The sequence below is a fragment of the Hermetia illucens genome, chromosome 5 (assembly GCF_905115235.1).
Source record: "Hermetia illucens chromosome 5, iHerIll2.2.curated.20191125, whole genome shotgun sequence".
NCBI lineage: Eukaryota > Metazoa > Arthropoda > Insecta > Diptera > Stratiomyidae > Hermetia > Hermetia illucens.
Genome location: NC_051853.1, coordinates 116659155 through 116803333, shown reverse-complemented (window position 1 = coordinate 116803333; position 144179 = coordinate 116659155). Strand labels below are relative to the sequence as shown.

Genomic DNA, 144179 nt, shown 5'->3' with positions numbered 1-144179 from the left:
GCTTCGGCGAATACTGAAACTGGTGCCTGCAGTGCGGCGTGGTGTTGTTGATGCCGCCGCCTCTGCCCTCATCGACTCTCGGTCACCAGTTTCCCCGATGGGCTCAAGTCGAATACGTTCCCTGATGCTGGCCGGGATTGTGTCGCTGCGAGTAATAAAGCGGTACTGGTCTGCGACTTGCTGCACAGCCACGTGCGCAAATTGCGGGAAACGCTCGACAAATCTCTGGTGCAACAAGGGGCGGTAAGAGGTTGTACCCGCCCTCGCCGTTATTTCGTAGTAGGAGCGGATGCTATAGAGGTTCATTTCTTCAGTCCATTTCTTCCGCTGCCTACGTGAACTTACTGAAGTGGTCGCCACAGATTGTGGCGAAACAGCTGCAGCAGGCGAAGCTATGCTCCTGGCCGTCGTGGCACCTAGACGTCGAACCGCCCCACAACTAGCGGTTCGACGTCGTGCTGTCCATTACGAGAGCTCGACCCAGTCACCAAGTCAGACGACTTCCGCCGGTTATCCGTACCGGACCTCAAATTTCTTCTACGGCGGAGTTATTATTATTCTGTTAAGGGAAAGTCGCAGAACGTATATAAAGGTTTCGTCCTATTCCTCACAAAACCTGCAGGCAGTATCCATAGAAATCCCTAGCTTCCCTTGGTGATAGCTCAGCCGACAATGACCATTGAGAATTCCCACTATGATTCGGAGGTTCTTTAAGTGAGGTTTAAGCAATCCTTTGTGCGTATCCCCCAATAATCACCCTGGACTGCTGATAGGCCCTCAGTATAGTTCCCTCAACCGTTCCTCTTCATTTCATCATAGCCATGAAAACGTTTCCGATTCCACAGAAGGGTTCTGGCCAGTGTAAAGGCGTCCCTGCTCCCTTCTTCAGTTCATCCCCTGCCCCGTTGCCTTCCAACCCAGCATGGCCTGGAACCCAAAGTATCCAGACCTTGTTGGACGAGCCGAATGTATTCAGTCTCTCAAGACATTCAAACACCAGTTTATAGTTCACCTGGTTGGACCTAAGTGCCTTGATGACTGTTTGGCTCTCGGTGAGAATAGCTATGTTCTGCCCCTTGTAGTTCCTTTGCAGATTAAAGGAGGCACATTTGTCAATGGCCTATATTTGCGCCTGGAATATGCTAGTGTACATTGGCTCAAAGTACATTTTCCTTGGACCAATTATACCGGCACCCGCTCCCTCTGCTGAGAGGAATCCGTCAGTGTACCAAGTAATCAGTTGCTGGTTTAAGCCGTATGTCGCAGCCACACCCTCTCAGTTTGCCTTGTTACTCCAACGTGTTTCAAACTTCTTAACGAAGTGAAACCGCGTTGCCATGTTATCCCTTCGTATCAGTAATTCTGGTTACCACCTAGAAAGAATATTAATCTTCCTTCGATTTAGGCAGCTCCCCGCCTCACTGATACTCCCGGTCATCTTGAATATTGCCCTCCTTGTCTGCATCTGTATGTGCAGATGGAGAAGGGTTAATCCCAGAAGGACCTATTTGTTAGCACCTCTAGGAGTTTGTCCACTACCATACTCCACATCAGCGGCGATAGTACCCCGCCCTGTGGACAGCCTTGAGTAGTGTTCATGACAATAGAATTTGTACCTGTCGGTACTTCCTATTTGCCTGCTTTCTAGCATTTTGTACAGAGTGTTTTCCACTCCCTTGCGGCTCAGGGCATCTTGTATGTTTGTGTGCGATGTGTTGTGGAATGGTCCTTCGATATCTAAAAACGCGCGCAGTGTAATTTCTTTTGTTTCTATCCTGTAGTACCTCTGTCAGCTGATACAGAGCAGTTTCAGTTGATCGTCCTGCCCGGTAAGCCTGTTGACAGTGATGTAGGGGATTACGATTAAGAACGTTAGTTCTAATATAGTTGTCTATGAGCTTCTCCACCGTTTTGAGTACGAACGATGTTAGGCAAATTGGTCTGAAAGATTTAGGGTGAAAAGGATCCTTTTTACCCGCTTTCGGAATAAAGACCACTTTTGCCCGTCTCCATGCCCTTGGTATGTATCCCAGTGCTATGCCCCCCTTACCATCCTCGGAAGAGACTCTAAGATAATTCCTAGGCCTCTCTGGATTAGTACTGGGGAAAATGTCATTTACTCCGGACGATTTCAATGGTTTAAAAGTTCTCACTGCCCACCTTAGCCTAGCTTCTTAGCATACCTCTTTTGCTAGTTTCCAGTTCTTCTTTCTTCTCCTTTTATTCGTTATTGGGGTGCCAGGCAGAATGTTGTCGCCTGCCACCGTGGGGTAGGACCCCGGGAAATGAGTTCTGAGAAGCAGGTGTACCCTGTCCTCCTCATTCTCTGTAAATGTCCCATCATCATTCTTCAAACAGACAGAGGATATTCCCCGGCCTTTAGCTACAGCCTTGTAAAGCCTGGTTGCTTCTGTGATCTTTTCGATCCCTTCCAGAATTCCCTGAAGCTGTTCCGTTTTGCTTCCCTGATCGCGTCGCTATACGCAGTCAGTGCATGTTTGTACCTCTGCCAGTCCCCGGTTTGTTTTGCCCGGTTGAAGAGTTTTCGTGCCTCTGTTCTCATTCTGGCCAGGTTTTTGTTCCACCATGGTACATCCCTTGATGGCTTAACTAGTTCATAGCGGTTCGCTTATGTTTGCAAAGCCGATAACAGCAGGTTTCATTTTTTGGCTGACTAAGAAACCTAATTCGAGCACATGGTTTACTGGATGGGCACTATAATATATGGTGTAGCGGCTCTTCTCCAGGAAACCGGTCCCTGGCCAACACATCTCCTGTAGCGCTGTTACATCATCCCTATATTGGGACATGGTATCGGCTAGCTGCTCAGCAGCTTCATCTCTGTACAGGGAGCGCATGTTCCATGAGAAAATGCGCAAATCGTTATTACTTTGTCGTTGCCGAGTTCGTGGTTGTATTATCCGTCCAGTCAGAGGTTCGTGTTGTGACTTCGTAACAAGTTGTGTTCCATGTAGGGTTGTCAGCCCTACCCAACCCCCAATCTGGACGACCAGTTGGCACAATTTGTCCCGTTTTTTGGTTTTAGATCAGTAATGTGTTTGTGGTGTGACGCGACAGACAACAGTTAAAGAAAAAACGGAAACGATGTCGAATGTGAAGAAAATGAGTGAAGTTGCAAAAGGGAAGATTTTGGTGTTACGAACCGAATTTTTAGGTGTGCGGGAAATTTCGGCTAGCGTAGGCTACAGTAAATCTGCAGTGGCAACTTTTTTAAAAAAAATTTGCTGAGACTGGGTCTACTGAGCGAAAAGTAGGATCATGAGCCCATAGAAAAACTTCTGCAAGTGAAGATCGACTCTTAAAAGGATTAGTCTTGCGAGACTGCTTCAAGACGGCTGAGGACGTTAGAAGGCATTTTGTTGGACTTGGAGGAACACCAGGACTGTACGACGAAGGCTCCACTAGGCTGGGATATGTGCACACCGCGTTTGACCGCTCAAATGAAACAGAAACGCCCTGAGTGGGCTAAGGAGCACAAAAGCTGGGCTGTTGATGATTGGAAGAATGTGATCTTCTCTGATGAAAAGAAGTTCAACATTTCTGATAATAATGGAATGCAGTATGTACGCAGAAGGGCCGGAGAGCGTTATAGCGACTAGTGTATTCTACGAACATCAAGGCATCCAATGAGCAGAATGATTTGGGGATGATTTCCGTATCACCAAACTGGACGATTGGCTATGCTTGAAGGGGACAATCAAAGCTATTGATTATAAAAACTTCTTGGAAGAAAATTTGGTACCTGTCCTCGAACAGCATTTTTCGCATGTGGATCAAATGATGTTCCAAGATGATTCTGCTCCTTGTCATCAAGCTCAATTGGTAAGCATCATTTTTTCCTTAATTCTTATTCCATCCTCAATAATAGTTCGCAATTTCAACTGTCTTAGCTTTCCTAATTTTTAACAGGTAAAGATTTATTTACGCGAACTCCGTGTTTCCTGTATGTTATGGGCTGGCAACAGTCCGGATCTTAACTCAATAGAGAACCTTTGGTGCATAATGAAAGTGCCAGATAGCGAAAGAGGGGCCGACTAATTTAGAAGAGTTAGACAGACTAATCCGAAAGGTTTGGTATGAAGGCATTCCAGCAGAAGTCTTGAAAAACCTAATCAATTCAATGTCACGTCGAGTTATGGCGATTATAAAAGCGAGAGGCGGTTCAACAGAATATTGAAAAGCGCGTTTAATATGTGCCAACATTACCACTTGAAAGATCAAACATCAAAAGTTTGAAGGAATTTAATACAAGTAAAATTTGACAATGTGTTGCAAAGTATCTTTTAATAAACATGTGGAAATCTTTAATATTTTTTTTTTTAATTTTACCTAATTCTGTTGTTTGTAGATAGTCTGCAAATTTCCAGGTAAAAAATTTTAAGCGCAATAATTCGCGTTTCCGATCCTTGCCTGGCTTCTTGAATGTGGCTGACAATTTTGGTCATAAAACGATGTAATTTAACTTTTTCAACTTGTCCACATTTCATTGGCCGCGACTGACATAGATTTTGAGAACCTGACCTGTTTCACACACATTTTGAGTCCTCACTTCGCTGTTCCACTCTATTTCAAAAATCACTAATCGAGTCCTTTCTTTAGATACTCGAAATGACTATATTCTGTGGTGAAATTTTACACCCCCTTTTGCATGTTTGTATGACCCTCTAGCGAATTTTCTGCCGGATATCGCTTCACTGAGTCCCTTTTTTCACTGGCCTCGTGACCGCCCGCTCTGTTACCGGCCATTTGCGCGTCTCACGCTTCAGCTTTGTCTAAGATCACTTGCATACGGAAATTCCTTGGTTTTCCTTTAGCATTCCAGCTTTGGGGTAGATGCTTTCAAATTCACTTGCAATGGCAATGTTGTCCAGTAAGGAATTGGAAATGTTTGCTCTAGCAGTCATCCTGGTCTTGCGACGTGTTTTTGGTTGCCGTTTAGATAACGCGGGTTCGTGTGAAAATCCTGTTGGTGACTCATGGAAGAACCAGGCCTTTAACGCTTCCTTGAATGTGAGACTATCACTGTTGCAAATGCGCACATTGAAATTGAAGTTATGGAAGTCGTGCTTGGTCTTCACAGCTCGTGATGTGAAGTTCACATAACTTATTGATAGGTCTTTTCTTCATTTCACTTGCGAGTCCATTATATCCAGGGTGCAGGCAAGTTACTCTATCTAGCTCCCATTTCTAAGGTGGCAGTACATATTTTCCAGTAGTACCAGCTCACCGATTCTCGTATTTGTTCCTTCTTCAATTTTGTCCTTTGTTGAAACAAATGCAGATTGAGCTTCTTTAAGCGTTTCCAACTTTGATAAATGTTCGAATCATCTGGATGTTGTCCGGATAGCTGAGTGGTTAGAGCGCAAGGCTGTCGTACGGAAGGTCGCGGTTCAAATCTCACTGGTGGCAGTGGAATTTGTATCGTGATTTGACGTCGGATACCAGTCGACTCAGCTGTGAATGAGTACCTGAGTCAAATCAGGGTAATAATCTCGGGCGAGCACAATGCTGACCACATTGCCTCCTAGTGTACCGTTACGGTCTTGAATGAAGTGCTCTAACACACTTCAAGGCCCTGATCCAACATGGATTGTTGCGCCAACGATTATTATATTATCTGGACATGGTGCAGGATAAAATTTGTAGACCGATCAGGAAATCCCTTGGAGTTAGTGATTTAAGATCATTGGGATCGCTGGAAAGTTGTCTGATTGTCCTAGAATTGAGACACCCCTCTACTTGACATAGCATGGTTGTAAATTCCCCAAATGTTAGCAGTGCCTCACACTGGATGTGTTTCATTGATTTAATTCCTGATTCCCAATTCCCTTCGATTTGGGGGCTCCCGGGAGAATGAATTTCCAAGTCGTGCCATCGCTCGCTATTACTTCTGTAGCATGTTTACATGATTGTAATATGACTTCCTAAAAATCCCTTTCTAATTGATTCTTTGCTCGTTTACAAACTCCAAATGAATCGCTTTTGTTACCAAACAGATGAAGAGCACCACGTAGGCCTGATTCCCCTTGTTCCTCTTCCCTTACAATTTCTTTGGAGTAAGTAATGAATTTTTTGAAGAGTAGTTATCTGCAAAATGCATGCCGTACATGCCGTGTGAAATTGGAGATCTATGTCGAAGGCTGTGTCACCTTAAATGCTGCTATAGTTTACCTTCCCTTTTCACTTGTCGACTTATTGGGTGGCCAGTTATCATTTTTGGAAAACCATTGTGGACTGCTCCCCCAAAGGCGATGTGATATCAATTTAGCTGGATTTATGTCTCGTAAGGCTACATCCGCAGAGTTTTCATTTGAGGGTACGTTTTTCCAGATTTTTCTTCCAACAAGTTTGGGTATCTTAGATACGTTGGTGGCTACATATGAGTCTCAAGCTTCTGGATCCTTGATAATTTAGGCTCATGCGTTTTCCGAATTACACCATACAAATACCAGTGTACTTTGAGTGTACAGTGTTTTTGCAGCAACTGAACGAATGAAATTGCACCACACAGCTCAAGTCGGAAAAACGTTTTAGTTTTAATAGCGCAACTTTTGTTTTCGCAATCAAAAGGTTAATCTTGATTTCTTCGCAAGAAACAATGAAACCCTTTTCAGAGGCATCGCAGAAGACAAGTAGTTGAATTTCCCGGCCAAGGTGATAGTTAATTCATTGTGAAATTGCCAGTATTTCTACATGATGTAGTTCTTTCTCTAACTTCTTCCATGTGTCAACGATGTCTAATGGTGGTTGCTCGACCCAGTCGATCTCAATCTTCAAGATTTCTTGCATTAACTGTTTTGAAGCCATAGTTATTGGCGAGAATCATCCATATGGAACATTACCGCTATTTCGGAAGCAAGAATTCGTTTTGTTACTGCGGGGTTGGAATTTGGATTTAACTTTGAAACCAAAACTGTCTGTTGTTGGATCCGTATGTACGTCTAATACCTTGATTGTCTCGTCATTAGAGATGTCGACAGTTTTCTGATCTACTAAATTATTTGGAAAATGTATCAACAAAATTTCATTGGATACCCATTCCCTGAGTTTGAAGGAAGCATCCTTTGCCCAATAGCTCGATTATTTGCACTTGCAACATGAACGTTTCTCTATCGGTATCTGCTCCAATCAACAAATCGGTGACATAAAAGTCCCGTTTCAGTACTTTCTTTGCAATTGATAAGGCTAAAATTAATAAATTTTCTTGTGTATTATATTTGAGTCCTTACCAACTTTCGTATAAATTTAATACTTCCGTTCTGTATAAATGCGAACAATGGAAAATTGGTGCGCCAAAACATTAGAGCTATCATATTTAAGTGAATTTGAATCATATCAAGATCATACCATCCATTTAATGCGTAATATTCCTAAATTTTCCATAATTAAGTCCTTGAGGCAACTTTTATCAACTTTGCAGGTTTGTAAGTTTAAAGTATTGTTACAATAATTCATATTGAAATTTAGATTAAAAATCGATGACCTTTGCAATTGAAAACCAGTGAATACAGTGAGCAAAAATGAAATCCTGACACCGCCGTACGAAATACGTAAATACCCAGAAAGGGGCTAAAAGGGGTTATAGTTGTTTTGTGTTTTTTTTACAAAGACATTACATACAGCCTGCTGGATGTAATGCAAATAGAGTCAACAGGATAAAATAAAATCCTTGCTTAGGACGAAAAACAGAAGAAACTATGTTCGTATGCATTGTATCCAACAGACTGTATGTAACGTTCTTGTAAAAAGAAACGAAAACACATACAACTTCTTTTAACCCCTTTTTGAGCACTTATATATATCGTAAGACGGTGTCCGGATTTCACTATTGCTCATTGTATATTTATAAGAAGTTTAATGTAGTTTCCGAGTATAGTATCATCTGAGAAGAGGAATGTGGGAATTGTGATTTTTTTTTGAGAAGGTTAAGCTTTTTGACATTATTCACGAAAAATGCTATAGTCCTGTAATGTTAAAAGATAGAGTTCCCATTCCACGGACCAATTTTCCTCAAACAAGTGTTACTATCCACCATCATAAATTCGATCCCCTGTATATGTAACGCATATATCTATGTAAACAAAAGATAGGACATCTGAAATTCATATAGTCAATATGCAGTACAGGGGAAAGTAAAAAGAACTTTAAATTTTCCCATTTTGTTTTGTTTTAAATATTTCGTTTAATACTACATAGATATCAATCTGCTGATCAATATTATCGATTCTGTTTTATTGGCGGGATACATAGATAAACATTTGCAAGGAATAGATATTTGCACGATTGTACCATCTGTATGTAAACTATTCCCTATCAGTATGTATCTCGCCAATAAAACAGAAACAATATAACTATTATAGATCATGTATTTTGAATATTAGAAGTGTAGTATTAGGGCAAGTATTTAAAAGGACGCATATCCTGCACCTTAGAGCTATCTATTTGGGATGGCTTATCCAAGGAATTTTTTGAAGTTATTTTGTCGTGATTTAGGTAAAGTCGGAGGAGGAACGTAGAATAAAACCAGGCACTTTGCAAACTAATTGATGATAATAAAAATAAAACAAGGTAGCTTAAATATATTGTAGTAGGAGAAAGCTACCTAGCATCGGAACAATAACTATTTTGATTGATGATGTTAATGAAGTGGGAACTGAAGCGAAGATTATCATCGAAGATTACATCCAGGTCCTGAAAGGATCGTCCGCCAAAAGAGTGGGGAAAAACGTTGGGGAGGGTTACATCTAGTGGCTTTTACTGCCGTTCAGGTTTAGCTTGTTTACCGACCAAAGTATCAAGGTTGGACTACGGAGACGAAACAGAGAAACAACTTAAGGTCGTCAGAGTACAGCAAACACGGACAGGTCAATATGGAGGGAAGGTGGTCGATAAAAAACGGAGAGTAGGGACCCAAATAGGGAACACAAGAGGAAGGAGAGAAGGGATGTATTCGTGAAAAGAAACTCTGCAGGAACGATAGAAGAGGTAGGAGTAAAGCCAAGAGATGATTGAGGGAGCAAGTTGAGTAGGGAGAATTTGGGGAGCAGAGGACTTTGGTAAATCAAAACGTTTGAAGAAGTAGATCAATGTTTCGCGAAACCATGTGTCTTCCAGTCGCAGACGTATCGAGGGATTTGAAGCAAGACGGGACAAGCGAAGTGGGACGATAGTTCACAGTTAGCAAAGAATCTCCAAAGATGCACAAAATAGCATTCTCCTAAACTTTTGATGAAGAAAGTACACAGAGGGAGGGAAATGTGTTGTTTCCAGTTGACAAAGAAAAGGCTAAGAAGCCCATCGGGACCAGGTCCGACATTGATGTCCAGATTACTAGTGAGGAACTCAGCTAAGGAAGGCGTGAGGAGAGGAATGGCAATTCGGAGCAATCTGCATCGAGAAGAGACGAAGAGGGCACGTTGAGGCATTAAACACTGAGTTGGCAGTGGAAGAAGGGAAAATATTGCGTGGAGTTACGGGATTGGCGAGTATGGGACGAAAACGGTTTCAAGTTACCGGGGGCAATGGTGGCCTTGGCGCTCAACAAGTGTGTTTTATCATGATCATCATCAACGGCGCAACAACCGGTATCCGGTCTAGGCCTGCCTTAATAAGGAACTCCAGACATCCCGGTTTTGCGCGGAGGTCCACCAATTCGATATCCCTAAAAGCTGTCTGGCGTCCTGACCTACGCTATCTTAGGCAAGGTCTGCCTCGTCTTCTTTTTCTACCATAGATATTACCCTTATAGACTTTCCGGGTGGGATCATCCTCATCCATAGGGATTAAGTGACCCGCCCACCGTAACCTATTGAGCCGGATTTTATCCACAACCGGACGGTCATGGTATCGCTCATAGATTTCGTCATTGTGTAGGCTACGAAATCGTCCATCCTCATGCGGGGGGCCAAAAATTCTTCGGAGTGTGTTTTATGTGCTATTTTAATCACCGACTTTACAGTGGGGGGCAGAGCCTTGAAATGAGCAAGACTGACGTAATTCTTTGAAGTCATAAATTTCTTCCGCAATGCGTGTTTCAGGCGGATGTTATTAAGGATCTCCATTGTGAATCAATCAATCAAGAGATTATAAAAGGCATCAAGAGTTTGATAACATCTAGAGTTTGATAATATATGGTCCTAACTGTTTGACGCAAAGGCTGAGTTGAGATCGTCAAAGTCGGCTTGCGGAAGTTGCACTTAACCAAATTGCGCAGTTTTGGCGTCTGAGGGGGGAGCTCTATCTCAAATTCCAGTGGGAGCGAGGAAATAGAGATGACCCTCAGGAGATTGAAAAGGAAGAGATCGAAAATACTGTCCAAAACTTTCTAGAGGTATTTAAATTCAGAGCAGACCAAGTTTTCATAAAGAAAGAGATGTTGGAACGAATATGAAGGCTAGGATAAGTTCAACTCCCCGCAGAGAAAAGAGTAAGGACAGTAAGGAGTTTCGACAAACTGTCAAACAATTCTTCATACTGGTACATGATGTTGCTGAGCCAGCGTGGATAGACTGAAGGTCCCCAGCTTGGTTCTTGAACGAGTTGCTAAGTTAGTTAGACATAATAAACGCACCTTCAGGCCAGAAAGACGGATTGCTAATTCAATCATTTTCGTACGGATTAGTGAATTTAAAAAAAGACAATGGTGAAAGCGAGCCTTTTCGGAATCTCCCCGTTGGCCAGCTGTATTGTAGGCTGCGTCTCAGACGGATCTTCAGTCTGGCCAGCAGGTGGTGCTGCCGGCTGTGCAGCAGCCGCGGGTGGAACAGCGAGAAGCATTTGAGGCCCCTGAACCAGAACCTGCTGATTATAGATGCCTCCAGCTGTTATAAAAGTAGATCCAGGATAGTTTGTTGTTGGAATCCGGGTTGATTTGCACGGAGCATTGTCCGTGGGCGGGTTTCGTTGCTGACGAATGGGAGCTAGGAAGTGCGAGTGCTGATAGAAAAGGGAGATCGCATTCGTAAGGGGTAGATTACGGCAGTTATGGCAACAATAAATATGTTAGATGTGAATTTCGCACGGATGTTGGGAAAGGTTGAAGGAATTTCAATATGGAAAAATTTCCCACAATAACCATCGCAGTCTAAAAACTTCGACCGAGACGATTGGGGCTGCCTGCAGATTGCACATAAAATGCTGTTGAAATGTGCGCTAGATAATTCAATAATAGAAAAGTTCACGACGCAGTTAAAAAGTGCACTAGACAATTCAATACATGTCGGTAAAGTTCACGTAATATCACTATTCGGAAAGTTTACACAGGGAGAAACACAGTAATCCATATACAAGGGTCAATGAATAAATAAATTGAAAATTGTCGTTAGTTCGATCACTACTATATATTTATAAATAGCTAACAAAAGAAATGCGCCGTACTCTAATCAAAAATCAGGAGGCAAGTTTGCCAGCTTGGTCCGTATGCGATGAACACTCGTCGGAAAAATAGACAAAAGAGAGGGCGGTAAATTTTCGATTTGAAACGTTTGTTGATAAGTCGACCACAAAGGACACCAGCTGCGGAACGTTACTTCATCCAGATTGCGCTAATGTGTGTGTCCCGAGATATTTAAGCCACCCAGTTCTAGTAGAGTTATTGCCACTAAGTGATAGTGCCTGTTTCATGGAGATCGGTTGTCAAAAAATCAGTTCAATTCAGGGTCAATATGAGACCGTATTGCATGAGGCCGTCATTCCATTTTTGGACAAATTACTTGAGATTATATAGTCATGTTGGATATCAAAGGAAAAGTCGCGATGAGTAGCGAAGCTAGGCTTAGTTTTGACATTTGCTGGAAACGTGGAGAGCACGGGGGGTCGATAATGATGGTTTCCTTAACGGGCCCACTCTCAAAAACTACCCAGCCGCAATATCTGAAAAAAAAATAATGAAGCTGCTTTTATACGGTATCCAGGCCTCAAAATACTCTCCATATCGATATCTGCTCGAATTAAGTTAATAATAGTATACCGCTATGTTTTTGGAGAAATTGCATAGAAACGCCATGCTATTAACATAGTATGCTGGTCCCAAGCCCAGGTAAAAGAGGAGGGTTTGAGGCAACGTACTCTGTACTATCCTCAGTAAAACAAAAATAAAATGCTGAGATCAGGGAAAGAGATAAATAGAGTATAGTTGGAGTTATTCTACTATGCTAAATCCTACCTGATCTCTCTTGGTGACAGGCCCCGCGACAAGTCGACCAAGAAAATGCATAGAATGTCGTTACAAACATGATGATCGGATTAAGTCACAGGCCTCGGAGAAATGCTAGGGCGTCCACCTCAGTCGACGCGGCAGGACGGGCCCCGGTCCTGTCGAGAAATGGGCAAGGGTTCTTGACGCATGGACGGCGTCAGGACGTAAGCAAGTTAGTCCGCACACAACGAACAAAACAAATACGTGTCTGCACGATAAATGTTGGTACCCTAACTGGAAAGACCGAGGAACTCGCAAGAGCCCTTCGGAAAAGGTGCATTGACATCTGCGCTCTGCAAGAAACCCGATGGTCTGGTTCCAAAAGCTGCGACATTGAACGCGAACGCGGTAAAAATGACTACAAACTTCTCTATTTTGGTAACCCACACACTCAATATGGTGTTGGCATTGCCATCTCAAAGGGTTTCCGTGATGCTATTAAAGAAGTCGAACGATTTGATGATCGGCTGATGAAGCTCACCATTATATCAGCTGATCGCACTATTCACTTCTTCACCGCGTATGCACCACAGACAGGTCGACCTGATGCCGAGAAAGATGCCTTCTGGCAACTTCTCGATGAAAAGACTTGTCACGTGCCTGCTGACGATTACATAATAATTGCCGGCGACCTTAATGGTCATGTGGGTGAAAAGGCAGACGGTAACAGGTGCCATGGGGGAAAGGGGTTCGGAGCGCGCAACGAAGGTGGCGAGCGTATAATCGATTTTGCGGACACCCATGACCTTGTACTTATGAATACATGGTTCATCAAACGATTGTCTCATCTTCCCACATTTTATAGTGGGAACAATAAAACGCAAATCGACTATATTCTCATAAGACGCCAACATTTTACCACTGTCACTGATTGCAAAGTCGTTCCCTATGAGACCATCGCACCTCAACATCGGCCGTTGATTGCTGTCCTGCGAATCAAGCCACCGATAAAACGGCGTGAGGGACGCACTGGCCCGCCGCGCATTAAATGGTGGCAATTTGGTGAGAAGAAAGAAGAAGCGGTCTCACTCATATGATTGCCAACCATTACGAATGTGGAAGAATCATGGAACCAAATGAAAGACACGATCCACAAAGCGGCCTCTGCAACCCTCGGGGTCACCAAGCCGGGTAAGCGGTACATCAACCGGGATACTTGGCTTTGAAATGATGATGTTGAAATGAAGGTCCGTGAAAAGAAACGCCTCTACCACAAATTTCTTGACGATAAAACGCCTGCTAATTGGCAAATTTATAAGAATGCCAACCGGGAAGCAAAGAAAGCGGTCGCTGTCACCCGAGCGAACCATTTCAAAAATCTTTACGATAAACTGGACACTCGGGATGGCGAGAGAGATCTGTATCGACTTGCTAAAAGCCGTGATGAACGCACACAGGATATCGAACACTTCTGTTGTGTTAATGACAAGAACGGTACTTTGCTTACCAACCGTCGAGCCGCAACGGATAGATGGCGAGAATACTTCGAGCAGATTTCAACTGAAGAATTTGCTCATCCTCCACTTCCACAATCATTGCCGACATTTGGAGCAGTTCCACCAGTCAGCGCAACTGAAGTCGAGGAGGCAATAAAACAAATGAAATCGGGGAAAGGAACAGGACCTGACGACATCGCATCTGAGCTCTGGAAAGCGAAGAGCTGGGACCCAACACTGTGGCTCAGTGAATTCTTTAACCGGGTTATTCAGGAAGGAAGAACAACAGATGGTGGTTCTTGCCAGTCAGATGACTGGCAAGAAAGTGCCACTGTTCCAATATGGAAAAAGAAAGGTAGCCCAGCAGAATGTTCAAATTACCATCCGATCCGGTTACTTTCCCATACCATGAAGATTTTTGAACGCATTCTTGGCAACCGTATTCGCGAAATCGTTGAAATAACCGTGAATCAAGCCGCATTTGTCAAGAACTGCGGAACTACTGACACAATACACGCTGCGCGGTTACTCATGGAGAAACACCGTGAGAAGCATCGCCCTCTTTACATTGCCTTTCTGGATCTAGAGAAAGCGTTTGACCGTGTACCACAAACTCATCTGGTATGCTTTACGACAACACTTCGTGCCAGAAGAACTCGTGCGCTGGGTTCAATTGCTCTACCACGATCCGAAAAGTAAAGTTCGAAGTATGGCGGGTGTATCAAAACCGCTTCGTGTCTCTGTTGGAGTTCATCAAGGAAGTGCCTTCTCACCACTCCTCTTTGTCCTTGTTATGGACACCGTCACACGGGATATCTAACGTCCAGCGCCCCACACACTGCTTTATGCTGATGATGTTTTCCTAGCATCTGATAGCAAAAATGATCTCGAGGAACTTGTTCAAAAATGGAATGATCGCCTCATGCAACACGGTCTCAGATTGAATTTAAACAAAACTGAATTTTTGACGACCGATCCCCATGAAACAGGCACAATCACTGTCAGCGGCAGTGATCTGCCCAGAACTGAGCGATTTAAATACCTCGGGTCAACGCTATCAGCCAATGGAGAGCTGCGTTATGAAATTGCTTCACGCATTAACGCAACCTGGATGAAATGGCGTTCCACAACTGGTGTCCTTTGTGATCGACGTATCAACGAACGTCTCAAATCTAAAATTTACCGCAATGTCGTCCGTCCAGTCGCTCTCTATGGTTCTGAGTGTTGGCCGACCATAAAAGACAATGAACGGCGTCTTGCGGTAATGGAGACGAAGATGCTACGTTGGACTAGTGGCGTCACACGTTTAGATCACATCCGAAATGAGGATATCCGCGATCGTTATGGGGTTGCACCGATCGTGGAAAAGTTGCGAGAGAGGCATCTTCGATGGTATGGTCACGCAATTCGTGCAAACGAGAATTCACTTGCAAAGATTGGTCTGAACATCGAAGTCGATGGTAAACGACCAAAAGGCAGACCTAAGCAACGGTGGCTTGATACGCTGGGTGGGGATTTGAAAGCCTCGAGATTGCACCCAGATCAGGCATCCGATAGAGCCAAATGGCGAAGCCGATCACGACGAGCCGACCCCGCTTGTGAACGGGACAAAGGCTGAAGAAAAAGAAGAAGAAGCATAGAAACCCCCCTTCAGTTTATCCTAGAGTTATAAAAGTTTGCAGTAATATAGACTGTAGTATGAAGCTTTATATCTCCCAGTTTGATCAATCGTACTATTATTAATAAAGTTATAGTAGTTCAACGTTGTATTTTTCATCTAAATTTATTGCAACTCAAATTACCAAACATGCATTCTCAAAGAACGCGGGCACGCGCAGAGACTTATCACGAACTCCGTCGAGCGGAGAAACGACTTCAAAGGCGGAAAAAGAAAGCCTGGGAGAGCCAACAAGTCTATGAACTAGAAAAGTACAGGGAGCAACCGCACCAGGCGCGCAAGTTTTACCAACAAGTCAGCAGGATGAAGCCTTATACACCTCCATGCTCATTCTGCCGAGACAAAGAGGGAAATCTAATTTCCGACAGAATGGGCATATTGGAGCGATGGGTTGAGTACTTTGATGAGCTACTGAACAACCAGAACATCGGTGAGTTGGAGGTCCCGCCAACTGAAAACGACGGACAAATACTGCCACCACCAAGTTTAGGAGAAACAGTCCGTGCAATTCATCGGCTTAAAAATCATAAGTCGCCAAGAGCCGATGGAATTACAGCCGAATTGGTTAAATATGGAATGACCAGTTACACCAAGTGGTTCATCAACTTGTCCTCAAGGTATGTGACAGCGAATCAATGCCTGACGATGGCTGGATAGCGCCATACGCCCAGAACATCATTGGCCCATACCAAAGAGGCTTCACTCCAGACAAATCAGCAACAGTTCAAATTTTCTCTCTACGGCAAGCGATGGAAAAACTGTTGGAATATGGACAACAGTTGCACCATCTATTCATCGACTTTAAAGCCGCCTATGATAGCATAGCCAGCCAACAACGGTCTACGACAGGGGGATGCCCTATCATGCGTCCTCTTTAACCTGGCCCTCGAGAAAGTGATCCGTGATGCTGAGGTAAATGCAAGAGGTACGATCCTCTTTAAGTCCACCCAACTACTGGCCTATGCTGACGATATCGACATCCTGGGAAGAACGAACCGAGACGTACAAACTGGCTTCATCCAGATCGAGCAGATGACAATTGGGTTCTTGGGTTGCATATCAATGAAGGCAAGACAAAATATATGGTGGCAACGTCAGCACCGAAGACGAACCAACCAACAACATCAAACCGCACTGGTCAAACAGGAAAAATGAGGATAGGAGAATACAACTTTGAGACCGTTGACAATCTATCTAGGATCGAAAATCACAACCGATGACAACTACGATGATGAAATCCGCGCACGGTTGTTGTCAGCTAACAGAGCCTATTTCAGCTTACAAAAACTGTTCCGCTCGAAACGTTTCACCATAGGGTCAAAGTTCTTACTGTACAAGACTATGATCTTGCCAGTCCTCATGTATTCCTCGGAAACTTGGGTTCTTAGCAAGAAAAATTGCGAACTACTGGCCGCATTCGAGAGAAGAATCCTCCGAAGAATTTTTGGCCCCCTACATGAGGATGGACGATTCCGTAGCCTACACGAAATCAATGAGCGATACCATAACCGTCCGGTTGTGGATAAAATCCGGCTCAATAGGTTACGGTGGGCGGGTCACTTAATCCGTCCACCCGGAAAGTCTATAAGGGCAATATCTATGGTAGAAAAGAAGACGAGGCAGAAATCTAGCCCTCAAAATACATGCCATTTCGATATTTGCTTAAATAAAGTTAATAATAGCATGCTACTATATTTTAGAAATTTACATAAAAACTTCCCTTAAATTTATTGTAGATACACACAATTATGCTGTATCGCGTGATACTATTGACTATAATATTGAAATCAACAAAGTTGTACTACATAAAGTTAGTACTTTTTATGAAAATTACCAACTACTATACACTCATTATTAATTGAGACGCATACTAGAATGCTACACCACAAAGTACTCCTGAAACGAATTTACTATATGCAGATTGGCTTGGTGTGTAAGGAGCGCAATCGGGTTAATCACTTTTTGCGATTTGTATTGATGGGGGCCATATGGGATTTTTATTTGCAGTTTTTGTTTTTTTTTTCATCATCAACGGCCGGTATCCGGTCTAGGCCTGCCTTAATAAAGAACTCCAGACATCCCGGTTGTGCGAGGAGGTCCACCAATTCGATATTCCTGAAAGTTGCCTGGTTTCGTTCCATCTCAGACAGGGTCTGCCTCGTCTACCATAGATATTACCCATATAGACTTTTCATCCATGCGGATTAAGTGGCCCGCCCACCGTAACATATTGAGCTGGATTTTATCCAAAACCTGACGGCCATGGTATTGCTCATAGATTTCGTCATTCAATTTATCCCGTTTTTAGGCGCGGGAGACTCGTTTCATCGTTCTCCGTCTGCAGCTTTTCGTTAAGAAAAAGCTCCCAACGGTCACCACGTTGAGGTGGAGATAGGGTTTGGTAGTAGAGCTGTTGATGTTGGTTCAGCAGGGGCACCTGGTCTATCGTGGATACCGATCCAAATTTCGCCCTGTAACCTATATTACCCTTTTTTTTACTCAACTAAATTGAATTCAAAGAAAACATATAGTACGACAAACTTTCATTGGAATTCTACTACTGTTAGCACCTAAGATTATCAAATACTCAAAATGGTTGAGTATTATTTTGCTGGATAATGGATAGTGGGTGGGTGGATTTCGTGGGATCGCAATGGTTAAATATTGAAGGACAAAATGGGAATTCCGAGATAAGAGATATTTGCCTTTTTTTTTTTAAAGTTTTGTGTGAAACAAAGCAAAACAACACCCAAAACCCCCAGCTTCCGGTATCCCGACTTATTTTAGCACCAGTGCTTGCGACATTCACAATCGTCGCTATTTGTCTTCGAAGTGTTCCAGGTAATGAATGCTTGGCGTTATACTGACTTCATGGCCCTCAAGCCCTTACATTTGTACAGTGAATGACCTTTACTGCACAAAACGTAATATTGTTGAATTATTGTATGCAAAACGTTCTTCTTTTACTTCAGCCTTTGTCTTGTTCACAAGCGGGTTCGGCTCGTCGTAATCGGTTTCGTCATTTTATTTTATCAAATGCCTGATCTGGATGCAATCTCGAGACTTTTAATTTTTTTTTTAATTTTTGGACAAGTTGCTTGAGACGAGTTTCGCTATTACATGCTACGAAAATATCGTTTGCATAAAGTAGTGTATAGGGCGCTGGATGTAGGATGTACCGTGTCACGGTGTCCATAAAAAGAACAAAGAGGAGTGGTGGGGTCTTCTGGCACTAAGTGTTGCCGAAGAGCATATCAGATGAGTTCGTGTGGCACACGTTCAAATGCTTTCTCTAGATCCAGATATGCAATGTAAAGAGGGAAACTTCTCACAGTGTTTCTCCATGAGCAACCGCGCAGCGTGTACTGCATCAGTAGTTCTTGACCATTCCCGCTTGATTCGCGGTTATTTCAATGATTTCGCGAATACGGTTCTCAAGAATGGGTTCAAAAATCTTCACGGTATGGGAAAATAATCGGATCGGACGGTAATTGTAACATTCTCTTGGACTACCTTTCTGTTTTCATACTAGAACTGTGGTACTTTCTTGCCAGTCAGATGATGTTCTACCTTCCTGAATAACCCGATTAAAGAATTCACTGAGCCGCAGTGTTGGGTCTTAGCTCTTCGAATTCCAGAGCTCAGGTACCGTCAGGTCCTGTTATTTTCCACGATTTCAATCGTTTTATTATCTACTGGACTTCAGTTGCGCTGCTCCAAATATCGGCAATGATTGCAAAACCAAATTCTTCAGTTGAAATCTGCTCGAAGTATTCTAGCCATCTATCCGTCGTGGCTCGACGGTTGATAAGCAAAGTACCGTTCCTGTCATTAACACAACAGAAGTATTCGATATCTTGTGTGCGTTAATTACGGCTTTTAGCAAGTCGATACAGATCTCTCTCCCGAGTGTCCAATTTATCGTAATTATTTTTGTAATGATCTGCTCAGGTGACATCGATCGCTTTCTTTGCTTCCCGGTTGGCATTCTTATAAATTTGCGAATTGGCCACTGCTTTATCGTCGAGAAACTTGTGGTAGAGGCGTTTCTTTTCAGGGACCTTCATTTCAACATCGTCATTCCAAACCCAAGTATTAAAACGTTCTCTTTGGAAAATGCAGATAACCTGCAGAATATAATGATACTTTTCCAAAAATTGTATTATATGAACGCGTTGTTTTGGGGCTTGAGAGACTTTCTTCAAATAACCTTAAGGTTTCTGCATCTAACTTCGTCGTTATAATGCAGAAGGGAGTTCAGACCCCATTCTTCGGTGCGGTAATCCATACTATTCAAACCCTGGAGGCATTCTCTCGCTGAGGGTGTTATCATATCCTTGGCAGATCGGAATTCGTTATAAGGAGCATCAAGAATCGTGTTCGTATAAGAGGTAATAGATTAGATATTGTCTGCTATTTGTATTCTAGCCTAAAATTGATATACAAATAGCTTCTCCAAACTACAAAGTTTTAGTTTTCAATGTAGAAAAAAATTGCAGGAGCAACTTACCCTCTTCATCAGTACAACGCTAACTCTCCAGTACGGAAGTCTGCTCGGATACTCGCGGAAACAACGTGCTCCTGCGGTCCATCCTCGGTGTTATTCCGGGACACCCATTCTCGCAGGCGGTTGTCCACAATAGCAACGAAATAGGTGGGAACACCAATCGTCGCTAGGGACTTCGGTATACGGTCTCAATTAGCCGAACTGAACGCATTTTTCACATCCAGAGTTATTACCACTCAATATTTGCTGGTACAACCCTTTTCATGAATTGGATGTTCGACCAAGCCAGTAACAAATTTGATGGCATCAGTGGTTGATCTGACTTTACGGAACCCATACTGTCGATCTAGTATAGATTATACGCTCCACCATTTGTCCCATAGTGTCTAGGATATACACGGATCTATAAAGGATGGCTCACCTGGAGGTTTCCCAGCCTTAGGCAACAAAACATTTCTTTTGTTCCGATGGATGGCAAACTAGAGACTTTTGCGGGCTGCTTTGTATGCATCCTCTTTTTGCACTTGATCGATCGTATATGTTATTTGTCTACCGTGTGGCTGTTTCCTTAACTCGAAGATAATTATCTCGTCATCGCTGTGGGTGTAGTCTAAGCTAACGTGTCATACAGCGCGTCAGTGCAGAGCTATCAAATGTCAGGTCTACTGAAATAGACTTTCTTTTCCGAAAGGAACTTTCATTACCTCTGTTGGCCAGAACAACATTTAACTGTGAAACTTCGGCCCTTTACGTCATTCTCTTTACTTCTCCACTGAAGGGCCCACACATTAAAATCACCTTCGGACTTCGTTCCCTTGCGTCGTGAACAAAGTTGTCAAGCGTGTCTGCAAGTTCAGACACTGTAGGACTAGGTGGAACATAGCAGCTGTTCACATACACGCCGCTTATTTTTGCCCACATGGTTCACTTATGATGGCAGCTTCCATCTCAGGCTCTCTCCTCTTTCCTTCCCCTGTAATTGTTTGCAGGGATGACCTTCCGTGCAGGTGTGCAACGGAACCATGTTGATGTCAACATTCGTAGCGTTGCAAATATCAACAGACAACCTGATTTCAACAACTGTACTTGCGGAAGCTGATGCCCGGGAGTATTTAGGTCAGAACTTAGCGGGATTCTTCGTGTAGCTTAGCCCCAGCGCATCGCAGCAGACAATAAATTATCTCCTTTGAACAAGAGAAGCAGAGAATGGGATTCCATGTCGAATGTTACTTCAGTCCAACAGAAGGTCGATATGTGGAAAGAGAAACCCATTCACGGAGGTCATATCAAAAATTTGTTGTTGCCAAACATTTACATCGAAGCATAGATATATTTGTACATTAAACCAGCCGTATTTAATATACGTACCATATATACATATGTATGTTTTTTGCACGAACTAATTCGGAAATATGGGTACGATCAATTTATATACGTACATATCTATGTACATTATTGGGAAACTGACAGTTTGTCTGTTTAGGGTTAGGATAATATCTATGGCTATAATATGTACGTACGTCTTTTAATTTGGAAAAATATGAAGCAATATGTTGTTTGAAAGCGTTAGATTTGCACCTAGACTAGTTTCAGTTAATACCAAAATATATCCGGGGCCCGCCATCTATTGAAGAGGGGAGGGTGTTGCTACTCAAATTAGTGCGGCTCACCATTAGTAGACGGCGGGTTCGGAATTATTGGAATATAATGAATTCAAATGGAATACAACACTCTGTAACTTTGTTAGTAATAGTTGGATTGCATTCAAGCTTTCCAGAATTGCATCTATTATTATCACTTAAACTGATGTCTGATGATGATCCTGTACTTATATAATGAACATAAGGAAGGTTTTCGGGTAAATTTCTAAAATGTAGTTATATGTTAGTATGGACTTCATTTGAGCAAATATCGTAATGGGATGTATTTTGAGGACTTTTCAGATTGGGTAGGTTCTGAGAACGAATCCTATTTCACTTTTTGGGGTAAAAGATTGCTCGCCCCTTTCACATATATGGGGAGCTCCCCCTTAAACCCAATACAAAATGATCCCGCTCATTGCACGTATAGCGGTTCACAGACCACATATTCTCACCAAATTTCATGATGATTACTCCAGCCGTTTCAGGGTAAATTTCGTTGAAAAACAGACGGACAGACAGACACCGAATCGATTTTAAGGTTTTGTTTCACACAAAACTTTAAAAAATAAAATGACGGACACTGCCTTCAGATATTGCAGTGTGAAAAAGCGAAGAGAGCGATTTTGCCGGGGTAGTACCCTGCTCTCCAACTGACCTGTATCCTATTCAACAAAAGTATTTCTTTAGTTTTGACCTAAATCTACTGCACATAAATAAACTTGCAGACACATTTTGAATTTTGGCAAGTTGGCAAGCTTTAGAATATCGTACTCGATTTTTTCCATGTGGCTTTATAAAAACTGCTTCCAAATTTCCAAAAATTTTATATATTTATCTAATTTCAAATAGAATTTTCTTGGAGAATCGAGGGATTCCTAAATCTGCCATCCACTTAATAGCAGATCGGACCAGGTGGAAAGCAGCATACTTCCTCGAAGTTAATATATTATCTGCCATGACGGTAGCCTAGTGTCATTGGCTAGAAGATTGTTTCTCAAAGAAAAACTTGAGAAGAGATTTCACTTGATTGTAATGCAAAGTTTTTAAATTACGTACCCCCTTCCTCACTGGTAACGTGGGTAGTGATCCTCAATTTTTCGGCAGCTCTATTTTACATGTTGTTGTCGGTGTGTTTCCCCGAATAATTGTTATCATGCGACATTTCTCCAAACCCAGCTGCATGCCGATATCCCTACTGAACTGGATGGCAATGCCCAGCAAGGAGCGAAGTTGGTCCTCGTCTTATCCATACAATTTGATGTCGTCAATCTATATAAAATGACTTAATGTACATTTCGAAAATATGTTGTTTGACTTGGAACCACCCCAGTGGGCTTAGAGAGTCGCCTTGGAAGATGCCACGCCTGATTAGCATCTCCTGATGTTTGTGAGGATACCGATAGCTTCGTGCTACAACTCTTCAATACTGTTCTCCAGGGAAGAACCGCGATCGGGCCGTTTTTGTACAAGCGTAATACCACGAATGTGATATGGAGTGAAAGGCTGATTTATAATCGATATAGGGTGTCAAGAAGAATTTTTGGCCCCCTACATGAGGATGGACGATTTCGTAGCCTACACAATGACGAAATCTATGAGCGATACCATGACCGTCCGGTTGTGGATAAAATCCGGCTCAATAGGTTACGATGGGCGGGTCACTTAATCCGTATGGATGAGGATGATCCCACCAGGAAAGTCTATAAGGGCAATATCTATGGTAGAAAAAGAAGACGAGGCAGACCCTGCATAAGATGGAGCGATGGCGTAGGTCAGCACGCCAGACAGCTTTTAGGGATACCGAATTGGTGGATCTCCTCGCAAAACCGGGATGTCTGGAGTTCCTTATTAAGGCAGGCCTAGACCGGATACCGGTTGTTGCGCCGTTGATGATGATGATAGGGTGTCAAGATATTTCGCCACTGTCTCGAGCGTCGAGAGCCTTTTGCGCATCCTTTTTGCTCCTCAGTTATCACTTTATGAACATCCAGATGTTTTGAGATGTTCCTGCACAGAACTGATTGTAGGAAGAAAAGTAATTGGTCGACATTTTGAAGAGAAAGAGTCATCCTGTTTCATGGGAATGAGAAAGTTATCCCCTTGGTGAAAAACGATGGAACTGATTTCGGATCTGGTTAAAATGATTTGCCAATACCCTGTGAGTGCTCTTGAACCGCTCCAGCCAGAAGTTTTGAATCTTATCAACTCCTGGGATCTTCCAATTATCTGCCATTTCAAGGGCTGCTTTTACGTCAGCTTCAGTTATATCAGACATGGTCATTTCGGGGAAGCCCTCGCATGAACGCATAAGGTATGGGAGCCACTTTGCTTCGAAATTGCAGCGACTAGGTTGACTCCAAACACTTCTCCAGACGTCTTTTGCCTGATCCAGATCGAGGTTTCACGATTTGAGTTGGTAAGATTTTTATAAAATCCCCGTTGATTCTGGAAGAACAAGGTTTTATGTGTCCTTCATTGAAAGCTCTCTCTCTCGGATGCGATTGGGATATACCGGAAGTTTCTGCTCCAGTACTTCAAGGATTTCTTCGATTGGCACATCGATGGAGAGATGGATGTTGGTATCGCATCTGTGCACTCTGGGTGATGGATTTCGAAGAAGTGCTTGCGTGACTCGGCCAATTTTCTTTCTCAATTTTTTCGGTGAAGGAATCGACGCGCCTATCGGATGAATTGCAGCGGCGTTACACTATATTTCAGTGGCTCCCCTCCAAATACCTTCACTACCTTTGGAGGGTAACCATGGGGCATTGCAATCCCCATACTCGCAGGAATAAAATTGGGGATATTTTAAACAATTTTAATGGGACCTAGGGATACGAAGACAGTACCCAACACGGTTAAGAATCGCTCAAAAACATCAGGGCGGTGTTCGCCCTTGGATGTTATGCCGTCAACAACCAAGGACGGAAGACCTAGGCGTCATATGGTTTGGACGAATCAACTCAATGAATTAATCGCCCGCGTTACGGTATTACCGTGTCACGGATTTGGAGCGGAATCCATAAGGGTACAGACTCCAACTACATGACGCATTCATAACCCGATTTCCGGAACTAAGTCATGTTCCGAAACAAAACATCGTCAACCAGTACCGGGTGATAATGAATAATAACCGAGTTGCCCTACCAAGTAGGCAACAAATCTTCCAAGAGGTTTCACTTGAGCTCGGTCTTGAGTCATTAAATTACCGGACTAGTCAAAGGATCAACAGAAGTATTCCACCTATAAGGCATTCTATGAACCCAGTAGTCAGGAGGAAGTTAGTAACTGGGAATGTCGACCCAATTTATAATGAGGCTTTGATCGCATTCCAGGTCACATTTAGAGAACTGTTAAGATTCTCCCAGAGGCTAGGCCAAAGATTCCAAAACTAAGGTTTACTTCGGCAACTACCAACATCATTGCTGCCGTTGACAAAATTTTGGTTGATCGTTTGACTAGCGAAATTACTGCTACAGAAGTTCGCAGCCTGATCTACGTTCTAGCTGCAGAGGTATGCGCAGGAGGATTTTACCGTTCTGTGTATTTTGACTCAACAAAAGAGTCGAAAAATTGATTCCAACATCAACTACTACCATCTGTCCAATGAATTGCCAATTGAAAAAAAGCAGAAACATGCGGTATGCTCCAATCGCATCCGTAGGTATGAAAAGAGCTTTCAGCGAAGGGCAGACAACACCTTGTTCTTCCAGAACCAACGGGGATTTTATAAAAATCTCACAAAATCCGGTCGGGAAAGTAACTTGATCTGGATCAGACCGAAGACTTCTGGAGAAGTGTTTGAAGCGAACCTAGGCATCCACAACGTATACCTTCATGCGAGGCCCTCCCCGAAATTACCACACCTGATATAACTGAAGGTGACGTGGAAGCAACCCTTGGTGAGGCAAGTAATTGGAAGGCGCCAGGAGTTGATAAGCTTCACAACTTCTGGCTGAAGCGGTTCAAGAACACTCACAGGGTATAGGCATATCATTTTAATCAGATGATTGCCGATCCTGAATTAGTTCCACAATATTTTACCAATGGGGTAACTTTCCTCATACCCAAGGAACAGGGTGCCTTTTGCCATTCAAAATGTCGACCAACTACTTATCTTCGTACCATCTAAGAGGTCTTCACTTCAGTTCTGTGCGCGAACATCTCAAAACGTCTTGGTGTTCATAGACTGATAGCTGAGGAGCAAAAACGATGCGAAAAAGGCTTCCGAGGCTGTAAGGAGCAGCTTAATCGAGACGGTTACTGTAAAACAGGCTGTCTCCCAAAAACTAAATATCTCGACAGTCTAAATGGATTATAAATCAGTCTTTAACTCCAGATCGCATTCAAGGTTACTCCAAATGTTACGCCTGTACAAAATCAACTCGAATGTGTTTCTTGTCCTGAGAACAGTGATGAAGAATTGGGGCACGAAACTATCGGTATCCTCACAAACATCAGGAGAGATATTAATCAGGCGTGGCATCTTCCAAGGCGACTTATTTAATGTATATTGACGAATACAAATTGAATGCCAAAGACGAAAACCTACTTCGCTCCTTGCTGCACATGACCATCCAGTTCAGCAGGGATATCGGCATGCAGTTGGGTTTGGACAAATGTCTCATAAAAAGAATTGTTCGAGGAACACACACCAACAACAGCCATAATAACATCCAAATTAAGGGTATGAATTCGGACGACGTCTGCAAATATCTCGGCATATTGAAAGCGACAACACCTGCTGTGGCAATAATGAAATCTAAGTTGCTGGATGAATTTGAACGGTATTTGGATCTTGTCCTGAAAACTGTTCGGGACAAATAAAATCATGGCAATCAACACCTTCGCCTTTCACGTCCTTCTATATACTTTTGGTGTGATATACTAAAGTAATACGGATTTAGAATCTGAAAAATCGGGTAAGAGTGTTAGGGGAGTAGTCGAAAAATTGAGGATCACTATCCCACGTCATCAGGGAGGAAGGGGGGTACTGGATTTAAAAGTAGTAATTGTAGATTATGCAACTACGAAGAGAAGACCATCCAGCGCATAACACTTGCGTGCAGGATGTTGGGCGGTACCGAATACACCAATCGTCATAACTCCATCTGCAAGGTTCTCCATTAAAACGTTACGTTCACGTACCCGATCTAGTTCCGCTTCTCAAGGAAGAGCCAGCGCTGAAAACGCTCGATCTTAAACTTGGACTATACATCGAGATGCAGGAAGCGGTCATCCTTCGAATCAGTGGTATAGTCCGAAGAGAGTCCTGTCCAGTAACAGTCTGACCTAGTGGGCTTCAGCATCCATTTGAGATCTATGATATGTGAAGGAATATTTTGAATTTGTAGCTATCTGCGAAATGATGACATAAGATTATCACAAAACTTTTGTACCTAAAGCGCCCAACTTCCCGTATTCCGACTTGTTTAAGGTTTCATGCGAAACAAAACATTATTAAAAACGTTTTACTGTCTGTCGATCTGTCCGTCATACTCATTTTCGTAGAAATGGGTACTGCTGTTGATATGGAATTTGGTGGAAAGTTAGGAACTGTGAATCCAATCGCACGCACCCATACATGCAAAGGATTTTTTTTCATCGAATATATAAATGTCGGTTATCAAATGGAAAGTACCTATTACCATTTTTGACATTTAGTTTAAAAGGGGACAAGGCGGGGATCGGAAATTGATAATTTCTTTCACGGCTCGCTCTCAGAAACAACTCAATCGAAAAATTTGAAAAAAATCGCGAAGCTGCCACTGTAAGATGTCTAAGCCTCAAAATACCTACCATACAAATATCTATTTAAATGAAGTTAATAATAGTTTATTACCATATTGTTACTTTATTTTCAGAAATTGACTAAGAACCGCCTCTGTGCTAGCTAGGCTCGAAGAGCGGTTCTTCGAACACTTCAATCTCTCGCGCGAGTCTAACGGAATACACAACACGCGACCTAAGTCTGGAATTGAAAAAAAAATAGAAGGAAAGGATCGCCCGACCGCGCGCGAGGAGTCGTAAATTTTCGGACCAAAATGCCGCGATGGAAAGGAAGGATCCCAGACGGATCACATCCTCGATCTTTGGGCCTCCTGCCTTGGATTTTTAATAAGACGCCGCCTCTGAAGTCCCCACCCTTCCTTGACATCCTCAGGCCATTCTTTTGTTCGATTCCCTAATATGAGAGTTTTGCGAAGCTAAGGAGGAAGAGAAAAGAAGGGGGCCCTCAAGTCAAAAAAGCATTTACTTAAAATTCATATTCTATAAGTATATTCCGCAATTCAATCAACGATTCTAGCAAAAGAGAGATTGTGACAACTCGGGATAAAATATAATAAATAATAAGAAAATGATATATAAAAATTAATCACCTTTGGTTCTACATGGCACTGAAACCCTTTCAGGGCTACTGAGTGATACTAGAGGGCATGATTTTGCAATAAAATATATGCCAGCATACATATATACATACTGACGACCACCTTGGAAGTCTGTTGCGAATAGTAGATATGTTTAGCCATGATATTCGGATGGAATTTCGATTAGACAAGTTTCGAATCCATTCCATCCACTCGCAATGGTGGTCACGAGCCGCATGCCGGACATAGCATTGGTGACCTCCACATCCAAGCTATGACCGGGACAGATTTCTACAAGTACCTAGGAATTCTTTGCTACCCGAATTCCTATGACCTGTAAAGTTGGTATTGAAATCGCATCTCTCGGGGAAGAATAAAATCAGCGCATTGAATGTATTCGCTATCCCTTCACTGGCTTGTGCATTCGGAATATTGCCGTGAACGAAAAACGTGCAGCGGCGGATATGTACAAATTCCGAATACATCATCCATATCTGCCGTGGAGGGGATGAAACTGCCTCGGAGGTAGGGGTGTGGTTGACGTGGCGGCGTAACATCACCGCGAAGTCGAATCGCTGCGCGTTTATTTTTACAGCGAAGAGCAGGCGAGACTGTAAGACTGTGGGCAGACTCCACTTAACTTCAAGGTCGATCGTTCAATTCTCTGAGTGTGGTGAACAAAGGCGGTCAAAACAAGGGCAAATCGATGGATGGAAGTCGAAGGCAGCACACGGTTAACACGTAAACTGTCTTTGGCAACCATTGGTTGATTTCGATTTTTCGAACAGATGGCTGTGTGCCATTCATGATGGCGTGGTCGCCACCCGAGCTCATAAAAGCCCATAATGAAAGAGCGGGTGGAGAACATCCAGTGCAGAATGTGTGGTTCGAATGCTACGCTACACAATGCTATATGTAAGGTGATTTGCCAAAACCTAGCATACAAGCACGAGCTGATCACGGCAACATGCCCGGTTTACCGATGTGAGCCGTAAGCAGTACTCGATAGTTGTGCTTACAGCATGTATTGGGACTGGCAAGTTCTACTTGATCGTCATACACCACACAACGAGCCTGATGTGCTGCCAGTTAACAAGATGGGTCGCTCCGTTATTGACGTTGCTATCCCCCATAATAGCAACACTGAACGGAAATACGTGGAGAAAAAGGTGAACAATGAGCTACTGACTCAGGAAATCAAGGACATTTGGCGTCTCGACAAAGTAGAGATTGTGACAATTCGGAAAAAAATAAAATCGAAATGACAAAGAAAAACTTACGGGTCCACCCAGAGCTCTGCGTGTTGTCATTCGTAATTTACCATATATTCCTACAATATAAAGGTGGTTTAAATTTAGTTATCTATAATCTTAAATAAGATTATCTTTGCCATCATCACTATTCTCATTCTTCCGATTGAAATTAAGGGTTTGGAAAAAATTTTTTGGCAAGCTTTGATATGCGCAATCCGAAAGTGCGAAGGATGGAACGAGTTTTACTTCGGTAAGTAGAGATTTAATAAGTAACTTCAGGTTTTCTGGTGAATTCTTGATCTAACTCATTTGTGTGTAAGTCAATATCCATACTGTCAGCTACTTTCAGCTGACACGCAGTCGAAGAAACGATAAATTTGCACGAAATTGTTGAGCGAACAAATTTTGAATCAACTTTAAATACCGACTCGTCTCACGAATTTAAATAAAGTTAAGCCATCCCGCCGACAATTCCCTCCACTTGATATCGTCCACACTACAATTAAATTGCTGACCAATTGTTCAGATTACATCAACCACTAATTTTGACAAGCCGCCATCCTCTGTGTCTCTACGCCCTAGAAATTTCAAATGGAATTTTTAATACGCTCTACACACCGTAAACTCCGTAAGACATCAGTCAAAGGCTACATTCACTACGAAAACACCAACGTCCAGTTTTTCTCAAGATTCCAATCTAGTCGGAGAGCAATATACACACAACATGCAGCTGCTGACCACCGGAACGCATCACAATCAATCGAAATAAATAGCTCCGTCGACCGATGTTCCACTCAACTATGCCTCTCCAGCCCCGATTCCGTACCGAATGGAGAACGCGCCAATCAACAATTGATTCTGGCGAACAAACAGAAAAAACAAGTCGGGAAACCGGAAGCTGGACGCTTCAGTTACGAAAGGTTTTGTGCATTTCTTAGTACGTAGCACGTAATATATGCATATACAATATTATGTGAGAATATCCACTTTCGGATGATATTGACATTTATAGCCTTGAATTTGCAAAGAAGCGATAACTTTGACGTTATATAACTTTGTTAGCAATAGTGCGATTTCCACCAAACTTGGTAACGTCATGCTCTATGTTACACCCTATATTGTTGCGAAATTTCGTCGTCCTAGCATGAACTTAAGAGGGGTTTTGCAGCGAATTACTAAAAATTATAGTAATATACTATTATTAACTTTATTTGTGCAGATATCAGTGTGGAAGGTATTTCGGAGCCCAGGCACCATATAGTGGCAGCCTCTTGATTTTTTTCAGATTTTTCGGTTGGGTAGTTTCTGAGAATGGCCCGCGTAAAGGAATGGTCACTTTCAACCCCCCGCACTCCCCTCCTTTCCAACAAATGTCAAAACTAAGACCGTAGTACTAACCGATACCTTTAATTTGATACCCCACATGACTATATTTGATGAAAAAAAAAATTACACCCCCCTTTTGCATGTATGGGGACCCCCCCCCCTTAAATTCGACGTAAGAGGATGTAACTCACTGTATGCGTGAGCGTTCATAGTTCCCACCTTTCTACCAAATTTGGTGTCAATCGCTGTAACGGTTTCCGAGAAAAATGCGTGTGACGGACAGACAGACGGTAAACCGATTTTAATAAGGTTTTGTGTTTACACAAAACCTTAAAAAAGGAGTTTAAATAGAAATTTAGCAAAAATTCCACGCGAGACGCGTTGACAAGGAAGCGGCCCTCAGTTGGCCAAACGTGCTGTCACCGGACACTGCCCAATGTCCAGTGGCTAGTCCTGTCGGCTGTCCTGAGATCGATGCATAATCTCTCTCACTTGTATATTGACTCTGGTACCAATCAGTCCTAAAACACATTCATCCAAGCCTGTTACATCCACCTACGGGCGAATATCATTACTGCGCCGACTTGTGAGAAAAGAAGGAAAGGCACAACATTAAAAAAAAAGTCAAAAAAGGAAAACTAAGACGTTCCAACGACCCCGCCGTTCATATAAGTTCACTTTATTTGATGATGACGTCATACATCTCTTGAGTGCCATAAATTTATGTGAAATGCGAAGCCGTTTCTGAGTAAATCGGGTCTGATAAATGGACGGAATCGATTTTAATAAGGTTTTGTATTTACATGTGTGTCCGGATAGCTGAGCGGTTAGAGCGCAAGGCTATCATACGGAAGGTCGCGGTTCAAATCTCACTGGTGGCAGTGGAACTTGTATCGTGATTTGACGTCGGATACCAGTCGACTCAGCTGTGAATGAGTACCTGAGTCAAATCAGGGTAATAATCTCGGGCGAGCGCAATGCTGACCACATTGCCTCCTAATGTACCGTTACGGTCTTGAATGAAGTGCTCTAACACACTTCAAGACCCTGATCCAACATGGATTGTTGCGCCAACGATTATTATTATTATTATTTGTATTTACATAAAACCTTCGTTTGGAGCCAAAAAAAAAGTGGATGAATCATTGAGGATGGAACCGCACAGCATGCAAACGACTACCCTCGTATTCTATCAAGGATCAATCTCACCCGTCACTTCATCTCTGCGAAGAGGAAAGAATATTAAATTTTTCAAAAATCCGATACGAAGAGATGGCCGTTTAACATAAAGGTGGGGAAGGACACTCCACGGAAGCTCGGATTGCAATACCCTTCAGCATATAGCCGCAAAAGCACATAGTTTCAGAGACTTCTGGAAGGCAATCACCTACCAGACGTGAAGTCTGCAAGCCAAACACAACAAACGACTACCTCGTGTGGAATACTATCAAGGATAGGGCAGGAAACTCTACCAGATGGGAAAAAATGAGGCTGAGGAGCACTTGCTTCTGGGGGAAAAGGCGTGAAATCTTAAACTAGAAAGATGACGTCAAGTGTACATGGAGCTTTGCCGGGAACAATGTTGAGAAACTATTGTTTCTCTATTAGACACAACAAAACGAAATTGTGAGCCGGATTCAAGAAACTAGAAAGTGTCTGTGCCTGAATCCATAAAACGTTGTAATGACGAAATGGGATTGTGGGGGTCCTCAAATCAAAAAGAATTTCGTTAAAATTCGTATTACATCAATATATTCCGCAATTCAATCAACGATTCTAGTAAAATGGCGTTTCATGTGACACAAAGTTACCAACAATAAAACTAAATATCATAACAAAATAAGAAGAAGAAACCGAGAAAGTAATAACTGAGAATAATGGAAAGAAAATAACACCGCTCCCGCCGCAGCCGGTCCCAAGCCCGGTTGTGAAAGGAGGAGGGATTGATAATTTCAGTCTGAATGGTTGTACGCCAACGCAGCGTTTCAAGGGATAGGTGACGCAAGTGCTTTGCAACCTGGCAGATTGCTCACTGAGAAAGCTATCACCACACATCATTCATCTATGAGAAGAAGGAGAAACATGAGATCCGGTAGGAATCGTCTGACTTGGCGACTGGGTCGGGCACCTGCAATGGACAACACGGTGTCGAAACCGCTAGTCGTGGGGCGGCTCGACGTCTAGGCGCTACGAAGACTAGGAGCATTGCTCCGCCTGCTGCAACTATTTCACAATCTGTGGCGACAACTTCAGCAGGTTCGCCTAGGCAGCGGATGAAGTGGACTGAGGAAATGAACCTCTTTATCATTCGTTCCTACTACGAAATACAGGTAGTTCAAGGTGGAAGGTACAACATCTTACCGCCCGTGGTTGCTCCAGAGATTCATCGAGCGTTTTTTCGCAATTCACGCACGTGACTGCAGCAATTCGCAGACCAGTATCGTTTTATTACTCGCAGCGACACAATCTCGACCATCATCAGCGAGCGTGTTTGACTTGAAATCCTCGCGGAAACTGGTGACCAAGAGTCGATGGGAGCAGAGTCAGCGGCATCAGCAACACCACGCCGTACTGCAGCCAACAGTTTCAGTACTCGCCGAAGCAGTCTTCTCCACTATGCAACTGAATTCGCCACTGAGGTTCGGTACGAATTCCAAAGAGCGTGTATAGAATTCTTGGAAATGGATCCTTTCCATAGACCAGGTATTCCCGGCTCCATGCAACTCCGAGAATTTTATCTACAAATTCATAACGTCCATTATTAGTGGTAGGGTTAATGCGCCCCTCGAGACCAACAGCATTCTGTCCGAGGAGTAGAAGGGCTGCGAAGTTGGGTCAAGGGTTTGCAAAGAGCAACTCATTATCGACTCGGTAGTTGTAGGACAAGCAACTAGAGGCCAAAGAAATCTTTTTAGTTGCTATATCGATTATGCCGAAGCTTTTGATAGTGTTACGCATACAGATATCCGGCTAATCGATGTCCTACGTCTGTATCGCATTGATCCGAAACTAATTAAGTTTTTGGCAACAGTCATGGAAAGGGGACATACCAGTTTATCAGTGCATATGAGGGTGTCGGTACCTCAGAGGGATTCGTTGATTCCCCTTTGGTTTTTCATGACACTGAACCCCCTTTCGTGGCTACTGAATGATTCTAGAGGGCATGGTTTTGCAATAAAATATGGCCTACGTCTAAGTGCGAACTGACACACTTGATGTACTTAGATGACATCAAATTGTATGCTGTACCTTAGAAATCTGTTGTAAATAGTAGACATGTTTAGCCGTGATATCCTAATGGAATATGGTTTAGACAAGTGTCGAATTCAAGCCATTCGCAATGGTCATCATGAGCCGCATGACGGGTATAGCATTGGTGACCTCCACATCCAAGCTATGACCGAGACGGACTTCTACAGGTACCTAGGAATTCTGCAAGGAACCCGTCCGAATTCTTGCGACCTGTAACGCTGGTACTGAAATCGCATCTCTTGGGGAAGAACAAAATAAGCACACTGAATCTATTCGCTATCCCTGGCTTATGCATTCGAAATATTGTCGTGGAAGAAAATCGATTTGAAAAATATGCAGCGGCGGATACGGACTACTATGTTCAAATTACGATTGCATCATCAAAACTCTGCCGTTGTAAGGATGAGCCTGCCTTGTGACATCGAAGATAAGGACGTGCCATCCACCCGAACTTATAAAAAGCTCATAATGAAAGAGCGGGTGGAAAACGACCAGTGCATAATGTGTGGTTCGGCGTGAGAGACATTAGACCATCTCATTTCTGGCTAAACTGTAAAGATGTCGGTGCGCTACACAAACAAGCACAATGCTGTATGTAAGGTAATTCATCAAAACCTAGCATACAAGAAGGGGCTGATCACGGGAACATGCCAGGTTTATCGATATGAGCCGTAAGCAGTACTTGATAGTTGTGTGCATGTATTGGGATCGGCAAATTCTAACTGATCGCCAAATACCACGCAACGAGCCCGACATGCTGTTAGTTGATAATACGGGTCGTTTCGCGTATATTTGTGATGTTGTTATCCCCCATAATAGCAACACTGAACGGAAATACGTGGAGAAGAAGGTGAAGTATGAGCCACTGGCTCGAGAAATCGAGGAAATTTGGCGTCTCCAAAAAGTGGTTGTAGTTCCCACCATATTATCAGCTTCAGGTAGTAGTGCACCTGTTCTTTATTGTGGTTTTTTGCATTCTGAAATAGGCTCAGGAGCACCCACCTGATCTTGGGAAAATACTAACTGAGGTTCTAAGACATCCCGAGAAAGAATAAAGGTGGTCACAGCCAAACCGGTGGCAAATGGCCCAAAAACTAAAAAGACTTCTGATCCGAGCCTAGCGCTTGCTCAAAGGAAGGTTTATCTTGACGCTGCCTTGGAGGGCCTTGTTTCCAATCCAGTTTTTAAAGTTTAACTCAGTGAGTGAACGACTGTTGTGGCGGATGAGGTTTCTGTCAGCTCTGCAAAAACCATCAAAGTTATTACCACTAATCCCTCTGAAATCTCTGTACTTACCTCTAGCCTGAATATTGACAACGTTCCTTGTCAGGGAATTGTCCCTCCACCTTCGGAACCTGTCCCGGTGGAACTTCCAAACTTGGCTCCCCAAAATTTGGTGGACCAGGCTCTTACTACTAAAGTGGAAGTCCCGTTCTTGTATGATCTCCTAACCCAGAGGAAAATTTATCCGGTCGTAGTGGAAAAAGTTAACATTACAGAAACTCCACTAACTCAAACTCACTGCAGTTACATCATGAAATTAAACTGCTGCTTCTTGTTCTTCAGCCTTTGTCCCGCTCACAAGCGGAGTTGGCTTGTCGTGATCGGTTTCGCCATTTGGTTCTATCAAATGCCTGACCTCTTGGCAAGTGAATTCTTGTTAGCGCGAATTAACTGACCATACCATCGAAGACGCCTCTGTCACAGTTTTTCCACGATCGGTGCAACCCCATACCGATCGTGGATATCCTCATTTCGGATGTGATCAAAACATGTCACGCCACATTACCGCAAGACGGCGGTCATTGCCCTTTATAGTCGGTCAACACTCAGAACCATAGAGAGCCACAGGACGAACGACATTGTGGTAAATTTGAAATTTGAGACGTTCGTTGATACGTCGATCACAAAGAACAGTTGTGGAACGCTTCTTCATCTACGTTGCGTTAATGCGTGAAACAATTTCGTAACGCAGTTCTCCATTGGCTTATATCATTGACACCAAATATTTAAATTGATCAGTTCTAGGCAGGTCACTGCCGGTAACAGTGATTGTACCCGTTTCATGAGGATCGGTCGTCAAAAACTCAGTTTTATTCAGATGCGATCTGAGACCACGTTGCATTAGGTGATTCCAATGATGCCAGTCAGCTGGTTTCCAATTTTCTAAATAACCCGATTAAAGAATTCACTGAGCCAGCACTGTCCCACCTCTTCGCTTTCCAGAGCTCAGATGCAATGTCGTCAGGTCCTGTTGCTTTCCCCGGTTTCATTCGTTTTATTGTTTCCTCAACTTCAGTTGCGCTGACAGTTAAGTCCTTGAGTGTTTTACGTAGGTACCTGTCGTGGAGACTTAATCCTGCGGTCTTTTTAAGACACGGATTGATTTTGTGACGACAATCAGAGCCCCACTGTGACAAGCAACAACGGTACCAGTCTATACCAAGTGCATGGCTTAGCATACTGGTGGATGCAAGACATACCTAAATCTCTACCGAACTAAGGAGTACGGCACCCTTGTTGAAACGCAACACCACGCCGAGGCCCGAAGGTCTCTTCTCGCTTGAGCATAACCACAACCCCCATGAAACTTCCACTAGGGGGCCTACCGAGCTGTACCCACATAGAACAGGAGTTCACCCGAACTATGAGAGTCCAGGGGCTATCCCGGTTCCCATGGTATCAGTATACCCCTGGTAAGGTTTCGTGGCCAATTACCACTTCAGATGAGTCCCCTTGCAAACTCAGGTCTGGTCGCCCTGATTAGGCCTTTGGAGCATTCGCCTACTGCATCACAGCTGGCAACCGAAAGTGAGTACAGAGTCTCCCGGTGCCACCAGTATGGAGATTCTCCTCGGCCACTTGGTTTTGGTTTGGCCGATAGGGTTGCCGCCTCGTCTTTCTCACCACCTCTGAGCACCAGTTGCGCTAACATGAAAGTCCTGAAGGGGGTTAACGTGAGTACCTGCCGTGTAGGCATAATCCCACGGTCCTCTTTGGAGTCTGATTGATTTTGGGACCACAATCAGAGCCCCGTCATGCAAGCACAGCGGTCCTGGTTTATACTGAGTGCAGGCTCAGCATTCATACCAGTCGATGCGAGGCCTATCTAACATCTCCGCCGCAACTAAGGGGTACGGCACCCGAGTTGTACAGCGCAACTCCACGCTTGAGCTCCGAGGAGCTCTGCCCGCGATGTAGGCATAACCACAACCACCATGAAACTCCCACTAAGGGGCCAACCGCAAGTAACTGAGCAGAGAACACATCCTCCAGAAATTCTCCTCGAGCATATGCTCTCATAGGGCCATCCCGATGAGTCCCTTGCAGACTCTCTTCAGATATTTACTAATTGGCGAACGTTTTATCGTCGAGAAACTTTTGTTAGAGGTGTTTCATTTCACGGACTTTCATTTCAACATCGTCATACCAAACCGGTTCATGTACAGCTTAACTGGCTTGGTGACCCGAAGGGTTTCAGAGACCGCTTTGTGGATCGCCTCTTTCATTTGATTCCACGATTCTTCCACATTGGTTGGTTGGTTGATAATCGCGTATGTGAGATCATTTCTTCTTTCTTCTCACGAAATCAAAACCATTTAATGCGCCGCGGGCCAGTGCGTTCCTCACCCTGTTTTCTCGGTGGCTTAATTCGCAGGACAGCAATCAATGGTCGATGTTGAGGTGCTATGGTCTCATAGGGAGCGTCGGCGTCTTATGAGAATATAATCGATTTGTGTTTTACTGTTCCCACTATAAAATGTAGGAAGATGAGATAATCGTTTGATGAACCATGTAATCAGAAGTACAAAGTCATGGGTGTCCGAAAAATTGATTGTACGTTCGCCACCTTCATTGCGCACTCCGAACCCCTTTCCCCCATGGCACCTGTTGCCGTCTGCCTTTTCAACCACATGATCATTAAGGTCGCCCGCAATGATGATATAATCGTCAGCAGGTGCGTAACAAGTATTTTCATCGAAAAGTTGCGCCATTTCCGTTCTTTTTTCTTGCATTGATCTATCATTACCCCTCGGCGCTCCAATGGTTGGCAACGATCCACACGGTGTCAGATACCTTTGAACTACCGAGCAGTTTCTATGTTTTCGTGCGTCAAGTTGTTACCGGCTATCTGGTCTGGGCTGGAAACTTTTCGTATGAAGGATACACACAACCTTCGATTTCACTCGAAGAAATCTCGATTCTTAGTTTTCCGGACCTCAACCACCTTAAATTCTACAAAACATTTTTTTTTCCCCAGGACTCAAACTACAAGAATTACAGACGTAGATATTATGCTCACCCTAAACAAACAAACATTGCCAATTACCGAGTGTTATACTTATACATGCACGTACATAAATTGATGATACACATATTTCCGATTTGCTTCGTGCATAAAAGTATATATCTTCTTTTTCTTCAGCCTTTGTCCCGTTCACAAGCGGGGTCGGCTCGTCGTGATCGGCTTCGCCATTTGGCTCTATCGAATGCCTTATCTGGGTGCAATCTCGAAGCTTTCAAATCCCCATCCAGCGTATCAAGCCACCGTTGCTTAGGTCTGCCTTTTGGTCGTTTACCATCGACTTTGATGTTCAGACCAATCTTTGCAAGTGAATTCTCGTTTGCACGAATTGCGTGACCATACCATCGAAGACGCCTCTCTCGCAACTTTTCCACGATCGGTGCAACCCCATAACGATCGCGGATATCCTCATTTCGGATGTGATCTAAACGTGTGACGCCACTAGTCCAACGTAGCATCTTCGTCTCCATTACCGCAAGACGCCGTTCATTGTCTTTTATGGTCGGCCAACACTCAGAACCATAGAGAGCGACTGGACGGACGACATTGCGGTAAATTTTAGATTTGAGACGTTCGTTGATACGTCGATCACAAAGGACACCAGTTGTGGAACGCCACTTCATCCAGGTTGCGTTAATGCGTGAAGCAATTTCATAACGCAGCTCTCCATTGGCTGATAGCGTTGACCCGAGGTATTTAAATCGCTCAGTTCTGGGCAGATCATTGCCGCTGACAGTGATTGTGCCTGTTTCATGGGGGTCGGTCGTCAAAAATTCAGTTTTGTTTAAATTCAATCTGAGACCGTGTTGCATGAGGCGATCATTCCATTTTTGAACAAGTTGCTCGAGATCATTTTTGCTATCAGATGCTAGGAAAACATCATCAGCATAAAGCAGTGTGTGGGGCGCTGGACGTTAGATATCCCGTGTGACGGTGTCCATAACAAGGACAAAGAGGAGTGGTGAGAGGGCACTTCCTTGATGAATTCCAACAGAGACACGAAGCGGTTTTGATACACCCGCCATACTTCGAACTTTACTTTTCGGATCGTGGTAGAGCAATTGAACCCAGCGCACGAGTTCTTCTGGCACGAAGTGTTGTCGTAAAGCATACCAGATGAGTTTGTGGTACACGGTCAAACGCTTTCTCTAGATCCAGAAAGGCAATGTAAAGAGGGCGATGCTTCTCACGGTGTTTCTCCATGAGTAACCGCGCAGCGTGTATTGTGTCAGTAGTTCCGCAGTTCTTGACAAATGCGGCTTGATTCACGGTTATTTCAACGATTTCGCGAATACGGTTGCCAAGAATGCGTTCAAAAATCTTCATGGTATGGGAAAGTAACCGGATCGGACGGTAATTTGAACATTCTGCTGGGCTACCTTTCTTTTTCCATATTGGAATAGTGGTACTTTCTTGCCAGTCAGATGGTGTTCTTCCTTGCTGAATAACCCGGTTAAAGAATTCACTGAGCCACAGTGTAGGGTCCCAGCTCTTCGCTTTCCAGAGCTCAGATGTGATGTCGTCAGGTCCTGTTCCTTTCCCCGATTTCATTTGTTTTATTGCCTCCTCGACTTTAGTTGCGCTGACTGGTGGAACTGCTCCAAATGTCGGCAATGATTGTGGAAGTGGAGGATGAGCAAATTCTTCAGTTGAAATCTGCTCGAAGTATTCTCGCCATCTATCCGTTGCGGCTCGACGGTTGGTAAGCAAAGTACCGTTCTTATCATTAACACAACAGAAGTGTTCGATATCCTGTGTGCGTTCATCACGGCTTTTAGCAAGTCGATAAAGATCTCTCTCGCCATCCCGAGTGTCCAGTTTATCGTAAAGATTTTTGAAATGGTTCGCTCGGGTGACAGCGACCGCTTTCTTTGCTTCCCGGTTGGCATTCTTATAAATTTGCCAATTAGCAGGCGTTTTATCGTCGAAAAATTTGTGGTAGAGGCGTTTCTTTTCACGGACCTTCATTTCAACATCATCATTCCAAAGCCAAGTATCTCGGTTGATGTACCGCTTACCCGGCTTGGTGACCCCGACGGTTGCAGAGGCCGCTTTGTGGATCGTGTCTTTCATTTGGTTCCATGATTCTTCCACATTCGTAATGGTTGGCAATCGTATGAGTGAGACCGTTTCTTCTTTTTCCTCACCAAATCGCCACCATTTAATGCGCGGCGGGCCAGTGCGTTCCTCACGCCGTTTTATCGGTGGCTTAATTCGCAGGACAGCAATCAACGGCCGATGTTGAGGTGCGATGGTCTCATAGGGAACGACTTTGTAATCAGTGACAGTGGTAAAATGTTGGCGTCTTATGAAAATATAGTCGATTTGCGTTTTATTGTTCCCACTATAAAATGTGGGAAGATGAGACAATCGTTTGATGAACCATGTATTCATAAGTACAAGGTCATGACTGTCCGCAAAATCGATTATACGCTCGCCACCTTCGTTGCGCGCTCCGAACCCCTTTCCCCCATGGCACCTGTTACCGTCTGCCTTTTCACCCACATGACCATTAAGGTCGCCGGCAATGATTATGTAATCGTCAGCAGGCACGTGACAAGTCTTTTCATCGAGAAGTTGCCAGAAGGCATCTTTCTCAGCATCAGGTCGGCCTGTCTGTGGTGCATACGCGGTGAAGAAGTGAATAGTGCGATCAGCTGATATAATGGTGAGCTTCATAAGCCGATCATCAAATCGTTCGACTTCTTTAATGGCATCACGGAAACCCTCTGAGATGGCAATGCCAACACCATATTGAGTGTGTGGGTTACCAAAATAGAGAAGTTTGTAGTCATTTTTACCGCGTTCGCGTTCAATGTCGCAGCTTTTGGAACCAGACCATCGGGTTTCTTGCAGAGCGCAGATGTCAATGCACCTTTTCCGAAGGGCTCTTGGGAGTTCCTCGGTCTTTCCAGTTAGGGTACCAACATTTAGCGTGCAGACACGTATTTGTTTTGTTCGTTGTGTGCGGACTAACTTGCTTACGTCCTGACGCCGTCCATGCGTCAAGAACCCTTGCCCATTTCTCGACAGGACCGGGGCCCGTCCTGCCGCGTCGACTGAGGTGGACGCCCTAGCATTTCTCCGAGGCTTGTGACTCAATCCGATCATCATGTTTGTAACGACATTCTATGCTTGGAGTAATGGATATTGATATATAAATGATTAAAAAACTAAAACGAAATATTCCCCTCCGACCGCCCATTCACGTGAGCTCATTTTGCTGTGGTATTGACGAATCGATATGTTATGATGACGTCATACACGTTTTAGAATGCACAAAATTCATACAAAATGTAATAGTTTCATTTTCTATAACTATAGAAAGTGAAACTATTAACAATAATAGTTGAATTTCCTTCCCGAAGATATGCCTTGTGTTATCCCTTATGCTTGTGCCAAATTTTGTACATATAGGAAGAACTTAAGGGGGGTTGCCGGGTAAATTTCTAAAATATGCTAATATTCTATTATTAATTTTATTTGTGTAGATATCGGAACGAGATGTGTTTTGAGGCCTAGATTTCGCTTAGATACACCACTGTGATTTTTTTCAGATTTTTCGGTTGGATAGGATCAGTGAACGAGACCTGTTACACATTTTGATGATTATATTTTGAGCCTTCACTCCCCTACGTTTCGCCCGATGTTAAATACGGGGTCAGTTTCGAAAAGTACTAATTGAGGCCTTTTATTTGATATGCCACATGGCCACGTTCTGCGAAAAAAATTTGCATCCCCCTGCATGTAAAGGGTACAACAGACCACATGCTCTTACCAATTTTCGTGACAATCGAATAAATCGGGTGTGACAGACAGACAGACATAGACTCCATTCTAATAAGGTTTTGTTTCACACAACAAGTATTGTAGCAAAATCCCCCACGGCTTCCCTTGACCTCCTGGAACTCTCATACAATCTGGTTCATACCGTGCAGAAATATAACATTCTGCATACGTGCTCGATGTTGTGGGGGGCTCTCGAGGGTCACCACCGCGAGCGCCCATTTATATTTTAAGTAGGTAGGTAGTGCTATTGCTAGACAAAATCCGGCATAGGCCGAGATTGTGACCACTCGGAAAAAAATAAAATCAAAATAGATAAAATATATATTGAAATGGCAGAGTAAAACTTACGGGTCCAACCCAGAGGTTTGCATGTTGTCATTCGTAATTAACCAGATATTCCTACAATTTAAAGGTGGTTTAAAATTATTTATCTTAAAGTCTTATCTTATTTCATCTTAAATCTTAAATAATATAATTCTTTGTCATCATCAGTAAAAACTGTCAGCTACTTTCAGCTGACACGCAATCAGAGAAACGAAAATGTTGAGCGAAACTTTAAATACCGATCGTTCTCACGAATTGTGAAGTTACGCCATCCCGCCGACAATTCCTTCCACTTGATATCTTCAACCCTATAATTAAATTGCTGACCAATTGTTCAGGTAGCATCAACGACCAATTTTGACAAGCCTACACACCGTAAACTCCGTAAGACACCAGTCAAAGGCTGCAATCGCTTGGAAAACACCAACGTCTAGTTTTTCTCAAGAGCCCAGTCTAGTCGGGGAACGACATACACACAACATGCAGCTGCTGACTACCGGAACGGATCATAATCGAAATAAATTGCTCCGCCGGCCGATGTTCTACTCAACTGGACGAGCCAACAATTGATTCTAGCGAACAAAACAGGAAATTTAAGCGTCAAAAAGAGTTTAAATAGAAATTTAGCAAAAATTTCACGCGAAGTCCGCTGACAAAGAAGCGGACCTCAGTTGGCCATAGTTCACACCGAAAAACGTAGCTTGCCTGGAAGACTACTGTTGACAGTTTTCTTCGAGATCTACACTACGAGCAATCGCGCTGCCGTTGAACCCAACGCTTAAAATGTCAGGTTGGATAACAAGCACTATTTGCTCGCTGCAACGAATAGTTATTGCAATGTCGCTCTTTGAGCTTTCCAATGATTCTTCCACAGTACCCCAAACAGAGCAATTAATTTAACACCGCAAACCAGGGCCGATCCTTGAAGAACACCTCAGCGGTAGTTCAAGGAACCGGCTGTGCTCCTTGGCAGGAGAACCGAGAAATTGCGTGAAAAGAGAAGATAATGCACATCAGAGATCCAGCGAGAATGGGACGGAATCCGCTCCTTTTCTTTTTGGCGCTGCAGCTGACACTGGCCCTGGAATGTTTTTTCACTGCGATGAGACGATGGTCAGCGTTGGATGGTGGAAAGCTGCTTCTTCCTTTCCCGGATTTGCAGCACTGATTTTCATTACCAAACGTGCAAAAAAAAAGCTAATAGATTTTTAAAAAAAACTCGCTCAAGACACTCAAATAATTCATGTAGAACAAAGCTAAAATAGCGGACAAAGGCGAACCCCTCGATGGTTAAATTCCGATTACCTTCCTCAAGTATCGTCGACGGTCCAGCACATGAGCCGTCAATCGGTCAACCGGTCTCGATCCAGCTTAACCTGGGCTTGAACTCTGAAGTTCTTTCCGCCTCAGTGACGACAACGAGATCCACCCAACAACACGGTGATCGTTTCGCTATGCCGGTATGTTGCGCTGCGAAAACAACAACAACGTTTCAACATTAGGTAGGTATAAACAAACGTGGTATGCACATTTTGACGTTGTTCGCTTGCATAGTGCAAATGGGCAAATTAAAATAAAATTTGGAATTGTGCAATGTAAGTAAATTCTTGGGGTTAGGGGAAAAGGGCCAGTAGTTAATCATTTTAGAAAATAAATAAAACTACTTAATTTAAAAATTACAAAAATTATATGTTTAAGTTGAAATTGGAATGTAGGGGTGGGAATGGGTAAGTGTGTGTGTGTTAGGACGGGAGAAAACGAAGGAATATTGCATACTATTGAATGCATTCCCCCGTCAGATTCTCCCTGAACAAGGCGTGTCAATGTCGCAAGGCTGCGGCCCCTACAAAACGCACAAAACCCTTCATACCTGAACTTCCGGTTTCCAGCTTGTTCATTTTTTGTAATCATAATTTTTTTATTTTAAAAGCTCAATAAAGAAAAATGTAAAATTTTAAATCAACAGAATTCAGTGTTTTTTTTATAAAAGTTTTAAAACGATACCCTGTTTTATGCGTTTAACTCTAGAATAGACCTTAATAGCTTGTTTAGTGGAGAAAAGTCATGATCAAAATTGTAATTAATGTGACGATATTCAAATAAACTTCTCTGTGTTCTCTTGATGGGTAGGGCTGACAACCCTACACGAAAAACAACTGGTTACGAAGCCACAACAGGAGCCTCGGACTGGACGGAGAATACAACCACGAACCCGACAACGACAAAGGAATAACGATTCGCGCATTTTCTCATGGAACGTGCGCTCCCTGTGCAGAGATGAAGCTGCTGAGCTAGCCGATACCATATCCCAATATAGGGCTGATGTAACAGCGCTACAGAAGATGCGTTGGACAGGGAGCGCCCCTACAGAGAAGACTGCAGAGTCGGAGAAGGATACTTTCTACGAGGCAATAGAACGAACCCTCGAAGCCTGTCCCAGATATGATATCAAAATCATACTTGGGGATTTTAACAGCCAAGTAGGGAAGGAGACTGTATTCAAGCGATACGTTGGCTCCCATAGCTTACACCAAAATACAAATGATAACAAACTGCGGATTATTCAATTAGCAGTGTCACACGAAATGGTTGTTGGAAGTACCTGGTTTGCGCGGAAAGTGGTCCACAAACAACATGGGCCACCTCCCAGCCTTGATAAATGTCAGAACTCGGATCACCATCTCATTGGCATGGAGCTCCGAGCTCGAAAAACAACCCCACCTAAAATCCCCTCTCACAATCAAGTGAAAGTTATCACCGAAGTCATCCACAACACAGCCCTCCGCGACACCTATAATAGGGAAATGGAAGCCGCAATAACCGCCGTCAACAGGGGAACAGGAGATGAAGCATTAACAAACGATCTTCACAACCACCTGAAGAACGTTATCATCGATACAGCCACAAACATACTTGGCCCCGGCCGCAAAAGGAGTCGGAACGGCTGGTTTGACGATGAATGTAAGCTAGCCACGGAACGGAAGAATGCCGCATACCGAGTAATGTTGCATTCTCAAAGAACGCGGACACGCGCAGAGATTTATCACGAACTCCGTCGAGCGGAGAAGCGACTTCACTGACGGAAAAAGGATGCCTGGGAGAACCAACAAGTCTGTGAACTCGAAAAGTACAGGGAGTAACCGCACCTGGCGCGGAAATTTTACCAACAAGTCAGCAGGATGAAGCCTTATACACCTCGATGATCACCCTGCTGAGACAAAGAGGGAAATTTGATTTCCGACAGAATGGGCATATTGGAGCGATGGGTGGAGGACTTTGATGAGCTACGGAACAACCAAAACATCGTCGAGTTGGAGATCCCACCAACTCAAGACGACGGACACCACCAAATATTGGTGGCTTAAAAATCATAAGTCGCGAGGAGCCGATAGAATTACAGCCGAATTAGTTAAATATGGAGGCGACCAGTTACACCAAGTGTTTCATCAATTTGTGCTCAAGGTATGGGACAGCGAATCAATGCCTGACGATTGGCAACGAGGCATTATCTGCTATACATAAAAAGGGAGATATCATACAGTGCAGCAATTATAGAGGTATCACGTTGCTGAGTACCCTCTATAAGATATTCTCCACTATCTCGCTAGGCCGGATACCGCCATACGCCCATACCAAAGAGGCTTCTCTCCAGGAAAATCAGCAACAGATCAGATTTTCTCTCTGCGGCAAGCGATGGAAAAACTGTTGGAATATGGACACCAGTTGCACCATCTTTTCATCGACTTTAAAGCCGCCTATGATAGCATAGCCAGGGTAAAACTGTACACGGCCATGAGATAATTCGGTATCCCGACGAAACTGATAAGGCTGACTAGGCTGACCCTGACCAATGTGCGAGGCCAGATAAAAGCAGCAGGATTACCCTCAAGACCATTTGACATCGACAACAGTCTAAGACAAGGGGATGCCTATAATGCGTCCTTCTTAACCTGGCCCTCTAGAAAGTGATCCGTGATGCTGAGGTAAATGCAAGTGGTACCATCCTCTTCAAGTCCACCCAACTACTGGCCTGTGCTGACGATATCGACATCATGGGAAGAACCACCCGAGACGTACAAACTGCCTTCATTCAGATCGAGCAGGCGGTGCGAGATCTTGGGCTGCACATCAATGAAGGCAAGACAAAATATATGGTGGCAACGTCAGCACCGAAGACGAATAAACCAACAACATCAAACCGCACTGGTCAAACGGGAAGAATAAAGATAGGAGAATACAACTTTCAGACCGTTGATAATTTCTCCTATCTAGGGTCGAAAATCACAACCGATAACAGCTACGATGATGAAATTCGCGCACGGTTGTTGTCAGCCAACAGAACCTATTTCAGCTTAAAAAAAACTTCCGCTCGAAACGTCTCACCATAGGGTCAAAGCTCTTACTGTACCTACAATGATCTGGCCAGCCTTCATGTATTCCTCGGAAACTTGGGTTCTTATCAAGGAGAATTACGAACTCTTGGCCGCGTTCTAGAGAAGAATTTTTGGCCCCCCTACATGAGGATGAGCGATTCCGTAGCCTACATAACGACAAAATCTATGGGCGATACCATGACCATCTGGTTGTGGATAAAATCCTGCTCAATAGGTTACGGTGGGCGGGTCACTTAATCCCTATGAATGAGGACGACCATCCATAGGGATTAAGTGTAGAATAAGAAGACGAGGCAGACCCTGCCTAAGATGGAGCGATAGCGTAGGTCAGGACGCCAGACAGCTTTTAGGGATATCGAATTGGTGGACCTTGGCGCAAAACCGGGATGTATGGAGTTCCTTTTTAAGGCAGGCCTAGACCGGATAAACGATTGTTGCGCCGTTGATGATGATGATGTTTTCTTGATATTGCCAAGGGAAAGCTGTATGCTTGTAGAATTAAAATAAAAGTAAATATAAACATAATATTTTACACAGTTATTTGTAAACGTATTGTCTATCACAAAAATCCCCAAAAAATAAAATAAAGCCACTTTTTGCATAAAAAAACTGAAAAACATTTCTTTCTTTATTTTTCAAGTGTGTATTTATGTTACTCAAGAAGAATCACATTAATATCGTAATTGCTAAGAAATGTAATTATATTTTGTTTTATCTTATTTTACAGATTTGAAAATTATTTTGTACTTATGAACATTACTCTTGGTGTTTTTCACATATTAACTGAGCTACTCATCTTGTGCTCACTGCAAGTATCACTGAAAAGTGACGTAATCTTCACCATTTTACTATGGCTACGAATTTTGTCATGGTATTTCATTTAATATGAATTAATACACCCCACTTTATATATGACCAATTTTTAGGTGCAACATGTACGTGAATATTTTACCATTCAAATATTTGGTTCCAACTTTGTTTGCGAAAAATTTTAAATTGTACTTGAATATATTTATCTGGTTCTGGTATGGAGTTTCAATTTGGAATTCTCCAGTATTGCAATACTTATATCATCAAATTTATCATACATCATCGGCTGATTGCATCGGAGAAGGTTTAGCTGTAAGGTAAGTACTTATAATTCAGATAAATAACTACGAGATTTCATTGATCCAAGGATAAAATTTTGAAGAGTTCAACAAAATTGGCGTCACTTTCAGATGTATTCTACTTAAAGATGGACAAGATCATAAACATTTTAAGACTTTACGCAAAGCATATCTTGAGGTGAAACTAGCAAATGGAAAATTTAGCAACAATTTGGATTCATCTAAAGACAATGCTTCAGTGACAGCTTTTCAAGCAATCAAGTGTAAGTTTCCAGCGTTCTTCACAGCGCTAATTGTGCTTCGCTTTACGGTCCCTACTTTTACTTACCCACAATAAAATATTTTTTTAATACAGGTGTGATGACACTTAAACGCAAACTCCGACGTATTCGTCAAGCTAAAGATTTACCCACTGAGGAAGAAAGTGCTAGTATTTCCTAGAGTTTGAGATATTATTAAAACTTTCTTAACGCATCAAATGACATATACAAATATATATCAATTTATTCTTGTTAACACCAATGATCATGACCTCACTAAGTCTTTATTTTTTTCTTCCTTGATGAGAATAAAGGAGCCTTCATTCCCGTTCTGTATTTGCATTTTTATATATCCACATTTTTATTCTTATTTTAGAATAGGGCCTAAGATTATACCAATTAATAATCAATACACTCACATCCATATTATATTGTTCGCATGCGCGACTATAGGCAAGAAAGCATGATTAACTCATAAAATCGATAGATTATGCTCCAGAAGTTCATTGAAGTAATACAAAGCCAATGAAAACTATATTCGAAACAACAAAATCAACGCACAATTTCCCAATGAATTATGATACGATAGGAATCTTTCGAATTCCATCCCAATATCCACACTAAGGTCAAGCACTTGCACTACGGAAAATTTTGAAGCTCAGAAGGACCTGCTGGAAACTCGTTGAAAGCACGTTGTTGAAATCTGATTGCCCACTCCCGCTTAATTACATTTCGGCCTAAATATCTGAACCTGTACAAAAAGCATCTAGCAAAGTAAAAACAAGTCTAAATACCAAAAGCTGGGCGCTTCAGGTATAAAGTTTTTGTCTTCACCTTATGTGAGGAACTTTCTATACACGTTTTCTCCCTAAATTTTCAGATGTATGTACATATTAAATATTAAGCTCACCTAAAATACTATCTACACCAAAGGTGGCATAACTCCAAAAAGCTAGTTCTTCAGAAATCGGTTTCTTGCGATTTACTGCTAAAGATGTGGATTTTCTCTTCGTTCTTCATTTGAGCAGATATCGTAGATGCATTGCTGCGATTTTTTTCAGATTCGTTAGATGGATAGGTGCTGCTGCTTCCTTTGCATGCAGCAAGTGGCGCCATTTTGTGTTAAGTTTAAGGGGGGTTTCCCGTACATGTGAATGGAGGGTACACCATTTTTTTCACGGAATGTGGCCATGTGGGGTTTTTAACGAAAGGGTTTAATTAGTACTTTTCGAAACTGGTTCCATATTTGATATTGGGTGAAACATAGGGGAGCGAGGGCTCAAAATATTACCATCAAAAAGTGTAACAGGTCTCGTTCTCAGCACCTATCCAACCGAAAAATCTGAAACAAAATCACAGTGGTGCATCTCTACGAAATACAAAATACATCCACTTCCGATATCTCAGAAATAAAGTTAATACTAGTATATTTCCACATTTTAGAAATTTACCCGGCAACCCCCGTTATGTCCATCCCAGAAATACAGAAGCGTGGGTGTAACGGATAACATAATGCACAATTTGGTCAAGTTTGAAGAAAATCCTACTATTACTAACAAAGTTATAGGAGGGACACTTTGCCCTTTTTTGTAAATTTCGTGCACTCTACACCCTGTATGCGCTAAAGTTTCTTACATAAGATGAACACAAAACTTTTATACCCGAAGTGCGAGCTTCCGGTATTCCGACTTGTTTAATAAAAGTTTGCAAAACACCTTTCACGTATATGGGGAGCCCTCCTTAAACCTAACAGAAAACGATGCCACTCGTGTAGCGGTTCACAGACCACATATTCTCACCAAAGATCGTAATGATAACTGCGACCGTTTCGGAGTAAATCTCCTGTGGCAGACGGACAATTCACAATTACTACTACACACAATTAATCAAAATTAGAAGAACGTTGAATGTGATACTACCAATTTTGAAAATAGTCGAAAAAAGAATTACAAACTCAAGCACCATAATAGCACGATGCATTGATGAATGCAATCCGAATTCCAGGCTTTTTTTATTGGAAACCAAAATTTTCATTTACCAACTCTGAATTGTCTATTCTTTTGGTTGGCCATCGGAATTTTTTATCTGCTTCCCAGGCACTGCCAGCACGCACGCAAGTAAATTCTATTATAAATATTGTATAGAGTATTGCGTGTTGCGTTCGGCTCATTTGCAATGAACTCATACTCAAAAAGTAACAAGTTTCAAATTCCTTATAGCCAATGATTTATTGTTACTGACCAATTATGTATTTCGGCAGCCATTCGCTGCCTTTTTAGGGGAATATACAAAAATGTTCTTAATCTAAATATATATTAAATGTTATAATCTAATTATCTTAATTAATAATAATAATAATAATCGTTGGCGCAACAATCCATGTTGGATCAGGGCCTTGAAGTGTGTTAGAGCACTTCATTCAAGACCGTAACAGTACACTAGGAGGCAATGTGGTCAGCATTGCGCTCGACCGAGAATTATCTTAATTACTTTTTTTTTTCTTTAGCCTTTGTCCCGTTCACAAGCGGGGTCGGCTCGTCGTGATTGGTTTCGCCATTTAGCTCTATCGAATGCCTGATCTGAGTGTTCAGAACAATCTTCGCAAGTGAATTCTCGTTAGCATGAATTACATGACCATACCATCGAAGATGCCTCTCTCGCAACTTTTCCACGATCGGTGCGACCCCATAACGATCGCGGATATAATCATTTCAGATGTGATCAAACCGTGTCACGCCACTAGTCCAACGCAACATCTTCGGCTCCATTAGTTGGCCAACACTCAGAACCATACAGAGCGACAGGACGGACGACATTCCAGTAAATTTTAGATTTAAGACGTTCGTTGATACGTCGATTACAAAGAACACCAGTTGTGAAACACCACTTGGTCCAGGTTGCGTTAATGCGTGAAGCAATTTCATAACGCAGTTCTCCATTGGCTGATAGCGTTGACTCGAGGTATTTAAATCGCTCAGTTCTTGGCAGATCACTGCCGCTGACAGTGATTGTGCCTGTTTCATGTGTTTTGTTTAGATTCAATCTGACACCGTGTTGCATGAGGCGATCATTCCATTTCCATGTCCAAACAAGGTGCTTGAGATCATTTTTGCTATATTGATGCTAGGAAGACATCATCTGCATAAAGCAGTGTGTAGGGCCATGGGCGTTGGATATCCCGTGTGACTGTGTCCATAACAAGAACAAAGAGGAGTGGTGAGATGAACACCAACAGAGACATGAAGTGATTTTGATACACCCGTCATACTTCGAACTTTACTTTTCGGATCGTGGTAGAGCAATTGAACCCAGCGCACAAGTTCTTCTGGCACTAAGTATTATCGTAAAGCATACCAGATGAGTTGGTGTGGCACACGCTTTCTCTAGATACAGAAATGCAATGTAAAGAGGGCGATGTTTCGTGTTTCCCCATTAGTAACCGCGCTGCGTGTATTGTGTCAGTAGTTCCGCAGTTTTTGACAAAACCGGCTTGATTCACGGTTATTTCAACGATTTCGCGAATGCTGTTGTCAAGAATGCGTTCAAAAATATTCACGGTATGGAAAAGTAAACGGACCTTTTTTTCGATATTGGAACAGTAGTACTTTCTTGCCAGTCAGATGGTGTTCTTCCTGCCCATAAGTGTTTAACGTAACCCGTCGTGGAGACTTAATCCTATGGTCCTCTTCAGACACGGATTGATTTTGTGACGACAATCAGAGCCCCGCTGAGACAAGCAACAACGGTACCACTCTATACCAAGTGCATGGCTTAGCATTCATACTGGTGGATGCAAGAATTACCTAAATCTCTACCGAACTAAGGAGTACGGCACCCGTGTTGAAACGCAACACCACGCCGAGGCCCTAAGGTCTCTTCTCGCTTGAGCACAACCACAACCACCATGAAACTCCCACTAGTGGGGCCAACCGCAAACAACCGAGCTGTACTCACATACAACGGGAGTTCACCCGAAGTATGAGGGTCCAGGGGCTATCCCGGTTCCCATGGTAATACCCCTGGTAAGGTTTCGTGACCAATTTGGCACTTCAGATGAGTCCCCGTGCAGACTCGGGTCTGATCGCCCTAATTAGGCCTTTGGAGCATTCGGTTACTGCATCACGGCTGGCAAACGAAAGTGAGTGCAGCGTCTCCCGGTGCCACCACTATGGAGGTTCCCCTCGGCCACTTGGTTTTGGTTTGGCCGATAGGGTTGCCGCCTCGCCTTTCTCACCACCTCTGAGCACCAGTTGCGCTAACATGAAAGTCCTGAGGGGAGTTAACGTGAGTACCTGCCGTGTAGGCATAATCCCACGGTCCTCTTCGGAGACGGATTGATTTTGGGACCACAATCAGAGCCCCGTCATGCAAGCACAGCGGTCCTGGTTTATACTGAGTGCAGGCTCAGCATTCATACCAGTCGATGCGAGGCCTATCTAACATCTCCGCCGCAACTAAGGGGTACGGCACCCGAGTTGTACAGCGCAACTCCAAGCTTGAGCTCCGAGGAGGTCTGCCCGCGATGTAGGCATAACCACAACCACCATGAAACTCCCACTAGGGGGCCAACCGCAAGTAACTGAGCCGAGAACACATCCTCCAGGAATTCTCCTGGAGCATATGCTCTCATAGGGCCATCCTGATGAGTCCCTTGCAGACTCCTTTCAGATGACTCCCTTGCAGACTCTGGTCTCGAGTACGTGGGAGTTGCACTGAAAGATGGAACTGCTCCAAATGTGGGCAATGATTGTGGAAGTGGAGGATAAGCAAACTCTTCAGTTGAAATTTGCTCGAAATATTCTCGCCATCTATTTTAGCTCGACGGTTGGCAAGCAAAGTGCCGTTCATGTCATTAACACCACAGAAGTGTTCGATATTCTGTGTGCGGTCGTTTCGGCCTTTAGCAAGTCGATACAGATCCCTCTCGCCATACCGAGTATCCAGTTTATCGTAAAGATTTTTGTAATTGTCCGCTTGGATGACAGCGACTGCTTTCTTTGCTTCTCGTTGGGCATTGTTATAAATTTGCCAATTGGCCGGTGTTTTGTCATCGAGATATTTGTGGTACAGGTGTTTCTTTTCAGGGACCTTCATTTCAACATCATTATTCCAAAGCCAAGTATCTCGGTTGATGTACCGTTTACCCGACTTGTTGACCCCGAGAGTTACAGAGGCCGCTTTGTGGATCCATGATTCTTTCACAATCGTAATGGTCGGTAATCGTGTGAGTGAGATTGTTTTTTCTTTCTTCTCACGAAATCGGCACCATTTATTGCGCCGCGGGCCAGTGCGTTCTTCACGCTGTTTTATCGGTGGCTTAATTCGCATGACGGCAATCAATGGTCGATGTTGAGGTGCGATGGTCTCATAGGGAGCGGCTTTGCAATCAGTGTCATTAGTAAAATGTCGGCGTCTTATGAAAATATAATCGATTTGCATTTTACTGTTCCCACTATAAAATGTAGGAAGATGAGACAATCGTTTAATGAACCATATATTCATAAGTACAAGGACATGTGTGTCCGTGAAATCGATTATACGCTCGCCGCCCTCATTGCGCGCTCCGAACCCATTTCCCCCATGGCCCTTGTTATCGTCTGCCTTTTCACTCACATAACCATTAAGATCGCCGGCAATGATAATATAGTCATCAGCGGACACGTAACAAATCTTTTCAACGAGAAGTTGCCAGAAGGCATCTTTCTCGGAATCAGGTCGATCTGTCTGTGGTGCGTATGCGGTGAAGAAGCGAATGGTGCGAGCAGCCGGAGATCAAATCGTTCGACTTCTTTAATGGCATAACGACAACCCTCTAAGATGGCTATGCCAACGCCATATTGAGTGTGTAGGTTACCAAACTAGGGAAGTTTATAGCCATTTTTACCGCGTTCGCGTTCAATGTCGCAACTTTTGGCACCAGACCATCGGTTTTCTTGCATAGTGCAGATATCAATGCGCCTTTTCCGAAGGGCTCTTGCGAGTTCCTCGGTTTTTCCAATCAGGGTACCAAAATTCAGCGTGCAGACACTTATCATAGAAAGCGTTCCAGAGGTCTGGCCTTAGGATGGATCCCTGTGCTACTCCTGAAGTGAAGGATGGAGTGAGATGAAGAAGGATGGATCTCTGGCCCCCTAGCATCTCATAGCGCAGGGAGCGGTCTTTCAGATAATCCCTCTGTTCGAGAAATGCTTCAAAAACAATGTTCGAAAAATGCGTTCTTTGAAAATACCGGGACCGGACTTCTTTCGAGATTCAACCAAACTCACGGTTGGATGAGAACGAGATGGTATAATAAACAAAACGAAAGATTAGTGTTAATTGATTAATTTTATTGCCCGCACAAAGCAGGATGAGAAAAAGAAACGAAAAAACGAAACGAGAACGTGAAAACAGTAAAAAAGCGAATTGCGCGTGAAAGATGATAATAAACGTTAAGCGGAGATCTTGATAGAAAACCGCTGTAAATTTACACAAACAGCCAGCACTAACGCAGAGATAAGATGAGATGAGAAGCGGGAGATTTGAACATTCTCCCCACCTTCTCCACCCGTTGGAGAAGGTTAACTTTATAAGACCTGAGGCTGAGAATCTCCCTCGGTGGTTGAGACTGGTAATAGTACCAATTTTGATATTGGTCGCGTATATGTGGAGGTTGCAGTTTTGAGGGTTACCACTCGAGTGAGACCATCTTTGCCGGGATGCGTTTGAATAACTCTGGCGAGCGGCCACTTTGATGGAGGAAACCGCTCATCAGAGATGAGAACCAATGATCCTTCTTTGATGTCATGATGAGATGTTTTCCATTTAGAAATGGACTGATGTGACTGCAGATATTCCGCTGACCAGCGTTCCCAGAAATATTGCAAACGTTCCTGGATCCGTTGGAAATGAGAGAGTCGAGAAGTCGGTACATCGGTAAGTGTAGGCTCAGGAATGGTGTTGAGAGGAGCACCTCTAATGAAGTGCCCAGGCGTGAGGGCAGAGAGATCATCTGGGTCCTCAGTGAGAGCACTCAGCGGTCGTGAGTTGAGAACGGCTTCAACTTGTGCGAGGAACGTCGAGAAGTCTTCTTAGGTGAGAAGCGTGTCGGCGATCGTTCGTTGCAAATGGTATTTTACGGATTTTACCGCTGCTTCCCACTTTCCACCCATATGTGGTCCTCCAAGTGGATTGAATTTCCACTGGATCCTGTCATTTGCGAGAATTTGGCGCAAATGCTGCGATTTTTGTACACTGCTATTGAGAAGTTGCTGAAGAGTGATGTCAGCACCCTTGAAATTAGTACCGCAATCACTAGTGAGTGATTTGCAAATCCCACGGCGGCTAGTGAAGCGGCGAAATGCCTTGAGGAATCCTTCGGTGCTGTAATCCATGACAGCCTCGAGGTGGACAGCAGATATTGAGAGACATATGAAGACGACGATCCAGGCCTTGTAGGTTCGAGTTCCGCGTCCTTGATAATATTTGAGAGACACTGGTCCCGCGTAGTCAGCTCCTGTATGCTCGAACACCAATGAGGGCTGTACTCGTTTCGCAGAAAGTTGGCCCATTAACTGCTGAGCACATATTCCTCGTATATGTGTGCAGGTGACGCATTTTTGGATGAATGATTTTATCGGAGCTGTGCCTCCGATGATCCAGCAGTATCTACGAATGTAGTTCAGAGTGAGCTGTGTTCCTCCATGTAGAGTGCGAGAATGAGCATTGGCGATGATGAGATGTGACAGTACGCAGTCTTTCGGAAGTATAGGCGAATGTTTTCTATCTTCGTCAAGCTGAGAGTTCTGAAGTCGACCACCGACTCGTAAGAGTCCAGTTTGGTCAATGCGAGCTGTCAGACATGATAGTGCATGAGACTTGGGAAGAGGCTTGCCTTGGGAAAGGATACGAATTTCTGATGCGAAGTATCCTTGTTGTGTAGTACGAATCCAGTGGGTGAGAGTCGCTTGCAAATCCGCTGGAGTGAGAGCCGAGATGCTGAGTTTGGAGTCTGGGGTTCGTTTGAAGTAGCAGTGATTCTGACAAGTTTTGTGAGAGTGCTGCATCGAGTCAAGAGATGATCCAAAGGCAAAGATGGAGTTGATGAGACGACATGTACTGCAGACGATCGCATTTCCATGTCTTCATAAGAGACATTAAGTGGTGAGAATGAAGGCCACTGGTGAGAAGGTTTGGTTAGCCAATCTGGACCTGACCACCATAGAGAGTGCTTCATGAGTTGAGAGGGGTTTAAACCCCGTGATGCACAATCAGCTGGATTCTACTTGGTGGAGATGAATTTCCACACTGCTGACGATGAGATTTCATGAATGTCACGTACTCGGTTCTTAACGAATTCCTTCCAACGAGTGGGATCACTGTTAATCCAGGCGAGGGTGACCGATGAATCTGTCCACAAAGTAACTGGCACGTTGATCAAGTTGAGAGCCTTTTGTGTGCGTGAGATGAGCTTTGCGAGGAGTAATGCGGCAGATAATTCTAATCGTGGAATTGTGAGACGTTTGAGAGCGGCAACTCGAGTTTTTGCACAAACAAGAGTTACTTTTGATTGCTGATTTGGATGAGAAACTCTGATGTATACAGCTGCAGCCATTGCAGTTTGGGATGCGTCTGAAAATCCGTATATCTCGACGTGTGAGAGGTTAGATGTGAGATTTAGCCAGCGTGAGTTATCTGAGGAGTTAGTGGGTCATCCCATCCAATCTTTTCTAGCCATAAGTCCTGCATCAGAATTTTGGCTCGAACAATGGCTGGTGAGATTAATCCAAGAGGATCAAACAACTGAGCTGTTTCTGACAGTATGATGCGTTTTGTGATGGCCGAAGTTTGGGTTGTATGGCCTGTAAAAGTCAAAATGTCCGGAGAACATTTCCAGGATATTCCGAGAATTTTACACGTATACTCATCGAACTGGTGAGATGTATTGCTGCTTAGACTTGATGAGTTGACTTTACAGAACGATGGATGATTGCTTTTCCACTTCGCTACTGGAAAACACCCGGTGAGACAGAGCGCTTCAACCTGGGACGCGATTTCGTTGAGACGTGAGAGAGTATCAGCACCTCCAATGATGTCGTCGACGTAGCTACCCTTTTCAAAAGGTTCGATTGCTAACGGGAACTTGTGGCCCTCGTCGCTGAGAAGTTGTTTAAGAACGCGACATGCTAAGTATGGTGCTGGCTTTGTACCATAAGTAACGGTTGTAAGATCGTACATTGCAGGCTCGCTGGTGCTTGATTGATGATCCGTCCAAAGTATTCTCTGGAACTTCCAGTCATCTGGATGAACATCTATTTGACGGAACATTTTAGTAATCTCCGTCGTAAAGATGAATTTGTACTGCCTTACATACAGCAGTACATCGAAAATGTCTGCCTGAAGTTTCGGACCGGTATGCAACGTATCGTTGAGTGAAATTCCTGTGCTTGATTTACAGGACCCGTTGAATACGACCCTCAGTTTCGTAGTGAGACTATCTTCACGCAATACACCGTGGTGAGAAAGGTAAAAGCTCTCAGTAGGTGATGACTTATCTTCTGAGACTTTTTTCATGTGACCCAGCGATTCGTACTCTTTTAGAAAATCTGAGTACAACTTAAAAAACTCAGGCTGGTGAGAAATGCGTTTGATGAGCCTATTGAGCGATTTTTCTGCGATATGCTTCGTTTGTCCGAGTTATGGAGCATTCGATTTGAAGGGTAGGCGCACCACATACCAACCTGCACTGTCGCGAGTATGTGTGCTCTGGAAATGTGCTTCACATTCTGCTTCTTCGACGCTGAGCGAATCCTCCCGATGAGACGAGACATCCTCAATTTCCCAGAATTTGGATATGTTATCATGTAGCTGCTCATTTGAGATTGTGAAACCCGTATGGGAAGGTGTACTGGATGATGAGCCATCGACTGGACCAAGAATTGTCCATCCAAACATGGTGTTAAAAGCCGTAGGCTCATTTGATGAACCGGATTTAACTCCAGATCTTAAGATTTTGCCGTAGGAGTCTGCACCGATGATAATATCAATCTTGCCAGGAGAGAGGAAATCAGGGTCAGCTATTATAGTTCCAGATTATGAAGATGTGGCCAACTCTTTGCAGTGAGATTCGGGAGAATGTGTGCGTTGAACACTGCCTGCTGAGTTAAGAATCTTGATAACAATGTAAAGTTGGCAGCTCCTTCTGTTTCTCCAGATGAGACGCTGCCTACTCCAACAATTGGAATGTAGACATTCGAGACAGCGAGGTTGAGAGTGCGGAAGAGTTCCTGAGAGATGAGGGTGATCTCCGATCCTGGATCGATGACAAGTCTTACTGGGTGAGAATTCCGTGACGATGTTAAGATGAGAGCTTGAGCAGTTGCCAGAAAAACCGTTGGACGAGATATGATTTCCGATTTGAGGTGTTGATGAGACTTTCGCACTGAGTTGAATGATGCTGAGATGTGAGATGATGACGCTAAATCCTGGAGATATGAAGTTTGAGTCTGAACTGATTGATGAGAACTACACCAAGGTCAATCTTGTGTTGCCTTTTCCTGGCTGCTAAACGTCGTTGGATTAGCTAAGCCGGGTTGACTGTTCTGATGAGACGGCTTCCTGAAGAAGCGGGAGTGGTGCAGCATTGAATGATTTGGCGCGCTACACATCTCACAGCGCCTTGTACTGCGGCAATCTTTCACTTGATGCATACCGAGACAGTTAATGCAGAGAGCACGAGATGTTGCCAGATGAAACCGTTGATCTGCGTCTAATGTCTGGAAATTCGGACATCCTACTACAAAATGATTTCCTCCGCAACAAGAACAGTAGTTCGATTTGAATGACAGCTTTGATTTGACCTCGGGTTTCGGCGTTTGGTTGCCAACATCTGGCTGAGAAAGATTGCAGTTCGACTGATAATTCGTTGATGAATTAGATGAGTTAGATGTTGGTTTAAACTTCACAAACTGAGCAGAGTTCGAATGAGATGATCGCGCCACTGAGTCTAAAATCACACTTCACGATAAATAGTTCGGAGCACTCGGCAAAAACTCAAAGGTCAAGGCACAAACTACACTCAACACAGTTTCTTACAAAATGTAAGCTTAAAGAAGCCCGAATCCGTTTTCAAAAACTGGGAACAAGTTTCCCATAATGACAGGTGGCAGAGCCTAAATGCTGCTCGACATACCAAACTTTTCCTGCCAGAACCCAACATACGTACCGCAAAGTTTATCCTGTCGAAAAGCAGGAGGACTTGCAGGTGTATTGTGGCCATTCTGACAGGCCATAATTCACTAGCTGGGCATATGTTCAGAATAGGAATTACCGAAGATGATACGTGTCCCTCCTGTAATGAGGAAGCGGAATCCATGGAGCATTTCCTATGTGAGTGCCGCGCCTATGGACGCATCAGGCATCAGATCTTTGGTGCCGATGTCCTCTGATTGTGACGGGTAGCATCACATCGACTAGCGGAAATCCTGCGATACGTTAACGAATCCGGAATATTCCGTTAGACGGGGGTGGCGAGTACAATGGGCCAACACGGCCTGAGTGCTCAGAAGCTGTAGCTTCTCCCCCACCATACACACACACACACACTCATTGGTGGACAGTGGAAATCGCAGAGCTCCGGAAGGAGTATCACAGGCTCCGCCGCTTAACACAACGTCTAGGCGACCGGGGGGAGTCATGTACCATAATGATGGAGTACAAATCAGCCAAAAGGAGACTCCGCAGAGCAATAAACAAGAGCAAAGCTCGCTGCTGGCAAGATCTGGTCGACGAGGTGAATGGGGATCCGTGGGGACTCGGTTACAAACTTGTACCCGAAAAATCGGGGCTCTGCGGAAACCCTGTTCACTTAAGGCCGAGCAGATGGACCGCATTGTAAGGGCACTCTTCCCTCCGCACCCCGTATGGGATGATGACGTCGGCGCGGTGAGCGCGGAGGACTGTCCACTTTTCTCTATAAAAGAGTTGGAACAGGCAGTCCTCTCTATGAAAAACAAGAAGGCGCCAGGACCCGATGGTATGCCAGCAGGGGTATACTGGTATTCCAACGCCGACCAGACCTACTGCTCGGCGCATTCAACGCTAGCCTGAAAGAGGGCATTTTCCCTGCTCGTTGGAAGGTTGCGAGGCTTGCGCTGATCCCTAAAGGGAAAGGCGACCCCGAATTGCTATCTTCATACCGCCCACTACGTATGCTTGACATTGCTGGGAAAGTGCTCGAAAAGCTCATCAGAAGTAGACTCGCTGAAGCGATACGCGCTGCCGGAGATTTATCTCCCCGACAGTTTGGTTTTAGGGCAGGGAGATCCACAATTGATGCTGTCATGCAGGTCGTGGACGCCGTTCGACGAGCAGAGGCACATAGCCGCCGAACTTGACGGGTGGTGCTCCTCGTAACACTTGACGTCAGAAACGCCTTCAGTTCCGTAAGATGGAAAGACATTCTAGGCACACTAGACAATACCTTCAATGTGCCGAACTATCTCTTACGGATTTTGAGGGACTATCTGAGGAACCGCTCCCTGCTCTATGAAACACTAGAGGGTCAAAGGTGGATGGAGGTCACGTCGGGGGTAACACAGGGATCCCTCCTAGGGCCGGACCTCTGGATGGATAGATAGCCCATGACAGTCTGCTTAAACTCGACGTGCCAGAAGAGTCGCGCCTGGTCGGCTATGCAGATGATGTCGCCGCGCTTGTTGCTGGACGCACTGTCGAACAGGCGCAAAGCAGACTAGGCATATTGATGCGACGGGTAAGCGGATGGATGACTACTCATGGTTTCAACCTTGCACTGGAAAAAGCCGAAATAGTCATCCTGACTAAAAAGAGAATTCCGACCTTGCATCCCATATCGTTCGGCGAGTCGATAATCGAGTCAAAATCAGCGGTAAAGTACCTCGGGTTGACTCTTGACTCAAAGATGAGCTTTTCTGAGCAAATCCAAGCAGCGGCGAACAAGACTGCAGCTGGAGTTTCGGCGTTAAGTAAACTAATGGCAAACATTGGTGGTCCTACGTCTAGTAGGTGACGTCTCCTGATGAGTTCAATGCAATCTGTCCTGCTCTACGGCGCAGAGGTATGGGCTGGCGCTCTTAACAAGGAGGTATATCGTAAACGCCTCGCGCAAGTACAGAGACGGGTGGCGTCTGCCTACCGCACTGTCTCTGAACCGGCCGTGATGGTGATCGCGGGAGTTATCCCCGTTGCCCTTCTTGCTAGGGAGCGTCAGGCCATATACAAGCGCAAGGGAAATGAGCCAAGGGAGGTGGTTGTTCGCGAAGAACGGCAACACACTCTAGACGAGTGCCAGCTCTCTTGGCAAAACTTGGAAACTAGAGGCAGATGGACTGCGCGGCTCATCGGCAACTTAGGTGCGTGGCTGAATCGGAAGCATGGTGAGACTGACTATTTCCTTACCAAATTTTTAAGTGGGCATGGAGATTTTCAGTCTTACCTGCAATGGAGTTGAGGACGACGCCCACCACACTTTTTTTTTCTTGTGGAAGGTGGGATGGGGTTCGTCAGCAGCTCTATTTCAACACAGGGGATCTCTCTCCAGACAACATTGTTGAAGAGATGCTGAGGACTGCTGACAGGTGGAACTGTGTTGCCCATTACGTTCGGGCCCTTCTCGTTGCTAAGAAGATAGAACTCGATCGGTGGAGGAGCCGGATTGCGGGAGGTTCCTTGAACTGACAGTTCCCTTCCTCCTCTCCCCTTCCGTTGGTGAAAGGAATTCCCTGATTTGAAGGCTCCGCGAAGCGGGAGAGTTCGGGGACTAGCCCGAAGTAATGTGGCAAACGGTTCCAGGCTAGCTCTCTGACGATGGGGAGGTGTTTAGTTGGTAGTCCGACGTCGTACCGAATCGGGAGTCCAACACTGTGTGCGTAAATGCATTCACCTACCCTACCCCAAAAAAAAAAACAAATCTTACGGAATTGAAACCATTCCTGACATCAAGCATTATGAGGAGCAATATCCGTCGCGATCGGTGGCTGTGTGCCTCAGCTCGATGAACCGCATCTACGACCTCCATAACAACTTCCACTGTAGACTTCCCTGTTTTGAACCCGAACTGAATTGGGGATATGTCCCCGGCAGCGCGGATCGCTTCAGCGAGTCTACCCCTGATGAGCTTCTTGAGCACTTTCGGTCGGTATGCAGACGGAAGCTCCGAGTCTGCTTTACTCTTACTGATCAACGCGAGGAAAAATGCCCTCCTTCAAGCACGCGTTGAACACTTCAAGCAGCAATTCTGGCCGTTGGCGGAACACTAGTTTGTAAACTTCCGCCGGGATACCATCAGGGCCTGGCGCCTTCTTGTTTTTCGTGGTGAGAACCGCTTCTTCAAGCTCTCTCATTGTGAAAAAGGGGCAACCCTCGATGTTTTCCGCGCTATTTACATCAACCCGTACAGGGGGTCTGGGGAATAATGCCCGCACAATGTGGTCCATCTGGTCGGTACTTAGTATGCAGGGCTTCCGAAGAACCCCGATTTTCCGGGTGACAAGCTTTTAGCCAAGTCCTCACTTGTCCTCATTCACCTCATTATCAAGGTTCTGCCAGCCACGAGCTTTAGTTTTATTTATAGCACTGCGGAGTCTCCTTTTTGCTGATCTATACTGTGCCTTTATGGCGCATGCCTCCTCGCTGGCGTGCAAACGTTGTGCCAAACGGCGGAGTTTATGACACTCCCTCCGTAGATTGGCAATTTTTGCCGCCCACCAGTATATAGAAGGCTTGTCGCGCCTGGAGCCCCTCCGGGGCAGGGAACCCTCATACGCCGTCGTTATCAAGTTCATCACTGAATTTATGACGGTGTCAGCTGCGACACTACCACCCCCCGGAGTGCCCCCCAGCGCGGCCGTGCCTGCTCCAAGAGCTTCGATGAACTTCCCGATGTTCACCCTCGCGACATTCCACAGGCAGAGGGAGCGTCGCGTTGGGGCTTGCCGGCAAGTAGCGTCAACCAATTCGAACGCGATGTACTTGTGATCACTTGCCGAGAAGTCTTCTAGGACTCGCCACCCGTCCACCGATGATGTCAGAGATTCCCACGCAAAAGTGATGTCAGGAATGCTTCCTTCACAACCTGGGTGCCGAAACGTTGGCGTGGATTCGGTGTTTAAAACTACGAGCTCGGTTCTCGCCGCGATTTCCAGAATCCGTTTTCCTCTGAAGTCTGACTGAGACATGCCCCATTCAAGAGCCCTGGCATTAAAATCACCGCCAACCAGGATTCATCCCTCCGTGCTCGAAACGGCGTCCTCCAGAGCATCAAGCCGGCGCCGAAAGTCCGACATCGTCTCGTTCGGAGTCAGGAAAACGCTAAAAACGTTATCCCCAAACACCAGATCCAGACAAACCCATTCACCGGGCTTTCGGCAAGAACACGAAGTCTAACGTCGTCCCGAACCCAGTTAGCAGCGGTGCCCGATCAGTCGTGATGCCATGAGGACGGGTCCTTGTTTCGGTATTGCTCACTAATCAGCACTAGATCAGCATTTACTTCCGCAGCGAATTGTGCTAGCAATTAGTGAGCGGTTGCACTCCGGTGCATGTTAATTTGTAAAACGCGGATCATGCCGTTCGCACCCTAACCCTCTCCAATTCCGCCATGAAGATCGGACACCGCAGTGTGTGCGACGCTCTCACCAGACGCACCATGATCCCTGCAGAGAACGCAACTCTCGCTTTCCTTGCAAGTCTTCGCTTGATGACCCACTTGGCCGCATCTCCGGCATGCTGTCCTCCTGTCCGGACCCTTGGAAGCTGCTGATATGTGTTCATATTCCAGACACCTGTAGCATTTGGTGGGGACTATCCGCATTCGCACCCTGCATACTACCCATCCGATTTTGATTCTCCCGTTGTTAAGGAGTTCCCAGAGTATAATCAGCGACACAGAGCTCTGGTTGAAGGTATAAGAGCGTAGATCAAATTTAAAACTATGATTAGTTCACCTTTAAAGTTATCCGGAATGAAGCCGCTTCAGAAACAACCGCGTCGTGAGATGAAAGTTGCAAAACAATCCAACGGTCGAAAATCCGAAGTGCTTGGTGAAAAAGTGCTATTAAATTATACCTACTTCCTGGATGGCTGTCAGATTCGAAAGGTTATGCTGGGTTTTGATCCATGAACATTTGAGGCTAAAATTTTTTTCCACTGGCAACTAATTGCATTGGCTGGATTCCTGTTTACGGCGACCTAAAAAAGCTGAAAAAGTAGACTGGAGAAAACGTACCGGAAAACCAACTTGGTCTACTGAAAAAGTTTAAAATTCCCGTAGGCAAAGGTAGTATTCAACTACGATTATTGAAGCTACTTACCTTGTACGAGATGATGGATATCTTTAATATTGTCATGTTTCACAACAATAATGCGTCTAAAAGTGTGGGACGGAATATTTTAACCAATACGCTGCCAGATGTCGAGATAAAAGCAAATCAAGTTGACTAACGAGGACTTTTTTACCTTCAAAAACTTGTTTAAATTAATCGACTTTTTGACGAAATACCAATATTTTGTAGTGCAAGTGTTGCTGGTTTAGAATAAATGGAACGAGGTTATAAACAAAATGATTTTTTATTCTATCACTCTGTTAATAAGAATATAAAGGTACATATTGACACAAATTTTCTACTGTGCACCTAGATGAAGATCTGGTACTGTGGACTTTGCAAAACTGCTGATAATTCTTCAATTTATTTAGGATAGGGATAATCCTTAAACAGCGTTATATAACAATATTACGTAATGTCTGTATTTCACAAGTTAACTAATAATGAATTTCAGAATACTATGTAGTCTTATAAAACACAAATGAACCCAGGAGGTAACTTATTATTTGCTCTGTATTCTAGCCCGTTTGAACCCATATGGGTATGGAAAATTTTCTTCCGTAACAACTCTTTTATCAAATGTGAATTGTAAATGTTTCTTTTCCGTCGTTGAGATTACAACACCAGGCTGCTTGCGTCCCACTTTTTTACTATCATTTACCACGCAAATTGAATCCGCCCCATAATCACCAGTCACTAGATTCTTCAAGTGATCCAAATTAACAACTTTTCAATTTTTGAAATTTATCGTTATCCCTTAACACTTCACAACATGTTCAATACCCACACCCGTTTAAATCTTAAGACCGTAAGTATTTGGACCAGTGCTAACAAATTCGGTTACATAAGATTCTATCCCAACACAGTCAGCCTCGTTTGTTAGATCCCCTAGATATATAAATCGGATATCGAATTAGTTTTGCTATCTATAAAGATTAAACTATCTGCGTCGCAATAGAGAATATTTTTTCCGACTTTTTTTAGAGCCTCGTAATATTTCATACGCGCAAAAGCTGTACCTATCGGTATTTTTACATGGGGTAACATATTTAAATTTTCCTCCAGATATCTCCATGTAACCCAAATAGTCTCCTCATTAATAGAGATTAAAGAACATACCTCTATACCAGGTGATTGTACAAAGGTGATAAAATCCTCAAAACTGTTGAAAACTTTGATTTGCGTTCTATCTTTTTTTTGTGCAGACTTCCCCAGAAAGAATTTAAACAGATTTTGGCTGTATTTCTTCTACCCGGATGCTTGTGAATATGATCTTTATCGAGAAGAATATCCTCTCTCGACTGATGAGAATGTATGAAATTCTCTTTTTCAGCTTCACTTTCATATTTATCCCTCCATCCACTTACCTCCAGTTTAATCTTAAAAAAAGTGTTGACATAATCGGCAAATAATCCTCCACTTTTTTAAAGGGGTCATATTGGGTGAAGTCATATTTCCATACCTCATATACCTCTTGAATCTTATAACCATTTTTAATGGCCAGCGAGATCTCAAGCATAACCCATTTGTGCCAGTTATTTGTCTCTCATCCTGAATGTGAACACAACCGAAAACCATATTTGTTTCAGCACAAACCCGGCATAAGGCAAAATATAATTTAAGGTTGCTTCTGAAAGGTAGTACTGGTAAAAACAAATCAGTAGACGGTATAACTGTACATGCACATGCATTGATACAATTTCCTCAAGCGGGGGTATATTTTCAAAATGGAAAATTTCAGGATGACCAATATGGTACGGTGCATATTTGTTTATATATGATATCGTATTATTTCATCGCCTTCAACTTTATGATTTGGCTTAAAAACTTCAGTTCGTCCCCCAAAAACAGCGTCACGTGGATTAAGTGGAGGTAGAATATTAACAACATTTTCATCCAATTGCTGCCGTATCTCAATATTTTTCTTTAAAAATTGTGTGAAGTTACTTTCCCAAGAATATACTAAATTGTGCGTTTTATTAAGTCTATTCTTTTCATTGTACTTTAATAGTACCAACTTTTCTAGTTACATTTGTTGACGTTTCTAATGAAACATTCTCCACATAATAATAATAATCGTTGGCGCAACAATCCACATTGGATCAGGGCCTTGAAGTGTGTTAGAGCACTTCATTCAAGGCCGTAACGGTACATTACAGTATATTGTTGGAGGCAATGTGGTCAGCATTGCGCTCGCCCGAGATTATTACCCTGTTTTGACTCAGCTACTCATTCACAGCTGAGTCAACTGGTATCCTACGTCAAGTCACGATACAAATTCCACTGCCACCAGCGAGATTTGAACCGCCACCTTCCGTATGACAACCCAGTGCTCTAACCACTGAGCTATTCGGACATCCACATCCATGGTAAACACCCCCAAAAAATTCGTATACTGTGTTAGTTTTAGAGTTAAAACCATCCACTAACAGTCCACATCTCTTTAATCTCACCTCGCCCTTGTTGTTACTGAAGCAATTTCATCACTTGTTTTTGAACTTTCCAAAGCAAGCCATTTCCGTGCAAGAACAGAATGATTTTGGGACTTGTAATAACCACACCTAGGCATTATACCTAGGGTATTTTCTTTGAGAAAATTACGTCTTTAATGTCAAAGACACTAGGAAATTTGGGAGAGGGAATGACAGAAAGTTCAAAGAGTCAATAAACGCTAGTCGTCCACAAGCCAACCTCATTATATTAGTACCATTCATTATAGGATTTACATCTATTTTCCTAGCTAGTAATTCGGAAATTATAAAATGTCCGTCATAGCCCTGTAAATTGTGCGCTATGCAATAAATATTGGTGAAAGCCGGACGATGCATTAAACAGCAATCTAGAAAGCTCCCAACTACATCTGTTTCATTATTACCGTATTCAAATATATGCTCTCTGATCCCACACACGTTGCATTGCTGCTGTATGTCAGAATTTTCATAACAAGAATAACAAACCAGTAAAAATCATTGCTTTTACCAACATCTACCACACTTCTCTTCCTTCTTAAAACCACAATCTTCCGTTTTAGGATCAATGGTTCTATTTGTATCCCCACCGCCGAAAGGAAAATTAACAATGTAGGCTTCCATTTCCACGATCTCATCTGAAAGAAAAACGCCATTTGATTGGTTTACATTTGATATTTAGTCGAGAATATACTTCCCACTCATATCACTGACAGGCCCCAAAGACCATATTGGTTTTATTTCAGGCGAGTTTGGAAGTGTTATGGTAAAACTGACTTTACTTCCAGCGACTGCATTTGAGACAACATCCCTAATGATACCATCGAATGCTTTTTCTAATGCCACGATAGATTTTTCGCCAGCATTTCCGAACTCTCCTATGCGGTATTTCAACTTCACACCTTCCACATTGAATCTTTTAAAAAAGGGTTTCTCCCTAGCCAGAATCTCATACAAAGTAGCACCACTGCCTCCTGCTTGACTGACGACCCCGCTGGCAGGTTCATTTTCACAACCCGAGACATTTTGATAATCCTCTCCCATCGACATATTATTATCAATAAGGATGCTTTCTTTAAGGCTTCAGCGGAAAAAGAAACATCATATTTTGCTGAAAATTCAATTAAAATGTTTTGGAGAAGAGAAAGCAATACCTTCCCCGATTGCATCTGCCTAATTAAAATGAGTAAGGTTGATATAAACAATTCACAACTGAAAGACAGAGCACTTTTTAGGTGATCAATAACGTCACCTGGATTCATTTTTACAAAGGGGAATAAAAATATGTTATAAAGTTATAGTATATATATATTATGTGTACGCGAACTCTAAAATATATAAACGAAGACGTCAAAATGCGCACTGGTATATAAGAAGAAAATCCTTTTCACTATTTTTCAAAAAGTCTACACAACATTCACTTACCTGTAACGATGAGATGACATGCACGAAAACCCTAGAAGAAGGCACAATATTTTCCTCGAATTTTTACTTTCCTGCAAGGAAAAATATCTTCACTATTTTTTAAAAATCACCGCAATATTCACTTACCTGCAACTTCGAAAGGACGCTCAAGAAAGCGCTTGAATAAAGCACAATAATTTCCTCTGGATTTTACTATCCTGGAAGGAAAAAACCCACTTCATTATTTTATAAAAATCACCACAATATTCACTTACCTGAAACTACGAAAGGACGCGCACGTAAACGCTTGAATAAAACACAATACTTCCCTCGGGATTTTACTACCCTGGAAGGAAAAAAAACCCACTCACTATTTTATAAAAATCATCACAATGTTCACTTACCTGGAACTACGAAAGGGCGGGCACGAAAAAGTTAAAAGTAGTGGAAAAACACTGGGAATACAAAAAATCTTATTCTATACTTTATGTTATATATATATATTATATATATATAAATGTACAAAAAAGAGCTAAAAAAAATTGTGTGGATGTCTTGATTTAATTGAACAACTACAGACGACTTTAGACCTACACGATCTATAATGTATACGATTTAGTTACATGTAGGATAGCTACCTCATGGAAGCATACAGTCATTAAGAGTACATCCATTCAAAACCTATAATTGTAAAAGGTAATATCAAGTTGCGATCCCTAATAGATACTACAGCGAATAGATTTTTTACGGCTTTACGGTAATAAATTATTCAAAAATTGCAAAGTTCATATCTTCATGCTACAGCCATTTATGGGTGTTACTAAGTGCTACCTAGGACTAGGCATGTTACATAGTTGCAACAACAAACGTGTTGTACAAGCAATTGTGAAATATATCTTAAACAAGTAAATAGAAAAGACAATTTATAGTACGATCGTTACTAGGTACCACCTTGGGTTAGCATCCTACATATCTGCAAATATGGTATAAATGCTCTTGTTGAGGATTGCGAAATTCATAACTTATTGATGTTATGGGATAGACAGCTAGACATCGTCTAGTGCTGGATAACTTACATATTAATAGATCGCCTTATAGAAAATTGCGAAATTCATTATAATTAGAAATCTTTTTATAATATCAAGTTAGTTTAATAGAAGGGTATTATTTACAGCTAGATTTCGTATTCATCTAAAGTAATGAAAAGTCAGATAGAAAATTGCAAAATCCATACTAAATAAATTATCTCTATTAATTTTACTATTGAGAAGATTAAAGTACCCCTACCTCAAGTACGCTATGGAATCAAGATTAAAGTACTTCTCACGTGAAGATAGCTTTTAAACTTTATTTTTTTTTCTATTTTCCTGAAGCAAGTGCTATATAAATCGGGTAAAATCATGAGTTATACATTAATTCCTTGAATCTGGTACAGACAACGCATTTAATAGAAGAGATGGTAAGCAACCTTGTTGCAAAAAGGATAAGCGTAACTCAAATATGTTATTTTAGGATATAACAATGAAATCAGCCTAGGGAGCTTTGATAACCTTCTCACAACTACCATACTGGTGGAAGGGAAGGGGTATAAAATAAAGAACTTCAAACTGCAGGATACTAGGTATACCCGGCCGTCGGTTCTCGCGCGCGTCTCCGGTTCTTTAGAGGCGCTGGCGGCTGCGGCCGATAAGGTGCACGAAGTGCACGCGCATATAACAATAGCGGCCGTTCAGCAGCCTTCTGACGAAGTTGGCGAGCTGAAGCGTGAAATAGCCGCACTAGTGGCCAATATGGCTGAAATGAAAGCGGCGCTGGACGCTCAACGTTCGGGCGCCAGGTCGCGAGTTCACTCACGGTCTGCTGCTCGAAAAAGGCGATCGGGTAGCAGGTCGTCAGGACACCCTACATAACTATTTGTTGGTACCATCGCAGATTCGGCGAAAAAGCCACCAAATGTACGATCCCATGTAAATTCGCGCCTACCACAAAATACTAGGTCCGTGGGGAGTCCTAGCGACGGCCACCCAGAACGCAGCGCCACGCCGCCTAACAATTTATGACCCCCTCAGCAGGTGCAGTTATTTCGTAGATACTGGTACGGAGGTTTCGGTTTTTCCCGTACCCCGGCACCATCGACTATTTTCTCAAACGTCAAAACTGGCGGCAGCAAATTCCTCCCGAATTAACACATACGGGTATAGGCAAGTGGACGTGAGTCTTGGCTTGCGTCGGACGTCCCCGGGCGATTCATCCTGGCAGATGTGAGCTTCCCCATTTTAGGCGCAGACTTCTTGTGTCACTATGGGTTGCTGGTGGACTTGCAAAACAAGTCTCTTATAGATTCCACGAACAACCTTAATTCGTCGGGCTAAATGGCATCTCACCCAAGTAACAATCTTTCCGTACTTTTAGAGGACATTACCGACTCTCGTGTTCGGGCACTCCTCCAAAAGTTTAGCCAGATTACTACCGAGTGTAGTCTCTCTAAACCAGTGAAGCACAATGTGCACAATGTACACTACTGGTTTCCCTATCTTCTGCGTCCTCTACCACCCCAGAAGCTGGCTATTGCACGGAAAGAGTTTAAACAGCTTATGCAACATGTGGGGAATACAGAAGGCTAAACGCGCAGACTGTTCCAAGTCGATATCCTATTCCACTCATCCACGACTTTGTGCATCATCTCGCAAACTGCCGCATCTTTTCGACCTTGGATTTAACCAAGGCCTATCACCAAATCCCTGTAGCTCCAGAAGGCATTCCAAAGATGCCAATATGCACACCCTTTGGACTTTTCGAGTTCACATGGATGACTTTCGGGTTGTGCAATGCGGCGCAAAGGTTCATCCACTCGGTCCTGCGAAACCTCGACTTCTGTTTCGTATATTTGAATGATGTTTTGATCGCTTCTTCCTCAGAGTCTGAGCAATTAGCACATTTCGAGTGCATTTTTCAACATCTCCTTGAGGCCGGTTTAGTCCTAAACGTTGAGAAATGCAAGTTCTTCCAGACACAGGTGAGATTCCTCGGCCAATTCATTTCTCCTGATGGAATACAGCTCGACCCAGACAAGGTACAAGCGATCTCAAGCTTCCCGCGTCCGAAAACCGTGAGGGATTTGCGGAGGTTCTTGGGTATGCTAAACTTCTATCGTCGTTTCCTGGCCAAGGCCGCTCAACACCTCACTTGTCTGGCCCCAAAATAAAGGACACACGAGAGATTCTGTGGTCTGAAGAGGCTGTCCGCGCGTTTAATAAATCCCGACAACAACTGGCTGATGCTATACTCTTGGCATTTCCTCGACAAGATGCACCCCTAGCCATTTTTGTTGATGCCTCTGAAATCGCAGTAGGTGCTCCTCTTCACCAAAAGGTGAATCAAGTCTGGCAGCCGTTGAGCTTCTTCTCCAGACAGTTAAACCCCGCTCAATGGAACTGCAGCACCTATGATCGTGAACTGCTCGCCGCATGCTTGAGTATTAAGTACTTCCGTTTCTCCGTAGAAGGCAGGCCGTTCACAATGTTCACAGACCATAAGCCTCCCACATATGCTTTAAAAAAGAAGCCCGACAAAGTGTCCCCTCGTCAGTGTGATGTTACCAGTTCAATGATAGTTCCCAAGCGTCGTATCTGTGCCCCCTCCGATCCTAGCCTCTTTATCTTGTCTTCTCTTTATACGACTTTATGGAAAGTCGGAGCAGCTAAAGTGCCAAACTCCAGGTCAACCTATTTTGGGAGCAGCAATTGTTTAAACTCCACAAGATTTAAACACGTCCTGTTCAGCTTTAATAACTCTGACGAACTATATATTTCTAAATTCAGGTTTCCTAATTTATACAAAAATTTACATATGCTTAGTAGGCCTGTACTTTTAGGTACACATGAATGTACAGTATATGGGAGATAATAGTAACTGTGTGTGTGTGTGTGGTGGGGAGAAGCTACAGCTTCTGAGCACTCAGGCCGTGTTGGCCCATTGTACTCGCGTCCCCCGTCTAACGGAATATTCCGGATTCGTTAACGTATCGTAGGATTTCCGTTAGTGGATGTGATGCTACCCGTCGTAATTGGAGAACATCGGCACCAAAGATTTGATGCCTGATGCGTCCATAGGCGGGGCATTCACATAGGAAATGCTCCGTGGATTCCGCTTCCTCATTACAGGAGGGACACGTATCATCTTCGGTAATTCCTATTCTGAACATATGCCCAGCTAGTGAATTATGGCCTGTCAGAATGCCCACAATACACTTGCAAGTCCTCCTGCTTTTCGACAGGATAAACTTTGCGGTACGTATGTTGGGTTCTGGCAGGAAAAGTTTGGTGTGTCGAGCAGCATTAAGGCTCTGCCACCTGTCATTATGGGAAACTTGTTCCCAGTTTTTGAAAACAGATTTAGCCAATGCTACTGATACCCCAATTGCTGGCTCCGGTCCCGGCATAGGGGAGATTGACCCCTCTTTCGCTAAAGCGTCCGAGATTTCATTTCCTTCTATGCCACAGTGACCAGGTACCCAGAGTAGTTCCACCGTATTGAATCTAGACATAGAATTCAAACGGTTTCTGCATTCCTGAACGATTTTCGAGGTGATCAAAGGACTGCTCAATGCCCTCAGTGCAGCTAAAAAATATATATATATATATAATATAAATAGTAACTAGTAAGCAATGATAATGTGGGTAAGTTTTACAGTATTTTACACCTTACCCCTTTAGAAAAAAATGAATTGTCTTTAGGAATGGTAGGCAATTCGTTTTTTTTTGGGTTCATATTGTGTACAGTTAAGAGGTTATTTTTAACAATAATGAGTTATATTTTTAAAATATGCTTATTGTAATATATTGTATTGGTATTGATTAATTCTGTTTTTAATTAGGTGGTATTTTTAACAGTATAGGCAATTCTATCTATTTCAAAACAATTTTGTTTATTTGTTATAAGTCTAGTGAAATTTTATTTATTAATTTATGCGTCCTAACCTATTTTTGTGAATTTTAGTTATTTTATTGTCCTGGTCTTTTATCAGGCAATTTACATTGCCAATTGATATTATGCAATAAGGACCTTCATACAATGGTTCTAGTTTTCGTCTATTTTCGACGGATAACAAAACTTGATCTCCTATTTTCAATGATAATGGGTTACATTTTGAGCCATTTTGGTTTTTTGTCTTTTTTTTGCTTTTTCTAGAAGTTGTTTCGCTTTGCTAATGGTATTTTGTAATCTGTATTTTAGTTCATTATTGTATAAGTCGTTTGTTTTAGATAGTTCTGAGGGTATATTTACTTTTTTTCCAAACACTAACTCGAATGGTGTGTAACCATTAATGGAATTGGGTGACGTGTTGTAACAGTAGTAGTATTGTACCCCATCATCCCAATCGTCTTTGGTTTCGTTAACGAAACTTCGTAGATATTCGTTTAGGCACTTATGGTTACGTTCTAGAGCTCCTATGGTTTCAGGATGAGCTGGTGTTGCAAATATTTGTTCTATTTTTAGCAATTTACATATCTCTAAGAATACTTGATTTTTGTACTCAGTACCGAGATCTGTTTTTATTTTGTTCATGGGCCCGTAGTTTAATATGAATCCATGGACAATTGCTCTTGCAACAGTATTCGCTTCCTTGTTTGGAATAGGTATTATTATTACTTATTGGCTCAGATCACACCGCATAGTTACAGCGTATTTATTACCTTGGTTGGTTCTGGTAAACGGTCCAACTGTGTCTATTGACATGGTATCGAATGCTTTGGTTGATGTTGTTGTTATCTCCAGTAATTCCCTATTTGGTTTTTGATGTTTATTTTTTGCTCATAAACTACAGTTTTGAATATAATTACCGATTGTTTTTTCATGTTTTTCCATTTGTATATTTCACGAAGTTTTTTATACATTCTACTCTGTCCAATGTGTCCTGCTGTTGGAGTAGACTGATTGTTATGCAATACTTCTATTATTTTGATTTGTCCGTTATTGTAATTAGTGGTTTGTATATTTGGATATCCATATTTTTCAAAGTATGGTTCGCTAGCGTCTTAAATGCGGTTGTATTTAATATAGTGAATAATTCACTTTCGGCCGATAGTTTCAGTCTTGATCTGAAACCTATTATAATAATAATAATCGTTGGCGCAACAATCCACATTGGATCAGGGCCTTGAAGTGTGTTAGAGCACTTCATTCAAGACCGTAACGGTACACTACAGTGAACTGTAGGAGGCAACGTGGTCAGCATTGCGCTCGCCCGAGATTATTACCCTGATTTAACTCAGGTACTCATTCACAGTTGAGTCGACTGGTATCCGACGTCAATTCACGATACAAATCCCACTGCCACCAGCGAGATTTGAACCGCGGCCTTCCGTATGACAACCCAGTGCTCTAACCACTGAGCTATTCGGACACCTATTGTTTAGATATTTTTCCAACTCTGTGAGTTCCTGCACTAATGCTGGTTCAATTGGTTGGTTATTATTTAGATTTATATACCGCTTTATTTGGACTTTATTTTTATGTATTACGTCTATTTCTATATCAGTATTTTTATTTTTATATTGCGCAATATTAAATTTCAATTCCGGTAAATGCATTACCTCATTAGGTGATAGAACCTCGAAAACGTGCAGTTGATCAGGCTGCATGTTTTTGTTAGTAATGCGATTTTCTGAAGTATTGCTAATGAGTTTTGATTGATTTGTGTTGTTGGTCATTGCTCTTGTTAGTATTTGCAAGACATTTTTCAGGTTTGCCAGGTCTGTTATATCTAATTCTATTCTAGTAATGTATCTGGGCCAATGTTCTCTTTACTTTTAATCTACTGTATGTCAAATTGATCTTCTTCTAGATCAAGCCTGTTAGTTTAAATTATGGGTTTTTCATCCCAAATAAGTAAATAAGTGGCCTATGATCTGTTCTTACTATAAAATGTCTTCCATAGACATATGGTTTGAAATACATTATTGCCCAATGGATTGCTGTTAGTTCTTTTTAAGGTTTTGTGTGAAACAAAACCTTATTAGAATGGTGACGGTGTCTGTCTGTCCGTCTGTCCGTCTGTCTGTCTGTCTGTCTGTCTGTCTGTCTGTCACACCCGATTTATTCGGAAACGGCTAGACCGATTGTCACGAAAATTGGTGAGAGTATGTAATCTGGTGATCCCTTTACATGCAGTAAGTGGCGCCATCTTGCGTTAAGTTTAAGGGGGGGCTCTCCGTACATGTGAATGGAGGGTGCAAATTTTTTTTTCACAGAATGTAGCCAAGTAGGGTATCAAATGAAAGGTCTCAATTAGTACTTTTCGAATCTGGTTCAATATTTGATATTAGATGAAACATAGGGGAGTAAGGGTTGAAAATATGACCCACAAAAAGTGTAACAGGTCTCGTTCTCAGAACCTATCCAACCGAAAAATCTGGAAAAAATCACAGTGGTGCATCTCTACGAAATCTAGGCCTCAAAATATATCCGGTTCCGATATCTGCACAAATAAAGTTAATAATAGTATATTTCCACATTTTAGAAGTTTACCCGGTACCCCCCCTTATGTTCATCCCAGAAATACAAAATTTGGCATGAGTGTAACGAAGAATATAATGCACAGTTTGGTCAAGTTTGAAGAAAATCCAACTATTATTAACAAAGTTATAGGGGGTGAAACTTTACAATTTTTTGTGAATTTCGTGCACTCTACAACCCGCATGACGTCACCATCACATATCAATTCGTCAATACCACAACGAAATGAATTCTTATGAATTGGGTCGCAGACAATTATTTTGTTTTAGTTTTTTAGTTATTTGTCAACCAGACATGTGTATATGTAGGTATATAATATATGCGTGCTAATGAACTTTGCGGGTAGTGCCTAATTCAGATAGATATAAGACGTAAATCGGAAATATGGGTACGATAAATTTAGATTCGTGCATATATGTGTACAGCAGGTAATAGGCAGTTTGTTTGTTTAGGGTGAGCGTGATATCTATGGCTCTAATATGTACGTATGTCTCGTAGTTTGGAAAAATATGAAGGATTATGTTGGATTTATAGCTATATACGGACAGAGAAACGTGCGTCTCTTACATAAGATGAACACAAAACCTTTATACCCGAAGCGCGAGCTTCCGGTATTCCGACTTGTTTTATGGTAGATTTATTTTTTCCATCTTTAGTGAATGTTTTGCTAGCGAAAGCTATTGGCAATTCAGTTCCATCTATTGTCTGTGATAGTATTGCTCCACATGCATTTTCGGATGCATATGTGGATACTGTAAACTGTTGTTTAAAATTAGGATACTGAAGTATGGGCGGGGACATTGATATTGGTTTAAGGATGTCGAATGCAGTGCTACACAGTGGTGTCCATTCGAATTTAACATTTTTACGCAACAATTGATTTAAAGGTAGGGCTATTTCAGCGAAATTTGGGACAAAACGTCTGTAATAATTACAGAACGCGACGATTCGTCTTACTTCGTCTCGGTTTTTCGGTACTGGAAATTGTTTAATGACTTCGAATTTTAAAGGATCAGGTTGTATTCCTTCGGCAGAGATCTGATGTCCGAGATATGTTACTTCTGATTGAAAGAATTTACACTTATCGGGGTTTAATTTTAAGTTTTTGGTTCGTAAGCACTGAAATACTGAAACTAGATTTTTTAAGTGATGGGTTTTCGAACATCGAGTGACTATTATGTCGTCAATGTGGGCTTCAGATATACGGTAATTTTTTGTGTATGCGGCTGAGTTATCGTTCAACTGAATATGTTGGCTATAAAAGTTGTTGGTGGTTAATGGCTCGTTTTCCATATTGAAAATATCCGCGAATTCTCGACATAGTGTTTTAAGGTCTTTTATTGCGTATTCTGGGACGTGTATTTAACAATTTTTGCATTCTTTGTGGATTATGCAATTTATCGGTATTGTTGTATACAGAATAATTCGAAAGGTGTTCCCATTGAGGGTTGAGGTTTTTGATTTTTACTGTACTTGAAGTGGTGTGTAGGATTTTAACTAGTGAGTTTTGAGGAGAAATAATTGCTCAATCGGTTTTGGTTGGTTTCTAGTACCGACTGAGGGGGTTGGGATTCCCTCGAACTGAAATAGTTTATATTTTGGCGGTTGTTACTGCTGTTCCAGAAGGGTTTCCGATAATTGTTATTATTATTTATGGATATCCGCGATCGTTGTGGGGTTGCACCGATTGTGGAAAAGTTGCGAGAGAGGTGTCTTCGATGGTATGGTCACGCAATTCGTGCAAACGAGAATTCACTTGCCAAGATTGGTCTGAACATCGAAGTCGATGGTAAACGATCAAAAGGCAGACCTAAACAACGGTGACTTGATACGCTAGATGGGGATTTGAGCGCTCGAGATTGCACCCGGATCAGGCATTCGATAGAGCCAAATGGCGAAGCCGATCACGACGAGTCGACCCCACTTGTGGACGGGACAATGACTGAAGAAAAAGAAGAGTATATGAGAGAAAATAGTACGACGTAAGCAATGATAATGTGGTTAAGTTTTACAGTATTTTACAATCGGAATCTGTAACATGCAAAAGTGGAGTATTATATAAACAGTTTTTTTTTCACCAAATATAGTCGTGTGGGGTATCAAATAAAAGACCTCAATAATTTTTCTCCGAAGCCAATCTGTGTTGTAGGGAAGGCGGAGAGTGCTGGGGCTTTAAACTGGTTATTTCTTTCCCGGACTCATTCTCAGTAATTACCCAACGAAAATCAGAAAAAAATCACGAAGTTGCCTCTATACGGTGTTCAGGCCTCACTTATCATACCGATCTTAAATTACGGTAACAGCAGTATGTAACTATGTTTTTAAGGAATTGCCTAGAAACCCCACCTAAGTTTGTCCTAAGGTTATAAAAAATAGTAATATTGACTATGAACCATGGTATCCTTCAGTAAATCGCAATATTATTGATAAAATTAGTGTAGCCCAAAATTTTATATTGTTATGATGATTACCTTGGTACCAACACGGTCAACCAACAAAACTCCCTTGACAAGTTTGCCAGGCGTGAACACCGACTTCGCGAGATAATTCTTTGAAACGGACGGTACGTGCTAGAGTTAACCCGAGTGCTAGCAGTTCGGCGAGATGAGGGCAGGGGTTCTTGATTCAAGAGTCCTCCCTCCCTCCTCCCTGTCAGTCTCACGTGCATTGATTCAATAGTCAAACATCTAAACCGGCCCATGGTAATTTACTCTAGTAGAAACGTGAAATTTCAAGGCGGGTTGATACCACCGAAAATTTCTTTCCCAAGGAAGACAAACTGTTTAACGGCCTAACTAGGGCGGGGATAAAATCACGAAAAAAAGCTAACAGGCAGAGGAATCGACGGGGAAGGATTAGCCCCGAGTTGATTCTCCCGTCTTTATAGGAGGCCCAATGGCATACATGTGGATGGTAGGTGCCGTACTTAAAGACGGCCCTGGTACTCCGCAAGAGTGATTGCCCTTCGTCTCGGGTCTGTTGAGGCTGATCTACTGCTCGCGGGGACCTCCTTCGCCTCGTCTCGTAGCAACTGCGAGGGGGATGACTGTGCACCGTCTGTGCATTCGGACGCCGGAAAGCCTTCTATAGCTCCTTGTGGGAAAACAAAGAAGAGGGATCATCGCTGGGAGTGATTCTATCCACTCCAATCCTTATTTAAGATAAATGATCACCTTTGTAAGAAATGCCACGGCAGAGAATGAGTTGTCGTTTTCCAAAGATTTCTTTGGAATTTGGATTTTATTTAAAATGGGTCTTTCAATATAGGTGTAACAGTGTGAACTAACCATTAAATGTAATACATAGTGTGAATTAACAATTAAGTTTACTACAACTGTATTAAATATACATTCAACTGTCAAATAATTTTTCAAATAAATATGATTCCACAACATACTGGCGACGAGGACGGTCGTGTTTTTCGTTTTGCCGAGCGCGAGTTAAATATGGACGCCACACAGTTTGCCGAATTTTTACGTGTGCAGGCGGAGCAACAAACCGCCATCCTAAAAATTCTTGAAAATTTCGCTACCGTGACGGTTGGTAGAGAAAAACTTTAAATGTGAGAAATATGATGGCGTTACAACGGCTAGTGTTTTCGTAGATTATTTTGAAGCCCAGTGCCACATGTGGGGAATCGCGGATGATATAAGTTCGAAAAGAGAATTATTCGTATCATGTCTAAAGCCGGAAACCTATCGTGAACTAAAAATTGCATTTGCGGACGCAAAGAAAAAATTTGAAAACCTGACTTACACGGAAATCGCGGAAAAATTCGTGAAGCTTTTTGAACGAAAAACCACGCGCTTCAAAGCTCTAACGAACTTTTGGAATTGTGTGAGGAAAAAAGATGAGTCATTCGAATCTTACGCGAACAGGCTAAAAGACATAAGTCGCGATTGTGGCTACGACGGCGACATGCTAGAACGTCAATTACGTGATCGGTTTGCAACGGGTCTCAACCATCCCCGACTTGAAGTGGAATTGAAACAAAGGTGGCCAGAGCTAAAAACATTCGATGATATTGAAGGCATAGAAAACGAAGTGTCGTTCGCGGAAGTTTTCAAAATAGCGCTATCAAGAGAGTTGGCGGAAAAAGACATTGTAGAAAGTGAATGCGCGGAAGTGGAAAAGATAGTAAAACGTCGTTCGAAAATCGGTAAGCGGATCCGAATTTTGTCGGAAGAACAATGTTTAAGATGTGGTGCGCGTGAAAGACATTCAAAAGACAACTGCAAGGCGGCGAATCACAATTGTGAAGCGTGTGGCAAACGTGGACATTACGGGTCGTGCTGTATAAGAAAAGGCAGAGCTAAATTGATCGCGAGAGACAAAAAGAAACAACAGCGTATTTACAACGTAAAAAATAGTGATACATCTATTTCGAGTTGTGAGCAAGTTTTTAAAGTAATGAGTGCCATTGCTAAGAAAAGAAACATTGACGTTAAGATAAACGGTGTCACGTGTACGATGGACTGGGATCCGGGCGCGTCAGTTTCCATTATAAGTACAGATTTTTGGAAACAGATCGGATCACCAACGCTTAAAGGGAAGCCAAAACTACGGGCTTATGGCAATTTCGATTTACCTTGCCAAGGGGAAGCTACAGTGACAAAAATCTACTTGCTGGCATACCCAACGTTGCAATCTATTTCGACGACATAGGCATTACAGGTCCAGATGAAGATAGCCATCTAAGATCATTAAGAGAAGTTTTTAAACGTCTGCGTGAAGCTGGTTTTCGTATCGAAAAGAACAAATGTAGCTTTTTTCAAGACAGTATCGACTATTTGGGCCATCAATTCAACCGAAAAGGGATCTATCCAGTGGAAGACAAGCTGATAGCAATCAAAAATGCTGCAATACCCACTAACAAGAAGGAGTTACGATCTTTTCTGGGATTGGTCAATTTTTACGAGAAATTCATACCCAACTTACATGGAGCATGTTCCGAACTACACGCATTAACTGGTACAAAGTCGCAATGGCGATGGTCAATAAAGGAACAGAAACAATTTGATAATGTTAGACATATGATAGCTAGCGCCCGTCATCTAACTCCTTACGATCACACAAACCCGCTTTATTTGGCAACAGACGCATCCGATGTAGGCCTTGGTGCTGTTTTATATCATCAGGACGAGGCTAACAACGAGTTACCTATCGCCTACGCGTCACGAAAATCGAATGAAGCAGAACAAAAATACGCTACCATTGACAAGGAGGCATTAGCAATATTTTTCGCCGTGAAGAAATTTGATCCATATTTACGTGGGACAAAGTTTACATTAATTACGGATCACAAGCCGCTTCAACACCTGTTGGGAGACAAACGAAATTTGCAAAAAATCGTAAACAACCATCTGACGAGATGGGCACTAATATTAGGTGCATACAATTACGATATACAGTATCGTCAAGGCAAATACAATATTCTAGCTGATTACTTATCACGCTTACCAAACGCACATGAAGCAATTTCGGAGGAAGCGCATAAATTATGCGGTAATTCAAACACGGAAGCTTGATGATATTGTACTAACAGAACAGGAACTTAGGAAGCAGACGAAACATAACCTAATATTACGACGAGTAATTGAGTTAATTGAGCGTCACTGGCCAGACACGAAGTGTATCAACAACGAGCTGAAACCATACTACGACAAACGGGAGGAACTATCATACGAAAACGGTATTTTGATGTGGTAAGGACGAATTATCGTGCCCGATAATCTTCAAGAAGTAACATTGAGGCATCTTCATAGAGGGCATCCTGGCATTGGCTCTATGCGTGCGTTAGCAAGGTACTATGTATGGTGGCCGAACATCGACAAGGACGTGGAACATACAGTGAAATCATGCATGGCATGTCAACGGCAACGCCCAAAACAATCTGAACTGCCAATCTACTTTTGGTCCCTGCCAGAGCATTGTTGGCAACGACTGCATGTGGACTTTGCAGGTCCCTTCGAAGGAAAAATGTGGATTGTGCTTGTTGATGCTTTATCAAAGTGGGTAGAAGCAGATGTACTTTGTGCTGCCACCACAAGAACTTTGTGCGAATTGCTAGAGGAGAAGTTTATAACATTTGGTTATCCGGAAATTATCGTGTCGGCTAATGGTAGTCAATTTACGTCAGAAGAGTTTCGAAATTATTGTCAAAGTCATGGAATAAAACATGTAACGTCTTCACCGTACCATCCGAAAACCAACGGACTAGCCGAACGATTCGTACGAACATTCAAGGAGCGCATGAAAGCCAGTGAATATGATGGTTTATCACAACGTCAGCGCTTGCGCACATTCCTATTTACATATTGAAACACACCACACTCCTTTACAGGGAAGGCACCATCTGAATTTTTGCTAGGTCGACGCCTGCGAACTTTATTTGACAATCTGAAGCCTAATGTACGGCGAGAGATGCATTTTAAACATGTAAAACAAAATCTTCAAGCAGAGCAGTCTAACAGAGAGTTCCAACCAGCACAACCAGTATTTGTAAACACAGACATCGAGAAAATATGGGAACCAGCCAACATAGTCGAAAGAACAAATCGATATTCCTACCGTGTTCGAACAAAGGACGGTGTAGAAAGAAGACGACATGCAGATCATATCCGAGAACGGAGGGTAATACCACCTTTTAAAACAATTGGTTGAATTCAATTATTTTATTTAAAACTAAGAATAGAATATAAGCGAAAATGAAATATTATGGGTTATCGAGATATGCGGTTCGGGAGTTTAGCTCAGACTAACTTATAGGAAAATGCAAGCAAAAATTTTGATTACAATTACATAGACTTCAAGTTGTATGTGTAAAGAAAAGAGAAAATATTACAATAGGCAAGTATCAAACAGAATTCAACATCCTCCCGCCGCCAAGTTAATTAATTAATTTACTTCTAATGGAAATAAATGCTGAATTGATCTCTTCAAGAGAACTCCATTATGAAGACGCAGCTCGCATGAACGGATTCGGTTGTCTCGGCCGACAAATACCCTTTCAATGGTCGCCAGCTTCCAAAAAAGCCGTGGAATAGAAGAGTCGTGTACTATCACAACATCGCCGACTTTCAATTCATGTGTGAATTTTGTAGGCCCATGATGCGCTGACCGAAGTAATTGAACATATTCCGTCCGAAATCGTTTAAAAAATGAATCTGCGAAGCGAAATCGTGCCTTCCACTTAGCTCGAATGTTTTTGTCGGCTTCTTGAAACGAAGCTGTTGTTAAGCTTGAAGGAAAAGTGCCGAGTAAAAAATGAGCAGGCGTTAAAGGAGAGAGGTCGCGTTCGTTGTCACTAACATAGGTAAGTGGTCGAGCGTTAATCACGAATTCCGCTTCAGTTAAGTAAGTATATAGCTGGTCAAAAGTTAACGTAGATCGCTGAATCGCTACTTTTAAAACGTCTTTAACGCTTCGTACCAATCTCTCCCAAAAACCGCCCCACCAGGCAGCTCTTTCCACAATGAAACGCCATTTGACGTTGTTTTCTGCTAAATAGTTGTGGAAAGTTTCAGATTGTATCGTCGTCCCCAACTGTTGAAACTCCAATGTCGTTCTTTTAAAAGTTTTTGCATTGTCCGAATATATAACGTTTGGTACACCTCGTCTGGCAAAGAATCGACGTAATGCTAGCACACAAGACTCTGTGGTCAGATCTGGCGTCAATTCTAAATGCACGGCTCGTACGACCGCACAAGTGATAAGCAATACGTAAGCCTTCCGGTTGCTCTCATTGGAAGAACTGCGAACAAATAATGGGCCTGCGAAGTCGATACCCACTATTTCAAAAGGGCGCGAGGCTAACAATCGGTTCTTAGGCAGAGGTGCGAATGGTTGGTTTCCTGCCTTTCCTTTCATACGTTTGCAGAGTAAACAGCGATGAATTATAGTCTTGACCGCTTGGCGAGCTTTGATCACCCAAAATCGTTTTCGCAGATAAACAAGCGTAAAATTCGTTCCACGATGAAATGTGTTTTCATGAGCTTCGATAATGATAAGAGACGTTAAGTGTGAGCTCTTCGATAAAATAACTGGATACATTTCATCAAATTCCAACTCCGATTCACCTAGGCGGCTGCCTACACGTAAAATTCCGTCATCGTCGACAAAGGGGTTTAATGACAAAATCTTCGAACACTTAGGAACCAATTGCCGGTTGCTAAGAGCACTTACTTCTTCTTTGAAAACTTCAAATTGAACCCTTTTTATCCAGAACAGTTCTGCTCTCCGTAGTTCATCCGCAGTCAGATGCTCTTTGAAACCTACTCTCTTTCGAAGCAGGTCAACGTATCTAAGCACATAAGCTGTAACACGAAGAAGCCTCCGGTATTTGCTGAATCGTTCAATTTGTATTGGATTATCAGGTACTGCACAGTCAGATTGAGTGGTCGACTGAGGAATAGTTTAAAGACAAAAATCAACTGCGGTCATCGGAGTTTCGAAATCTTGGTCGGATATGGGCCACTCACTAATGTCGTTGTATAACCAAGACGGTCCGTTAAGCCAGGTCTCGCAACTCAGTAGAGTTTGTGCAGAAACACCCCGAGTCAATAGATCTGCGGGATTGATTGATCCTGGGCAATGATTCCAGTTGTAGTTAGCGGTTAGTTGCTGAATTTCTTGAACTCGGTTGTAAACGAATACATCTTTCTGGAATTTACTGCTACGAATCCAGCATAAAGTAATTTTTGAATCGGTCCATAAATATATTGAATCGAATTTCACTCTTAATTTCTCAACAAGATATCCTTGCGGCTTCCAGATCAGCACATAGTTCCATTTTGGGTAGTGTTATGCGTTTGTCACGAATAGGCGCAAGTCGACTTTTTGCATATAAAAACGAAATGCGAATGGTTTCATCCAAATTCCTACTTCTGATGTATGCAACAGATCCGTAAGCTTTGGGACTCGCGTCCGCGAAAATATGTAGCTGCTTCTCAACTTGATGTGGTGAATCGAATACATAGCGAGAAATCGTAAGGGCTCGTAGTAAATGTATTTCGGATATGCTTTTCTTCCATTCGTGCAGCATTGATGCCGGTAAAATTTCATCTCATGCCAAACTTTGTTTCCAAGCCTCTTGGAAAATGAGCTTCATTTTTATGACAAACGGTGATAACATTCCCAAAGGGTCATAAACAGATGCTAACGTTTGAAGAATGGTTCGTTTCGTTACTACATCGAAAGATATCTGTTGACAAAGCTTTTCCAGATCCACTGCTAGGGTATCAATTTCCATAAAACATATGAGTCCTAACAACTTGTGTTTTGAAATATTGTTGCTTTCATTTGTATCGAAAATTTGCCTTAGTTTCTCGTTGTTCGACTTCCATTTACGTATGTTCATCGATGCTCTGGACAATATTTCACGTGTTTCGTTGAACAATTTTACAGCGTCTTCAAAATCGTCAACACTTACGATTAGGTCATCCACATAAAACGATTCTTTTAGTAGTTCACAGGTTTCAGGAAAATTGATTGATTCATCCTCCAAATGTTTCAACGATGCTCCAATCAGATGAAACGGGCTGCAGGTGACTCCGAAGGTTACCCTATTCATTTGAAGAATGATTATTGAATGCAAATCATCCAAGGATAAAATCCAGAAAAAACGATGTACTTTTCGATCCTTTTGTGCCAGCTCTATCTGCAAGAAAGCTCGTTCGATATCGGCCGTAATTCCATGTTTGCCAAGCCTGAAGTTCAAAATCATTTTTAATATGTCTGGTAAAAGGTTTGGTCCTGACCACAATAAGTCGTTTAATGAGGGGTTACCACCAGATCGTGCTGATGCGTTAAACACAATACGCGTTTTTGTGGTCTCTCTTTCCTCCCGATACACCGGTCGATGTGGCATAAAATAAGTCCGTTCGTTGGTTTTTTCTGCTTCATCGCTAATTTCTGCAACACCACTTGAAATCATCTCCCGTATGATTTCATCGTATTGCCTTAACTTTTCCGGATCCTCACTAAGCTTCACCAATGAACGTCGAAGTCCTTTGAGAGCGCCACCGCGGTTGTTATCAATAGTGCATTCGTCGTTTCTCCATAGCAATGATGCTTCATATCGCGTGCCATTTTTCCGAATGTGTTTTTCGATAATATCATCCACTTGAAGCTTATGATGATTTGATGTAATATCGTCAACAACCCATAATCGTTCAATCCGATCAACTAAAGATTCAAGTGAGTTTTTGAAGTCGTCTTTTACTATGGACCAGTAAATATCGGCCCCTATTAACATTCCGATTTCGAATTCCGTTTCATTTAAATATGAAGTATCCGCTAACTTAAGGCCAAGGATGTCCAATTCTGTGCTACGAACATACTGGAATGCAGTAGAGCAAATTTCTGGCACGACTATAGCCAGGATTTCGATCGCCTCGTCTGAATGTAAACTACGTAGTTTAATTCGAACGCGTTTAAAGAGCTTTGGCTCAGAGTTATTCGAATCTCCAAATGGTAAAATACGTAGCTTATCGGTATCATGTGTGTCGAGTTGTAGTTTCGTCACAATGTTTTCTTTGACAAACGTACGCTGCGAGCCACCATCTAGAATTATTCGTACTGGCACAGAACTTGAATTACTCGAAGCTATAATAGTAGCCGTTTGAAGAAGTACCGCTTCTGTTTGCAGTAAAGCTGATGCATACAATGTTGTTGTTGAGCCACAAGAGTTTGTTGCAGGTGCTACCGTTGTTGTTGAAGGTGCTACTGTTGTTGTATTTTTAGCTTTAGGTCGGCATGTTGGGTCGTGCATAGATGATTACTTTCACAAAGAGAACACTTTACACGTTTATTGAAGCATCGCTTAGCATTGTGTCCCTTTTTGGTGCATTTAAAGCAATACCCCATGCTTTTCAAAATTGTCTTCTTCTCTGCAAGCGATAACGTCGTTTTGCAATTTTCCGTTAAATGACTGTTTGATTTGCAAAAGCAGCAAAACTCAGTTATGTTCGTAGTGGTGAGTAACCCAGCAGCCGTTTTACATGTATTTGCGACTTTTGATGTTCTCGTTCTCCGGTCATTTGTCAGCTCGGCCATTTCGAGAGAGGAGATCTCTTCTTTAATAAATGACAGAATATCATTTAGCTGATCACCACCACAACTACTGTGCTCGCTAGTACCCACCGATAGTGATGCATTTTCGTCTTCGATTGAACGTGCAGCTTTATCTTGCTTACTCGGATGTAGCCTATGAAAATCGATCACTAAATCATGAGGCAAAAAATGCAGAATTAAACTTCTCAGCATTATAGAGTACTGTGACGATGGAACATTAAGTGCGGTAAGTGACCTTGTATGGGCTCTTATGTCTGTGTATAATTTCCTCAATTTTGTCACGTCATGACGAGAGTTTATTCGAGAAAGGTTCATCAGCTGCTGCATCGTATGATCGACGAGCTTATCGACGTTTCCATACTGTTCCAGCAACAACGAAACAGCCGAATCATAGTTGGCGTTTGTTGGTGTAAAACCAGCGATTGTATCTGCCGCCTTGCCAACCAAATGATTTGATAAATAATTAAATTTATCAGCACCGGTTAAATCCGTTCGATCATGAACCGCTACAAGAAAGCGTTCCCAGAAAGGGAGCCACTCATGAAAATGACCACTGAAAACTTTTAACGAAAGTTTTGGCAATTTAGCAGAGCTAAATGTGTGCTCCTTTTTTCGTTCAATACTTAGGCTAGATGATGATGAAGTGTCAAGATTATCGCGACATTTTCGTAACCGTTTAATTCTCTGGTTTAGGTGCGATAAAATGTTCGCGGCTTTATCCTCATACTCGTAAATCGTTTCAAATTCTTTCTGGGCATTTTCTAGCTTTATAGAAGGTCGAATTTCATCATTGCATTTTCGTAACGTACCCAAAACTGAATTTATGCGTTCGATAAAGCTCACAAGTTCGTCTTCAATAAGATCAATGTCTTCCGTTTTATCACTTTTGGAATCTGAGCTGTTTAAATATTCGGACGCACTATTTGTTAATTTCGTTAACTGCCCACGATAAACCGCTCGTTCCGTTATGTCCATTTTTATTTTTTTTTCACTCCGACTTACGTTCCGATAAAGGTATTCCGACTTACGTTCCGATAAAGGTATTCCGACTTACGTTCCCGGGTTTCGGCACCAGATTTTAAAACAATTGGTTGAATTCAATTATTTTGTTTAAAACTAAGAATAGAATATAAGCGAAAATGAAATATTATGGGTTATCGATATATGCGGTTCGGGAGTTTAGCTCAGACTAACTTATAGAAAAATGCAAGCAAAAATTTTGATTACAATTACATAGACTTCAAGTTGTATGTGTAAAGAAAAGAGAAAATATTACAATAGGCAAGTATCAAAAAGAATTCAACACCACCATCAATCGACTTCCGGGATGTTTCAGATTTTAAGCGAAACAGTTTCCATTACCAATCTGCAAGCCCGACAGCAAATGATGAACAGGAACATCAGCAGTCTATGCAGCCCGCTATACCGTCGCATGAAAACGGAAACATGAGTGAACAAGGACAACACACCGAAGCACAACAAATTGAACATCCAGTACGGCGAAGCCAACGGCTAAGAAATCGACCCAAGAGACTAGTCGAAGAGATGTAAAATTACTGAAGGAAGGAGAAATGTAACAGTGTGAACTAACCATTAAATGTAATACATAGTGTGAATTAACAATTAAGTTTACTACAACTGTATTAAATATACATTCAACTGTCAAATATTTTTTCAAATAAATATGATTCCACAACAATAGGTTCCATTTATTCCCTACAAGACAAAAGTGCAATTACAGAACAATTACAATTCGGAACTTCACCACCCCAATTGCATGGGGGTACTTCTCTGCAAACAAAGTACGTCCACGATTTAATGTAAGGCTTTACAGAAAAAAAATTCGAAATAACAGCCGACAAGAGGCCAGGCCAACCGACTATTTCCGATATTGGTACTTACTCAGGACGAGTGCCAACGTAGAAGTTCTCACGAATAGTTCCCCATGCCGCTTAAATATATAATTTTTGCCATTGTTGATTGGTTATTTGTTTTCCGAATTTACGTAATTTTACGCAAATTTCCATGCCGTCCGCTGTATGAAACGAACGTGTGGAACGTAAAGTTCCCACGGAGTCCAGAGCCCACTACCTGTGTTGCGCCTAAAGCGTCTCTATTTTATTTCTATTTATTTCGATTGTAATACCCTTTCGGTCAACAAAGCGAAGGATGTTGTCAGAATAATTTCTCTTAAACCCGAAGTAAAAAATTGAAATTTTCAAATCCGAATGCGGGCCAGAAAAATTCATCGATGTAACACCCTTCTGAATAAATTTACTGCAATTAAAAAAAAAAATATCAATATCATTATCATAAGTAGCCATAATGTGTTATGAAAATCGTACAACTAAATGCCACTAAGAGTGCACATACCTCCGACTTAAATTCAATTTTTATGACATTAACTATTAGCACTCGCAACTTAAATACTGCCTGTCACAGTTCTCAAAATGAATTCATTCAAATTAATTACATTCAAAACTGTCGAAAACGAAAAGCACCTCCAATTACAAACGTATTCTGTCATCAGAACGAACCTTGCCGACGCGGAGCCAACTTTGCCGACCTGAAACCTTCATTGTATATTAAAGCTGCGTGTGAATCGGAGCTTCTCTCGCACGCAATTCACACGTACCGTAATTGTATTTCCAGCTTAATTGCGAGAGAAAAATTCCGCGCATGAGGTCTGGTGTTAGTACGTGATGTAGTGTATTGGTGAGCGCCCACGTTGTTGCGGGCATGCGGCATTCCACAGCTGTTTATGGGCTGTCACCAGAGATGAAGAAACACCCACAAGAAAACCATTTAAACGCTAACGAAACACCAATATATTAACCAAATGAGTCAAAGCAACGCAACAACATTCCATGCCCCTTTGCCGCTGAATTTGCTCCTCCAGCATCAGTTCGCTCCGAGCTCTCGAAGCAAATGGTCATTAAGAGCAGAGCTGAACAAGAATCCAGAAGGAAGTATACGTTCCGGACAGTGGTGCCATTCACGTCCGAAAAAGGGTAACTATTATAAGAACATTAAATTAAAAAAAATATTGTTACATTCCAGAGCTGCTGCGCACAACAGCAAATACGGGCTTGGGGACAGGATGTCCGCCAAAAGGTGTAAGATGAAACACCCCGAGGAGATATCATCGGAAGAAGAAGGCAGCTCCCCAGAGCTGCAAGCAATGAACGCGACCCTCCTCGAAAAAATCGAGGGGCTAAAGCAAGAAAAGGCTGCGATGGTCCAGCAGCTGGATTGTCAGCTAAAAATTATAAAGCGGCTAGAGGACCGCTTGGCATCCCTCGAAGCGAGGATGCCAATCGCAACGTCGGAGCAGCAGCAACGAAAACATCATCGTGAACAACATCAACATGAACAACAACAACACGAGCAACAACTGAAGGAGCAACAACAGAAGGATCAACAACATCATCAAGATGGAGAGATGTGCGTCGTCATCCAAGAAGAGGAAGGCAACGAGTTCAACTTCGTCCAGCGGAGGAAAAAGAGAAACAAAGAAAAGGTGAGAGTAAGTAGAGTTAATGCCCCTCCGGCAAACCCTCAGGCACCCTCCCCCCAGGCTACCCGCCCAAAAAAGGCGACAATTCCGCCCATCACTCGGTATAAAATTAATGTTCCTCAATTCTTGAGGATATTAAAAGATAAAGGGTTAAAAGCAACCCTAAAAAATACGAGGGCCGATAGGACCCTCATTTTTGCCCAAAGTCTTGAGGATCATGCAGCGATCTTCAACCTTATTAAGGAAAAGGGACTGCATGCCACGATCAGTACCCCTCCGGCTTTAAGGACTCAGTCCTTGGTCATCCGTGGTCTTCATAGAGAGACTGGCCCGGCTGACATAATGCGCGAACTCAACGAAGAGTACCCGCACCTAAAGTTGAAAAGTGTTTCAAATCTAGTCACGCGAGCCGGCAAACTGGCCCACAGCCTGAACCCAGCGCTTCCGTTGAAGTCGCAATCGGGGCTGTTCATGGCTACTTTCGAGCCAGAACAAGATCTAAACGAAGCATTTAAGGTGAAATATATCCTTCACCAGAAAATTTCGTTTGAGAAAGTCAAGCCGATTCAAGAAGTGCAGTGCTACAACTGCCAAAACTTCGGGCATATCGCCATCAATTGCTCCATCGTACACCGGCGCGTGAGGTGCACGAAAACCCATGTGCGAGGGGAATGATCAAATCCCACCGCAGACAAACCAACTTGCTGCAGTTGCGGCCAGTCCGGACACCCCGCCAACTACCGCGGATGCCCGGCATACAAGAACATGGTTGCCAGAAGGGAAGCTGGCAGGGCGAAAAAAAATGCGGAGACCATGAAAGCCAAACAGGCGGTGACTCAGATGTCACAAAGCCCCAAACTCCTCTTACCCAAACAACTAGAAACACTATTCCTAGAACTACAGCCCCTCAAGGCAACAAATTGGCCTTCCAAAACTTGGTCGAAACTCTCGCTTCGGCCCAAATAAATGAACAGCGACAATTAGCCGCTATCCAACTTTTGATTAATTTATGGAGTTAAAAGTCGTCACATTTAACTCCGCGTCCTTGGTCTCACACGCCCAACGTGCCACCGCACAAGAGTTGGTCGATTCCCTGAAAGCAGGCTTCTTCTGTGTTTCAGAGACACATTTAAAAAGCGGGCACAACGTTAATTTTACCGGATATAACATTATCCGGGACGACACCAACAGCGGTTCCGCCCTTTTAGTCAGAAAAGACTATGCATTTGAGGAAGTCTCCATCAAAAACCTGCAGACCTGTTCTGCGGCAGCGGCCTTAGTTAAAACTAAACACATCTTAATAGCTGCAGTCTACATAAAATGTAACTCTCCCTCTGAACAACTGGGCCAAGACTTACAAATCTTGAGATCCAGTCTAAATGTAAATACCTAATTTTTGGTGGGGACTTTAACTCACGGCACACTTCCTGGGGCGATTTGGCAAAAAACCGAAATGGGGTTGCCCTCGAAAAATGGATCCATAATCAAAGTCCATTAAACCAGCTTGAAATGATCTTGCCAGACACACCCACAAGGCCTGCAAGTCAGTCAATACTTGACTATTTTCTAATGTCCGCAGACGCCACTCTCACACTGCAGGTGTTAACGTGCAAAACTTTACCAGGGATGTCCAATCACTTTTCAGTTGAACTTATACTTTCCCTAAGCTCTCAACTGCAAAAGCGAGTGCCCAGCACGATAAGATCATTCGCCCATACTAACTGGGATAAATTCAGAGCAGAATTAGCACCACAGCTAAACCTGAAAAAAATCATTGCCTCGCAAAACCTAACGGAGAAAGAAATCGATCAGGCCATCATCTTGGCTACTGACGCCATCAACTCTGCTACACGCAGAAACACAAAGCTCCTCAAAATCGATGAGATTCAGTTCAATAAACTGCCGCACGAGATAATGAAACACCTGAAAGTCAGAAAAATCTGGCGCAGAAATCTCAAACGAAACTTCCACAAAAATGGCAACAGAACTAACACGGCATATAAAGTGTTAATTTCGCGGATTAACTGCCTTAGTACATTAATCCGTCAAATGGTGGAACAATTCCGTAGCAAGGAACTCACTCGCAAGCTAGCAGATGTGAAACCCGGATCTAATATGTTTGAACACATAAATAGGCTGACAGGCCGCAACAGATCCAAAAACTTCGTTCTTACCAAGAACAATGAAAACATCGGCAGTGACGCTAGGAAAGCTCAAATACTCGCGGAGTCTTTCCTAAATCAACTAAACTCTCCTTCACCTAGTAACAACCGAGCCATCAGTTCGATTGTAGACACGACAATCAAAGACTTTCTTCATGAGCATTCACTCAAATTTACTAGCTTCTCCACCTTTAACCCATCCTGCAAACCAAATGACCCAAGAACCCTTTTGAGCTTATCACAGCTCGCAGCCATCACTAAAAGCCTTAACGGCAAAAAATCAACTGGACCAGATGACATAGTAAATATTGTCATCAAGAAAGTAGCAAAGATAATCGCCATTAAAAAAAAGGCGGCTCCCACGAACCACAAAACTTCAGGCCCGTCTCTCCCCTCTCCAACTTGGGCAAGGTCTTCGAAAAGGACAGTGGGATTAGTCCAACATTGCGATCGGAAAAACATTATTCCGAACCATCAATTCGGGTTCCGGACAAAGCACGGGACCCAACACGCACTATTCAGTGAGTAGCAGACTTAACGTCAATAACAAGCTCACAGTAGTGTGTGCATTAGACCTCGAAAAGGCATTTGATTCCGTGTGGGTCAACGGACTTATCTTCAAATTAATCAGCCTTGATTTCCCTATCCCGGTGATCAGACTTATAATAAGTTTCTTCGAAGATAGGCATTTTTACATCAGCGTGGAAAATGATTATTCCGATCTCCTACCGGTCACTTCTGGAGTACCGCAGGGATCCATTTCAGGACCTACACTCTAAAACATTTTCACGGCCGACCCTCCAATCCCAGAGAGCGGCACAGAACTATTACAGTTCGCTGACGACACGCTTATCTTCTCGTCGAGCCTCCGACCCGGTAAGGCAGCTAATGCTATAGAGAAATACTTAACAGATCTCTGCAAGTACTACCAGACCTGGGGGATAAAAATCAACGAGGCTAAAACACAGGTTATTACTCTTCGGAGAAAATCCAAATACTTGGGATCTAGATCTATCCACAGAAAAGCTAAACGCTTAAAGCTACGCATCGGGAATATCGTAGTAAACAGTTCACAACAAATGAAATACCTGGGAATGCTATTTCATGAACACCTACGCTTCGACCTCCACCTTAATCTTGCTCTCAGCAGAGCACGAGTTATGTATACGTCATAAGATGACAACGTAACTAAAATACTTAGTCAGATAAATTCCAACCTAAGTTATAGAAATAATACCTAGAAATTCCAAAGTAACAAAATTCATTTGCAAACTAGAAATTAGACACCTGTCTAAAGTCCAGACACAATGTCAGCATTTTTGATTTCTTCAAATTACAAAAATGCAAGCGTACACCGGTAAATTGCATCAGCATAATTAGAATATATAAAGCACGTAAACGTAACACTCGCCCCATTGAAGTTGTACTCTCATAAGCCGAAACTCTGTCCGAGCCTTTTTTAAATAAACTATAATTTGTCCACAAATTGTTTAGTTCTTTTTTTTGTTCGGTGCACCCGCTCGCTACGAAACTGGCGCAGTCGGTAATTCTCTAGTTAATTAATAAAGTGTCGCGATAGTGGAATCATAAATCCATAATGAATACAAGTTGTAATTGAGTGATCTAATAAAATTGATATAATTGGTTAAAGCCGAAAAGGATAACACCACCTCAAATCAAACAAATTGTGTATCGCAACAACGGTAATTAAATAGAACCAAACTCATGTTTGCAGCCGACAAAGGCATGAAACATTGAGTAATTAATTAATTTTGGATCAGAGTAACCAATATTAAGCCTAAAAGGTTACTTCAAACTCTTGCAGAGGCTGGCAAGGGATCTGACCAGAAATAAAAAAAAAATTAATAATATATAATATAAAACAAGTGAGTGCAAAACTAACTGAACAAAAGGAAGTGAAAATTTTAAGCCGAATTTGGTCAACAACAAAAAGGTAATAGAAAGTAATACTACTCTTAGTTACCACAGTGAAGCGTTGTAGTAGAAAAGAAAAAAGGGAGGAAAGTTTCATTAATAGGAGACAGATTAGGAAACAAACAGAAATGGAGGACATATTCTACAACTCCAATTCCAACTTCAAGAAAGGGAACGTCAATTGAACCAGTTAGCTTTAGCGTTGCAACAGGCATCTAATCTAACACAACCGTCAAATTCGTTCGATGACCATACCTTAAGGGAGATAAAATTAATGAACTCATTCACGGGAGTAGGTGAAGTTACTATAAACAGCTTCATTAGTAGTACAGAATACTACCTCAGTAAAATAACCAGTCAGGAGAAAAAACAGTTGGCTACAAGGACTATCTTCTACGAGAAAATCCTAGGAGAAGCAAAAAACGCAGTCATCAATATTCCAGAAACCGACAACTGGGAGCTAATAAAAAAACAATTAAAGTTACGTTATCGTCTAGAAATCGAGCCATTCGAAATCTACCGACAAATTAATAATCTTAGAGCAAATTCTGTTAGCGAATTAGTTGAGAAAGCTCAGAAAATAAAATATAAAACTGATGAGCTTATTATATATTACAAAGATGATACATATATTGACTTAGGGAATGTGAATTCACTATTAGTGAATACAATCAAAGAAATATGTCAAGGTGTATTATTAGATAAAATATATATGGAAAATGATTTTGATACAATTATAAACATAATGAGATCAAGACGTTTTGAGAATGAGTGTATAAGACCAGAATTTCGAAAATTTAAACCAAATAATTCATATCAAAAACAAAGTAGAAACAAACATAATAGTCCAAATTCACAGACTACAAATCATGACAAACATGACAATTCAGGACATTACAAACACAAACATTACGACAGAAGAAATAACGACAACGAAAAAAGGGAGGAAAACAATTCGGATAGTCATAATAACTCAAATTCAAATAACTATCAAAATAGAAGTGGAAATTTTAGGTCGAATAATTTTAATAATTCAGGGCAAGTTAGGTCAAATATTAGATCAGGTCAAACAAGGAGATCAAATAGACAATTAGCCACGGAACCCATGGAAGTTGACAATGTTCAACACAACCACGAGAGCAAAAATGAAACCAATCAAAACTCAATTTCAAACAATAATCTCACTGAACAAATTACAAATGAAATTAATAGTAACAGTGAAGATTTTTTTTGGAATTAGCCTCGGATGATTTACCACTCATACAAATCACAATAAATAAAGAAAAATACATTGCATTAGTAGACACAGGATCGTCTTTCAGTATAATTAATGACGAAATCCAAAATTTCAAAACAGTCAAAATAAACCCTTTACATTTTTCCACAGTTACGGGGAAAGATGTAATCAATTTCGAAATACATACACCAGCCCCTATTGAACTAAATCCGCCACCTGGTGCAATGATTAGGTGGAAAGCCAAACGGCTTATTAACAGAAAATACCAATTTATAATAGGTATGGATCTTCTCAGTAAACTCGATTCAATTATTAACTTAGAAGAAAATACCATTACTTTAAATAATCAAACAATTAACTTTTTGAATAAACCATATTCAGAAAAACAAATATATACATTAGAGGGAATCAGCGGTAGTTATTTAGAACGCCTTAAATTAAATCACCTTAATACCGAAGAATACAACAAGTTGGTGGAAATTCTAAACAAATTTAACAAGTTATTCTTTAAAGAAGGAGATAAACTTACGAGTACACCATCAATTTTACACGAAATAAAAACTACAACAAATGCGCAAATTAATTCTAAACTTTATCGTTACCCACCCAAGCACGAGGAGGAGGTACGAAAACAGATTGCCGACATGGAGTCACAGGGCATAATATGTAAGAATAAGTCGAGATACTCCAGTCCATTAATAGCTATACCGAAAAAAGCGGATAACTCGGGAACAAAAAAGTTCCGTATAGTAGTTGATTACCGGAAACTAAATGAAGTCACTATAGATGACAAGTTTCCGCTACCAAATATCGACTCTATACTTGACAAATTGGGGAGGGCTCAGTATTTCTCGACACTCGACCTAGCTAAAGGATATCACCAAATCCTCATAAAAAAGGAGGATAGAGAGAAAACAGCATTTGTTACTCCCCATGGTCTATATGAATTCATTAGAATGCCTTTTGGTCTGAAGAATGCTCCAGCGACATTCCAAAGACTAATGAATCATATTTTAAGAGATTTCATGAACAAAACCTGTGTGGTTTACCTTGATGATATATTAATTTTTAGTACGTCTCTTCAAGAACACATCAAAACACTTTCCGATATTTTTAAAACCCTAGAAACACACCAATTAAAAATTCAGATTGATAAATGCAATTTTATGCAAAAGGAGACTGATTTTTTGGGTCATGTTATCACAAAAGACGGGCTTAAACCGAATCCAGACAAAATCAAAATAATTGAACAAATCACTTTACCAAAAACAGAAAAACAAATCAAAAGTTTTTTGGGACTAACTGGATATTACAGAAAATTTATACGAGACTATGCAAAAATAGCTCAACCCATGACCAAATATCTACGTAAAAATATCAAAATAAATATCCATGATCCCAATTATATAGATGCTTTCGAGAAATTGAAAACTCTTATTAGCTCTCACCCTATTTTACGATTCCCAAACTTTCATAAACCCTTTCAATTAACGACAGATGCTTCAAACTATGCGATAGGCGCTGTCTTATCACAAGACGGCCACCCTATTTGCTTTGCTTCTCGAACTCTAAATTGTCATGAAAGAAATTATTCAGCAACTGACAAAGAGTTTCTCGCCATCATTTGGTCGGTGAATTACTTTCGACCATATCTGTATGGTAATAGATTCAAAATCCTGACAGATCACCAACCGATAAAATACCTTGATGCAAAATATAGAGGGAAAGATCTGTCACCACGACATCAAAGATGGTTATTGAAACTAGGAGAGTATCAATTTGACATTGAATACCTCAAAGGCAAAGAGAATAAAGTTGCAGATTTTTTGAGTCGAATAGAACAACCAAACGGAAGTGATCAGCAATCGATCAAAACAGACAATCAAACACATTCATATTCAAAATTAAAAATTATGTGTAACATGGAAGATAACGATGATGTTACAATGGCTACTTTTCACTCTGCAGAAGAGGAATTGTTAGATCATATCCCGATAAAAGAGGACATTGTAAACAAGTTCAAAACTCAAATCATTTTAACTAATGATAAAACACATGAGTTTGAAGTAAAACACAAAAGAAGAATCATATACAGTTACTCAAAAAAGTATCCGGACATGACCGTTGTATAGATATTTTCAAAGAAATATAAACAATTGTGGCACATTTGCTAATGATTATTTGTTATATTTATCTTTGATTGGTTTATAGTAAATTTCCAAAAAAAAAAAATTTCTCAGTTTCCGCTTTAAAAAAAAATAGCTCCGCTGTTAAGAACGCTACAAAAAATAAAGTCAAAAAAGTATCCGGACAGAAAGCGTTTGAAGGAAACTTACCCCTTTAATGTAAAATTTAATATCTTGTTGGACCTCCTCGATTTTTTATTACTTCCCTTAGTCGACTAGGCATCGATTTGACAAGTTTCTCACAAAATTGTGGACTGATCGTCGCCCACTCTTCCTTCAAAGCTTTTCTAAGTGTAATTAGACTTGAAATTTCGCAGTTTTGAATTTTTCTTTTCAAATGTTCCCACAAATGCTCTATTGGATTTAGATCCGGACTTTGCGCCGGAGTATCTATCACTTTTGGGCAATTGTACAGCCGCCAAAGTCTACAAACGTAGGAGTTATGTTTGGGATCATTGTCCTCATAATAACAAAAATGCTCCATTTGCATTTTCCTTGCGCTTTGAAGTAAGTTTTCCTTAAGGACTGTGAGATGCTGATATTTGTCATATTTCCCATTTATAAACTTTAAATTGCCAACTCCCGCTGCCGACATACAGCCCCATACCAACTGAGAACCACCGCCATGTTTCACCGTGCACTTTAAATTTTTCAAATTCAGCTCCGTATTTGGCTGCCGCCATACAAAATTACTTCCATCTGATCCAAATATGTTATATTTGCTTTCGTCGGCAAATATAACGGTTTTCCAAAAATCGTAAGACCTATTTATATGTGCAATAGCAAACCGTAGCCTTTTTTGCCGATTTTGCTTACTTATATAGGGCTTTTTTCTGGGAACTCTACCGTGGAAATTATTCTTTCGAAGAATATTTCTAATTGTTTCGACACTTGTAACTTTACCAAACCTCTTTTCCGCCTGACCTCTCAACTTAACTGCACTTAGTTTGGGGTTTATTTTCATTTTCCGCACGATCTATCTTTCTTCTCGGTCATTAAACTTTCGTGGACGGCCTGATCGCCCTTTCTTATCGATGAAACCCGTTTTTTTAAAGCGTGTAATTATTTCATGAACCGTCGATTTATTCACTTTCACGATTTCCGCGATCGCTCGTATCGGTTTATTGTCCTTGAAAAGATCAATAATAACTTTTCTAACATCACTACTAATCTCCCGCGTTTTCCGACTCATCTTTATTAAACGTGTGTATACACAGAAGAATTAAATGCGCTACTAATCAGTGTTTAATGACCATGTTAAATCAAAAGACAACTCAGTTGCAATATTGTGCATTTTCCAAGAATTCATCGCTGGCCGGATACTTTTTTGACTTTCATAACAAGCATGTATACATAAATTCTCAGAAAAACAACTGTACTAAAACGAAATGATGATATTTTTTCGCTCATTCGAAAGTGTTGCTATAAAATATTATTATCGTGGAAAATGAAATTATGTCACTATTTTACAAATCTATGTTTTTCGCATTACAATTCTAAATTAACCATTGTCCGGATACTTTTTTGAGTAACTGTATATCTCAGAAAATGATTTTACTAATTTGAGTGATATTTTAAGGAGATACATAAAAAAAGGAAAAACAGCAATTTATTCTGAAATATCTGACCAGAAGTATAATATAGTGCAACAAAAGTTAAGAGAGATGTTTTCCAACGATGAAAGCATTAAATTCATAAGATGTTCACACAGAGCTCGTGACATTGACACTGAAACAGAAGCGGCCAAACAAATTTCATTTTACCATGTACGTGAAAGTATGCATTCAGGTATACAGGAAACTTTCAACTCCATTAGGTACAAAATTTTCTATCCAAATCTTCTCAAATTAATTCAGATCGTTATTAATCAATGTGAGGTATGTCAAGCAGTGAAATATGACAGGAAACCAATTAAACCAAAGTTCCAAACCTCAGAAACCGCAACAGATATTAACCAAATAATTCATGTTGATATCTTCACAATTATGAAGCATGACTTTTTAACTATTATAGATAAATTTTCTAAATTTGGCTCGGCGTACTTATTGCCAGACAAATGTCATATAACAATAATAGAAACCTTAGAGGAGCATTTCACCAAAATTGGTAAACCCAAAAAAATAGTAGGAGGGAATGAATTGAATACAATTCATATAAAAAATTTTTTACAAACGGAAGACGTTACCTTACATGTAACAAAACCACATAGCCACACCGGAAATGCCGATGTAGAGCGATTTCATAATACAATAGTATCAAAATTTAGAACCCTCGCATTAAATAAATCAAAAATTTCACCTAAACAGATAATACAAAGAGTGATTCGAAATTACAACAAAAGATTTCATTCAACAATCAAATGTACACCAACAGAAGTCCAAACTAGAACAGTAAATTTAGAAACGGTCAGGGAAAATATTGAGAAAACTAAAAAGAAATACTTACGGAAACTTAATGAAAAACGCGAAGATTATTGTGAAACAAGAACGACTGGTTATATTAAAAATTATAAGGCAGTCAGACATAAAGAACAGCCTAGATACAGAAAATCAAAATTGGACAACGTTCACTTAACGAACATCAGAAAAAAACCGAAATTTGCAGATTACGATGACAACATTGAACCTTTCGTTACTGAAGAACAAATCTTAAATGCAGAAAAAATAGCTAATAATGGTCCATTAGACGAAGTGCTTATGGAAAAATTTAACTTACGCTTAACTAGACAAGATATTAAAACCTTGCTAGGAAACTCGTGGTTAAACGACCAAATTATAAACTTGTACTTAAATTTGTTAATGGAACGAAGTGAACAAGGGAGTTTGCCGAAAGTACACGCAATGAATACGTTTTTCATCCCACGTCTGTTAGAATTAGGATACAATGGAGTCGGTAGATGGACACGAAAAGTCGATATTTTTTCCTACGATTTCATATTAATCCCAGTACACGTAAACCAGGTTCATTGGTGTATCGGAATCATTAATCCCAAAGATAAAATTATAAATTATTATGATCCTATGGGAAACCCAAATAGCAAAATTCTAGAAGCGCTAGAACAATACTACACGTTATCAACATAGAAGAACTTAGACAAACAATAAATACAGTAGATCAAAATATAATAAAACTAAAACTTGCACAAGATCCTTTGATTAGCAGAGAACTAGCAAATATATATGCCAAATTAAATTCATTAGAACCAAAATTCAGAGAAAAACGGGGATTATTGAACATAGTAAGAACAACTCAAAAATGGTTATTTGGAACCATGAAAGATGAGGATAGACAAGAAATTTCAGAACATTTGAAAATCATAGAAAAAAATGAAGAATCAGCAACAAAAAACCTCAACAAACAAATAGAAATCAACTCCCATTTCTCAGAAACTATAAATCATTTAAAAACCGTAATAGAAGCAGATAGAAATCAAATCAGTAAAACATATGAGCAAGTTACAAATAATGAGAGACACATAATCCTCCAGCAACTCAAAATTGACCAAACTATTAAATTAGAAATGTTAAAGGATAAATTGAACCAAATAATGGACAGTTTAGCATTAGCCAAACATGGCATAATCCACCCTAGTTTACTTACCGCCACCGAGTTGACACAGACAGAAATGGACTTTTACAAACTAAAAAACCTAAAGACAGGACTTTTCAAATTGAACAAAGAATCGCTCATTCTAGCAATAAAAATTCCAAACGTCTATAAATTAGTTGATATCAAACTAATTACGGCAATGCCAAATAAAAATCACTCAGAAATCCATCTAGATAATCAGTATATATTAGAAATAAACGGAACAAAATTCGAATACACTGAAAGTATTCAATATGAAAAAGAATTGAAAAAAATTAATAATTGTATTACTGAAAACAATTGTGAATTAGTTGAAAATAAAGTAGTAGAAATCAAGAAATTAGATGAAAGTACTATCATTTGTAAAAATCTAAAAATCAAGAAATACTTAACTATTGTGACGATAGAAAACTGATATTAAACGGAAATTATCTAATAGTAATAAACAATTGTACTATCAAAATTTTGGATGAAACATTTAGCAATAAAGACATGCAATTTGTAGATAGATTTTTCTACATAGATGAAAAAATTCATAATTTTACCGAGAAAATTAATTTTGAAAAGATTGTATTAAAAAAGGTTGAAAACCTAGAACAAATTAAAATGTTAAAATTCCATAATACTGTGAACTCTGTCACTGGATCTGTTATTATTGTTATTTTAATTGTTATCATAATTGTCATATTTACCATTTATCAAAAAAGCAAAAACATGGCAGTTTACATTAAAAATGTTAAAAAGAAAAGTGTAAAACCTGATAGAATTCAGGAGAATTCTCTTTGTAAGGGCGGAGAAGTTATGTATACGTCATCAGATGACAACGTAACTAAAATACTTAGTCAGATAAATTCCAACCTAAGTAATGGAAATAATACCTAGAAATTCCAAAGTAACAAAATTCATTTGCAAACTAGAAATTAGACACCTGCCTAAAGTCCAGACACAATGTCAGCATTTTTGATTTCTTCAAATTACAAAAATGCAAGCGTACACCGGTAAATAGCATCAGCATAATTAGAATATATAAAGCACGTAAACGTAACACTCGCCCCATTGAAGTTGTACTCTCATAAGCCGAAACTCTGTCCGAGCCTTTTTTAAATAAACTATAATTTGTCCACAAATTGTTTAGTTCTTTTTTTTGTTCGGTGCACCCTCTCGCTACGAAACTCACGCGGTGCACTAAGTAAAATCTACTCTATTCTTCATAAAAGAGTAGGACTTTGCACTAAATCTAAACTGACCCTATACAAAGTCCTCATAAGACCGATTCTTTGCTACGGAGCCCCTACATGGATCTCTTGCTCGACCAAAGCTATGAAGAAGTGCGAGTCCTTCGAGCGCAAAATTTTGAGACACTGCGTCGGCTTGTAGTACAATTGGAAAACCAAGAAGTGCGGCCGCAACGCCGAAGTGTACAGGCGAGCAAAAGTTAAACCACTTCGAGAGTTCGCTTTCAACCTGTTAGAAAGATTCTTCGAAAGAACGGAGAATCACCCCAATCCACTCATAAGGCAACTTTATCTGGAGGGTAACTCCACCCCATTGGCCACATTCTTAAGGCCTTGCCAAATTGTGAGCTCTGCATTAAAACCCGCCATTGTCTCTCTCTTCGACACTCCTTGCCTGGTAGGGGTGCACAGAGGTTAAGCTCGAAATTGTGAGCGCTATAAAAACATTAGTTATAAGAATTAGATTTAAGTATTATTTATTAGATTAGATTAAGTTAGAATAAGTAAGTAAATAAGCCTTCTCGCGCTCTAGGTGCAGGCGCAGTTTTTTTCAAATATATGTCCATTTTTTTAATCATGAATTGTCAAGATCTATGTGTAAAGTAAATACACCGTAAAAAGTAATGTCAGAGAAGGTCGGGCAGGCCAAACATTGTAATAGCCACCCGTTTTTTTTAATATTTAATTATGACACATAAGCTACATTTAGGCTAGTAATAAGAAACAAACGTTATGTATTTAATGTAAGTCACTGGTTTTTAAATAAATGATTTAAAAAAAAAATCCTCCAGCATTTGGATAGTGTTTGACTATAGGGGTTGTAGGCGCTTACTGCCGACCCGATCGAATCTTGGTTTTTTTTTTGAATAAATCAAAGGGAACTTGCTTACTTGCTCAGAAAACACTAGCGCACTTGCAAACGTTGGATAGCGACGTTTGGTCCACCAAGCTTTCAAATCACCGTCCAGCGTATCAAGCCACAGTTGTTTCTGCCGGTCCTTTGGTCTTTTCCCCGCAACTTCGATGTTCGGAGCAATCTTGGCGAGTGAATTCCAGTTAGCAAGAATTACATGCCCATATCATCGTAATAAAAGCTCTTTGAGATAATTTTATCCCTACTTTCAAGATATGCACCCTGTGGCAGCATAACTTCCTTTTTTCAAAATTCAATAAAAACTATTGTATGTATCGGAAAATATTTATTTATTTTTATAATGTAGGTACATGTTTGGTATTTATCCAATTTTATTTGTTTTAATTAAATTACTGCACGGGAAGCAAATAATCTATTTTCGGTATAATCCACAAGGAGATAATATTTTAGTATTTAAGAAACAGCAAAAGAGATAAAACTTAATTCACGATTTTACTTTATGTATTTTAGAAACAGCAAAAGAGATATTTGAAATTCACGATCGCGCTGAAGTGTTCCGTGCCGCGGTTGGATCAGAAGAGACCGACTTATTTCCATGCGGTCCTTACTGTCCCAACCAACGGCATTTTTTTACCGCTGGTTCTCCACTCCCCCGGTGCGTTCTGAAAACGCGTGAGTGGAGAGTTTCCGCGTTCAGCGCCATCTACCCGTCCGCATCCGCAACATCCGAAATAAATTTCAAATGCTGCAGATCCTGCCGCGCCACACATGTCTAAAGTTTTTATTTACATTGTTTTGAAGATGAAATCTGTTAGGTGACGTCCCCCTTTCTCCATACATTGCGCAAACCGATTTCTGGCGTTTGTCATGACTCTTGTTAGCATAGCAGGTGTTATGTTGGTAATTTCTTCTTGGATGTTGGTCTTCAAATCTTGTAGGGTTCTTGGACGGTTCACATAAACACGGGATTTCAAAAAACCCCATAGAAAAAAATCACAAGGGGACAGATCGGGAGAGCGTGCCGGCCATTCCAAATCGCTTCTAATTGAGATAAGGCGCTCTGGAAAGTGTTCCCTCAAAACAGCCATCGATGCTCTTGAAGTGTGTGCTGTTGCACCGTCTTGTTGGAACCAAATGTCCCCAAATCCAAATTTTCTAGCCGTGGGAAAAAAAATTCTGTAGCATGTTTACATACCGGTCCGAATTCACTGTCACTGTAACCTCATTTTCCTAAAAAAACCAGGGTCCAATAATTCCAGCTGAGGAAATTGCACACCACACTGTGACTTTGGGTGAATGCAAAGGCTTTTGATGCAATTCTCGAGGGTTGATGTCAGCCCAGTAGCGCATGTTTTGTTTGTTAACCGATCCACACAAATGAAAATGGGCTTCATCACTAAAAAAAACAATAGCACCCTCGGGAACGACATCAAGAAGAAGCTCACACGCGTTCATCCGAGAATTAAAGTCACGTTCTGAAAGTTCCTGCACTATCACCATCTTATAGAGATGAAAATGAAGATCATCACGAAGAATTCTTCTCACAGAACGATCGGATTGTGGCGCGGCAGGATTCGCAGCATTCGAAATTTATTTCGAATGTTGCGAGTGCGAGCGAATAGATGGCGCGGATCTATCCACTTTGCGTAGCACGCCACGGGAGTGGAAGATCGCAGAAAAGTGTGCCATGAGTTGTTGTCTAAAACGTAGTAGACACACACAAAAAATTAATCTAATGCAGTAATTATGTTTTTCGTAAATGTCTCTCATTTGTAATATTAAGTTTCGAATATATGAATAAATACTGAAGTCTTTTGAATTGAAAATAGGAAAACAGAAGTTGAGTCCGCCGACTAAGATTAGGTCAAATAACATGTATAACTAATTTAATAATAAATGTTAACTTAAATATTATAATAAATATAAGTAATGTTAAATACTTAAGGATAGTCCAAGGGCAGATGCGTATTTGCGCGCAGAACGCCGTTACGATCGCAACATTGACGCTCTCACTGCTGCAATGTTCTCAGGTGATCTAACGGGCCGAAGGACTCCAGTTCTTCCTTTTGTCGCACTTGCAGTTTGTCTGAATGTAGTGACCCATGTAACAATTGATTTACGGTCTGGGACGGGAGCCAACGGGGCTAAATTAAAGCGATTCCGAAATGCACGCTGTGTTGCAATAACCGAACATCCGCTTGAAAAGTGAACCTCAACGGCAAAGGCACGCTCCTCACTATTCCAACGCATGATGGCGACTGAACCGTGTCGGGACAAAACTTTACAGTATCGCCTCTTGAACGAGACCACTAGCGCTCCGCTATGACATCAACTAACTGAGTGGCGCGCATTTTGAAAAAAGAAGTTATGCTGCCGCACCCTGTATAATGGGAAAAAAATGTCTACTGTCTGGCGTTGTCAGCTTTGAATTAGTGGTTGAAAGTATGACACTTCAGTGAGTCAACGCATTCCGAATCACTCACTTCGCTGAGTCGACATAAAATAGTCAGCACTATTTTAACGTCGTCTTTTTCACCGTGAATGTTCTCAGCGAATTAACTTACTAGATACTTGCTATAATGATTCTCGGATGAAAATGTTCACTCAGAAGAAAATCAAGATATGTTATTTACTCATGAAAAGAATTCTTCTGATACATAGTTTTATTACTTTACTCCCACTTAACATTCGGCAGGCGACTTTATTATGAAGTGCTCTGGGGTTAATTATCCCTAATGTGGTTTCATAAGGCCCATTAAATGTCGTACAACTATATATATATTTATATTGGAACTTTTGCATGTTTTGCTCATAACAAAATTTCACCCTAGAATTGTTTCACTCAAAATTTTAAAATGGCCATTTTGATAAAGAAAAGTGCACTGTACGATTGCTCGTGTAAACACAACTAATTTTTTTTTTTTCAGTCTTTTTCCCGTTCACAAGCGGAGTCAGCTCGTCGTGATCGGTTTCGCCATTTAGCTCTATCGAATGCCTGATCTGGGTGCAATCTCCAGGCTTTAAATCCCCATCCAGCGTATCAAACCACCGTTTTTTGGGCCTGCCTTTTGATCATTTACCATCGACTTCGATGTTCAGACCAATCTTGGCAAGTGCATTCTCGTTATTGTGTGACCATACCATCGAAGACGCCTCTCTCGCAACTTTTTCGCGATCGGTGCAACCCCATAACGATCACGGGTATCCTCATTTCGAATGTGATCAAAACGTGTGACGCCATTAGTCCAACGTAACATCTTCGGCTCCATTACCGCAAAACCTCGTTCATTGTCTTTTATAGTCGGCCAGCACTCAGAACCATAGAGAGCGACAGGACGGATGACATTGCGGTAAATTTTAGATTTGAGACGTTCGTTGATACGTCGATCACAAAGAACACCAACTGTGGAACGCCACTTCATCCAGGTTGCGTTAATGCGTGAAACAATTTCATAACGCAGTTCTCCATTGACTGATAGCGTTAATTCGAGGTATTTAAATCGCTCAGTTCTGGGCAGGTTACTGCCGCTGACTGCGATTTTGCCTGTTTCCTGGGGATCGGTCGTCAAAAATTGTGTTTTGTATTTAGATTCAATCTGAGACCGTGTTGCATGAGGTGATCATTCCATTTTTGGACTAGTTGCTCGAGATCATTTTTGCTATCAGATGCTAGGAAAACATCATCTGCATAAAGTAGTGTGTAGGGCACAGGACGTTGAATATCCCGTGTAACGGTGTCCATAACAAGAACAAGTAGGAGTGGTGAGAGGGCGCTTCTTAGTTGAACACCGACAGAGGCACGAAGCGGTTTTGATACACCCGTCATATTTCGAACTTTACTTTTCGGATCGTGGTAGAGAAATTGAACCCAGGGCACGAGTTCTTCTGGTACGAAGTGTTTCGTAGAGCATACCAGATGAGTTCGTGTGGCACACGGTCAAACGCTTTCTCTAAATCCAGAAATGCAATGTAAAGCGGGCGATGCTTCTCACAGTGTTTCTCTATGAGTAACTGCGCTGCGTGTATTGCGTCAGTACTTCCGCAGTTTTTGACAAATCCGGCTTAATTCACCGTTATTTGAACGATTTCGCGAATACTGTTGTCAAGAATGCGTTCAAAAATCTTTACGGTATGGGAAAGTAATTGGATCGGACGGTAATTTGAACATTCTGCTGGACTACCTTTTTTTTCCATATTGGAACAGTAGTACTTTCTTGCCAGTCAGATGATGTTCTTCCTTCCTGAATAACCCGATCAAAGAATTCACTGAGCCACAGTGTTGGGTCCCAGCTCTTCGCTTTCTAGAGCTCAGATGCCATGTCGTCAGGTCCTGTTGCTTTTCCCGATTGCATTCACTTTATTGCCTCGACTTTAGTTGCACTGACAGTCAGTCAGTCTTCTTAAGACACGGATTGATTTTGTGACCATAATCAGAGCCCCGCTGTGACAAGTAACAACGGTACCAGTCTATACCATGTGCATGGCTCAGCATTCATACTGGTGGATGCAACACCTACCTAAATCCCTACCGAACTAAGGGGTACGGCTCCCGTTTTGAAACGCAACATCACGCTGAGGCCCGAAGATCTCTGTTCGCTTGAACGCAACCACAACCCCCATGAAGCTCCCACTGGGGGCCAACCGCAAACAACCGAGCTGTATGTGCTTCCAGGGGCTATCCCGGTTCCCATGGTACCAGTATACCCCTGGTAAGTTTTCTTGACCAATTGCCACCTCAGATGAGTCCCCGTGCAGACTCGGGTCTGATCGTCCTGATTATGCCTTTGGAGCATTCGCCTACTGCATCACGGCCGGCAAGCTAATGCGATACAGAGTCTGCCGGTGCCACCACTATGGAGGTTCTCCTCGGCCACTTGGTTTTGATTCAGCCGACAGGGTTGCCGTCCCACCTGCCTCACCCCCACCTCTGAGCACCAGTTGCACTGATAGTGAAGCCCATGGTGTTTTACGTAGGCACCTGTCGTGAGACTTAATCCTACGGTCCTCTTCAGACCCGGATTGATTTCGTGACGACAATCAGACCCCCCTGAGACAAGCAACAACGGTACCAGTCTATACCAAGTGCATGGCTTAGCATTCATACTGGTGGATGCAAGAATTACCTAAATCTCTACCGAACTATGGAGTACGGCACCCGTGTTGATACGCAACACCACGTCGAAGCCCGAAGGTCTCTTCTCGCTTGAGCATAACCACAACCACCATGAAACTCCCACTAGGAGGGCCAACCGCAAATAACCGAGCTGTCCTCACATACAACAGGAGTTCACCCGAAGTATGAGAGTTCAGGGGCTTTCCCGGTTCCCATGGTACCAGTGTACCCCTGGTAAGGTTTCGTGACCAATTTGCCACTTCAGATGAGTCCCCGTGCAGACTCGGGTCTGATCGCCCTGATTAGGCCTTTTGAGCATTCGCCTACTGAATCACGGCCGGCAAACCAAAGTGATTGCAGCGTCTCCCGGTGCCACCATTATGGAGATTCTCCTCGGCCACTTGGTTTTGGTTTTGCCGATAGGGTTGCCGCCCCATCTTCCTCGCCGCCACCTCTGAGCACCAGTTGCACTGACAGGTGGAACTGTTCCAAATGTCGGCAATGATTGTGGAAGTGGAGGATGAGCAAATTCTTCAGTTGACATCTGTTCGAGGTATTTTCGCCATCTATCCGTTACGGCTCGACGGTTAGTAAGCAAAATTCCGTTCTTCTCATTAACGCAACAGAAGTGTTCGATATCCTGTATACGTTCGTTACGGCTTTTAGCAAGTCGATACAGATCTCTCTCGCCATTCCGAGTGTCCAGTTTATCGTAAAGAGTTTTGTAATGGTTCGCTCGGATGACAGCGACCGCTTTCTTTGCTTCCCGGTTGGCATTCTTATAAATTTGCCAATTAGCAGGGGTTTTATCGTCGAGAAATTTGTGGTAGAGGCGTTTCTTTTCACGGACCCTCATTTCAACATCATCATTCCAAAGCCAAGCATATCGGTTGATGTACCGCTTTCTCGGCTTGGTGGCCCCGACGGTTGCAGAGGCCGCTTTGTGGATCGTGTCTTTCATTTGGTTCCATGATTCTTCCACATTCGTAATGGTCGGCAATCGTATGAGTGAGATCCTTAATTCATAGGACGGCAATCAATGGCCGATGTTGAGGTGCGATGGTCTCGTAGGGAAAGACTTTGCAATCAGTGACATTAGTAAAATGTTGGCGTCTTATGAAAATATAATCGATTTGCATTTTACTGTTCCCACTATAAAATGTAGGAAGATGAGACAATCGTTTGATAAATAATGTATTCATAAGTACAAGGACATGGGTGTTCGCAAAATCGATTATACGCTCGCCACCCTCATTGCGCGCTCCGAATCCCTTTCCCCCATGGCACTTTTTACCGTCTGCCTTGTCACCCACATAACCATTAAGATCGCCGGCAATGATAATATAGTCGTCAGCAGGCACGTGACAAGTCTTTTCATCGCGAAGTTGTCAGAAGACATCTTTCTCGCCATCAGGCCGACCTGTTTGTGGTGCGTACGCGGCGAAGAAATGAATAGTGCGATCAGCTGATATAATGGTGTGCAACATCAACAGATCATCAAATCGTTCGACTTCTTTCATGGCATCACGAAAATCCTCTGAGATGGCAATGCCACCATATTGAGTGTGTAAGTTACCAAAATAGAGAAGTTTATAGCATTTTTACCGCGTTCGCGTTCAGTGCCACAGCTTTTGGCACCAGACCATCGGGTTTCTTGCAGAGCGCACATATCAATGCGCCTTTTCCGAAGGGTTCTTGCAAGTTCCTCGGTCTTTCCAGTTAGGGTACCAACATTTAGCGTGCAGACACGTATCTGTTTTGTTTGGACTCTTGACGCCGTCCATGCGTCAAGAACCCTTGCCCATTTCTCAACCAGACCGGGGCCCGTCCTGCCGCGTCGACTGAGGTGGACGGCCTAGCCTTTCTCCGAGGCTTATGACTCAATCCCATCATCATGTTTGTAACGATATAGTATGCATTTTCTCGGTCAAACTGTCACCAAGAGAGATCAGGTAAGATTTAGCATAGTCGAATAACTTCAACTAGACTTTATTCATCTCTTTCCCTGATCTCATCATTTTATTTTTATTTTACTGAGGAAAGCACAGAGTACGGTGCCTCAAACCCTCCTTCTTTACCTGGGCTTGGGACCAGCATACTATCTTAATAGGATGGCGGATACTCATATTTGCTGCAATTGAAAAGCAGAAACGTGCCTGTCGCATCACCTCACCAATTGAGGTGGCTCGCATCCCGCTGAGCGGCATGTGTAGCGTCATTATTGTGCTGATGCTTTACGCATCAATTAAAGCAGTTTGATGTCATCGACTCGCCTCTTTTGTGAAGAGTCCAGTCATTTAGATCAATGGACTAAGCAGCACAATTGACTCGACTCACTGCCGACATATACTTTCAATTGACATGGTCTGAAGTACACTGATAGCTCCGAAATTTGAAAAAAAGCAACCAGAAGTTAATGGGCGAATGGCAGTGCTGTAATACGTCTGTCGCGTGAGCTAGTTACCAACAAATAATTATTGTAATGTAACTTTTGGATTGTACGATGATATTGCCACAGGACCCTAACCACACTTCATTTATTGTGGCAAATCAAGGCTAATCCGCAACGCGTCAGCGGTCGAACAGATACAATGACACTTTTGCATGATCTTTCATGGATATCACACATGTAGTTCGTTGGGACCGCTCTGCTCTTAATGCGTGAAAACAGATATTAATGGAAAACCTCTTACCAGCGACAAAGGGGATGGCATCCGATCCTTTTCGTTTTTGCCGCATCTGACTATTTCTGAGTACGAACTGTGGTAAAAAGAGAACTACTAAGTCCTCCTAATGTGATTTAAGTTAAAATACATCTGCTCTTCGAATTGCGAAGTTGCCCCGGAACTTTTCGCCGAGGCCACTATTCTAAAGGTTAAAAAAATTCCTCAAATTATATACTTTCGACTACTCTTTCAGTGTTGCCCCTCGTAAAGACTCCAATTACCGCATATGTTAACGGTACTCGCAAGCATTAACTTTCAAGCGAAAGCTTATATTTACATTTCCTAGTCCTCGTATCTCCATCAATATGTACAGCAACAAATTCTAAACCAAATATTTTCTTCGTGACGATTAATAAACCACTAAATTCCACAATCCATGATTTGTTATTGTCTATATATTAGCATTTTGACAGAAAGGACAAGACTGCGACTTTAATCACGGTTGAGATGTTTATTGGGTCGCACTACATTTTTCCTGTTTTCTGGGCCATCGCCATTGCATTCTCATTAGCTATCATTTGAAACTCTTGAAATCGTTGTGATATTCTCTGATTCATCTTCAAATACTTTTCCATACAATTCAGCGAGCAACGTTCCTTAAAAATTGAAAAGTGTAGCGAGGACGCAAGAACGAAATTTATTCATTTGTATACCTCGTCCGAATGCACTTTCCTTGTGGTGAAGTCTCTTATGCAGTCCATAAAACAAATTTCGGACAGTTTGTTGTAAGACATCAGAAAGTCTTGAAACTGAAAAATAATTTTAAATTTTCAGGTTATGTCAGAGGAGATATTTAGGGGCATTAACCGTTTTCATTTGATCCTTATCCAATGAGTCTAGCGCCACCTGGGTTGTCATTTTGCTTATCTTTTTGTAGAAAAATTTAATATATTATCTAGTCAGATCGAAACTACGCGACGAAGTGCCCATAAAGCCTCCGACACGTTAGCCACTTGAAAGGTACAAGAATACTCTTCTTCTGGGCTACAAGTTGCGCGCTGATTGTCGCTCACGAGGCTCGCAAAGTGTACCGTTTGAGGTTTCCGTCTACTCGCGATTGTTGCATGTTATGTCAGTTTTCGATTGCACTCCTCGTTATCACTCCAAGGTATTTAAACGAACAAAGAGAATTTTCCATCAAATCACGTTACATACAATTAGATAAAAGTATTCCCCAAAATAATTACCTCCTCAAAATTCCGTTTTGGTAGTTAAACGCTCGAAGCAAAGGGAACGACCTTCACCGCGCTCATCGTCGTAGGCTTTGCGTGGCTTCTGGGCACCAAACGCTTTAGCCACGGAGGGCGAAAACTATGAACGCCCTATATGATGCGGCGCTGCAACCAAATGCGTTGGCCTACGATGAAGTGGGACTAGACTAATGCCAAGTTGACACACACTTTGTCAAAGGGCATATCCTGAGCGGGAATAATGGGATTAGCATTTGTTTCAGTGGAGGGAACAAGTGCAAGTGATAGTGTGGATTTTTTTGTTTTCAAAAACGTTGTTAACAGAAACCGGTCTAGCGTTCCCACCGCTATTGGTTGATTATTTAGAAAATGGAAAAATGTGTCCGGACAGTATTATGTCATTTTGCTATATACATATAATTCAGAATTGATGATTTGATGCCCCATTAAAAACAAAAGTGCTTTTCATCAGAAGCTCAGCCATTCTCAGTACCAACAACAATTAGTTGATCTACCTTATTGTCCATATTTGGCTCCATGTGGTTATTTTAATGACCCACATAGAAAAATTGTTTAATATCACCGATGCAACAAGGGCTTATTTGATAAAGTTTGAGAAAACAAATTTTTTATAAGGATTAGCCACTGAAATATAAATTCAATTTTGAGAAAAAGACGCACGTGGTCTATTTCAAAGTCACTACCTTACCGAATAGCTCTCATATAATGATGGAGATATCCAATAAAAGGCTTGGAATAGTTTTTTTCGAAACGGTTCTTAGTTTCGAAATTTGTAGTAAAGCGGGGGAGTGGAATGGTTAAGGATTGCATACTACTACGAACATTTTTTAAAATATCAGAATTTGCTTTTATATAATATTTAGGTCTCAAAACATTACCCATTTGAAATTCACTCAAAGAAAGTTGTTTTCTCCTATCTAGGGTCGAAAATCACAACCGATAACAACTACGATGATGAAATCCGGGCAAGGTTATTGTCAGCCAACAGAACCTATTTCAACTTACAAAAACTGTTTCGCTCCGAACGTCTCACCATAAGGTCAAAGCTCTTACTGTACAAGACAATGATCTTACCAATCCTCATGTATTCCTCGGAGACTTGGGTGCTTAGCAAGACGAATTGCAAACTCGAAATCTATGGTAAAAAAAGCAGACGAGGCAGACCCTGCCTGAGATTTAGCCATGGCGTAGGTCAGGGCGCCAGACAGCTTTTAGGGATAACGAATTGGTGGACCTATTAAGGTAGGTTTAGACCGGGTACCGATTGTTGCGCCGTTGATGATGATGGGGCCAAGTATGTTTGTGGCCGTATCAATGATAACGCTCTTCAGGCCTTACATTGAGAGAGGGTATCGGCTAGCTGCTGAGCAGCATTTGTTCTATACAGGAAGCGCACGATCCATAAGAAAATGCACAAATCGTTATTCCGGTGTCGTTGCCGGGTTCTCGTTTTAAAGTCCACCCTGTCCGATGCTCATTTTGTTGCTTCGTAACAGCAATTTTCGTGTAAGTTTGTCATACCTACCCAACCCCCAAACTGGAGGACCAGTTGGTACAATTTATCCCCTTTTTTCATCCTTCGTCGCCTGCAGTTTTTCATTAAGAAAGAAGCATCCAGTTTACTATTTGCTACTTGTCACTATGCAAGTAATCAAAAAGTTTTTAATAAGAAAGTGGGAAATTGATGCGTGAATGGACAATCCTTCAATTTGCTTTACGTTTCGGCAGTAACGCAAATTCGGGCAAGTACAGCAGTTAAAATGGAAAGGTCAATGTGTTGCTTACCCCAAGTGTGAGAAATTAAATTAACGCAAAACTTCACCGAATTGTTCCATAATTGATTTATATGTACCAGCGTAAAAGTTATAGAGATAATGCAGTGGAGGGAGTGCAGCTAATGCAGAAGGGAAATGTTTACATGGGTTTGGCAGAAATAATGCCCGACCACAGGTGCACAAGAAACTTCACTCGCATCTTTACCTAGGCAGCGATAAAACGTACGTTTCCGAAATATTCACAGGCCGCAAAAAAATAGATTTTCACTGAATGGAATTCGAAGCTTGGGCCGGTTGAATATTTTGCGGTGTCTCTTCTCTTGTGACTTGATTTGAATTTGAATAATAGAAGAATACCATTTTGTGAGTTTTGTTAGATTGCATCATAGAAGTGATTGATGAAGGCAGGGAGTCCATTGTAGAGAGTTTGGTCACCAAAACACTGCAATCTACCCAGTGTTTTGTCGTTTGTGGAGATCTGCACGCAATAAGTAATTGTAAGAAAAATAAGGAGCGCACTAATGCTAAAAACTAGCAATTGTGGTGAACCACAAACGGCAAACTAAAAAAGTTGCGACCGAAGCAGGGAATTCAATACGCCTTCAACACTCCTCAACTACACATGAGCGAAGAAAATACAAGCGTCCCAACCCCCAATCTGGAAGGGCTTCCTATTACACTGACTAAAAGGATGAACCAGTTTATAGTCAGATCTTGCATGTCCTTCTCAGAAGCAAATGAACCAGCTCAAAATATCTTAATGGAATGCAAACGGCAGAAATGTCTGCTTACTTGCAAGGGGCTTCTTCAAACTATGAACATTATGTAACTAATGAGGTGATATATACAGCTGCTGCTGTGCCGGGAATCGACACAGTTATCATCACATTGTTTCGAAATCATATAGTGCGATTCGTTTCGCATGGCGAGAACCCTTGGAATTCGCAGCCGTTCCACCCAAATGATGGGAATTTCGAGAAAACTCTCACGACGGGCTTCATTCCTCCCGAAGCGTCCATGTATCACCAATCTTACAAAAAATAATCCAACGCATAGCATACTACAGCTGGTCCAACGAAAGTGGAATTAGAGAAGATAATGGCAGGCTCACAGATCTCCAGACTTAAAAAACAATTGGCCAGAGCAAGTCGATCGCTCCATGATGCCTTTGATGATCAACGGGAATATGAGTTACAAAGTTACTCACGAGGTTTTTTCCTGTGGAAAGTTACAAGAAAGTTGAAGAGACCTGCTCAATACGAATCGCCGCTGAGATCAACAGACGGCAGCTGGCTAAGAGTGATGCCGAAAAGAGGCGGCATTTGCAAAGCGCCTGCAAAAGGCATTCCTCCCTCACTTGTCGGAGATGGGGTCAAGGCTTCCAAAAATATCCTTGCCTACACCAAAGGTCAGCTTCTTATTTAGAGCCAAACAAGTTGCTTAAGTCTTTAGACAACAAGTGGACTAAAAGAAAGTTTCAAGATATGACCTAATCATAAGCAAAAATCTTGAAGGAAGGTATTGCAAGAGAAGGGACAAACGCAGGTACAGGCCTATAAGTCTGCTAAGCATCCTCATAAAGGTGTTTGAAAAATTACTACTTTCAAAAATATCACAATATTGGAAAACAAAGAACGGACTCAACATCAGTTTGGCTTTCGAGAAAAGTATAGTAGAACCGAAAAAGTTCACAGAATCGTCTCTCAGATAAGGAGTGCACTGAAGAACAGAAAGTATCTGTCAGCAGTCTTTTTGGATGTGGCGAAAACTTTCGACAAAAGATGGTACGAAGGTTTGATTTTTAAGGTTTTGTGTGAAAAAAAACACAGTGGTCTATCTAAACGAAATCTAGGTCTCAAAATAAAGTTAATAATAGTATATTAGTATATTTTAGAAATTTTGCCCGGAACTTCCTTTAAGTTCATTCTAGAAGTATAAAATTTGGCACTTGTATAAGAGATAACATACGGCATAACTTTGGAATATTTGGAATGAAATCCAACTAGTATTAACGAAGTTATAGAAGGCGAAATTTTGACAACTAAAAATTGCAGTTTGGAGGAAGCTATCCCTTTCTACCTGATATTGGGTAAAACGTAGGGGAGTGAAGGCTCAAACTGTGCCCCAAAAAATAGGCCTCGTTCTCAGAACCTACCCAACGCAAAAATCTGAAAAAAGTCATAGCAATGCAATTATATGAAGTCTTGGCCTCAAAATAGATATCTGCACAAATAAAGTTAATAATAGTATATTACTATGTTTTAGAAATTTACCGGAAACCCCCCTCCCTTTTCTTTTCTCCCTTTTCGAGCACTTCTCCAGCAGTGTCAAGCATACATATTGGGCGGTATGAAGACGGCAACTCATGGGTCAGCGCAAACTTCGTAATTTTGGTAGCACTCACACTCAATACGGTGTTGGCATTGCCATCTCAGAGGGTTTTCGTGATGCCAGTAAAGAAGTCGAAAGATTTAATGACCAGTTGATGAAGCCCTCCATTCCACCAGTTGATGGCACTATTCACTTCCTCACCGCAGACACACCGCCTTCTGGCAACCTCTTGATGTAAAGACCTGCAATGTGCCTGCTGGTGACTATATCATCATTGCAGGCGACCTTTATGGTCATGTGGGTGAAAAGGCAGACGGCAACAGGTGCCATACGGGAAAGGGGATTTGGAGCGCGCAATGAGAGTGTCGAGCGTATAGCGGATTTTACGGGCACCCAAGACCTTGTACTTATAGTATATGGTTCATCAAAGGATTGTCTCATGTTCCTACATTTTAGAGTGTGAATAAGACGGGGCGGCAACCCTGTAGGCCGAATCAAAACCAAGTGACCGAGGAGAACCTCAATAGTGGTCGCACCGGCAGACGCTGTACCATATTGATTTGCCGGCCGTGATGCAGTAGGCGAATGCTCCAAAGGCCTAATTAGGACGATCCACACCGAGTCTGCACGGGGACACATCTGACGTGGCAATAAGTCACGAAATTTTACAAACGTCCAACGCCCTACTTTATGGAAATAATGTTTTTCTGGCGTCCAATAGCAAAAGCGATCTCAAGCAACTTCTCCAAAAGTGGAATGATCACACTAGCAAAATTTACCGCAATATCGTCTATTCTGTCGTCTTCTGTAGTAATTCCTCCGTAAAAGTGTCCATGTTCCACAATAAATAACCCAGTGATCCATTATGGCTGATGAGAAATATCGGTTACTCCACACTACTAAAAAAGCCATCAACATTACAAGATATCGAACAGCATCCTTATTATCATTTCTTCAAACTCATCTCAGGTGGAAATCAGACAACTATGTATACACTTTGTACAACAACGAGATACGGCACGAAAGTCCCACCGTTACAATATGGAAAAAGAAAGGTAGTCCAGCAGAATGTTCAAATTACCGTCCGATCTTGTTACTTTCCCATACCATGAAGACTTTTGAATGCATTCTTGACAACCGAATTCGCGAAATCGTTGAAATAACCGTGAATCAAGCCGCATTTGTCAAAAACTGCGGAACTACTGACGCAATACACGCTGCGCGGTTACTCATGGAGAAACACCGTGAGAAGCATCGCCCTCTTTACATTGCATTTCTCGATCTAGAGAAAGCGTTTGACCGTGTACCACACGATCTCATCTGGTATGCTTTACGACAACACTTCGTGCCAGAAGCACTCGTGCCCTGGGTTCAATTGTTCTACCATGATCCGAAAAGTAAAGTTCGAAATATGGCGAGTGTATCAAAACCGCTTCGTGTCTCTGTTGGTGTTCATCAAGGAAGTACCCTTTCATCACTCCTCTTTGTTCTTATGGATACCGTCACATGGAATATTCAACGTCCAGGGCCCTGCTTTATCCAGATGATGTTTTCCTAGCATCTGATAGCAAAAATGATCTCAAGCACCTTGTCCAAAAATGGAATGATCGCCTCATGCAACACGGTGTCAAATTGAATCTAAACAAAACACAAGTTTTGACGACCGACCCCATGAAACAGGCACAATCACTGTCAGCGGCAGTGATCTGCCAAGGACTGTGCGATTTAAATACCTCGGATCAACGCATTAACGCAAATTGGATAAAGTGGCATTTCACAACTGGTGTTCTTTATGATCGCCCTCTATGATTTTGAGTGTTGGCCGACTACAAAGGACAATGAACGGCGGCTTGCGATAATGGAGGCGAAGATGTTGCGTTGGACTAGTGGCGTGCCACGTTTTGATCACATTCGAAATGAGGATATCCGCGGTCGTTATGGAATTGCACCGATCGTGGAAAAATTGCAAGAGAGGCGTCTTCGATGGTGTGGTCAAGTAATTCGTGCTAACGAGAATTCGCTTGCCAAGATTGGTCTGAACATTGATGTCGATGGTAAACGACCAAAGGCGCGACCGAAACAACGGTGACTTGATACGCTGGATGGGGATTTAAGAGATTGCACCCAGGTCAGGTATTCGATAGAGCCAAATGGCGAAACCGATCATGACGAACCGACCTCTCTTGTGAACGGGACAAAGGCTGAAGAAAAGAACAACGAAATACGGCGATCGCAACTCAAAATGCAGGAATATGATTTCACGATTATGATTACATGATTAGATAATCATAATCATTACATGATATCATTACATAATTATGACTACATCATTGCAATCATAATCACTAGAGCTTGACTATTTATTGCCTCGTTTGGACCTAAGTCTTGATCGCCGCTTGGCTGTCAACCAGAATAGCAATGTTCTGCGCCTGTAGTTCTTTTGGCGATTAAAGGAGGCACATCTGGCTATCGTGTATATTTCTGTCTGCAATATGCTGGTGGGTAAGCAATTGGCTCGAAGTACATTTTCCTTGGGCCAGTGACACCGGCACCCGCTCCCTCTGCTGAGAGGAATCCGTCAGTGCACCAAGTTCTCAGTTGCTGCTTTAAGCCGTATGTCACAGGCACGCTGTCCCGGTTTGCCTTGCTACTCCAACTTATTTCAAATTTCTTATCGAAGTTAAACCGCTTTGTCATGTTATCCCTTGATGTCAATAATTCGGGGTACCGTACCGTACTGTATGTGCAGATGGATGGATGGGCATGTCCTCATTGCCCCACTGAAACACACGCAACCCAACCTTTGGAGTTTGTGTAACTCCTTGAGTTGTGTACTGAGTTCAGTTCTTTCTGCCCAAATTACCGGCCCATAGGTAAACATTAGCCTTACTATTCCAGTGAATATCCAAAGTAGTATCTTCGGGGTGCAACCACATTTTTTTCCCTGCTATGCACCTACAAGTCATGAGAACCCTTGTAGCTTTCATAAAATTGTGTTGTCAAGCTTATGTTTCCAAGTGAATAGTTTTGGCTGGATTGATACGCAGACCCGCCTTCCTGTGCCAGGGACTGCAGATTAAAACAATGTCGTCCGCGTAACCCTGGACTTGTATTCCGGTATTTGTTAGGCCATCCAAGGGTTCGCTCACTACCATACTCCACATAAGCGATGATAGTACCACACCCTACCCAGTGGGCGACCTTGAGTAGTATTCCTGACAATAGAATTTTTACCTGTCGGTACTTGTATTTACATACTCTCTAACATTTTGCCCAACCAGAAAGCCAGGGTGTTTCCTACTAACTTACGGATCAGGGCATCTTGCATCCCTGTGTGTGATGTGTTATCGAATGCACCTTCGATATCCAAAAGCGCACGTAGTGCTTTTTTTTTGATTCTATGGCATCCTGCAATATATCCGTCAGTTGATACAGAGCAGTTTTCGTTGGCCAGCCCGGTAAGCATGTTAACACTGATGTAGCAGATTATGCTTTAGAACGTTAGTTCTAATATAGCAGTCTATGACCTTCTCCACCGTTTTGAATAGGAATGATGTTAGGCAAATTGGTTTGAAAGATTTAGGGTGAAAAAATCCTTTTTACTCGCTTTCGGAATAAAGACCACATTCGTCCACTTCCATGCCCATATCCCAGGGCCCTTATCACCCTTAGAAAAAATTCTAAGATGATTTCTAGGCCTGTCTAGAATAGTACTGGAAAGATGTCATCTATTCCGGCTTTACCCTAGTTTCCGAGTATACCTCTTTTGCTAGTTTTTAGTTCTCCTTTCTTCACCTTTTATTCGTTGTTGGGGTGTCAGCGATAATGTTGTCGTCTTTCGTCGTGAGGTAGGACCCCGGGAAATGAGTTCTGAGAAGCAGGTATACTCTATCCTAAATGCCCCCTCCTCCTTCTTCAAACAGACAATAGATATTGCCCGTCTTTGGCTATAGCTTTGTAAAACCTGGTTGCTTTTGTGGGTTGTTTGATCAATTCACAGAATCAACTGAAGCTGCTCTGTTTTGCTTCTCTGATCGTGTTGCTATACGCAGTCAGTGCATTTTCGTACTTCGGTCAGTTCCCAATTTGTTTTGCCCGGTTGAGGAGTTTTTGTACCACTTTTCTCATTCTTGCTCGGTCCCTATTCAATGAGGGTACATGCCTTAATGACTTAACTGTCTTAGCTGGACAGCTGGCTTCATGTGTGTCAATGACGGCTTTGTTGAGTTTTTCTACCACTGTTTCTAATTCCAGTTCGCTCCTAATGCCACCGCCCCTTGAAGGTGAGCCATGTTGTTGCTCAGGTGCGTTGCTTAGGAATCCCAATTCGTTCTCCTGGGATTCCTTATTATTCTTTTATTTCGGAATAACTCTCCATGTCGAATCTGATTATTCTGACATCAGACATCTCATCTCGGCTCACCTGATTCCCGACCAGCCTGTTCATTAGAGTTGTCATTTGATTTCTAAGAGTATGGTGGTTAAGAGTTCCGCTATGCCATAGCCCCCCATAGCACGGTAAGCTCAAACTTAATCACTTACTCAGGTCTTGGAAGACGAGAGGCTTCGCCCCTGGTAAGCCACATTTCACCATCGAGGAGAGACAGCTCGCTCTCAGAGTGAGATAAGTTCCACGTCAGTCTATCCTGCAGTGCACTATTTGACCCGCTATTTCCGTAAGTTCCTCTTTTATTTAATTGGGATCAACTTCCAGTGCAATGCCCTTGATCGAGTTTCTCCCGAAATTTATCATACTGAATGTTTAATTGCTGTAGGCTTCTATACAAGGCAACATGTATAGACATCTGTCTAATAATATTTGGAATACGCGTATCCTGACAATACGCCAGGCAATATTCTATCGTGCTGTGGCGTTCCGAGTGGGAATTAGCCTCAAATGTACCAAATTAAATGATTCTAAAAATTTAAATAACATACCAAAAGCAACTACCAAATAATGTTCCAAACTAATCCCAATTGGAATTGGCAAGATCATAGTCTTGTACAGTAAGAGCTTTGACCATATGGTGAGACGTTTCGAGCTGAGCAGTCTTTGTAAGCTGAAATAGGTTCTGTTGGCTGACAACAACCGTGCGCGAAGTTCATTATCGTAGCTGTTATCGGTTGTGATTTTCGACCCTAGATAGGAGAAATGTCAACAGTCTCAAAATTGTATTCTCCAATCCTTATTCTTCTTCATGTTTGACTAGTGCGGTTTGGTGTTGTGAGTCGATTCATCTTCGGTGCTGACGTTGTCACCATATATTTTGCCATGCCTTCATTGACGTGGATGATGTCGATATCGTCAGCCAGTAGTTGGGTGGACTTGAAGGGGATCGTACCTCTTGCATTTACCTCAGCATCACGGATCACTTTCTCGAGGGCCAGGTTAAAGAGGACGCATGATAGGGCATCCCCTTGTCGTAGACCGTTGTTGATGTCGAATGGTCTTGAGAGTGATCCTGCTGCTTTTATCTGGCCTCGCACATTGGTCAGGGTCAGCCTAGTCAGTCTTATTAATTTCGTCGGGATACCGAATTCTCTCATGGCCGTGTACAGTTTTACCCTGGCTATGCTATCATAGGCGGCTTTAAAGTCGATGAACAGATGATGCAACTGTTGACCATATTCCAACAGATTTTCCATCGCTTGCCGCAGAGAGAAAATCTAATCTGTTGCTGATTTGCCTGGAGTGAAGCCTCTTTGGTATGGGCCAATGATGTTCTGGGCATATGGGGCTATCCGGCCTAACAAGATAGTGGAGAATATCTTATAGATGGTACTCAGCAATTATAGAGATAATTGCTGCACTGTGTGATATCTCCCTTTTTATGTATGAGGCAGATAATGCCTCGTTGCCAATCGTCAGGCACTAATTCGCTGTCCCATACCTTGACACCTTGGCACAAGTTGATGAACCACTTGGTGTAACTGGTCGCCTCCATATTTAACTAATTCGGCTGTAATTCTATCGGCTCCTGGCGACTTATGATTTTTTAGCCGATGAATTGCATGGACTGTTTCTCCTAAACTTGGTGGTGGCAGTATTTGTCCGTCGTCTTCAGTTGGCGGGACCTCCAACTCGACGATGTTCCGGTTGTTCAGTAGCTCATCAAAGTACTCAACCCATCGCTCCAATATGCCCATTCTGTCGGAAATCAGATTTCCCTCTTTGTCTCGGCAGGATGAGCATCGAGGTGTATAAGGCTTCATCCCGCTGACTTGTTGGTAAAACTTCCGCGCCTGGTGTGGTTGCTCCCTGTACTTTTCTAGTTCACAGACTTGTTGGTTCTCCCAGGCTTCCTTTTTCCGTCTGTGAAGTCGCTTCTCCGCTCGACGGAGTTCGTGATAAGTCTCTGCGCGTGCCCGCGTTCTTCGAGAATGCAACATTACTCGGTATGCAGCATTCTTCCGTTCCGTTGCTAGCTTACATTCATCGTTAAACCAGCCGTTCCGACTCCTTTTGCGGCTGGGGCCAGGTATATTTGTGGCCGTATCCATGATAACGTTCTTCAGGGGGTTGTGAAGATCATTTGTTGATGCTTCATCTCCAGGTCCTCTGTTGACTGCGGTTATTGCGGCATCCATTTCCCTCATATACATATATGTCGCGGAGGGTTGTGTTGTGAATGGCTTCAGTGTTCACTCTCACCTGATTGTCAGAGGGGATTCTTGGTGGTATTGTTATTCGAGCTCGGAGCACCATGCCAACGAGATAGTAATCCGAGTCTATATTGGCCCCCCTATATGTTCTGACATTCATCTGGGCTGAGAGGTGGCGGCGTTCGATCAACACGTGGTCAATTCGGTTGAAAGTGGTCCCGTCTGGAGAGGCCCACGTATGTTTGTGGACCGCTTTCCGCGCAAACCAGGTACTTCCAACAACCATTTCGTGTGACCCTGCTAATTGAATAGTCCGCAGTCCGTTATCATTTGTTTTTCCGTGTAAGCTGTGGGAGCCAACGTATCGCCTGAATACGGGCTCCTTCCCTACTTGGCTGTTAAAATCCCCAAGTATGATTTTGATATCATATCTGGGATAGGCTTCGAGGGTTCGTTCTACTGCCTCGTAGAAGGTGTCCTTCTCCGACTCTGCAGTTTCCTGAGGGGGTTTTCAATCCACGTTTCTCCCTGGGACCTATACTACCCTTTGACCACCAATTAGCCTCCATGCAGAGCTTCTGGTAGCATTCCCGCTTGCTTCTTCGTATGGCCTTCTTAAGGTTGCTTCGCAGATCCCTGTATACCTCCTCACGCTCCTCGTGCTCCGGTCTTCCCCTTGTCCTGTAGGAGAGTCTCCTTGCTCGGAGACAAGAGGATCTCAAAGCAGCGATCTCCTTGTTCCACCAGTAGTTTGGCCTTTTAGAAGTTAAGAACAACGATGTTCACTGGTTATAACACTTCATTTATTTCATAAAAACAATGGAACTGACACCTTCAACAAAAGATGAATTTCATAGAAAACTGGTGCTAGCTATTTTTGAGTTATCACAATCTCGGCAGATGTCGGATTTTACCTAATACTAGCACTAAGTGCCAAGCATTTAGGCTCGGACGATCCTACCTACTTAAAAACTAAAGGGGCGCTGGTGGTGGTGGCCGGTGGTAGGTCAGTGGGAGAATCCGTCGAGTACTCCCCGCAACATCGAGCACGTATGCAGAATGGTGTACTTCTGCATGGTTTGAACCAGACTGTGCGAAAGTCCCAGGACATCAAGGGAAGCCGTGAGGGATTTAGGTACAATACCTGTAGCTGACAATATTATAGGAACTACGACCACCCGCTCGAGATGCCAAATTTCTATGATTTCACGAGCCAATGGCTCATAGTTCACCTTCTTCTCCACGTATTTCCGTTCAATGTTGCTATTATGGGGGATAGCAACATCAATAATATACGCGGAGCGACCCGTCTTGTCAACTAGCAGTACGTCAGGCTTGTTGTGTGCGGTATGGCGGTCAGTCAGAACTTGCCGGTCCCAATACATGCTGCAAGCAGAACTATCAAGTACTGCTTGCGGCTCATATCGGTAAACCGGACATGTTCCCGTGATCAGCTCATGCTTAGATGCAAGGTTTTGATGGATAACCTTACATACAGCATTATGCCTGGTGATGTATTGCACCGGTGCCATAACAGTACAGCCAGAAATGAGATGGTCCAACGCCTCTAACGCCGAACCACACATTCTGCACTGGTCGTTCTCCATCCGTTCTTTCATGATGAGCTTTTTATAAGCTCGGGTGGCGACCACGCCATCCTGAACGGCACACATGAACCCCTCCGTCTCAGCAAAGAGCTCCCCAGCACACAGCCATCTGTTCGACAAATGGCTGCCAAAGACAATTCACGTGTTTACCGTGCATTGCCTTCGACTTCCATTCCTCGATCCGCTCTTGGTCCGACTTCACCCCACTCAGAGGATTGAAAGATCGATCCTTCAAGTTAAGTGGAGTCAGTCCACAGTCTGCCTTACAGACAGCCGCATGCAAGCGGCTCGCCTGCTCTTTACTGTAAAAATAAGCGCGCAGCGAGTCGACTTGGCGATAATGTTGTGCCGCCACGTCAACCACGCCCCTACCTCCGATGTCACGAGGCAGGTTCATCCGCTCCACGGCAGACTTTGTGTGATGCATTCGGAATTTGGACATAGTTGTCCGTATCCGCCGCTAGACGTTTTCCAGGTCGGTCTTCGTCCACGGCAATATTCCGAATGCATAAGCCAGTGAAGGGATAGCGAATACATTCAACGCGCTTATTTTATTCTTCCCCGAGAGATGCGATTTCAGCACCAGCTTTACACGTCGCAGGAATTCGGACAGCAGAGCTTCTTTCAGATCACCAACTCGAGCATGGGTTCCTTGCAGAATTCCTAGGTACTTGTAGAAGTCTGTCTCGGTCATAGCTTCAATGTGGAGGTCACCAATGCTATGTCCGGCATGTGGCTCGTGATGACCTTTGCGGATGGCTTGGATTCGACACTTGTCTAATCCAAACTCCATCCGAATATCACGGCTGAACATGTCTATTATTCACAACAGACTTCTAAGATGGTTGTCAGTACCAGCATACAGCTTGATGTCATCTAAGTACATCAAGTGTGTCAGTTCACACTTAGCACGTAGGCCATACTTTATTGCAAAACCATGCCCTCTAGCATTATTCAGTAGCCATGAAAGGGGGTTCAGTGCCATACAAAACCAAAGGGGACTCAATGAATCCCCCTGGAAAATGCCCCTCCGTATACGGATGGGCTCTGAGGTATTAACACCCTCAGATGTACGGAGTGATAAGGTGGTATGCCACCCTTCCATGACTGTCGCCAAAAACTTTATTAGTTTCGGATCAATGCGATACAGATGTAGGATATCGATTAGCCAGGTATGCGGAACGCTGCCGAAAGCCTTGGCATAATCGATATAGCAACTGAAGAGGTTTCTTTGGCCTCTAGTTGCTTGTCCTACAACTACCGAGTCGATAATGAGTTGCTCTTTGCAACCCCTTGACCCAACTCGGCAGCCCTTCTGCTCCTCGGACAGAATGTTGTTGGTCTCGAGGTGCGCATTGATCCTTCCACTAATAATGGACGTGATGAATTTGTAGAGGGTTGGTAAGCAAGTGATCGGTCTTGTGTCTGCGGGGTCCTGCACCGTGTCCTTCTTAGGGATAAGGTAGGTAATCCCCGCAGTGAGGAAAGGTGGAAATTCCTCCGGCCGACTCATGACCTCATTTATACTGCGTGCCAACCGACTGTGTACGCTGGTAAATTTCTTATACCAGAAATTCTGCACCCGATCCAGACCTGGTTCCCTCCAGTTCTTCGAGCTGTTTATGGCTCGTCGAACTTCCTCTTCGGTAACATCCGCGAAATTCATGCCAGGTGTATTGGCATGGCGGGTGCCTTCGGCGGTGATCCACTCAGCATGCTCAGCATGCTGGGCAGGCAACCCCCAGAGTCCACCCCAATACTCTTTCGCTTCCGTCACCGAGAACTGTATTGTCTGGGCGCTCTGTTGAGAGATCTGAAAAAGCTCCGCTGGTTCCTCGCGTATGTTGCATTCTGGACACGTCTGGAATAACTTTCGCCATACCGTCGTAACCGACTGCATATGACAGAAAGTTTTTGTTTTAGTGTGTCCAGAATTTCAACAACGGGTGTCTCACAGGGGATGGCATAGTTCCGGTAAACACTCTGCACTTTGTTTCCCACCCGTCGGCTGGCACTGCCAGTGCTGATCTGAATCAGTCTAGCAATGTCCTGCCTTAGTGAGTCCCGCCGACGCTCCAGACGAATTTTCCATGGTGGATCTCTTTTGTCACTCAAACCAATAACACGAAAGCGAATCTTCTGACCGTGCAATCTGATAGCCGCAACTGCACCACAATACACAAGTGATTGTAGTTGCAGCAGCGACATATCAGCACACTGTCGAGATGCAATCTCATCATTGATTTGAGATAGAATTCCCGGAGTTGCTGGAGATGCATAGAGCCTGGGAATACCTGGCCTATGCAAAGGATCCATATCCGAGAATTCTATACACGCTCTTTGGAATTCGTCCCGAACCTCAGCGGAAACCTCAGCTGGACGGTGGAGAAGAGTGCTTCGGCGAATACTGAACCTGTTGCCTGCAGTGCGGCGTGGTGTTGTTGATGCCGCCTCTGCCCCTATCGACTCTCGGTCACCAATTTCCCCGATGACCTCAAGTCGAATATGCTCCCTGATGGTGGTCGGGATTGTGTCGCTGCGAGTGATAAAGCGGTACTGGTCTGCGACTCGCTGCACAGTCACGTGCGCGAATTGCGGGAAACGCTCGACGAATCTCTGGTGCAACAAGGGGCGGTAAGATGTTGTACTTGTCCCTAGACGTCGAACCGCCCCACGACTAGCGGTTTCGACGCCGTGCTGTCCATTACGAGAGCTCGATCCAGTCACCAAGTCAGACGACTCCCGCCGGTTATCCGTACCGGACCTTAAATTTCTCCTTCTTCTCATTTTTGGTGGTGCATTTTATCCCTAGCTGCCAGGTGTGTAGATAGCTTCCTTAGTGAGTAATCTGCAAGACTGCAAAGTTCCTACACTTTCCTCACCTACCCCCTGAGACGCTGCGGTGGCGTACAGCCATTCAGACTGAAGCTATCCATCCCTCCTCCTTTCACAACCGGGCTTGGGACCGGCTTCGGCGGAGTTCTAGCTATTTTTATGATTTTCTTTTTATTATTTATTTTTTTTATTATTATTTTTTATCTTGCAGCTTTCGGTTCTCATTTTTTTCTCTTTCCAAAATATGACATTTCACGTCTCCTACTCTGCTCTTCACTCCTGTAGCGAGGTCTAAACTGAGTGGAGAGCGCCGGTAACGTCATCTGTCCGCTGGTATTCGCAACATTCGAAATAAATTTCGAATGCCGCGAATCCTGTCGCGCCACATCACTCGGCCCCCAGATGAAACCGAGGGGATTTCGGCGTTTCGGCGACCGAGTCCAGAACTGTGTTCCCCATCAGTCTTTGAAGTGAACGCGCCGTTGTTTAGGGGTGCACACGGGCTTCAGCCTGGACAGAGAGACCGCCTTTTTGTGTCCACCGATCTCGAGCTGGAAGAAATGTTCTCCCCGCTCGAGAACGCGGGACGGCATCCATCCTGATCAGGACGTGCGTACACGTGTCCAGTGCCCTGGGCGCACAGACAGGCGCGGACAAGTGTTGAGTGGGAGAAGTGGCCTTGATGCGTCGGAGATTGTCTCTCAGCAGACACACCAACCTCGACTCTGTGAGACCCGATCTCTTGTCGAAGACCGTATCACTTGGGAGTCTCGGGTTCTCCCCGTATACCAGCTCCGCGGGGCTGACAGCAAATTCCTGGTGTGTTGTACGTAGGCCGCGTAGGACGAGAGGCAAGACTTGGGTCCAGGACGGATCGTCGCGTGCCGAAATGGCGGCTTTCAGCGTCCGGTGCCAACGTTCTAGCATCCCATTGGATTGCTGGTGGTATATAGTAGTCCGCTGGTGTTTAAACCACAGGAGTTTTCCTAACCCCGAGAAAAGGGTGGACTCAAATTGCATTTCCTGGTCATCACTCTCGACAGAGGGCTTCGGCACAAGATTGCGCCGTAATGTCTTTCAGAGGTATTGCCTCAGGCCACCGCGTAAACCTGTCGATGATTGGGAGACAATATAGGTATTGTCTCACAATTATAGTTAGGTTATAGGTAATCGTGCGAGTCTCGCAAAGGCCCTGCTATGTCGCGGTGTATTGTGTGGAACCGCTTGGTAGTGCGAGGGAATGAGCCTACTTGTTTCCTTACATGCCTGGTGACTTTACACTTTTGGCATGCGATGCACTCTCTGGCCCAGGAATTGACATCCTTGTTCATGGAGGGCCAGAAGGATTTATCGGTGACTAACCGATTTGTTGACCTGATGCCTGGATGCGCTAAGTCTTGAACCGCGTAGAACACTTCCTTGCGAAAGGTGGCCGGAATGTAAGGCCGAGGTCCCTTTTCTGAGTCTTCGCAGCACAGAGAGAGGTTTGAGCCGAAGATGGGCAACTCCCGAAATTTGTATTTGGGGTTGGATTTGAGGCTCTGAAGTACTACGTCATCCTCCTGCGACTTGGCAATAGCCGAGAAGTCGAGTGAGACGGGGATGTTAACCTCGGAGACACGAGACAAAGCGTCAGCAACTATGTTGTTCTTGCCGGACACGTGCTGGCTGTCTAACGTAAACTGGCTTATAAAGCTCAAATGTCGACGCTGACGAGGGGACGCTTTGTCGGACTTTTGTTTCAAAGCATATGTGAGAGACTTATGGTCCGTGAACACTGTGAACGGCCTGCCTTCAAGGGAGAAGCGGAAGCATTTGATGCTCAAGTACGCGGCGAGCAGTTCACGATCGTAGGTACAGTAGTTCCGTTGAGAGAGGTTCAACTGCCTAGAGAAGAAGTTCAACGGTTGCCAGACGTAATTCAGCTTTTGGTGAAGAACGGCAGAGGTGTCAGAGGCATCAACAAAAACGGCTAGAGGTGCATCTTGCAGAGGAAATGCCAAGAGTGTAGCTTCAGTCAGTTGCTGTCGGGATTTATTGAACGCGCGGACAGCCTCTTCAGACCACACAATCTCTCGTGTGTCCTTAGGGCCAGACAAGTACGCGTTCAAAACGGATTGGTGTTGGGTGGCCCTGGGCAGGAAACGACGATAGAAGTTTAGCATCCCCAAGAACCTCCGCAAATGCTTTACAGTTTTCGGACGCGGGAAGCTTGTAATCGCTTGCACCTTGTCTGAATCAGGTTGTATTCCTTCAGGGGAAATGGAGTGGCCGAGGAATCTCACCTGTGTTTGAAGGAACTTACATTTCTCAACGTTGAGGACTAACCCGGCCTCAAGGAGACGTTGAAAAATGCACTCGAGATAGGCTAAGTGCTCAGACTCTGAGGAAGAAGTGATCAAAACATCATCCAAATATACGAAACAGAAGTCGAGGTTTCGCAGGACCGAGTGGATGAACCTTTGAAAGGTTTGCGCCGCACTGCACAATCCGAAAGTGATCCGGGTGAACTCGAAGAGTCCAAATGGTGTGCATATTGCCATCTTTGAAATGTCTTCTGGAGCTACAGGGATTTGATGATAAGTCTTGGTTAATTCCAAGGTCGAAAAGATACGGCAATTCGCGAGGTGATACGCAAAGTCCTGGATGAGGGGAATTGGATATCGGTCAGGAACAGTCTGTGCATTTAGCCTTCTGTAATCCCCACATGGGCGCCATTCGTCGTTTGGTTTAGGGACCATATGCAGTGGGGAAGACCAACAACTGTTTGAGGGCCTGTAGATACCCTGTTGAACGAGTTGTTCAAACTCTTTCCGTGCAATAGCCAGTTCCTGGGATGGTAGAGGACGCAGCTTCGAGAAGATCGGGGAACCAGTAGTGTTAATGTAGTGCTGAACATTGTGCTTCACTAGTTTAGCGAGACTACACTTGGTATTAATCTGGCTGAACTTTTGGAGAAGTGCCCGAACCCGAGAGTCGGTAATGTCTTCTAAAAGAACGGAAAGATTATTGCCTGGGTGAGATACCATTTGTCCCGACGAATTAAGGTTGTGCGTGGAATCTATATGGGACTTGTTTTGCAAGTCTACCAGTAACCCACAGTGACACAGGAAGTCTGCGCCTAGTACGGGGAAGCTGACATCCGCTAGGATGAAACGCCACGAAAATGTCCTACGCAAGCCAAGACTCACGTCCACTTGCCTATACCCGTAGGTGTTAATACGGGAAGAAATTGCCGCTGCTAGTTTCAGGGATTGTGGAAATGGTTTATGGTGTTGGGGTACGGGAAGAACCGAAACTTCCGCACCAGTATCCACGAGGTAGTTGCGCCTGCTGAGAGGGTCGTAAATTGTTAGGCGACGTGGCGCTGCGTTCTGTGTGGCCGTCGCCAGGACCCCCCGCGGACCTAGTTTTTTTTGCGGCAGGCGTAAATTTACAAGGGATTGCACATTTAGTGGCTTTATCGCCGAATCTGCGGTGGTACCAACAAATCCCTCGGTCCGTGGACTGTCCTGACGATCTGCTACCTGATCGCCCTTTTCGGGTGGCAGACCGCGAGTGAGCTCGTGATCTGGCGCCCGAACGCTGAGCCTCCAGCGTCGCCCGGATCTCGGCCACACTGGCTGTTAAGGCCACCTCGTCCGATGGCTGTTGAACGGCCGCTATGGTCGGGCGTACGTGCATCTTCTTACTCCCACCCAATTGCTTCATTTCGCGCAGCAATTGGCTGGGAGTCCGATCTCCCAACGTTAGGCCTGCCAGCAAGTGATCCAGTTTTGCTGACGCGCCTGGCGAGGGCGGTCACTTGCGGGTCCGATGGACCTGCCGCGTCTTTGCCGTCAACCGACATTTCAAATGACTAATAACTACGACGTGAACTTGTGGGAAGGAAACAGCGGTAACACCGACTTCAGCCAAATCCCTAAACGACACGGCAGGCCGCACCTTCAAATGACCGCACGAGCGAAAGCGAAACACCAACGACGTATTCCAAAGTAAAAAGCTCGTCAAGAGTGGAGAGTAAGTGAAAAGAGATCCGCCGATGCAAACACCTCGACGCCGTCTCTTGCGGCGATTAAATTTTATTTTTACCAGTTTTTTTACTGACTTAGAGTAAAATATAATTAACTTATAACAACTAAAACGGCGACGCCTGCTGAGGAGACAGCAATGGTGGCGGAGCCTTCGGCTCCTGCTACGATAGCGATGGCTGCGGCAGTGATATTGGTGTCGGCTGCGACGGTAGCGGCTACGGCGGTGAAGTCGGCGTCTGTGATGATGACGTTCGGCTGGGTTGGTGTTGACGGCGGGGGCTGCGGCGTCTGTAGCGACAGCAGTGGCGTCGACGGCGACAGTAGGTGCTGCGGTGACGGCGGCGGCTTCGACCTCTGCGGCGATGGTTGAGACGAGTGCCGCGGCGAAAGTGCTGCGGCTGCGGAACTCTCACTTATCTCCAAGTTCTTTGTATTCCTCAGGCAATTTCGGAGAGTGGCGAAGAGAAATCAGCGTCATCCACGGTGGCCTTACTAAATTTCCTATCAACACCAGTGATTGCTGCGCATTAGATGGGTGCTGTTGTTGCACCTGTGACCGTGAATTATGCTGTAGTGGTTGTTGCGGCTGCCTGCCGGGCGATTGTGCTTGCAGACTACGATTTGTTGATGGGAATGATGATGTGCTCGTGCAGTTGGGTGGAATTTTAGCGGTCGTTGGCATTGGCTTAAATAAATTCGAGCTGCAATGCAGCTTGTTGATTGAATCCGTTACTAAGCGATACAACGATATTCACTGGTTATAACATTTCATTTATTTCATAAAAACAGTGGGACTGACACCTTCAACAAAGGATGAATTTCATAGAAACTTTGTATAGGAATCTTTTCAATTTTTCTAACAACACAACTGATGCTAGCTATTTTTATTATTTTTCTGACATCTTGTATCTTCCGGTTCCCATTTTTTTCTCTTTCCAAAATATGACATTTCTCGTCACCTACTCTGCTCTTCACTCCTGTAGTGAGATCTAAACTGAGTGCAGAGCGCCGGTGACGTCATCTGTCCGCTGGTATTCGCCACATTCGAATGCTACGAATCCTGTCGCGCCACGGCCTCTCACCGTGGTGCGAGCGTCGTCGTGGCATCGTAGCGTTGCATGCTTCGGTTACACGCTGAGACAGCTGTGTGACCCTTTCCACCGCTGTTCCATCCGGATCATGGACTCCCTCCAATGCCGCCAGGAATGTCTCCTCGTCGAAAGCTCCAATAGACCAGCCAACCGCCTTCGCCTTTCCACCTCCAGAGCATCGTTGATTGCTTCCCCGGTTCCCAATGCGGAGGAAGATGGCCTGGTGGTCACTGTGGGTGTAGTGGTCACTCACTTGCCAAGCTATCTCCCTCACCACTGAAGTGCTGACAAATGTCAGGTCAACGATCGAACCCGACCCTCTACCTCGAAAGGGCACGCATCCAACGTTGGCCAGCACGATGTCCAGCTCCGCAAAAGACTCCAACAGAATTTGACCTCTGGTGTTCGACGATCGGCTTCCCCACTCCAGGGCCCATGCGTTGAAATCGCCCGCAACGATTTTATGGCTGCGGTCTCTAGCGTCCAACACCAGACTGTCAAATATCTCCTCATATTGTGCTAAGGTTGCACTAGGAGGAGCGTAGCAGCTGTAAATATGGACACCGTTGGCCTTCGCCCTTCCGGCTGCAGGGGGGCCATGACTTCCTGAATGGCCTGTCTTCCGCACGCCCAGATTGCGGCGTTGCCAGACGCATCCACCGCCTAAGTCGCACCGCCGTGGTTCCTGTACGGCTCGCAAATTACCGCGACATCCACATTCGACTCTCGAATGGTTTGCAAGAGCAGGTCCTGAGCAGCCTCACAGTGATTCAGATTGATTTGTATCAATTTCATTTGCCTGTATGGTTCAGCTTCCTCCTATATACCGGACATCTGCTGCTTCCCGCAACATGCCGGTCGTCCACGTCCTCTTTCCCACTACACAGCATACACCGTGGATCTCCGGTGCAATCTTTGATGAGGTGGCTCTCAACCCCACACTTCCTGCAGCATGGTCTATATCGCTCAGGTTGAACTGTTGCTTTAGCGCAGCACAGATGTCCTCCCGTGAGGTGACCTCATCTAGGTCCCTACATTCAACCACTATCTCCTGTTTCCGAGCTCTTATCTCAGGTTCTTCTCCTAGTACCTTTTCCACCTTGCAGCGGAAGTTATCGGCCGACTTGTCGGCGGATCTACTTAATTCCAGCATCATATCCCTCTCTGCGTTCGCCTGATACGGCTTACACTATCCCCCAAATCCATCAGTTCCGGGTCTGATTTCATTTTTCGGAGAATGTCGGCATAGGACATATTTCCCTTCTTGGAAATAATTATTATTTACCGGCGGAGCTTCTTTTTGTCCTTTTCCCTCTTGTTGCTTACCTTAATCCATTGTTCGGGCCTCCGAGCGTTGGTTTCTTCCAATTTTGTAGATGTTGTTGTTACCGACTTTCGCTGGTACTCTCGCCGGTTCCGCCTTCTTTGGTGAAGAGGCTTTTTTCTTCTTCGGGACTTTCTGCAGTCCTAGAGACTCACTGGTACCGCCTCTAGTCCGTTTTCCCGTTTTCCCACCTGCCTTATCTTGGGGACGCGTCACCTGCGTTTCCCTTGTGACCTTGCCACTTGACACTTGGGAATTCTTTTCTTCGAGTGCCTTGATATAAGACAATTTAATGCCTCTTATCAAGGCTCGAATATTTTGGTGGATATTCCGCCTCTCCTTGATGAACTCGCACAGTTCATTTATTCGTTCCCCGAGTGTAACGAACGCCATTCCGGTATGTTCCCGCGCCTTGCACCACAAGGAATGATGTCGATCAAGGGACTATTCATGCTTCTTTCGAAGTCCCGCGACGAATCTCGACTACCAAATGGAACCATTGTCGTCGGTGGTGATCTCCCAACCTTCGAACTCCTCCTAAAAGGATCCGGTGTAGACCCAATTTTCACTCCACCATTATCTCTTCTAACATTAGATGCCCCAGTAGTCAAGTTCCCCAGCACTGAGGCACTGCGGTCGTTGGATATCGTCGGTCGGGAGCCGGGATATATATATATAGTTAAAAAAGCACACGGACCCTCTTCCCGCCCAACCGGACCGAGGGGCGACCAACCTAAGGATGGGCTGAAGGCAACATCCAAAGGCCCGCATCACAGCGATGAGGCGTTTTAACGCAAAGTGTGTGCGACCATGCGAAAATGTATTACTACATCCCGATTGTCGCAAACACTTCAGCCAATACCGCGGTGGTTCTACACTACAGAGACATGGATCTTATATCGAAGACAGTGCGGATCAAGACTGAAATCCATTAGGTCAGATTATTACCGGACAGGACTCTTCGGACTATAGTACAGGTTGCAAGGATAACTGCTTTTTGCATCTCCATGTATAGTCCAACCTAAGGTCGAGCGTTTTCAGCGCTTTATGTAAGTTCTGCGGGACTAATCCCGTCGCTGAAATTACTACTGGGACTACTTCGATCTTTTGTAGTCTCCAAGTCTGCTTCATATTGACTGCCAAGGGGCTGTGGTTCCGGATTTTTTTGTGCTGTTGTTCAACAGTGTTCCGGTCCAACGATACGGCTACATCGATTATAAAGCACGCTCGTTCTTCCTTCAGAACCAGAACTAGATCGGGTCTGTTATAATTAACACAGTGGTCGGTGGCAATAATGTGATCCGACAGTAGTTTGACTCGATCAAGATTCTCTGCGGAGTATACTTATAGTAAGGATGGTAGGTTGCCACTAAGTTATACTTCAACGCCAGGTTTTCATGGAGAATCTTGCAGACGGAGTTATGACGATTGGTGCACTCGGTACTGCTCAACATCCTGCACGCAGATGCTATGTGCTGGATGGTCTCCTCTCCACAGTTGCATAACCTACAACTGGAGTTGGTGATTGAGTCGTGAAGAATGTACCGTTTATAATTTTTTGTTGGGAGCAAAGCATCCTGAATTAAAGTCAGGAATGCTTCGGTCTCATAGAACAGTACACCATTAGTCAACCATTTGTTGGAGGCTTCGATGTCAATGCCTGAAAACAACAAATTTTTTATATGACCTCCGTGAATGGGTTTCTCTTTCCACATGTCGATCTTCTGTTGGACTGAAGTAACATTCGACATGGGATCCCATTCTCTGCTTCTCAAGTTCAAAGGAGATAATTTATTATCTGCCATGACGGTAGCCTGATGTATTTGGCTAGAGGATTGTTTCTCATAGAAAAACTCTCGAGAATGCACTTGATTGTAGTGCAACGTTTTTAAATCAAGTACCCCCCTTCCTCCCTGATGACGTGGGATAGTGATCCTCAATTTTTCGGCAGCTCTATTGTGCATGTTGTTGTTTGCAAGAACTACCCTTATCCGTCTATTGACAGATTCTAAATCCGTATTACTCCACTGTATCACACCGAAAGTGTATAGAAGGACGGGAATTTTTTTTTTTTTGGGAGTAGGGTAGGTGAATGCGTTTACGCACAGAGTGTTGGATTCCCGCAACAGCACGCTGGCGGACTACCAACTAAACACCTCCCTGTCATCAGAGAACTAGCCTGGAGCCGTTTGACACATTACTTCGGGCTAGCCCTATCGCTCTCCCGGCTTTGGGAGCCTTCAAGTCAGAGAATTACTTTGACCAACGGGAGGGGAGGGGAGGAAGGGAGTTGTTGTTAGTTCAGGGAACCCCTTACCGTCCGATCCCTCCGCCGGTCCAGTTCAATCTTCTTCGTAGTAAGAAGAGCCCGAATATAATGCGCAATACGATTCCAGTTGTCTGGAGAGAGCTCCCCTGTGTCTGCATAAAGCTGCTGGCGGAGGCCGTCCCACCTCTCGCAAGAGAAAAAGGTGTGTTCAGCGTCATCCGCCACTCTATTGCAGAACACACAATCAGGAGATCGCGCCTTCCTAACCCTGTGCAGGTAAGACTGAAAACCTCCATGCCCACTTAGAAGTTGGGTAAGGAAGTAATCAACCTCACCGTGCTTTCTGTTCAACCATGGGTCTAATTTGTCGATGAAAGGCTCATCAGAAAGTGTGCAGCAGTGGTGAAACGTATGCGGTTGGCAACGTTTCTTCAGAGGAACGTCAGCAAAGGCGTCAACAACGGGCTGATGGAACAGGAGGAACTACTGGACCGCATTTCCTTTTATAGACGAACGTGGAGAGCAGCGGAAGACGATTGTAGAGCAGAAACAGTCGCACACCCCGCTGAGAATGCTGCTTGCGTCAAACGGACCGCAGATATCCCTCTGCAAAGAGAACTGAGGAAAAAGCGGAAAGAGGACGACGTGCCTGAGGAAGACTTTATCAAAGTAGTCTCCAGCGCCCAGAAAATAAGGCGAAAAAGGAAAAAAGAAACAGCGGACTCCGTCGCCAGAGACACGTCTGACCAAAAACAAGGAGGCTGGCAACCAAAAGCCAGGAGCGGAAAAAACGAGGAAGCGAAGAAGGACTAGACCGTCGGCTCTGCCCATTAAGCCGCCGGAAGGCAAGACATTTGCGGGAGTCTCTAGTGAAATCCGCTATAGGATGAAACCCGAAGAGAACGGAGTAGAGGTGTCTTCGATACGGAAAACGAGGAGTAGTGGAGTTCTTGTCGAACTGGGTCCAAAGACGACCAACAAGAGCACGTGCTGTGAAGCGGTCAAGGGGCTATTTGGGGAGAGGGCTCTTGTTTCCAGCCTAGAACCCATGTGCTCTCTAGAAATACGGGATCTTGACTGCCTCACAGAAAAGGTCGAAGTAGAGGAGGCGCTAAAGCGTGAATGTCCAGAGGTAACCCGCCTACCCGGTGCCCGGGTAGGTATTACCTCTGTAAATGCTCGAGACCAAAAACTCGCCGTGGTGGAAGTCCCCGAGCAATATGCGAGGAAACTCCTTAACAGCGGGAGAATCAAAGTCGGATGGGTAGTATGCAGGGTGCGAATGCGGATAGTCCCTACCAAGTGCTACAGGTGTCTCGACTATGGACACACGTCAGCAGCTTGCAAGGGTCCGGACAGGAGGACAGCATGCCGGAGATGCGGCCAAGTGGGTCATCAAGCGAAGACTTACAAGGAAAGCGAGAGTTGTGTTATCTGCAGGGCTCGTGGCGCGTCTGGTGAAAGTGTCGCACGCACTGCAGGCTCGGGACGGTGTCCGATCTTCAGGGCGGAATTGGAGAGGGCTAGGGTGCGAACTCCATGATCCGCATTTTGCAAATTAACATGCACCGGAGTGCAACCGCTCACCAGTTGCTAGCACAGTTCGCTGCGGAAGTAAATGCTGATCTAGTGCTGATTAGCGAGCAATACCGAAACAAGGACCCGTCCTCATGATATCTCGACTTATCGGGCAGCGCTGCCATCTGGGTTCGGGACAACGTTCGACTTCGTGTTCTTGCCGAAGGCCGGGGGGACGGGTTTGTCTCGATCCGGTGTTTGGGGATAACGTTTTTTAGCGTTTACCTGACGCCGAATGAGACGTTGCCGGGCTTTTGGCGCCGGCTTGATGCTTTGGAGGACGCCGTTTCGAGCACGGAGGGACAAATCCTGGTTGGCGGTAAGTTTAATGCCAGGGCTCTTGAATGGGGCATGCCTCAGTCCGACTCCAGAGGGGAGCGGATTCTGGAAATGGTGGCGAGACCGTAGTTTTAAACACCGGATTCACGCCAACGTTTCGGCGCCCAGGTTGTGAAGGAAGCCTTCCTGACATCACTTTTGCGTCGGAATCTCTGGCATTATCGGTGGACGGGTGGCGAGTCCTAGAAGACTTCTCGGCAAGTGATCATCAGTACATTGCATTCGGAATGTTTGACGCTACTTGCCGGCGAGCACCAGCACGACATTCCCCTTGCGTGTGGAATGTCGCGAGGGTGAACATCGGAAAGTTCGTCGAAGCTCTTGGAGCAGGTAGGGCCACGCTGGGGGGCACTCCGGGGGGTGGTAGTGTCGCAGCTGACACCGTCGTAAATTCAGTGATGAATTTGATAACGACGGCGTGTGACGCTTCCATGCCCCGGAGAGGCCCCAGGCGCGACAAGCCTTCTATGTACTGGTGCCGACCTACGGAAGGAGTGTCATAAGTTCCGCTGTTTGGCACAACGTTTGTACGCCAACGAGGAGGCATGCGCCATAAACGCATAATATAGATCAGCAAAAAGGAGACTCCGCAGCGCTATAAATAAAAGCAAAGCTCGCGGCTGGCAGAATCTTGTTAATGAGGTGAATGAGAACCCGTGGGGACTTAACTATAAGCTTGTCACTCGGAAAATCGGGGCTCTGCGGAAGCCCTGCATACTGAGTACCGACCAGATGGACCACATTGTGCGGGCATTGTTCCCCAGACACCCTGTAGGGGTTAATGTAAATAGCGCGGAAAGCGTCGTGGATTGCCCACTTTTCACAATGAGAGAGCTCGAAGAAACGGTTCTCACTATGAAAAACAAGAAGGCGCCAGGTCCTGATGGCATCCCGGCGGAAGTTTACAAACTGGTGTTCCGCCAACGGCCAAAATTGTTGCTTGAAGTGTTCAACGCGTGCTTGAAGGAGGGCATTTTTCCTTGTCGCTGGAAAGTGGCCAGGCTTGCGTTGATCAGTAAGGGTAAAGGAGACCCGGAGCTCCCGTCTGCATACCGACCGCTGTGTATGCTTGACACGGCCGGAAAAGTGCTCGAGAAGCTCATCAGGGGTAGACTCCTGAAGCGATCCGTGCTGCCGGGGACTTATCCGCAAGGCAGTTCGGGTTTAGAACAGGGAAATCTACAGTGGATGCTGTTATGGAGGTCGTAGATGCGTTTAATCGAGCCGGGGCACATAGCCGCCGATCTCGACGGATAGTGCTCCTCATAGCGCTTGATGTCAGAAATGCCTTCAATTCCGTAAGACGGACATATATGCTAGATAAACTAGAGAACTCCTTTCGCGTGCCAAGCTATCTCTTGCGGATATTGACGGATTATCTGAAAGACCGCTTCCTGCTCTATGAAACGCTAGAGGGCCAGAGGAGGATGGAAATCACGTCGGGAGTAGCACAGGGATCCATCCTAGGGCCGGATCTCTGGAACGCTTCCTACGATAGCCTGCTGAGACTCGATATGCCCGAAGAGTCGCGCCTGGTCGGTTATGCAGACGACGTTGCGGCACTTGTTGCCGGGCGCACTGTTGAACAGGCGCAAAGAAGACTTGACATATTGGTGCGACGGGTAAGCGGATGGATGACTGCTCACGGTTTCAACCTTGCACTGCAAAAAAACCGAAGTAATCCTAGGAGACGTCTCCTTATGGGAGCAACGCAGTCCGTTCTTCTCTATGGTGCGGAGGTATGGGCTGAGGCCCTTGAGAAGGACATCGTAAATGCCTCGCTCAAGTGCAGAGGCGGGGAGCTTTGCGAGTAGCGTCTGCTTATCGCACCGTCTTCGAATCGGCTGTGATGGTGATCGTGCGGGTGATCCCCGTTGCCCTCCTTGCCGAGGAGCGCAAAGCTATCTATCGCTGTAAGGGCGAAAACTTAAGAGGAGTGGTTGCCCGTGAAGAACAGCAACGCACCCTTAGCAAGTGGCAACTTTCTTGGCAAGTGGACTGTGCGGGTCATCGACAAATTAGATCCATGGTTGAACAGAACGCACGGTGAGATTGATTACTTGCTTACCCAACTTCTAAGTGGGCATGGAGGTTTTCAGTCTTACCTGCACAGGATTGGGAAGGCGCAATCTCCTGATTGTGTGTTCTGCAATAGAGTGGCGGATGACGCTGAACACACCTTTTGCGAGCAGCTTCATGCAGACACAGGGAAGCTCTCTCCAGACAACATTGTCAGAGACAGGCTGAAGAGCGCTGGAAGCTGGAATCGTATTGCGCATTATGTTCGGGCTCTTCTTATTACGAAGAAGATTGAACTCGACCGGCGGAGGGATCGGACAGTAAGGGGTTCCCTGAACTAACAACAACTCCCTTCCTCCCCTCCCGTTGGTGAAAGGAATTCCCTGACTTGAAGGCTCCCAAAGCTGGGAGAGCGGGAGGGCTATCCCGAAGTAATGTGTGAAACTAGTTCTTTGATGACAGGGAGGTGTTTAGTTGGTAGTCCGACAACGTGCTGTTGCGGAAGTCCAACACTCTGTTCGTAAACACATTCGCCTACCTTACTACCAAAAAAAAAAACCTCAATTCGGATGTTATTTTGGCTGTATCCTTCATTGTCGGTGTGTTTTTCCCGAACAATTGTTTTTATGCGACATTTCTCACAACCCAACTGCATGCCGATATCCCTACTGAACTGGATGGTGATGTCCAGCAAGGAGCGGAGTTGGTTCTCGTCTTTGGCATACAATTTGATGTCGTCAATGTAGCTTCGTGCTCCAATTTTTCATTACTGTTGTCAGAAGAAGAACGACATTCGGGTTGATTTTATATAAGCGTAACACTTGCAGTAACCACGAATGTAATATGGAGTCAAAGGCTGATTTATAATCGATGTAGGCTGTCGAGATATTTCGTTTCTTATAGACAGCCTGCTTTACAGCGACCGTATCGGTTATAAACTGTTCTTTGAAGCCTCGGGAGCCTCAGTTATCAATTTATGAACATCAAGATGTTTTGAGATGTTCGCGCACAAAACTGAAGTGAAGACCTTGTAGATGGTAGGAAGACAAGTAATTGGTCGACATTTTGAAGGGCAAGAGGCATCCTGTTCCTTGGGGATGAGGAAAGTTATCCCTTGGTGAAAAATTGTGGAACTAAATCAGTACCGGCAATCATCTGATTAAATTTATTTGCCAATATCCTGTGAGTGCTCTTGAACCACTTCAGCCAGAAAGTGTGAATCTTGTCAACTCCTGGCGCCTTCCAGTTACCTGCCTTGTCAAGGGCTGCTTCAACGTCGACTTCAGTTATGTCAGGCATGGTCATTTCGGGGAGGGCCTCGCATGAACGCATAAGGTGTGGGAGCCACGCTGCTTCTAAATTGCAACGGCTGAATTCGCTCTAAACATTTCTCCAGAAATTTTCTGCCTGATCCAGATCGAGGTTACTTTCCCTACCTGAGTTGGTGAGATTTTGTAGAATCCCCTTGGTTCTAGAAGAACAAGGTGTTGTCTGTCCTTCGCTGAAAGCTTTTTTGATACCTACGGGTGCGATTGGAGCATACCGCAAGTTTCTGCTTCAGCACCTCGAGGATTTCTTCGATTGGCATATCATTGAAGAGATGGTAGTTTCCAATGATGTTCGCAACGCATCTGTGCACTCTTGGCGATGGATTTCCAAGGAGTGCTTGCGTGACACAACCAATTTCCTTTCTCAACTTTTCGACTCTTTTGTTGAGTCGAAACACCCAGAACGGCAAAGTCCTCCTACGCATACCTCTGTTATTCACTCTAAGATGTTGATTATGGAGGCGAATAATCGTGGTAGCTGCAACGTAGATCAGGCTGTGAACCTCTGTAGCAGTAATCTCGCTAGCCAAACGATCAGCCAAAATTCTGCCAACGGCAGCAATGATGTTAGTAGTTGCCGAAGTAAATTTCAGTTTTGGGATCTTTGGCCTAGCGTCTGGGAGAATATCAGCATACTCTGTGAATGCGACCTGGAATGCGGTCAAAGCCTCATTATAAATTGGGTCGACATCCCCAGTCACTAAACTTCTCCTGATTACTGGGTTCATGGAGTGCCTTATAAGTGGAGTATTCGTTTTGCTCCTTTGTTCAGTCCGGTAAGTTGGTGACTCCAGACCGAGCTCAAGTGAAACTTCTTGGAATATTTGTTGCCTAGTTGGTAGGGCAACTCGATTATTTTTCACTATCACCCGGTATTGATTGACGACGTTCTGTTCCGGAACATGACTTAGTTCCGGGAAGCGGGTTATGAACGCGTCATGTAATCGATATCTGTACCCTGATGGATTCCGTTCCAAATCCGTGACAGGGTAATAGGCGCGGACGATAAATTCGTTGAGTTCGTTCGTCCAAACCATACGACGCCTAGGTCTCCCGTCTCTGGTGGTAGACGGCATAACCACCAAAACATCCAAGGGCGAAGAGCCGTTCAGGTGTTGTTGAACGACCCTTAACCGTGTTGGGAACTGTCTTCGTGTCCCTGGGGTCCCATCAAAAGAATTTGAAAAATTATCCCCAATTTTGTTCCCACGAGTGTTGGGGAGGCAGTCAACCCTGCAACAGAGCCCCAATGTTGCAATTTCCCATGGTTACTTCCAAAGGTAGGGAAGGTATTTGGAGGGGAGCCGCCGAAATACACTGTAGCGTCACTGCAATTCATCCGACAGGCGCGTCGATCCCTTCACCCCGGATTACGGATTTGTTAAGGAGGTTTACTCCCCCTGAAAGGGAAGAATCGGTAAGGGAGGACGAACACAAAGGGGGACGTTCTGCTTGTCCGCGGCTACTTATTTACAAGATTAACTTGCGAAATTCGTACCTGACCCGGTGGTTCATGCCATTATCCGCAACCCATGACACGCGCCTGGTCGCATGCAGCTCTGCGCTTGAAACTCACGTGAGGATAAACCTGGTACGCCAGGTATATACATACGACATATATGCATATATATACATACACGGACCCTCTTCCCGCCCACCCGGACCGGCTGAAGGCGACATCCAAAGGCCCGCATCACAGCGATGATGCGTTTTAACCCAAAGTGTGTGCGACCATGCGAAAATGTATTGCTACATCCCGATTCTCGACTGAAACCCACCAAGCCCAGGTAAAGGAGGAGGGTTTGAGGCAACGTACTCTGTACTATCCTCAGTAAAACAAAAATAAAATGCTGAGATCAGGGAAAGAGATAAATAGAGTATAGTTGGAGTTATTCTACTATGCTAAATCCTACCTGATCTCTCTTGGTGACAGGCCCCGCGACAGGTCGACCAAGAAAATGCATAGAATGTCGTTACAAACATGATGATCGGATTAAGTCACTGGCCTCGGAGAAATGCTAGGGCGTCCACCTCAGTCGACGCGGCAGGACGGGCCCCGGTCCTGTCGAGAAATGGGCAAGGGTTCTTGACGCATGGACGGCGTCAGGACGTAAGCAAGTTAGTCCGCACACAACGAACAAAACAAATACGTGTCTGCACGCTAAATGTTGGTACCCTAACTGGAAAGACCGAGGAACTCGCAAGAGCCCTTCGGAAAAGGAGCATTGACATCTGCGCTCTGCAAGAAACCTGATGGTCTGGTTCCAAAAGCTGCGACATTGAACGCGAACGCGGTAAAAATGGCTACAAACTTCTCTATTTTGGTAACCCACACACTCAATATGGTGTTGGCATTGCCATCTCAGAGGGTTTCCGTAATGCCATTAAAGAAGTCGAACGATTTGATGATCGGCTGATGAAGCTCACCATTATATCAGCTGATCGCACTATTCACTTCTTCACCGCGTATGCACCACAGACAGGCCGACCAGATGCCGAGAAAGATGCCTTCTGGCAACTTCCCGATGAAAAGACTTGTCACGTGCCTGCTGACGATTACATAATCATTGCCGGCGACCTTAATGGTCATGTGGGTG

General features: G+C 43.3%; 2 protein-coding genes across 2 annotated transcripts; one reads left to right on the top strand and one right to left on the bottom strand.

Annotated features, from left to right (window-relative positions):
- The first annotated feature begins 43385 nt into the window (after positions 1 to 43385).
- LOC119658223 lies at positions 43386 to 48212 on the top strand. The gene is made up of 6 exons (XM_038065489.1): positions 43386 to 43559; positions 43798 to 43826; positions 47185 to 47364; positions 47420 to 47620; positions 47714 to 47865; positions 47958 to 48212. Exons 1-6 carry the CDS (start codon positions 43386 to 43388, stop codon positions 48041 to 48043), a joined length of 822 nt encoding a protein of 273 aa, XP_037921417.1. The 3' UTR covers positions 48044 to 48212.
- A 20003-nt stretch (positions 48213 to 68215) lies between these two features.
- LOC119656575 (mitochondrial import inner membrane translocase subunit Tim9) lies at positions 68216 to 112535 on the bottom strand. The gene is made up of 5 exons (XM_038062961.1): positions 112046 to 112535; positions 111892 to 111987; positions 111206 to 111834; positions 68350 to 68420; positions 68216 to 68292 (listed from the first exon to the last, which is right to left on the bottom strand). The coding sequence occupies exons 1-3, from the start codon at positions 112094 to 112096 to the stop codon at positions 111703 to 111705; spliced, it is 279 nt and encodes a 92-aa protein (XP_037918889.1). The 5' UTR covers positions 112097 to 112535; the 3' UTR covers positions 68216 to 68292; positions 68350 to 68420; positions 111206 to 111702.
- Positions 112536 to 144179: the final 31644 nt, after the last annotated feature.

What these genes read in the sequence shown, in the direction of transcription:
- LOC119658223 (XM_038065489.1), top strand. Translation starts at nt 43,386, where the DNA reads ATGGTTAAATTCCGATTACCTTCCTCAAGTATCGTCGACGGTCCAGCA. An exon ending in GGAGAAGGTTTAGCTGTAAG is followed by an intron (nt 47,621 to 47,713) that starts GTAAGTACTTAT and finishes CGTCACTTTCAG; the next exon opens with ATGTATTCTACTTAAAGATG. An exon ending in AGCTTTTCAAGCAATCAAGT is followed by an intron (nt 47,866 to 47,957) that starts GTAAGTTTCCAG and finishes TTTTTAATACAG; the next exon opens with GTGTGATGACACTTAAACGC.
- LOC119656575 (XM_038062961.1), bottom strand. Translation starts at nt 112,096, where the DNA reads ATGACAACCCAGGTGGCGCTAGACTCATTGGATAAGGATCAAATGAAA. An exon ending in ATAAGGATCAAATGAAAACG is followed by an intron (nt 111,988 to 112,045) that starts GTTAATGCCCCT and finishes ATTATTTTTCAG; the next exon opens with TTTCAAGACTTTCTGATGTC. An exon ending in GGAAAGTGCATTCGGACGAG is followed by an intron (nt 111,835 to 111,891) that starts GTATACAAATGA and finishes TCAATTTTTAAG; the next exon opens with GAACGTTGCTCGCTGAATTG.